Below are 144,179 nucleotides of genomic sequence, written 5' to 3' on the forward strand. Positions count from 1 at the left end.
TTTTGGCGAATTGCAAGTCTAATTCGATTGAAATCGAGCCAATGTAAAGTTATTTTTGATTTCATGATAACTACGGTTTTATTCATTTTTGGCCAATTGCTAGTATAATTCGATTGGAATCAAGCCAACGAAAACGGTTTTTTGATTTCATGATCACTTCTAGTTTGTTCATTTTTTATGAATTCCTAGTCTAATTTGATTGTAATCGAGCCGTGAAAAGTGGTTTTTGATTTCACGAAAACTTCGGGTTTATTCATTTTTGGCGAATTGCCAGTCTAACTCGATTGGAATTGAGCTAATGAAAAGTGGTTTTTGATTTCATGATAACTTTGGGTTTGTTCGTTTTTTGGTAAATTGCCAGTCTAATTCGATTGGAATCGAGCCAATGAAAAGTGGTGTTTAGTTTCATGAAAACTTCTGCTTTGTTCATTTTTGGCGAATTGCTAGTCTAATTCGATTCGAATCGAGCAAATTAAATGTGGTTTTTGATTTCATGATAACTTCGGGTATGTTCATTTTTGGTGAATTGCTAGCCAAACTCGATTGGAATCGAGCCAATGAAAATTGGTTTTTGATTTCATGGTAACTTCAGGTTTGTTTGTTTTGTGTGAATTGCTAGTGTAATTCGATTGAATTGTGCCAAAGTAAAGTGATTTTTGATTTCATGATAACTTCATGTTTGTTCATTTATGGCGAGTTGCTAGTTTGATTTGATTGGAATCAAGAAAATGAAAAGTGGTTTTTGATTTCATGATCACTTCGGGTTAGTTCATTTTTGCGAATTGCAAGTCTAATTCGATCGGAATCGAGCCAATGAAAAGTTGTTTTTTGTATCATGATAAATTCGGGTTTGTTTGTTTTTGACGAATTACTAGACTAATTCGATTGGAATCGAGCCAATGAAAAGTAGTTTTTGATTTCAAGATAACTTTGAGTTTGTTCGTTTTTGGTGAATTTCTAGTCTAAATCGATTGGAATTGGGCTAATGAAAAGTGGTTTTTGATTTTCGGATAACTTCGGGTTTATTCATTTTTGGCCAATTGCTAGTCTAATTCGATTGGAATACAGCCAATGAAAAGTGTTTTTTGATTTCATGATCACTTCCAATTTGTTCTTTTTGGCGAATTGCTAGTCTAACACGATTGTAATCGAGCCATGAAAAGTGGTTTTGATTTCATGATGACTTCGGGTTTGTTCATTTCTGGCGAATTGCTAGTCTAATTCGATTGGAATCGTGCCAATGTAAAGTGATTTTTCATTTGATGATAACTTCGGGTTTGTTCATTTTTGTCGAATTCCTAGTCTAATTCGATTGGAATCGGGCCAATGAAATGTGATTTTTGATTTCATGATACCTTCAATCGAGCCAATGAAACGTGATTTTTGATTTCATGATGCCTTTGGATTTGTTCATTTTTGGTGAATCGCTAGTCTAACTCGATTGGAATTGAGACAATAAAAAGTGGCTTTTGATTTCATGATGACTTCGGGTTTGTTCATTTTTGGCGAATTGCTAGTCTAATTCGATTGAAATCATGCCAATATAAAGTGATTTTTGATTTCATGATAATTTCAGGTTTGTTCATTTTTGGCGAATTGCTAGTCTAACTCGATTGGAATCGAGACAATGAAAAGTGGTTTTTGACCTTCGAATAACTTCGGGTTTATTTGCTTTTAGCCAATTGCTAGTCTAATTCGATAGGAATCCAACCAATGAAAAGTGGTTAGTGATTTCATGAACACTTCCAGTTTGTTCGCTTTTGGCGAATTGCTAGTCTAGTTTGATTTTAATCGAGTCGTGAAAAGTAGCTTTTGATTTCATGACAACTTCGGGTTTGTTCTTTTTTGGCGAATTGTCTGTCTAACTCGATTGGAATTTAGCCAATGAAAAGATGTTGTTGATTTCATGATAACGTCGGGTTTGTTCATTTTTGGTGAATTGCTAGTCAAACTCGGTTGGAATCAAGGCAATGAAAAGTGATTTTCGATTTCATGATAACTTCGATTTTGTTCATTTTTGCGAATTGCTAGTCTAACTCGATTGCAATCGATGAAATGAAAAGTGGTTTTTGATTTCATGATAACTTTGGGTTTGTTCGTTCCTTGGCGAATCGCTAGTCTAATTCGATTGAAATCGAGCCAATGTAAAGTTATTTTCAATTTCAAGATAACTTCGGGTTATTCATTTTTGTCCAATTGCTAGTCTAATTTGACTGGAATCTAGCCAACGAAGTATTTTTTGATTTCATGATCACTTCCAATTTGTTCGGTTTTGGCGAATTACTAGTCTAATTTGATTGTAATTGAGCCGTGAAAAGTGGTTTTCGATTTCATGATAACTTTAAGTTTGCTCATTTACGGCGAATTTCCAGTCTAACTCGATTGGAATTGAGCCAATGAAAAGTGGTATTTGATTTCATTATAACTTTGGGTTTGTTCATTTTTTGGCGAATTGCCAGTCTAATTCGATTGGAATCGAGCTAATGAAAATTGGTTTTTGATTTCATGAAAACTTCAGGTTTGTTCATTTTTGGCGAATTGCTAGTATAATTCGATTGGAATCATGCCAATGTAAAGTGATTTTGATTTCATGATAACTTCGGGTTAGTTCATTTTTGGCGAATTACTAGTCTTATTCGATTGGAATCAAGCCAATGAAAAGTGGTCTTTGATTTTATGATCACTTCGGGTTTGTTCATTTTTGCCAATTGCTATTCTAATTCGATTGGAATCGAGCCAATGAAAAGTTGTTTTTGATATCACGATAACTTCGGGTTTGTTCTTTTTGGCAAATTGCTAGACTAATTCAATTGGAATCGTGGCAATGAAAAGTGGTTATAGATTTCAAGATAACTTTGGGTTTGTTCGTTTTTGGCGAATTTCTAGTCTAAATCGATTGGAATTGAGCCAATGAAAAGTGGTTTTTGATTTTCGGATAACTTTGGATTTATTCGTTTTTGGCCAATTGCTAGTCTAATTCGATTGGAATCCAACCAATGAAAAGTGGTTTTTGATTTCATGATCACTTCTAGTTTGTTCGTTTTTGGCGAATTGCTAGTCTAATTTGATTGTAATCAAGCCATGAAAAGTGGTTTTTGATTTCATGACAACTTCGGGTTTGTTCATTTTTGGCAAATTGCCAGTCTGACTCGATTGGAATTGAGCCAATGAAAAGTGATTTTTGATTTCATAATAACTTCGGGTTTGTTCGTTTTTGGCGAATTGCTAGTCTGATTCGATTGGAATCGATCCAATGAAGAGTGATTTTTGATTTCATGATACCTTCGGGATTGTTCGTTTTTGGCGAAACGCTATCTAACTTGATTGGAATCGAGACAATGAAAAGTGGTTTTTGATTTCATGATGACTTCGGGTTTGTTCATTTTTGACGAATTGCTAGTCTAATTCGATTGGTATCGTGGCAATGTAAAGTGATTTTTGATTTCATGATAACTTCGGGTTCGTTCGTTTTTGACGAGTTGCTAGTCTTACTCGACTGGAACATCGCCAATGAAAATTGGTTTTTTATTTCATGGTTACTTCGGGTTTGTTAGTTTTTGGCGAATTGCTAGTCTAATTCGATTGGAATCGTGCCAATGTATAGTGATTTTTGATTTCATGATAATTTCGGGTTTGTTCATTTTTGGCAAATTGCTAGTCTTACTCGATTTGAACATCGCCAATGAAAATTGGTTTTTGATTTCATGGTAACTTGGGGTTGTTCATTTTTTACGAATAGCTAGTCAAAGTCGGTTGGAATCGGGCCAATGAAAATTTGTTTTTGATTTCATGGTAGCTACAGGTTTGTTCATTTTTGGCGAATTGCTAGTGTAAATCTATTGGAATCGTGCCAATGTAAAGTGAATTTTGATTTCATGATAACTTCGAGTTTGTTCATTTTCGGTGAATTGCTAGTCTAACTCGATTGGAATCGAGCCAATGTCAAGTTATTTTTGGTTTCATGATAACTTCGAGTTTGTTTGTTATTGGCGAATTGCTGGTCAAACTTGATTGGAATCGAGCCAATCAAAAATGGTTTTTGATTTCATGATAACTTCGGGTTTTTTCGTTTTTGCGAATTGCTAGACTAATTCGATTGGAATCGAGCCAATGAAAAGTGGTTTTTTATTTCATTGTTGCTTTGGGTTTGTTCATTTTTGACGAATTACTAGTCTAATTCGATTGGAATCGTGCCAATGAACAGTGATTTTTGATTTCATGATAACTTCGGGTCTTTTCATTTTTGGTGAATTGCTAGTCTAACTCGATTGGAATCGAGCCAATGAAAAGTGGTTTTTAATTTCATGGTAACTTTGGGTTTGTTCATTTTTGGCGAATTTCTAGTCTAATTTCATTGGAATAGAGCTAATGAAAAATGGGTTTTGATATCATGATAACTTTGGGTTTGTTTGTTTTTGCGAATTGTTTGTCTAATTCGATTGGAATTGAGCTCGTGAAAAGTTGTTTTTGATTTCTTGATAACTTCCTGTTTGTTCATTTTTTACGCGTTGCTAGTCTAACTCGATAGGAATCGAGCCAATGAAAAGTGGTTTTTGATTTAATGATAACTTCGAGTTTGTTCATTTTTAGCAAATTGCTAGTCTAATTCGATTGGAATCGAGCCAATGAAAAGTGGTTTTTAATTTCATGGTATCTTTGGGTTTGTTCATTTTTTGCGAATTGCTAGACTAATTCGATTGGAATCAAGCCAATGAAAAGTGATTTTTGATTTCAAGATAACTTAGGTTTGTTCATTTTTGGCGAATTTCTAGTCTAAATCGATTGGAATCGAGCCAATGAAATGTGGTTTTTGATTTTCGGATAACATCTGGTTTGTTTATTTTTAGTGAATTGCTAGTCTAATTCGATTGGAGTTGTGCCGATGAAATGTGGTTTTTGATTTCATGGTAACTTCGAGTTTATTCATTTTTGGTGAATTGCTAGTCTAATTCGATTGGAATCGAACCAACGAAAAGTGGATTTTAATTTCATGATATCTATGGGTTTGTTCACTTTTGTCGAATTGCTAGACTAATTTGATTGGAATCTAGCCATACAAAGTGGTTTTTGATTTCAAGATAACTTTGGGTTTGCTCATTTTTGGCGAATTTCTAGTCTAAATCGATTGGAATCGAGCCAATGAAAAGTGGTTTTTGATTTTCGAATAACTTTCGATTTGTTCATTTTTAGCGAATTGCTGGTCTAATTTGATTGGTATCGAGCCGATGAAGTGTGGTTTTTGATTTCATGATAACTTAGGGTTTGTTCGCTTTTGGTGAATTGCTAGCCTAATTCACCTGGAATCGAGCCAATGAAAAGTGGTTTTTGATTTTTGGATAACTTTCAGTTTGTTCATTTTTGGCGAATTGCTTGTTTAATTTGATTGATATCAAGTCGATGAAATGTGGTTTTTGATTTCATGATAACTTAGGGTTTGTTCGTTTTTGGCGAATTGCTAGCCTAATTCGCTTGGAATCGAGCCAATGAAAAGTGGTTTTTGATTTCATGATAACTTCGAGTTTGTTCATTTTTGGCAAATTGCCAGTCGAACTCGATTGGAATTGAGCCAATGAAAAGTGGTTTTTGATTTCATGGCAACTTCGAGTTTGTCCTTTTTGGTGAATTGCTAGTCTAATTCGTTTGAAATCGAGACAATGAAAAGTGATTTTTGATTTCATGATACCTTCGGATTTGTTCATTTTTGGCGAATTGCTAGTCTAACGCAATTGGAATCGAAACAATGAAAAGTGGCTTTTGATTTCATGATAACTTCGGGTTTGTTCATTTTTGGCGAATTGGAATCGAGCCAATGAAAAGTGGTTTTCGATTTCATGATAACTTCAGGTTTGTTTGTTTTTGCGAATTGCTAGTCTAATTCGATTGGAATCGAGGGAATGAAAAGTGGTTTTTGATTTCATGATCACTTCGGGTTTGTTCATTTTTGGCGAATTGCTATTCTAATTCGATTGGAATCGAGGGAATGAAAAGTGATTTCTGATTTCATGATACCTTCAGGTTTGTTCGTTTTTGGCCAATCGCTAGTCTAACTCGATTGGAATCGAGACAATGAAAAGTAGTTTTTGATTTTATGATGACTTCGGGTTTGTTCGTTTTTAGTGAATTGCTAGTCTAATTCGATTGAAATCGAGCCAATGTAAAATTATTTTCGATTTCATGATAACTTCGGGGGTGTTCGTTTTTGGCGAATTGCTAGTAAAACTCGTTTGGAATCAAGCCAATGATAAGTTATTTTAGATTTCATGATAACTTCGAGTCTGTTCGTTTTTTGGCAAATTGCTAGTCTAATTCGATTGGAATCGAGCCAATGAAAAGAGGTTTTTGATTTCATGAAAACTTTGAGTTTGTTAATTTTTCACGAATTGCTAGTCTAATTCGATTGGAATTGAGCCAATGAAAAGATGTTTTAGATTTCATGATAACTTCGGGTCTGTTCGTTTTTTGGCAAATTGCTAGTCTAAGTCGATTAGAATTGAGCCAATGAAAAGTTGTTTTAGATTTCATGATAACTTCGGGTCTGTTCATTTTTTGGCGAATTGCTAGTCTAATTCGATTGGAGAGGTTTTTGATTTCATGATAACTTCAGGTTTGTTCGTTTTTGCGAATTGCTAGTCTAATTCAATTGGAATCGAGCCAATGAAAAGTTGTATTTGATTCATGATAACTTCGGGTTTGTTCGATTTTGGCGAATTGCTAGTCTAATTCTATTGGAATCGAGCCAATGAAATGTGGTTTTTGATTTCATGATAACTTCGAGTTTGTTCATTTTGAACGAATTACTAGTCTAAATCGATTGGAATCGAGCCAATAAAAAGTGGTTTTTGATTTCATGATATATTTGGGTTTGTTCGGTTTTGGCGAATTGCTAGTCTAACTCGTTTGGAATCGAGCCAATGTAAAGTTATTTTTGATTTCATCATAACTTCGGGTTTGTTCATTTTCGATGAATTGCTAGTCAAACTCGATTGGAATTGAGGCAATGAAAAGTGGTTTTTGATTTCGTGATAACTTCGGATTTTTTCATTTTTCCGAATTGCTAGTCTAATTCGATTAGAATCGAGCCAATGAAAAGTTGTTTTTGATTTCATGATAACTTCGAATTTGTTCATTTTTTGCGAGTTGCTAGTCTGGTTCAATGGGAATCTAGCCAATGAAAAGTTGTTTTTGATTTCATGATAACTTCGAGTTTGATCATTTTTGGCGAATTGCTAGTCTAATTCGATTGGAATCGTGCCAATGAAAAGTGATTTTGGATTTCATGATAACTTCGAGTTTGATCATTTTTGGCGAATTGCTAGTCTAATTCGATTGGAATCGTGCCAATGAAAAGTGATTTTGGATTTCATGATAACTTCGCATCTATTCGTTTTTGACGAATTGCTAGTCTAATTCGATATGAATCGAGCCAATGAAAAGTGGGTTTTGATTTCAAGATAACTTCGGGTTTGTTCATTTTTTGGCGAATTGCTAATCTAATTCAGTTGAAATCGAGCTAATGTAAAGTTATTTTTAATTTCATGATAACTTCGGATTTATTCATTTTTGGCGAATTGCTAGTTTAATTCGATTGGAATCAAGCCAATGAAAAGTGTTTTTTTGATTTCATGATCACTTGCAGTTTGTTCGTTTTTGGCGAATTGTTGGTCTAGTTTGATTGTAATTGAGCCGTGAAAAGTGGTTTTGATTTCATGAAAAGTTCGGGTTTGTTCATTTTTGGTCCAGTCTAACTCGATTGGAATTGAGCCAATTAAAAGTGATTTTTGATTTCACGATAACTTTGGGTTTGTTCATTTTTTGGCAAATTGCTAGTCTAATTCGATTGGAATCGAGCCAATGAAAAGTGGTTTTTGATTTCATGAAAACTTCTGCTTTGTTCATTTTTGGCGAATTGCTAGTCTAATTCGATTCGAATCAAGCCAATTAAATGTGGTTTTTGATTTCATGATAACTTCGGGTATGTTCGTTTTTGGCGAATTGCTAGTCAAACGCCATTGGAATCGAGCCATTGAAAATTGGTTTTTGATTTCATGCTAACTTCGGGTCTGTTTGTTTTGTGGGAATTGCTAGTCTAATTCGATTGGAATCGTGCCAATGTAAAGTGATTTTTGATTTCATGATAACTTCGGGTTTGTACATTTTTAACGAATTGCTAGTCTGATTCGATTGGAATCCAACCAAGGAAAAGTGGTTTTTGATTTCATGATAACTTCGTGTTTGTTCATTTTTGGCGAATTGCTAATCTAATTCCATTGGAATCGGGGCAATGAAAAGTGGTTTTTGATTTCATGATGACTTCGGGTTTGTTCATTTTTGACGAATTGCTAGTCTAATTCGATTGGAATTAAGCCAATGAAAAGTGGTTTTTGATTTGATGATAACTTCGGGATTGTTCATTTTTGTGGAATTGCTAGTCTAATTCGATTGGAATCGAGCCAATGAAAAGTGATTTTTGATTTCACGATACCTTCGGGTTTGTTCATTTTTGGTGAATCGCTAGTCTAACTCGATTGGAATCAAGACAATGAAAAGTGGTTTTCGATTTCATGATGACTTCGGGTTTGTTCGTTTTTGGTGAATTGCTAGTCCAATTCGATTGGAATCATGCCAATGTAAAGTGATTTTTGATTTCATTATAACTTCGGGTTTGTTCATTTTTGGCGAATTGCTAGTCTAACTCAATTGGAATCGAGACAAAGAAAAGTTGTTTTTGATTTCATGATAACTTCGGGTTTGTTCGTTTTTGCTGAATTGCTAGTCTAATTCGATTGGAATCGAGCCAATGTAATGTTATTTTTGATTTCAAGATAACATTGAGTTTGTTCATTTTTGGCAAATTGGTAATCTAATTCGATCGGAATCGAGCCAATGAAAAGTGGTTTTTGTTTTCATTATAACTTCGAGTTTGTTCGTTTTTGGAGAATTGCTAGTCTAATTCGATTTGAATCGAACCAATGAAAAGTGGTTTTTGATTTCATGATATCTTTGGGCTTGTTCATTTTGGGCGAATTGCTGACTAATTCGATTGGAATCTAGCCATATAAAGTTGTTTTTGATTTCAAGTTAACTTTGGGTTTGTTCCTTTTTGGCGAATTTCTAGTCTAAATCGATTGGAATCGAGCCAATGAAAAGTGGTTTTTGATTTTCGGATAACTTTGGGTTTGTTCATTTTTGGCGAGTTGCTAGTCTAATTCGATTGGAATCGTGCCAATGAAAAGTGATTTTTGATTTTATGATAACTTCGGGTCTATTCTTTTTGGCGAATTGCTAGTCTAACTCGATTGGAATCGAGCCGATGAGAAGTGGTTTTTGATTTCCTGGTAACTTCGGGTTTGTTTTATTTTTGGCAAATTTCTAGTCTAATTCGATTGGAATAGAGCCAATGAAAAATTGGTTTTGATTTCATGATAACTTTGGGTATGTTTGTTTTTGCGAATTGCTAGTCTAAGTCGATTAGAATTGAGCCAATGAAAAGTTGTTTTTGATTTCATGATAATTTCGGGTTTATTCGTTTTTTATGAATTGCTAGTCTAATTCGATTAGAATCGAGCCTATGAAAAGTGGTTTTTGATTTCATGATAACTTCGGGTTTGTTCATTTTTAGCGAATTGCTAGTCTAATTCGATTGGAATCGAGCCAATGAAAAGTGGTTTTTGATTTCATGATATCTTTGGGTTTGTTCATTTTTTGGGAATTGCTAGACTAATTAGATTTGAATCAAGCCAATAAAAAGTGGTTTTTGATTTCAAGATAACTTTGGGTTTGCTCATTTTTGGCGGATTTCTAGTCTAAATTGATTGAAATCGAGCTAATGAAAAGTGGTTTTTCATTTTCGGATAACATCGGGTTTGTTTATTTTTGGTGAGTTTCTAGTCTAATTCGATTGGAATCGTTCCGATGAAATGTGGTTTTTGATTTTATGATAACTTCGGGTTTGGTTGTTTTTGGCGAATTGCTAGTCTAATTCGATTGGAATTGAGCCAATGAAAAGTGGTTTTTGATTTCATGATAACTTCGAGTTTGTTCATTTTTGGCGAATTGCTAGTCTAATTCGATTGGAATTGAGCCAATGAAAAGTGGTTTTTGATTTCATGATAACTTCGAGTTTGTTCATTTTTTGCGAATTGCTAGACTAATTAGATTTGAATCAAGCCAATAAAAACTGGTTTTTTATTTCAAGATAACTTTGGGTTTGCTCATTTTTGGCGGATTTCTAGTCTAAATTGATTGAAATCGAGCCAATGAAAAGTGGTCTTTCATTTTCGGATAACATCGGGTTTGTTTATTTTTGGTGAGTTGCTAGTCTAATTCGATTGGAATCGTTCCGATGAAATGTGGTTTTTGATTTTATGATAACTTAGGGTTTGGTCGTTTTTGGCGAATTGCTAGTCTAATTCGATTGGAATTGAACCAATGAAAAGTGGTTTTTGATTTCATGATAACTTCGGGTTTGCTCATTTTTTGCGAATTGCTAGTCTAATTCGATTGGAATGGAGCCAATGAAAAGTGGTTTTTGATTTCATGATAACTTTGAGCTTATTCGTTTTTGGCGAATTGCTAGTTTAATTCAATTGGAATCGAGCCAATGAAAAGTGCTTTTTGATTTCATGATATCTTTGGGTTTGTTCATTTTTGGTGAATTGCTAGACTAATTCGATTGGAATCGAGCCAATGAAAAGTGGTTTTTGATTTCGAGATAACTTTGGGTTTCTTCGTTTTTGGTGAATTTCTAGTCTAAATCGATTGGAATCGTGCCAATGAAAAGTGGTTTTTGATTTCAAGGTAACTTTGGGTTTGTTCATTTTTTGTGAATTTCTAGTCTAAATCGATTGGAATCGAGCCAATGAAAAGTAGTTTTTGATTTTTGGATAACTTCAGGTCTGTTCATTTTTGGCAAATTGTTAATCTAATTCGATTGGAATCAAGCCAATGAAAAGTGGTTTTTGATTTCATGATAACTTCGAGTTTGTTCATTTTTGAAGAATTGTTAGTCTAATTCGATTGGAATCGAACCAATGAAAAGTGGTTTAATTTCATAATATCTTTGGGCTTGTTCGTTTTTGGCGAATTGCTAGACTAATTCGATTGGAATCTAGCCATATAAAGTGGTTTTTGATTTCAAGATAACTTTGGGTTTGTTCATTTTTGGCGAATTTCTAGTCTAAATCGATTGGAATCGAGCCAATGAAAAGTGTTTTTGATTTTCGGATAACTTCGGGTTTGTTCATTTTTGGCGAATTGCTAGTCTAATTCGATTGGAAACGAGCAGATGAAATGTGGTTTTTGATTTCATGATAACTTAGGGGGTGTTCTCTTTGTGTTTCAGTTTTGTGTTTTGAGTTTTGAATTCATTTTGAGTTTTTTGTTTTTAGTGTTTGTTTTGAAATTGTTGAAAATGCGTTTTTTTTGTTAGTTTCTCAAAACAAAAATTTTTTTTTTTTTTTTTAATTTTGAGAATCACCACAACACCACCTCAAAACACCAAAAAAAAAAAATTAATTTCTATTTTTTTTTTGAAATTTTGAGAATCACCACACTATCTCCTAAAAAAAAAAAATTTTAATTTTTAATTTTTTTTGAAATTTTGAGAATCACCACACCACCTCCTAAAAAAAAAAAATTATTTTTGGCAAATTGCCAGTCTAACTCGATTGGAATGGAGCCAATGAAAAGTGGTTTTTGATTTCATGATAACTTCGAGTTTGTTCGTTTTTGGGGAACTGCTAGTCTAATTCGATTGGAATCGAGCTAATGTAAAGTTATTTTCGATTTCATGATAACTTAGGGTTTGTTCATTTTTGGCGAATTGCTAGTCAAACTCGATTGGAATCCTGCAAATGATAAGTGGTTTTTGATTTCATGATAACTTCGGGTTTGTTCGTTTTTTGGCGAATTGCTAGTCTAATTCGATTTGAATCGAGCCAATGAAAAATGGTTTTTGATTTCATGAAAACTTCGAGTTTGTTCATTTTTGGCGAATTACTAGTCTAATTCGATTGGAATCAAGCCAATGAAAAGTGGGTTTTGATTTCATGATAACTTCAGGTTTGTTCGATTTTGACGAGTTGCTAGTCTGATTCGATTGGAATCGAGCCAATGAAAAGTAGTTTTTGAATTCATGATAACTTCGAGTTTGTTCATTTTTAACGAATTACTTGTCTAAATCGATCAGAATCGAGCCAATGTAAAGTTATTTTTGATTTCATCATTACTTTGAGTTTGTTCATTTTTGGTGAATCGTTAGTCAAACTCGATCGGAATCGAGTCAATGACAAGTGGTTTTTGACTTAATGATAACTTCGGGTTTTTTCATTTTTGCGAATTGCGAGTCTAATTCGATTAGAATCGAGCCAATGAAAAGTTGTTTTTGATTACATTATAACTTCGAGTTTGTTCATTTTTTGCCAATTGCTAGTATGGTTCGATGGGAATCAAGCCAATGAAAAGTTGTTTTTGATTTCATGATAACTTCGAGTTTGATCAATTTTGGTGAATTGCTAGTCTAATTCGATTAGAATCGTGCCAATGAAAAGTGATTTTTGATTTTATGATAACTTCGCGTCTATTCGTTTTTGACGAATTGCTAGTCTAATTCGGGAATTGAGCCAATGAAAAGTGGGTTTTGATTTCATGATAACTTTGGGTTTGTTCATTTTTTGGCGAATTGCTAGCCTAATTCGGTTGAAATCGAGCCAATGTAAGTTATTTTTAATTTCATGATAACTTTGGGTTTATTCATTTTTTGCCAATTGCAAGTAGAATTCGATTGGAATCAAGCCAATGAAAAGTGTCTTTGATTTCATGATCACTTCCAGTTTGTTCATTTTTGGCAAATTGCTAGTCTAATTTGATTGTAATCGAGCCATGAAAAGTGGTTTTTGATTTCATGATAACTTCGGCTTTGTTCGTTTTTGGCGAATTGCCAGTCTAACTAGATTGGAATTAAGCCAATGAAAAGTGGTTTTTGATTTCATGATAACTTCGGATTTGTTCATTTTTGGCGAATTGCTAGTCTCATTCGACTGGAATCGAGCCAATGAAAAGTGGTTTTTGATTTAATGATAACTTCGCGTCTGTTTGTTTTTGGCGAATTGCTAGTCTAATTCGATTTTAATCGAACCAATGAAAAGTTGTTTTTGATTTCATGATAATGTTGGGTTTTTTCGTTTTAGGTGAATTCTAGTCAAGCTCGATTGGAATAGAGCCAATGAAAAGTGGTTTCTGATTTCATGGTAACATTGGATTTGTTCATTTTTGGCGAATTGCTAGTCTAATTCGATTGGAATCGAGCCAATGAAAAGTTGTTTTTGATTTCATGATAACTTCGGGTTTGTTCATTATTGGCGAATTGCTAGTCTAATTCGATTGGAATCGAGCCAATGAAAAGTTGTTTTTGATTTCATGATAACTTCGGGTTTGTTCTCTTTTGGCAAATTGCTAGTCTAATTCGATTAGAATCGAGCCAATGAATGGTGGTTTTTTATTTCACGATATCTTTGGGTTTGTTCATTTTTGACGAATAGCTAGACTAGTTCTATTGTAATCGGGCCAATAAAAAGTGGATTTTGATTTCATGATAACTTCGGGTTTGTTTGTTTTTGCGAACTGCTAGTCTAATTCTATTGGAGTCGAGCCAATGAAAAGTGGTTTTTGATTTGAAGATAACTTTGGGTTTGTTCGTTTTTGGTGAATTTCTATTCAAATTCGATTGGAATCGAGCCAATGAAAAGTGGTTTTTGATTTTCGGATAACATTAGGTCTGTTCATTTTTGGCAAATTGCTAATCTAATTCGATTGGAGTCGAGCCAAGGAAAAGTGATTTTTGATTTCATGAAAACTTCGAGTTTGTTCGTTTCTAGCGAATTGCTAGTCTAATTCGATTGGAATCGAACCAATGAAAAGTGGTTTTTGATTTCATGATATCTTTGGGTTTGTTCATTTTTGGCGAATTGCTAGACTAATTCTATTGGAATCTTGCCATACAAAGTGGTTTTTGATTTCAAGATAAGTTTAGGTTTGTTTCTTTTTGGAGAATTTCTAGTCTAAATTGATTGGAATCGAGCCAATGAAAAGTGGTTTTTGATTTTCGGATAACTTCGTGTTTGTTCATTTTTGGCGAATTGCTAGTCTAATTCAATTGGAATCGAGCCGATGAAATGCGGTTTTTGATTTCATGATAACTTAGGGTTTGTTCATTTTTGGCGATTTGCTAGTCTTATTCGATTGGAATCAAGCCAATGAAAAGTGGTTTTTGATTTCATTATAACTTCGAGTTTGTTCCTTTTTGGCAAAGTGCCAGTCTAACTCGATTAGAATTGAGCCAATGAAAAGTGGTTTTTGATTTCATGATAACTTCGAGTTTGTTCGTTTTTGGCGATTTGCCAGTCTAATTCGATTGGAATCGAGCCAATGAAATGTGATTTTTGATTTCATGATACCTTCGGGTTTGTTCATTTTTGGCGAATTGCTAGTCTAACTCGATTGAAATCGAGACAATGAAAAGTGGTTTTTGATTTCATGATAACTTCGGGTTTGTTCGTTTCGGCAAATTGGAATCGAGGCAATGAAAAGTGGTTTTCGATTTCATGATAACTTCGGGTTTGTTTGCTTTTGCGAATTGCTAGTCTAATTCGATTGGAATCGAGGCAATGAAAAGCGGTTTTTGATTTCATGATAACTTCGGGTTTGTTCATTTTTTGGCGAATTGCAAGTCTAATTCGATTGAAATCGAGCTAATGTAAAAGTTATTTTTGATTTTATGATAACTACGGGTTTATTCATTTTTGCCCAATTGCTAGTATATTTCGATTGGAATCAAGCCAACGAAAAGTGTTTTTTTGATTTCACTATCAATTCCAGTTTGTTCGTTTTTGATGAATTCCTAGTCTAATTTGATTGTAATCGAGCTGTGAAAAGTGGTTTTTGATTTCATGATAACTTCGGGTTTGTTCATTTTTTGGCGAATTGCCAGTCTAACGCGCTTGGAAATGAGCTAATGAAAAGTGATTTTTGATTTCATGATAACTTTGGGTTTGTTCGTTTTCGGCGAATTGCTAGTCTAATTCGATTGGAATCGAGCCAATGAAAAGTGGGTTTTGATTTCATGATAACTTCGGGTTTGTTCAATTTTAGCGAATTGCTAATCTAATTCAATTGGATTCGAGCCAATGAAATGTGGGTTTTGATTTCATGATAACTTCAGGTTTGTTCGTTTTTAGCGAATTCCTAGTTTAATTCGATTGGAATCGAGCCATTGAAAAGTGGCTTTTGATTTCATGATAACTTCGGGTCTGTTTATTTTTGGCGAATTGCTAGTCTAATTCGATTGGGGTCGAGCCAAAGAAACATGGTTTTCCATTACATAATAACTTCGAGTTTGTTCATTTTTGGCGAACTGCTTGTCCAATTCGATTGGAATCGTGGCAATGAAAAGTGGTTTTTGATTTCTTGATAACTTCGGGTTTGTTCATTTTTGGTGAATTACTAGTCTATTTCAATTGGAATCAAACCAGCAAAAAGCGGTTTTTAATTTCACGTGGACTTCGAGTTTGCTTGTTTTCGATGAAAAGCTAGTCTAATTCGATTGGAATCGAGCAAATAAAAATTAGTTTTTGTTTTCATAATAACTTCGGGTTTGTTCGCCTTTGGCGAATAGCTAGTCTAATTCGATTGGAATCGATCCAATTAAAAGTTTATTTTGATTTCATGATAACTTCGGGTTTGTTTGATTTTGGCAAATTGCTTGTCTAATTCGATTGGAATCGAAACAATGAAAAATGGGTTTTGATTTTATAATAACTTTGGGTTTGTTCATTTTTGAAGAATTTCTAGTCTAATTTGATTAGAATTGAGCCAATGAAAAGTGGGTTTTGATTTCATGATAACTTCGGGTTTGTTCATTTTTAGCGAATTGCTAATCTAATTCGATTGGTATCGAGCCAATGAAAAGTGGCTTTTGATTTTATGATAACGTTGTGTTTGTTTATTTTTGGCGAATTGCTTGTCTAATTCGATAGGAATCGAGCCAAAGGAAAGTGGTTCTTGATTTCATGATAACTTCAAGTTTGTTCATTTTTGGGAATTGCTCATTTACTTCAATTAGAATCACGCCAATGAAAAGTGGTTTTTGATTTCATGATAGCTTCGGATTGTTCGTTTTTTGTGAATTGCTAGTCTAATTCGATTAGAATCCGGCCAATGAAAATTGGTTTTTGATATCATGATAACTTCGGGTTTTGTCATTTTTGGTGAATTGCTAGTCTAATTCGATTGGAATCGAGCCAATGAAAAGTTGTTTTTGATTTTATGAGAATTAGGGCTTGTTCATTTTTGGCGAATTGCTAGCCTAATTTGATTGGAATTGGGACAACGAAAAGAGGTTTTTGATTTCATTATAACTTCGACTCTGTTCATTTTTGGCGAATTGCTAGTCTAATTCAATTTGAATCGAGTGGATGACAAGCGGCTTTTAATTTAATGATAACTTCGGGTTTGCTCATTTTTGGCAAATTGCTAGTCTAATTCGATTGGAATGGAGCCAATGAAAACTGGTTTTTGAGTTTATGATAACTTCGGGTTTATTCGTTTTCGGCAAATAGCTAGTCTAATTCCATTGGAATCGAGACAATTAAAAGTGGCTTTTGATTTCATGATAATTTCGGGTTAGTTCGTTTTTGGCAAAATGCTAGTCTAATTCCATTGGAATCGAGCCAATGAAAAGTGGTTTTTGATTGCATGATAACTTCGGGTTTGTTCATTTTTGGCGAACATCTAGTCTAATCCAATTGGAATCGAGCCAATGAAAAGTGATTTTTTATTTCATGATAACTTTGGGTTTGCTCATTTTTGCGAATAGCTAGTCTAATTTGATTGGAATCGAGCCAATGAAAGGTGGTTTTTGATTTCATGATAACTTCAAGTTCGTTTGTTTTAGGCAAATTGCTAGTCTAATTCGATTGGAATCGAGACAATGAAAAGTAGTTTTTGATTCCATGATAACTTCGGGTTTGTTCATTTTTTGGCAAATTACCAGTCTAACTCGATTGGAAATGTGCCAATGAAAAGTGATTTTTGATTTCATGATAACTTTGGGTTTGTTCATTTTCGGGGAATTGCTAGTCTAATTCGATTGGAATCGAGCCCATGAAAAGTGGTTTTTGATTTCATGATCACTTCAGGTTTGTTCATTTTTGGTGAATTGCTATTCGAATTCGATTGGAATCGAGCCAATGAAAAGTGGTTTTTGATTTCATGATACCTTCTGGTTTGTTCGTTTTTGGTGAATTACTAGTCTAACTCGATTGGAATCGAGACAATGAAAAGTGGTTTTTGATTTCAGGATGACTTGGAGTTTGTTCATTTTTGGTAAATTGCTAGTCTAATTCGATTATAATCGAGCAAATGAAAAGTGATTTTTGATTTCATGATATCTTTTGGTTTGTTCGTTTTTAGCGAATTACTGTCTAACTCGGTTGGAATCGAGATAATGAAAAATGGTTTTTGATTTCACGATAACTTCGGGTTTGTTCGTTTTTGGTGAATTGGATTCGAGGCAATGAAAAGTGGTTTTCGATTTCATGATAACTTCGGGTTTGTTTATATTTGCGAATTGCTAGTCTAATTCGATTGGAATCGAGGGAATGAAAAGTGGTTTTTGATTTCAAGATAACTCCGGGTTTGTTCATTTTTTGACGAATTGCTAGTCTACTTCGATCGAAATCGAGCCAATATAAAGTTATTTTTTATTTCGTGATAACTACGGGTTTATTCGTTTTTGGCCAATTGCTAGTCTAATTCGATTGGAATCAATCCAATGAAAAGCGTTTTTTGATTTCATGATCACCTCCAGTTTGTTCATTTTTGACGAATTGCTAGTCTATTTTGATTGTAATCGAGCCGTGAGAAGTGGTTTTTGATTTCATGATAACTTCGGGTTTGTTCATTTTTGGTGAATTGCCAGTCTAACTCGATTGGAATTGAGCCAATGAAAAGTGGTTTTTGATTTCATGATAACTTTGATTTGTTCATTTTCGGCGGATTGCTAGTCTAATTCGATTGGAATCGAGCCATTGAAAAGTGGTTTTTGATTTCATGATCACTTCGGATTTGTTCATTTTTGGGGAATTGCTATTCTAATTCAATTGGAATTGAGCCAATGAAAAGTATTTTTGATTTCATGATACCTTCTGGTTTGCTCGTTTTTAGCGAATCGCTAGTCTAACTAGATTGGATTCGAAACAACAAAAAGTGGTTTTTGAATTCATGATGACTTCGAGTTTGTTCATTTTTGTTGAATTGCTAGTCTAATTTGATTATAATTGAGCCAATGAAAAGCTATTTTTAATTTCATTATATCTTTTGGTTTGTTTATTTTTGGCGAATTGCTAGTCTAACTCAATTGGAATCGAGACAATGAAAAGTGGTTTTTGATTTCATGATGACTTCGAGTTTGTTCATTTTTGGTGAATTGTTAGTCTAATTCCATTATAATCGAGCCAATGAAAAGTGATTTTGTTTTCATGATATCTTTTGGTTTGTTCGTTTTTGGCGAATTGCTAGTTTAACTTGATTGGAATCGAGACAATGAAAAGTGGTTTTTGATTTCATGATAACTTCGGGTTTGTTCATTTTTGGCGAATTGGAATTGAGGCAATGAAAAGTGGTTACCGATTTCATGATAACTTCGGGTTTGTTCATTTTTTCGAATTGCTAGTCTAATTCGATTGGAATCCAGGGAATGAAAAGTTGTTTTTGATTTCATGATAGCTTCGAGTTTGTTAATTTTTTGGCGAATTGTTAGTCTAATTCGGTTGAAATCGAGCCAATGTAAAGTTATTTTTGATTTCATGATAACTACGGGTTTATTCATTTTTGGCCAGTTCCTAGTCTAATTCAATTGGAATCAAGCCAACGAAAAGCATTTTTTGATTTCATGATCACTTCCAGTTTGTTCGTTTTTGGCGAATTGCTGGTCTATTTTGATTGTAATCGAGCCGTGAAAAGTGGTTTTTGATTTCATGATAACTTCGGGTTTGTTCATTTTTGGCGAATTGCTAGTCTAACTCGATTGGAATTGAGCCAATGAAAAGTGGTTTTTGATTTCATGATAACTTTGGGTTTGATCGTTTTCGACGAATTGCTAGTCTAATTCGATTGGAATCGAGCCAATGAAAAGTGGTTCTTGATTTCATGATCACTTTGGGTTTGTTCATTTTTGGGGAATTGCTATTCTAATTCGATTGGAATCGAGCTAATGAAAAATGATTTCTGATTTCATGATACCTTTGGGTTAGTTCGTTTTTGGCCAATCGCTAGTCTAACTCGATTGGAATCGAGACAATGAAAAGTGGTTTTTGATTTCATGATGACTTCGAGTTTGTTCATTTTTGGTGAATTGCTAGTCCAATTCCATTATAATTGAGCTAATGAAAAGTTGATTTTGATTTCATGATATCTTTTGGTTTGTTCGTTTTTAGCGAATTGCTAGTCTAACTCGATTGGAATCTAGACAATGAAAAGCGGTTTTTGATTTCATGATAACATTGGATTTTTGCATTTTTGGTGAATAGCTAGTCTAATTCGATTAGAATCGAGCCAATGAAAAGTTGTTTTTGATTTTATGATAATTAGGGCGTGTTCATTTTTGGCGAATTGCTAGCCTAATTTGATTGGAATTGGGACAACGAAAGAGGTTTTTGATTTCAAGATAACTTCGACTCTGTTCGTTTTTGGCGAATTGCTAGTCTAATTCGATTTGAATCAAGCCAATGAAAAGCGGCTTTTAATTTAATGATAACTATGGGTTTGCTCATTTTTGGCAAATTGCTAGTCTAATTCGATTGGAATCGAGCAAATGAAAACTGGTTTTTGAGTTTATGATAACTTTGGGTTTGTTCGTTTTTGGCAAATAGCTAGTCTAATTCGATTGGAATCTTGCCAATGAAATGTGGCTTTTGATTTTATCATAACTTTAGGTTAGTTCATTTTTGGCGAATTGCTAGTCTAATTCCATTGGAATCGAGCCAATGAAAAGTGGTTTTTGATTTCATGATGACTTCGCGTTTGTTCATTTTTGGCAAATGTCTAGTCTAATCCAATTGGAATCGAGCCAATGAAAAGTGATTTTTGATTTCATGATAACTTTGGGTTTGCTCATTTTTTTCGAATAGCTGGTCTAATTAGATTGGAATCGAGCTAATGAAAAGTAGTCTTTGATTTCATGATAACTTCGAGTTCGTTCGTTTTAGGCAAATTGCGAGTCTAATTCGATTGGAATCGAGACAATGAATGGTGGGTTTTGATTCCATGATAACTTCGGGTTTGTTCATTTTTGTCGAATTGCCAGTCTAACTCGATTGGAAATGAGCCAATGAAAAGTGATTTTTGATTTCATGATAACTATGGGTTTGTTCATTTTCAGCGAATTGCTAGTCTAATTCGATTGGAATCGAGCCCATGAAAAGTGGTTTTTGATTTCATGATCACTTCGGGTTTGTTCATTTTGGAGAATTGATATTCTAATTCGATTTGAATCGAGCCAATGAAAAGTGATTTTTGATTTCATGATATCTTCTGGTTTGTTATTTTTTGGCGAATCACTAGTCTAGCTCGATTGGAATCGAGATGATGAAAAGTGGTTTTTGATTTCAGGTTGACTTTGAGTTTGTTCATTTTTGGTAAATTGCTAGTCTAATTCGATTATAATCGAGCCAATGGAAAGTGATTTTTGATTTCATGATATCTTTTGGTTTGTTCATTTTTGGCGAATTGCTAGTCTAACTCGATTGGAATCGAGACAATGAAAAGTGGTTTTTGATTTCACAATAACTTCGGGTTTGTTCGTTTTTGGCGAATTGGAACCGAGGAAATGAAAAGTGGTTTTCTATTTCATGATAACTTCGGGTGTGTTTATATTTGCGAATTGCTAGTCTAATTCGATTGGAATCAAGGGAATGAAAAGCGGTTTTTGATTTCATGATAACTTCGAGTTTGTTCATTTTTTGACGAATTGCTAGTCTAATTCGATTGAAATCGAGCCAATGTAAAGTTATTTTTGATTTCATGATAACTACGGGTTTATTCATTTTTGGCCAGCTCCTAGTCTAATTCGATTGGAATCAAGCCAACGAAAAGCGTTTTTTGATTTCATGATCACTCCCAGTTTTTTTGTTTTTGGTGAATTGCTAGTCTATTTTGATTGTAATCGAGCCGTGAAAAGTGGTTTTTGATTTCATGATAACTTCGGGTTTGTTTATTTTTGGCGAATTGGCAGTCTAACTCGATTGGAATTGAGCCAATGAAAAGTGGTTTTTGATTTCATGATAACTTTAGGTTTGATCGTTTTCGACGAATTGCTAGTATAATTCGATTGGAATCGAGCCAATGAAAAGTGGTTCTTGATTTCATGATCACTTCGGGTTTGTTCATTTTTGGTGAATTGCTATTCTAATTCGATTGGAATCGAGCCAATGAAAAGTGATTTCTGATTTCATGATACCTTCTGGTTTGTTCATTTTTGGCCAATTGCTAGTCTAACTCGATTGGAATTGAGACAATGAAATGTAGTTTTTGATTTCATGATGACTTCGAGTTTGTTCATTTTTGGCGAATTGCTAGTCTAATTCCATTATAATCGTGCTAATGAAAAGTTGTTTTTGATTTCATGATTTCTTTTGGATTGTTCGTTTTTGGCGAATTGTTAGTCTAACTCGATTGGAATCGAGGCAATGAAAAGTTGTTTTTGATTTCATGATAACTTCAGGTTTGTTTGTTTCTGCGAATTGCTAGTCTAATTCGATTGGAATCGAGGGAATGAAAAGTGGTTTTTCGATTTCATGATAACTTCGGGTTTGTTCATTTTTTTGGCGAACTGCTAGTCTAATTCGATTGAAATCGAGCCAATGTAAAGTTATTTTTGATTTCATGATAACTACGGCTTTATTCGTTTTTGGCCAATTGCTAGTCTAATTCGATTGGAATCAAGCCAAAGAAAAGTGTTTTTTGATTTCATGATCACTTCCAGTTTATTCATTTTTGGCGAATTGCTAGTCTAATTCGATTGGAATCGTGCAAATGTAAAGTGATTGGTTTGTTCGTTTTTGGCAAATTGCTAGCCTAATTCGATTGGAATCGAACTACTGAAAAGTGGGTTTTTGATTTCATGATAACTTCAGGTTTGTTCATTTTTTGCGAATTGCTAGTCTAATTCGATTGGAATCGAGCCAATGAAAAGTGGGCTTTGATTTCATGATAACTTCGGGTTTGTTCATTTTTTGTGAATCGCTAAACTAATTCAATTGGATTCGAGCCAATGAAATGTGGGTTTTGATTTCATGATAACTTCAAGTTTGTTCGTTTTTAGCGAATTGCTAGTTTAATTCGATTGGAATCGAGCCATTGAAAAGTGGCTTTTGATTTCATGATAACTTCGGGTCTGTTTATTTTTAGCGAATTGCTAGTCTAATTCGACTGGAGTCGAGCCAAAGAAACATGGTTTTCCATTACATAATAAGTTCGAGTTTGTTCATTTTTGGCGAATTGCTAGTCCAATTCGATTGGAATCGTGGCAATGAAAAGTGGTTTTTGATTTCAGGATAACTTCGGGTTTGTTCGTTTTTGGTGAATTGCTAGTCTCTTTCGATTGGAATCGAGCTAGCAAAAAGCGATTTTCGATTTCATGTGGACTTCGAGTTTGCTTGTTTTCGACGAAATGCTAGCCTAGTTCGATTGGAATCGAGCCAATAAAAAGTGGTTTTTGATTTCATGATAACTTCGGGTCTGTTCGCCTTTGGCGAATAGCTAGTCTAATTCGATTGGAATCGAACCAATAAAAAGTTTATTTTGATTTCATGATAACTATGGGTTTGTTTGATTTTGGCAAATTGCTAGTCTAATTCAATTGGAAACGAAACAATGAAAAATGGGTTTTGATTTTGTGATAACTTTGGGTTTGTTCATTTTTGAAGAATTTCTAGTCTAATTCGATTGGAATCGAGCTAATGAAAAGTGGGTTTTGATTTCATGATAGCTTCGGGTTTGTTCATTTTTAGCGAATTGCTAGTCTAATTCGATTGGTATCGAGCCAATGAAAAGTGGCTTTTGATTTTATTATAACGTTGTGTTTGTTTATATTTGGCGAATTGCTAGTCTAATTCGATTGGAATCGAGCCAAAGAAAAGTGGTTTTTAATTTCATGATAACTTCAGGTTTGTTCGTTTTTGGGAATTGCTCGTTCAATTCAATTGGAATCACGCCAATGAAAAGTGGTTTTTGATTTCATCATAACTTCGGTTTCTTCGTTTTTGATGAATTGCTAGTCTAATTCGATTAGAATCCGGCCAATGAAAAGTGATTTTTGATTTCATGATAACATTGGATTTTTGCATTTTTGGTGAATAGCTAGTCTAATTCGATTAGAATCGAGCCAATGAAAAGTTGTTTTTGATTTTATGATATTTAGGGCTTGTTCATTTTTGGCGAATTGCTAGCCTAATTTGATTGGAATCGGGACAATGAAAAGAGGTTTTTGATTTCATGATAACTTCGACTCTATTCATTTTTGGCGAATTGCTAGTCTAATTCAATTTGAATCGAGCCGATGAAAAGCGACTTTTAATTTAGTGATAACTACGGGTTTGCTCTTTTTTGGCAAATTGCTAGTCTAATTCGATTGGAATCGAGCCAATGAAAACTGATTTTTGAGTTTATGATAACTTCGGGTTTGTTCATTTTCGGCAAATAGCTAGTCTAATTCGATTGGAATCGAGCCAATGAAAAGTGGTTTTTGATTTCATCATAACTTCGAGTTAGTTCGTTTTTGGCGAATGGCTAGTCTAATTCCATTGGAATCGAGCCAATGAAAAGTGGTTTTTGATTTCATGATATCTTCGGGTTTGTTCATTTTTGGCGAACGTCTAGTCTAATCCAATTGGAATCGAGCCAATGAAAAGTGATTTTTGATTTCATAATAACTTTGGGTTTGCTCATTTTTTGCGAATAGCTAGTCTAATTCGATTGGAATCGAGCCAATGAAAAGTGGTTTTTGATTTCAGGATAACTTCGAGTTTGTTCATTTTAGGCAAATTGCAAGTCTAATTCGATTGGAATCGAGACAATGAAAAGTGGGTTTTGATTACACGATAACTTCGGGTTGGTTCATTGTTGGCGAATTGCTAGTCCAATTCGATTGGAATCGAGCCAATGAAAAGTGGGTTTTTATTTCATGATAACATCGGGTTTGTTCGTTTTTAGTGATTTGCTTGTCTAATTCGATTGGAATCGAGCCAATGGAAAGTGGTTTTTCATTTCATGATAACTTTGGGTTTGGTCATTTTTGGTTAATTACTAGTCTAATTCGATTTGAATCGAGCCAATGAAAAGTTGTTTTTGATTTTATGATAATTTCGGGCTTGTTCATTTTTGTCAAGTTGCTAGTCTAATTCGATTGGAATCGGGACAACGAAAAGAGGTTTTTGATTTCATGATAACTTCGACTCTGTTCATTTTTGGAGAGTCGCTATTCTAATTCGATTGGAATTGAGCCAATGAAAAGCGGCTTTTAATTTAATGATAACTTCGGGTTTGGTCATTTTTGGTGAATTGCTTGTCTAATTCGATTGGAATCGAGCCAATGAAAAATGGTTTTTGAGTTTATGAAAACTTCGGGTTTGTTCGTTTTTGGCAAATAGCTAGTCTAATTAAATTGGAATCGAGCCAATCAAAAGTGGTCTTTGATTTCATCGTAACTTCGAGTTTCTTCATTTTTTGTGAATTGCTCGTCTTATTCGATTGGAATCGAGCCAATGAAAAGTGGTTTTAGATTTCATGATAACTTCGAGTTAGTTCGTTTTTGGCAAATTGCTAGTCTAATTCCATTGGAATCGAGCCAATGAAAAGTTGTTTTTGATTTCATGATAACTTCGGGTTTTTTCATTTTTGGCAAACGGCTAGTATAATTCGATTGGAATCGAGCCAATGAAAAGTGGTTTTCGATTTCAAGATAACTTCGACTTTGCTAATTTTTGGGAATCGCTAGTCTAATTTGATTGGAATCGAGCCAATGAAAAGTTGTTTCTAATTTCATGATAACTTCGACTTTGTTCATTTTTGGTGAATTGCTAGTCTTATTCGATTGGAATCGAGCCAATGAAAAGTGATTTTTGATTTCATGATAACTTCGGGTTTTGTCATTTTTGGTGAATTGCTAGTCTAATTCGATTGGAATCGAGCTAATGAAAAGTTATTTTTGATTTTATGATAACTTCGGGTTTTTTCGTTTTTGGCGAATAGCTAGTCTAATTCGATTGGAATCGAGCCAATGAAAAGTGATTTTTGATTTCATGATAACTTCGGGTTTGCTCATTTTTGGCGAATAGCTAGTCTGATTCGGTTGGAATCGAGCCAATGAAAAGTGGTTTTTGATTTCATGATAACTCCAAATTTGTTCGTTTCAGGAAAATTGCTAGTCTAATTCGACTGGAATCGAGCCAATGAAAAGTAGGTTTTGATTTCATGGTAACTTCGGGTTTGTTCATTTTTGGCGAATTGCTAGCCTAATTCGATTGGAATCGAGCCAACGAAAAGTGGGCTTTTATTTCATGATAACTTTGAGTCTGTTCATTTTATTCGAATTGCTAGTCTACTTCGTTTCGATTCGAGCCAGCGAAAAGTGGATTTTGATTTCAAGATAACTTCGGGTCTGATTGTATTTGGCGAATTTCAAGTCTAATTCGATTCTAATCGATCCAATTAAAAGTGACTTTTTATTTCATGGAAACTTATGGTCTATTCATTTTTGACGAATTACTAGTCTAATTCGATTGGAATCGAGCAAATGAAAAGTTATTTTTTATTTCATTGTAACTTTGGGTACGATCGTTTTTGGCAAGTTGCTAGTCTAATTCGGTTGGAATCGGGCCAATGACAATTGGTTTTTGATTATATGATAACTATAGGTTTGTTTGTTTTCGAAGAATTGCTAGTCTAATTCGATTGGAATCGAGCCAATGAAAAGTTTCATGATAACTTCAACTTTGTTCTTTTTTGGCGAATTGCTAGTCTAATTCAATTGGAATCGAGCCAATTTCCGCGGCTTTTAATCTCATGATAACTTCGAGTTTGCTCATTTTTCGCGAATTGCTAGTCTAATTCGATTGGAATCTAGCCAATGAAAACTGGGTTTTGATTTTATGATAACTTCGTGTTTGTTCTTTTTTGGCAAATTGCTAGTCTAATTCCATTGGAATTGAGTCAATGAATAGGGGTTTTTGATTTCTTGATAACATCGGTTTTGTACGTTTTTGTCGAATAGCTAGTCTAATTCGATTGGAATCGAGCCAATGAAAAGTGATTATTGATTTCGTGATAACTTCGGGTTTGTTCTTTTTTTGAGAATTGCTAGTCTAATTCGATTGGAATCGAGCCAATGAAAAGTGGGTTTTTATTTCATGATAACTTTGCATTTGTTCGTTTTTAACGAATTGATAGTCTAATTTGATTGGAGTCGTGCCAATGAAAAGTGGCTTTTGATTTCGTGATAACTTCGGGTCTGTTCATTTTTGGCGAATTGCTCATCTAATTCGACTAGAATCGACTCAATGAAAAGTGAATTTTGATTTAATGATAACTTCGAGTTTGTTCATTTTATTCTAATGGCTAGTCTAATTCGATTCAATTCGAGCTAACGAAAAGTGGATTATGCTTTCAAGACAACTTTGGGTTTATTTGTTTTTGGCGAATTTCTAGTCTAATTCGATTAGAATCGAGCCAATGAAGAGTGGCTTTTTATTTCATGATAACTTCGGGTCTATTCATTTTCAGGCGAATTGCTAGTCTAATTTGATTGGAATCGAGCCAGCGAAAATTGGTTTTTGATTTCATGATAACTTCTACTTTGTTCATTTTTTGCCAATTGCTAGTCTAATTCGATTGGAATCGAGCCAATGAAAAGTTGTTTTTGATTTCATTGTAAGTTCGGGTATGTTCATTTTTGGCGAGTAGGAGGATCTGTTTGGGAAGTAAGAAGCCCCTTTGACATCTCTTCATCTGCAAATAATTCTCGATGTGAAAACACAGAGCCAGGGGGCTGATCTTTGAATAGGAAAAAGAGCGGATCCTTGCTAGTCTAATTCGGTTGGAATAGGGCCAATGAAAAGTGGTTTTTGATTACATGATAACTTCCGATTTTTCGTTTTCGAAGAATTGCTAATCTAATTCGATTGGAATCGAGCCAATGAAAAGTTATTTTTTATTTCATGATAACTTCGGGTTTATTCATTTTTGGCGAATTGCTAGTCCAATTCGATTGGAATCGAGCCAACGAAAAGTGGGTTTTTATTTCATAATAACTTCGAGTTTGTTCATTTTTAGCGAATTGCTAGTCTAATTCGATTGGAATCAAGCCAATGAAACGTGGCTTTTGATTTCATGATAACTATGGGTCTGTTCATTTTTGGCGAATTGCTAGTCTAATTCGATTAGAATTGAGCCATTGAAAAGTGAATTTTGATTTCATGATAAGTTCGAGTTTGTTCATTTTATTCAAATTGCAAGTGTAATTCGATTCGATTCGAGCCAACGAAAAGTGGATTTTGATTTCAAGATAACTTTGGGTTTGTTTGTTTTTGGCGAATTTCTAGTCTAATTCGATTAGAATCAAGCCAATGAAAAGTGGCTTTTTATTTCATGATAACTTCGGGTCTATTCATTTTTGGAGAATTGCTAGTCTAATTCGATTCGAATCGAGCCAATGAAAAGTTGTTTTTGATGTCATTGTGACTTTGAGTATGTTCATTTTTGGCGAGTTGCTAGTCTAATTCGGTTGGAATCGGGCTAATGAAAAGTGGTTTTGGATTACATGATAACTTCCTGTTTGTTCGTTTTCGAAGAATTGCTAGTCTAATTCGATTGGAATCGAGCTAATGAAAAGATATTTTTGATTTCATGATAACTTTGGGTTTGTTCATTTTTGACGAATTGCTAGTCCAATTCAATTGGAATCGAGCCAATGAAAAGTGGGTTTTATTTCATGATAACTTCGAGTTTGTTCATTTTTGGTGGATTGCTAGTCCAATTCTATTAGAATCGAGCCAATGAAAAGTGGTTTTTGATTTCATGATAACTTTGAGTTTGGCCGTTTTCGATGAATTGCTAGTCTAATTCGATTAGAATCGAGCCAATGAAAAGTTGTTTTTGATTTTATGATAACTTCAGGTTTGTTTATTTTTGGCGAATAGCAAGTCTAATTCGATTGGAATCGAGCCAATGAAAAGTGAATTTTGATTTCATGATAACTTCGGGTTTGCACATTTTTGGCGAATAGCTAGTCTAATTCGGTTGGAATCGTGCCAATGAAAAGTGGTTTTTCATTTCATGATAACTCCGAGTTTGTTCGTTTTAGGAAAATTGCTTGTCTAATTCGATTGGAATCGAGCCAATGAAAAGTGTGTTTTCATTTCATGACAACTTAAAATTTGTTCATTTTTGGTGGATTGCTAGTCCAATTCGATTAGAATCGAGCCAATGAAAAGTGATTTTTGATGTCATGATAACTTCGGTGTGTTCGTTTTTAGCGAATTGCTAGTCTAATTCCATTGGAATCGAGTCAATGAAAAGTGGTTTATGATTTCATGATAGCTTCGGGTTTATTCATTTTTGGCGAATAGCTAGTCTAATTCGATTGGAATCGAGCCATTGAAAAGTGATTTTTGATTTCATGATAACTTCGTGTTTGCTCATTTTTGGCGAATACCTAGTCCAATTCGTTCGGAATCAAGCCAATGAAAAGTGGTTTTGATTTCATGATAACTCCGAGTTTGTTCTTTTTAGGAAAATTGCTAGTCTAATTCGATTGGAATCGAGCCAATGAAAAGTAGTTTTTCATTTCCTGATAGCTTCGAGTTTGTTCATTTTTGGTGAATTGCTAGTCTAATTCAATTGGAATCAAGCCAATGAAAAGTGGGTTTTTATTTCATGATAACTTCGGGTTTGTTCGTTTTTAGCGAATTGCTATTCAAATTCGATTGGAATCGAGCCAATGGCAAGTGGCTTTTGATTTAATGATAACTTCAGGTGTGTTCATTTTTGATGAATTGTTAGTCTAATTCGATTAGAATCGAGCCAATTAAAAGTGAATTTTGATTTCATGATATCTTCGAGTTTGTTCATTTTATTCGAATTGCTAGTCTAATTCATTTTAATTTGAGCCAACGAAAAGTGGATTTTGATTTCAAGATAACTTCGGATTTGATTGTTTTTGGCGAATTTCTAGTCTAATTCTATTAGAATCGATACAATGAAAAGTGCCTTTTTATTTTAACAAAACTTCGGGTCTTCTCATTTTTGGCGAATTGCTAGTCTAATTCGATTGGAATCGAGCTAGCGAAAAGTGGTTTTTGAATTCATGATAACTTCGAATTTGTTCGTTTTTGACGAGTTGCTAGTCTAATTCAATTAGAATCTAACCAATGAAAAGTTGTTTTTGATTTCATTGTAACTTCGGGTATGTTCGTTTTTGGCAAGTTGCTTGTCTAATTTTGTTGGAATCGGGCCAATGAAAAGTGGTTTTTGATTACATAATAACTTCAGATTTGTTCATTTTCGAAGAATTGCTAGTCTAATTCGATTGGAATCGAGCCAATGAAAAGTGGGTTTTGATTTCATGATAACTTCGACTTTGTTCTTTTTTGACGATTTGGTAGTCTAATCCAATTGGAATAGAGACAATTTCAGCGGCTTTTAATTTCATAATTACTTCGAGTTTGCTCATTTTTTCTGAATTGCTTGTCTAATTCGATTGGAATCGAGCCAATTAAAAGTGGTCTTTGATTTCATGATAACTTCGGGGTTCTTCATTTTTGGTGAATTGCTAGTCTTATTCAATTGGAATCGAGCCAATGAAAAGTGGTTTTTGATTTCACGATAACTTTGGGTTTCTTCATTTTTAGTGAATTGCTAGTCTTATTCGATTGGAATTGAGCCAATGAAAAGTGGTTTTTGATTTCATGATAACTTCGGGATTGTTCATTTTTAGCGAATTGCTAGTCTAATTCCATTGGAATCGAGCCAATGAAAAGTGGTTTTTGATTTCAATATAACTTCGAGTTTGTTCAATTTTGGCGAATAGCTAGTCTAATTCGATTGGAATTGAGCAAACGAAAAGTGATTTTTGATTTCATGATAACTTCAAGTTTGCTAATTTTTGGCGAATAGCGAGTCTAATTCAATTGGAATTGAGCCAATGAAAAGTGGTATTTGATTTCATGATAATTTCGAGTTTGTTCGTTTTTGGCAAATTGCTAGTCTAATTCGATTGGAATCAAGCCAATGAAAAGTGGCTTTTTATTTCATGATAACTTCGGGTCTATTCATTTTCAAACGAATTGCTAGTCTAATTTGATTGGATTCGAGCCAGCAAAAATTGGTTTTTGATTTCATGATAACTTCTACTTGGTTCGTTTTTGGCCAATTGCTAGTCTAATTCGATTGGAATCGAGCCAATGAAAAGTTGTTTTTGATTTCATTGTAAGTTTGGGTATGTTCATTTTTGGCAAGTTGCTAGTCTAATTCAGTTGGAATCGGGCCAATGAAAAGTGGTTTTTGATAACATGATAACTTCCAATTTTTCGTTTTCGAAGAATTGCTAATCTAATTTGATTGGAATCGAGCCAATGAAAAGTTATTTTTAATTTCATGATAACTTCGGGTTTATTCATTTTTGGCGAATTGCTAGTCCAATTCGATTGGAATCGAACCAACGAAAAGTGGGTTTTTATTTCATAATAACTTCAAGTTTGTTCATTTTTAGCGAATTGCTAGTCTAATTCGATTGGAATCGAGCCAATGAAACGTGACTTTTGATTTCATGATAACTTCGGGTCTGTTCATTTTTGGCGAATTGCTAGTCGAATTCGATTAGAATCGAGCCATTGAAAAGTGAATTTTGATTTCATGATAAGTTCGAGTTTGTTCATTTTATTCGAATTGCTAGTGTAATTCGATTCGATTTGAACCAACGAAAAGTGGATTTTGATTTCAAGATAACTTTGGGTTTGTTTGTTTTTGGCGAATTTCTAGTATAATTCGACTAGAATCAAGCCAATGAAAGGTGGCTTTTTATTTCATGATAACTTCGGGTCTATTCATTTTTGGCAAATTACTAGTCTAATTCGATTCGAATCGAACCAGTAAAAATTGGTTTTTGATTTCATGATAACTTCTACTTTGTTCGTTTTTGGCTAATTGCTAGTCTAATTGGATTGGAATCGAGCCAATGAAAAGTTGTTTTTGATGTCATTGTGACTTCGGGTATGTACATTTTTGGCGAGTTGCTAGTCTAATTCGGTTGGAATCGGGCTACTGAAAAGTGGTTTTTGATTACATGATAACTTCCGGTTTGTTCATTTTCGAAGAATTGCTAGTCTAATTCGATTGGAATCGAGCTAATGAAAAGATATTTTTGATTTCATGATAACTTCGGGTTTTTTCATTTTTGGCGAATTGCTAGTCCAATTCGATTGGAATCGAGTCAATGAAAAGTGGGTTTTATTTCATGATAACTTCGAGTTTGTTCATCTTTGGTGGATTGCTAGTCCAATTCGATTAGAATCGAGCCAATGAAAAGTGGTTTTTAATTTCATGATAACTTCGAGTTTGGTCATTTTCGATGAATTGCTAGTCTAATTCGATTGGAAGCGAGCCAATGAAAAGTGATTTTTGATTTCATGATAACTTCGGTCTGTTCGTTTTTAGCGAATTGCTAGTCTAATTCCATCGGAATCGAGTCAATGAAAAGTGGTTTTTGATTTCATGATAGCTTCGGGTTTATTCATTTTTGACGAATAGCTAGTCTAATTCGATTGGAATCGAGCCAATGAAAAGTACGTTTTGATTTCATGATAACTTCGAATTTGTTCATTTTTGGCGGATTGCTAGTTCAATTCGATCAGAATCGAGTTAATGAAAAGTGATTTTTGATTTCATGATAACTTCGATTTGTTCGTTTTTAGCGAATTGCTAGTCTAATTCCATTGGAATCGAGTCAATGAAAAGTGGTTTTTGATTTTGTGATAGCTTCGGGTTTATTCGTTTTTGGCGAATAGCTAGTCTAATTCGATTGGAATCGAGCCATTGAAAAGTGATTTTTGATTTCATGATAACTTCGTGTTTGCTCATTTTTGGCGAATACCTAGTCTAATTCGTTCGGAATCAAGCCAACGAAAAGTGGTTTTTGATTTCATGATAACTCCGAGTTTGTTCATTTTAGGAAAATTGCTAGGCTAATTTGATTGGAATCGAGCCAATGAAAAGTAGGTTTTCATTTCCTGATAACTTCGGGTTTGTTCATTTTTGGTGAATTGCTAGTCTAATTCAATTGGAATCGAGCCAATGAAAAGTGGGTTTTTATTTCGTGATAACTTCGGGTTTGTTCGTTTTTAACAAATTGCTAGTCAAATTCGATTGGAATAAAGCCAATGGAAAGTGGCTTTTGATGTAATGATAACTTCAGGTGTGTTCATTTTTTACGAATTGTTAGTCCAATTCGATTAGAATCGAGACAATTAAAAGTGAATTTTGATTTCATGATAACTTCGAGTTTGTTCATTTTATTCGAATTGCTAGTCTAATTCGTTTTGATTTGAGCCAACGAAAAGTGGATTTTGATTTCAAGATAACTTCGGGTTTGATTATTTTTGGCGAATTTCTAGTCTAATTCGATTAGAATCAATACAATGAAAAGTGTCTTTTTATTTCAAGAAAACTTCGGGTCTACTCATTTTTGGCGAATTGCTAGTCTAATTCGATTGGAATCGATGGCGAAAAGTGGTTTTTGATTTCATGATAACTTTGAATTTGTTCGTTTTTGACGAGTTGCTAGTCTAATTCGATTGGAATCGAACCAATGAAAAGTTGTTTTTGATTTCATTGTAACTTTGGGTATGTTCATTTTTGGCGAGTTGCTAGTCCAATTTTGTTGGAATCGGGCCAATGAAAAGTGGTCTTTGATTACATGATAACTTTGTATTTGTTCATTTTCGAAGAATTGCTAGTCTAATTCGATTGGAATCGAGCCAATGAAAAGTGGGTTTTGATTTCATGATAACTTCGTCTTTGTTCTTTTTTGACGAATTGGTAGTCTAATCCAATTGGAATAGAGCCAATTTTAGCGGCTTTTAATTTCATGATAACTTCGAGTTTGCTCATTTTTTCTGAATTGCTTGTCTAATTTGATTGGAATCGAGCCAATGAAAAGTGGTCTTTGATTTCATGATAACTTCGGGTTTCTTCATTTTTGGTGAATTGCTAGTCTTATTCGATTGGAATCGAGCCAATGAAAAGTGGTTTTTGATTTCACGATAACTTCGGGTTTCTTTATTTTTGGTGAATTGCTTGTCTTATTCGATTGGAATTGAGCCAATGAAAAGTGGTTTTTGATTTCATGATAATTTCGGGATTGTTCATTTTTTGCGAAGTGTTAGTCTAATTCCAATGGAATCGAGCCAATGAAAAGTGGTTTTTGATTTCAATATAACTTTGGGTTTGTTCATTTTTGGCGAATAGCTAGTCTAATTCGATTGGAATTGAGCGAATGAAAAGTGATTTTTGATTTCATGATAACTTCGGGTTCGCTCATTTTTGGCGAATAGCTAGTCTAATTCGATTGGAATTGAGCCAATGAAAAGTGGTTTTTGATTTCATGATAACTCCGAGTTTGTTCATTTTAGGCAAATTGCTAGTTTAATTCTATTGGAATCGAGCCAATGAAAAGTGGTTTTTGATTTCACGATCACTTCGGGTTTCTTCATTTTTGTGAGTTGCTAGTTTTATTCGATTGGAATCGAGCCAATGAAAAGTGGTTTTTGATTTTTTTATAACTTCGGGATTGTTCATTTTTAGCGAATTGCTAATCTAATTCCATTGGAATCGAACCAATGAAAAGTTGCTTTTTAATTTCATTATAACTTTGGGTTTTTTCGCTTTTAGCGAATAGCTAGTCTAATTCGATTGGAATTGAGCCAATGAAAAGATATTTTTGATTTCATGATAACTTCGGGTTTGCTCATTTTTGGCGAATAGCCAGTCTAATTCGATTGGAATTGAGCCAATGAAAAGTGGCTTTTGATTTCATGATAACTTCTAGTTTGTTCGTTTTAGGCAAATTGATAGTCTAATTCGATTGGGATCGAGACAATGAAAAGTGGGTTTTGATTTCATGATAACTTCGGGTTTGTTCATTTTTGGCGAATTGCTAGTCTAATTCAATTGGAATCGAGCCAATGAAAAGTGGGTTTCTATTTCAAGATAAATTCAGGCTTGTTCATTGTTAGCGAATTGCTAGTCTAATTCGATTGGAATAGAGCCAATGAAAAGTGGCTTTTGATTTCATAATAATTTCGGGTCTGTTCATTTTTAACGAATTGTTAGTCTAATTCGATTAGAATTGAGCCAATGAAAAGTGAATTTTGATTTCAAGATAACTTCGAGTTTGTTCATTTTATTCAAATTGCTAGTCTAATTCGTTTTGATTCGAGCCAATGAAAAATGGATTTTGATTTCTAGATAACTTCGGGTTTGATTGTTTTTGGCGAATTTCTAGTCTAATTCGATTCGAATCGATCCAATGGAAAGTGGCTTTTTATTTCATGAAAACTTCGGGTCTATTCATTTTTAACGAATTGCTAGTCTAACTCGATTGGAATCGAGCCAACGAAAAGTTGTTTTTGATTTCATTGTAGCTTCGGGTATGTTCATTTTTTGCAAGTTGCTAGTCCAATTCAGTTGGAATAGGGCCAATGAAAATTGGTTTTTGATTATATGATAACTTCGGGTTTGTTCATTTTCGAAGAATTGCTAGTCTAATTCGATTGGAATCGCGCCAATGAAAAGTGGTTTTTGATTTCATGATAACTCCGAGTTTGCTCATTTTTCGCGAATTGCTAGTCTAATTCGATTGGAATCGAGCCAATGAAAACTGGGTTTTGATTTTATGATAACTTCGTGTTTGTTCTTTTTTAGCAAATTGCTGGTCTAATTCATTTGGAATCGAGTCAATGAAAAGTGGTTTTTGATTTCATGATAACATCGGGTTTGTTCGTTTTTGGCGAACAGTTAGTCTAATTCGATTGGAATCGAGCCAATGAAAAGTGATTTTTGATTTCAAGATAACTTTCGGTTTGTTCCTTTTTTTGCGAATTGCTATTCTAATTCGATTAGAATCGAGCCAATGAAAAGTGGGTTTTTATTTCATGATAACGTCGGGTTTCTTCATTTTTAGTGAATTGTTAGTCTAATTCGATTGGAGTCGAGCCAATGAAAAGCGGCTTTTAATTTCATGATAACTTCGGGTCTGTTCATTTTTGGCGAATTGATCGTTTAATTCGATTAGAATCGACCCAATGAAAAGTGAATTTTGATTTCATGATAACTTCAAGTTTGATCATTTTATTCTAATTGCTAGTCTAATTCGATTCGATTCGAGCCAACAAAAAGTTGATTTTGATTTCAAGATAACTTTGGGTTTGTTTGTTTTTGGCGAATTCCTAGTCTAATTCGATTAGAATCGAGACAACGAAAAGTGGCTTTTTATTTCATGATAACTTCGAGTCTATTCCTTTTTAGGGGAATTGCTAGTCTAATTCGATTGGAATCGAGCTAGTGAAAATTGGTTTTTGATTTCATGATAACTTATACTTTGTTCGTTTTTGGCTAATTGCTAGTCTAATTCGATTGGAATCGAGCCAACGGAAAGTTGTTTTTGATTTCATTGTAACTTCGAGTATGTTCATTTTTGGCGAGTTGGTAGTCTAATTCAGTTGGAATCGGGCCAATGAAAAGTGGTTTTTGATTACATGATAACTTCCGGTTTGTTCATTTTCGAAGAATTGCTAGTCTAATTCAATTGGAATCGAGCCAATGAAAAGTTATTTTTGATTTGATGATAACTTTGGGTTTGTTCATTTTTGGCGAATTGCTAGTCCAATTCGATTGGAATCGAGCCAATGAAAAGTGGGTTTTTATTTCATGATAACTTTGAGTTTGTTCGTTTTTAACGAATTGCTAGTCTAATTCGATTGGAATCGAGCCAATGAAAAGTGGGTTTTTATTTCATGATAACTTCGAGTTTGTTCGTTTTTAACGAATTGCTAGTCTAATTCGATTGGAATCGAGCCAATGAAAAGTGGGTTTTTATTTCATGATAACTTCGAGTTTGTTCGTTTTTAACGAATTGCTAGTCTAATTCGATTGGAATCGAGCCAATGAAAAGTGGGTTTTTATTTCATGATAACTTCGAGTTTGTTCGTTTTTAACGAATTGCTAGTCTAATTCGATTGGAATCGAGCCAATGAAAAGTGGGTTTTTATTTCATGATAACTTCGAGTTTGTTCGTTTTTAACGAATTGCTAGTCTAATTCGATTGGAATCGAGCCAATGAAAAGTGGGTTTTTATTTCATGATAACTTCGAGTTTGTTCGTTTTTAACGAATTGCTAGTCTAATTCGATTGGAATCGAGCCAATGAAAAGTGGGTTTTTATTTCATGATAACTTCGAGTTTGTTCGTTTTTAACGAATTGCTAGTCTAATTCGATTGGAATCGAGCCAATGAAAAGTGGGTTTTTATTTCATGATAACTTCGAGTTTGTTCGTTTTTAACGAATTGCTAGTCTAATTCGATTGGAATCGAGCCAATGAAAAGTGGGTTTTTATTTCATGATAACTTCGAGTTTGTTCGTTTTTAACGAATTGCTAGTCTAATTCGATTGGAATCGAGCCAATGAAAAGTGGGTTTTTATTTCATGATAACTTCGAGTTTGTTCGTTTTTAACGAATTGCTAGTCTAATTCGATTGGAATCGAGCCAATGAAAAGTGGGTTTTTATTTCATGATAACTTCGAGTTTGTTCGTTTTTAACGAATTGCTAGTCTAATTCGATTGGAATCGAGCCAATGAAAAGTGGGTTTTTATTTCATGATAACTTCGAGTTTGTTCGTTTTTAACGAATTGCTAGTCTAATTCGATTGGAATCGAGCCAATGAAAAGTTGTTTTTGATTTCATTGTAACTTCGAGTATGTTCATTTTTGGCGAGTTGCTAGTCTAATTCGGTTGGAATCGGGCCAATGAATAGTGGTTTTTGATTACATGATAACTTTCGATTTGTTCGTTTTCGAAGAATTGCTAGTCTAATTCGATTGGAATTGAGCCAATGAAAAGTGGTTTTTGATTTCGAGATAACTTTGGGTTTCTTTGTTTTTGGTGAATTTCTAGTCCAATTCGATTGGAATCGAGCCAATGAAAAGTGGGTTTTTATTTCATGATAACTTCGAGTTTGTTCGTTTTTAACGAATTGCTAGTCTAATTCGATTGGAGTCGAGCCAATGAAAAGCGGCTTTTAATTTCATGATAACTTCGGGTATGTTCATTTTTGGCGAATTGCTCGTTTAATTCGTTTAGAATCGACTCAATGAAAAGTGAATTTTGATTTCATGATAACTTCAAGTTTGTTCATTTTATTCTAATTGCTAGTCTAATTCGATTCGATTGGAGCCAACGAAAAGTGAATTTTGATTTCAATATAACTTTGGGTTTGTTTTTTTTTTGGCGAATTTCTAGTCTAATTCGATTAGAATCGAGGAAATGAAATATGGCTTTTTATTTCATGATAACTTCGAGTCTATTCATTTTGAGGGGAATTGCTAGTCTAATTCAATTGGAATCGAGCCAGCGAAAATCAGTTTTTGATTTCATGATAAATTCTACTTTGTTCGTTTTTTGCTCATTGCTAGTCTAATTGGATAGGAATCGAGCCAATGAAAAGTTGTTTTTGATTTCATTGTAACTTCGAGTATGTTCATTTTTGGCGAGTTGCTAGTCTAATTCGGTTGGAATCAGGCCAATGAATAGTGGTTTTTGATTACATGATAACTTTCGGATTGTTCGTTTTCGAAGAATTGCTAGTCTAATTAGATTGGAATCGAGCCAATGAAAAGTGGTTTTTGATTTCGAGATAACTTTGGGTTTCTTCGTTTTTGGTGAATTTCTAGTCCAATTCGATTGGAATCGAGCCAATGAAATGTGGGTTTTTATTTCATGATAACTTCTAGTTTGTTCGTTTTTAACGAATTGCTAGTCTAATTCGATTGGAGTCGAGCCAATGAAAAGTGGTTTTTGATTTCATGATAACTTCGGGTATGTTCATTTTTGGCGAATTGCTCGTTTAATTCGATTAGAATCGACTCAATGAAAAGTGAATTTTGATTTCATGATAACTTCAAGTTTGTTCATTTTATTCTAATTGCTAGTCTAATTTGATTCGATTCGAGCCAACGAAAAGTGAATTTTGATTTCAAGATAACTTTGGGTTTGTTTGTTTTTGGCGATTTTCTAGTCTAATTCGATTATAATCGAGGAAATGAAATATGGCTTTTTATTTCATGATAACTTCGAGTCTATTCATTTTGAGGGGAATTGCTAGTCTAATTCAATTGGAATCGAGCCAGCGAAAATCAGTTTTTGATTTCATGATAAATTCTACTTTGTTCGTTTTTGGCTCATTGCTAGTCTAATTTGATTGGAATCGAGCCAATGAAAAGTTGTTTTTGATTTCATTGTAACTTCGAGTATGTTCATTTTTGGCGAGTTGCTAGTCTAATTCGGTTGGAATCGGGCCAATGAATAGTGGTTTTTAATTACATGATAACTTTCGGTTTGTTCGTTTTCGAAGAATTGCTAGTCTAATTCGATTGGAATCGAGCCAATGAAAAGTGGTTTTTTATTTCGAGATAACTTTGGGTTTCTTCGTTTTTGGTGAATTTCTAGTCTAAATCGATTGGAATCAAGCCAATGGAAAGTGGTTTTCGATTTCAAGGTAACTTTGGGTTTGTTCATTTTTGTGAATTTCTAGTCTAAATCGATTGGAATCGAGCCAATGAAATGTAGTTTTTGATTTTTGGATAACTTCAGGTCTGTTCATTTTTGGCAAATTGCTAATCTAATTCGATTGGAATCGAGCCAAGGAAGAGTGTTTTTGATTTCATGATAACTTCAAGTTTGTTCATTTTTGGAGAATTGTTAGTCTAATTCGATTGGAATCGAACCAATGAAAAGTGGTTTTTGATTTCATGATATCTTTGGGCTTGTTCGTTTTTGGCGAATTGCTAGACTAATTCGATTGGAATCTAGACATATAAAGTGGTTTTTGATTTCAAGATAACTTTGGGTTTGTTTGTTTTTGGCGAATTTCTAGTCTAAATCGATTGAAATCGAGCCAATGAAAAGTGTTTTTGATTTTCGGATAACTTCGGGTTTGTTCATTTTTGGGGAATTGCTAGTCTAATTTGATTGGAAACGAGCCGATGAAATGTGGTTTTTGATTTCTTGATAACTTAGGGTTTGTTCGTTTTTAGCGATTTGCTAGTCTAATTCGATTGGAATCGAGCCAATGAAAAGTGGCTTTTGATTTCATGATAACTTCCACTTTGTTCATTTTTGGCAAATTGCCAGTCTAACTCGATTGGAATGGAGCTAATGTAAAGTTATTTTCGATTTCATGATAACTTAGGGTTTGTTCATTTTTGGCGAATTGCTAGTCAAACTCGATTGGAATCCTGCAAATGATAAGTGGTTTTTGATTTCATGATAACTTCGGGTTTGTTCGTTTTTTGGCGAATTGCTCGTCTAATTCGATTTGAATCGAGCCAATGAAAAATGGTTTTTGATTTCATGAAAACTTCGAGTTTGTTCGTTTTTGGCGAATTACTAGTCTAATTCTATTGGAATCAAGCCAATGAAAAGTTGGTTTTGATTTCATGATAACTTCAGGTTTGTTCGATTTTAACGAGTTGCTAGTCTAATTCGATTGGAATCGAGCGAATGAAAAGTGGTTTTTGAATTCATGATAACTTCGAGTTTGTTCATTTTTAACGAATTACTAGTCTAAATCAATTGGAATCGAGCCAATGTAAAGTTATTTTTGATTTTATCATAACTTTGAGTTTGTTCATTTTTGGTGAATCGTTAGTCAAACTCGATTGGAATCGAGTCAATGAAAAGTGGTTTTTGATTTAATGATAACTTCGGGTTTTTTCATTTTTGCGAATTACGAGTCTAATTCGATTAGAATGGAGCCAATGAAAAGTTGTTTTTGATTTCATTATAACTTCGAGTTTGTTCATTTTTTACCAATTGCTAGTCTGGTTCGATGGGAATCAAGCCAATGAAAAGTTGTTTTTGATTTCATGATAACTTAGAGTTTGATCAATTTTGGTGAATTGCTAGTCTAATTCGATTAGAATCGTGCCAATGAAAAGTGATTTTTGATTTTATGATAACTTCGCATCTCTTCGTTTTTGGCGAATTGCTAGTCTAATTCGTTTGGAATCGAGCCAATGAAAAGTGGGTTTTGATTTCATGATAACTTCGGGTTTGTTCATTTTTTGGTGAATTGCTCGCCTAATTCGGTTGAAATCGAGCCAATGTAAAGTTATTTTTAATTTCAAGATAACTTCGGGTTTATTCATTTTTTGCCAATTGCAAGTAGAATTCGATTGGAATCAAGCCAATGAAAAGTGTCTTTTGATTTCATGATCACTTCCAGTTTGTTCATTTTTGGCGGATTGCTAGTCTAATTTGATTGTAATCGAGCCATGAAAAGTGGTCTTTGATTTCATGATAACTTCAGCTTTGTTCGTTTTTGGCGAATTGCCAGTCTAACTAGATTGGAATTGAGCAATGAAAAGTGATTTTTGATTTCATGATAACTTCGGATTTGTTCATTTTTGGCAAACTGCTAGTCTCATTCGACTGGAATCGAGCCAATGAAAAGTGGTTTTTGATTTCATGATAACTTCGCGTCTGTTTGTTTTTGGCGAATTGCTAGTCTAATTCGATTTTAATCAAACCAATGAAAAGTTGTTTTTGATTTCATGATAATGTCGGGTTTTTTCGTTTTAGGTGAATTCTAGTCAAGCTCGATTGGAATAGAGCCAATGAAAAGTGGTTTCTGATTTCATGGTAACATCGGGTTTGTTCATTTTTGGCGAATTGCTAGTCTGATTCGATTGGAATCGAGCCAATGAAAAGTTGTTTTTGATTTCATGATAACTTCGGGTTTGTTCTCTTTTGGCAAATTGCTAGTCTAATTCGATTGGAATCGAGCCAATGAATGGTGGTTTTTTATTTCACGATATCTTTGGGTTTGTTCATTTTTAGCGAATAGCTAGACTAGTTCTATTGTAATCGGGCCAATGAAAAGTGGTTTTTAATTTCATGATAACTTCGGGTTCGTTCATTTTTGCGAATTGCTAGTCTAATTCCATTGGAATCGAGCCAATGAAAAGTGGTTTTTGATTTCAAGATAACTTTGGGTTTGTTCGTTTTTGGTGAATTTCTATTCAAATTCGATTGGAATCGAGCCAATGAAAAGTGGTTTTTGATTTTTGGATAACATTAGGTCTGCTCATTTTTGGCAAATTGCTAATCTAATTCGATTGGAATCGAACAAATGAAAAGTGGTTTTTGATTTCATGATATCTTTGGGTTTGTTCATTTTTGGCGAATTGCTAGACTAATTCTATTGGAATCTTGCCATACAAAGTGGTTTTTGATTTCAAGATAACTTTGGGTTTGTTTCTTTTTGGAGAATTTCTAGTCTAAATCGATTGGAATCGAGCCAATGAAAAGTGGTTTTTGATTTTCGGATAACTTCGTGTTTGTTCATTTTTGGCGAATTGCTAGTCTAATTCGATTGGAATCGAGCCAATGAAAAGTGGTTTTTGATTTTCGGATAACTTCGTGTTTGTTCATTTTTGGCGAATTGCTAGTCTAATTCAATTGGAATCGAGCCGATGAAATGCGGTTTTTGATTTCATGATAACTTAGGGTTTGTTCATTTTTGGCGATTTGCTAGTCTTATTCGATTGGAATCAAGCCAATGAAAAGTGGTTTTTGATTTCATTATAACTTCGAGTTTGTTCCTTTTTGGCAAATTGCCAGTCTAACTCGATTGGACTTGAGACAATGAAAAGTGGTTTTTGATTTCATGATAACTTCGAGTTTGTTCATTTTTGGCGAATTGCTAGTCTAATTCGATTGGAATCGAGCCAATGAAAAGTGGTTTTTGATTTCATGATAACTTCGAGTTTGTTCATTTTTGGCGAATTGCTAGTCTAATTCGATTGGAATCGAGCCAATGAAATGTGATTTTTGATTTCATGATACCTTCGGGTTTGTTCATTTTTGGCGAATTGCTAGTCTAACTCGATTGGAATCGAGACAATGAAAAGTGGTTTTTAATTTCATGATAACTTCAGGTTTGTTCGTTTCGGCAAATTGGAATCGAGGCAATGAAAAGTGGTTTTCAATTTCATGATAACTTCGGGTTTGTTTGCTTTTGCGAATTGCTAGTCTAATCCGATTGGAATCGAAGCAATGAAAAGTGGTTTTTGATTTCATGATAACTTCGGGTTTGTTCATTTTTTGGCGAATTGCAAGTCTAATTCGATTGAAATCGAGCTAATGTAAAGTTATTTTTGATTTCATGATAACTACGGGTTTATTCATTTTTGCCCAATTGCTAGTATAATTCGATTGGAATCAAGCCAACGAAAAGTGTTTTTTTGATTTCACGATCAATTCCAGTTTGTTCGTTTTTGATGAATTCCTAGTCTAATTTGATTGTAATCGAGGTGTGAAAAGTGGTTTTTGATTTCATGATAACTTCGGGTTTGTTCATTTTTTGGCGAATTGCCAGTCTAACGCGATTGGAAATGAGCTAATGAAAAGTGATTTCTGATTTCATGATAACTTTGGGTTTGTTCGTTTTCGGCGAATTGCTAGTCTAATTCGATTGGAATCGAGCCAATGAAAAGTGGGTTTTGATTTCATGATAACTTCGGGTTTCTTCAATTTTAGCGAATTGCTAATCTAATTCAATTGGAGTCGAGCCAATGAAATGTGGGTTTTGATTTCATGATAACTTCAGGGTTGTTCGTTTTTAGCGAATTCCTAGTTTAATTCGATTGGAATCGAGCCATTGAAAAGTGGCTTTTGATTTCATGATAACTTCGGGTCTGTTTATTTTTGGCGAATTGCTAATCTAATTCGATTGGACTCGAGCCAAAGAAATATGGTTTTCCATTACATAATAACTTTGGCTTTGTTCATTTTTGGCGAATTGCTAGTCCAATTCGATTGGAATCGTGGCAATGAAAAGTGGTTTTTGATTTCCTGATAACTTCGGGTTTGTTCATTTTTGGTGAATTACTAGTCTATTTCGATTGGAATCGAACCAGCAAAAAGCGGTTTTTAATTTCACGTGAACTTCGAGTTTGCTTGTTTTTGACGAAAAGCTAGTCTAATTCGATTGGAATCGAGCAAATAAAAATTAGTTTTTGATTTCATAACAACTTCGGGTTTGTTCGCCTTTGGCGAATTGCTAGTCTAATTCAATTGGAATCGAACCAATTAAAAGTTTATTTTGATTTCATGATAACTTCGGGTTTGTTTGATTTTGGCAAATTGCTAGTCTAATTCGATTGGAATCGAAACAATGAAAAATGGGTTTTGATTTTGTAATAACTTTGGGTTTGTTCATTTTTGAAGAATTTCTAGTCTAATTGGATTGGAATTGAGCCAACGAAAAGTGGGTTTTGATTTCATGATAACTTCGGGTTTGTTCATTTTTAGCAAATTGCTAATCTAATTCGATTGGTATCGAGCCAATGAAAAGTGGCTTTTGATTTTATGATAATGTTGTGCTTGTTTATTTTTGGCAAATTGCTTGTCTAATTCGATTGGAATCGAGCCAAAGGAAAGTGGTTTTTGATTTCATGATAACTTCAAGTTTGTTCATTTTTGGGAATTGCTCGTTTAGTTCAATTAGAATCACGCCAATGAAAAGTGGTTTTTGATTTCATGATAGCTTCGGTTTGTTCGTTTTTGGTGAATTGCTAGTCTAATTCGATTTGAATCCCGCCAATGAAAATTGATTTTTGATTTCATGATAACTTCGGGTTTTGTCGTTTTTGGTGAATTGCTAGTCTAATTCGATTGGAATCGAGCCAATGAAAAGTTGTTTTCGATTTTATGATAATTAGGGCTTGTTCATTTTTGGTGAATTACTAGCCTAATTTGATTGGAATCGGGACAACAAAAAGAGGTTTTTGATTTCATGATAACTTCAACTCTGTTCATTTTTGGCGAATTGCTAGTCTAATTCAATTTGAATCGAGTGGATGACAAGCGGCTTTTAATTTAATGATAACTTCGGGTTTGCTCATTTTTGGCAAATTGCTAGTCTAATTCGATTGGAATCGAGCCCATGAAAAGTGGTTTTTGATTTCATGATCACTTCGGGTTTTTTCATTTTTGGTGAATTGCTATTCGAATTCGATTGGAATCGAGCCAATGAAAAGTGATTTTTGATTTCATGATAACTTTGGGTTTGTTCATTTTCGGGGAATTGCTAGTCTAATTCGATTGGAATCGAGCCCATGAAAAGTGGTTTTTGATTTCATGATCACTTCGGGTTTTTTCATTTTTGGTGAATTGCTATTCGAATTCGATTGGAATCGAGCCAATGAAAAGTGATTTTTGATTTCATGATAACTTTGGGTTTGTTCATTTTCGGGGAATTGCTAGTCTAATTCGATTGGAATCGAGCCCATGAAAAGTGGTTTTTGATTTCATGATCACTTCGGGTTTTTTCATTTTTGGTGAATTGCTATTCGAATTCGATTGGAATCGAGCCAATGAAAAGTGATTTTTGATTTCATGATAACTTTGGGTTTGTTCATTTTCGGGGAATTGCTAGTCTAATTCGATTGGAATCGAGCCCATGAAAAGTGGTTTTTGATTTCATGATCACTTCGGGTTTGTTCATTTTTGGTGAATTGCTATTCGAATTCGATTGGAATCGAGCCAATGAAAAGTGATTTTTGATTTCATGATACCTTCTGGTTTGTTCGTTTTTGGCGAATCGCTAGTCTAACTCGATTGGAATCGAGACAATGAAAATTGGTTTTTGATTTCAGGATGACTTGGAGTTTGTTCATTTTTGGTAAATTGCTAGTCTAATTCGATTATAATCGAGCAAATGAAAAGTGATTTTTGATTTCAAGATATCTTTTGGTTTGTTCGTTTTTAGCGAATTGCTAGTCTAACTCGATTGGAATCGGGACAATGAAAAATGGTTTTTGATTTCACAATAACTTCGGGTTTGTTCGTTTTTGGTGAATTGGATTCGAGGCAATGAAAAGTGGTTTTTGATTTCATGATAACTTCGGGTTTGTTTATATTTCCGAATTGCTAGTCTAATTCGATTGGAATCGAGGGAATGAAAAGTGGTTTTTGATTTCAAGATAACTTCGGGTTTGTTCGTTTTTTGACGAATTGCTAGTCTAATTCGATCGAAATCGAGCCAATATAAAGTTATTTTTATTTCATGATAACTACGGGTTTATTCGTTTTTGGCCAATTGCTAGTCTAATTCGATTGGAATCAATCCAATGAAAAGCGTTTTTTGATTTCATGATCACTTCCAGTTTGTTCATTTTTGACGAATTGCTAGTCTATTTTGATTCTAATCGAGCCGTGAGAAGTGGTTTTTGATTTCATGATAACTTCGGGTTTGTTCATTTTTGGTGAATTGCCAGTCTAACTCGATTGGAATTGAGCCAATGAAAAGTGGTTTTTGATTTCATGATAACTTTGATTTTTTTATTGTTTTCGACAGATTGCTAGTCTAATTCGATTGGAATCAAGCCATTAAAAAGTGGTTTTTGATTTCATGATCACTTCGAATTTGTTCATTTTTGGTGAATTGCTATTCTAATTCAATTGGAATCGAGCCAATGAAAAGTATTTTTGATTTCATGATACCTTCTGGTTTGTTCATTTTTGGCGAATCGCTAGTCTAACTTGATTGGATTCGAAACAACAAAAAGTGGTTTTTGAATTCATGATGACTTCGAGTTTGTTCATTTTTGTTGAATTGCTAGTCTAATTCGATTATAATTGAGCCAATGAAAAGTGGTTTTTGATTTCATTATATCTTTTGGTTTGTTTATTTTTGACGAATTGCCAGTCCAACTCAATTGGAATCGAGACAATGAAAAGTGGTTTTTGATTTCATGATGACTTCGAGTTTGTTCATTTTTGGTGAATTGCTAGTCTAATTCCATTATAATCGAGCCAATGAAAAGTGATTTTGATTTCATGATATCTTTTGGTTTGTTCGTTTTTGGCGAATTGCTAGTTTAACTCGATTGGAATCGAGACAATGAAAAGTGGTTTTTGATTTCATGATAACTTCGAGTTTGTTCATTTTTGGCGAATTGGAATCGAGGCAATGAAAAGTGGTTACCGATTTCATGATAACTTCGGGTTTGTTCATTTTTTCGAATTGCTAGTCTAATTCGATTGGAATCCAGGGAAAGAAAAGTTGTTTTTGATTTCATGATAGCTTCGGGTTTGTTCATTTTTTGGCGAATTGTTAGTCTAATTCGATTGAAATCGAGCCAATGTAAAGTTATTTTTGATTTCATGATAACTACGGGTTTATTCATTTTTGGCCAGTTCCTAGTCTAATTCAATTGGAATCAAGCCAACGAAAAGCGTTTTTTGATTTCATGATCACTTCCAGTTTGTTCGTTTTTGGCGAATTGCTGGTCTATTTTGATTGTAATCGAGCCGTTAAAAGTGGTTTTTGATTTCATGATAACTTCGGGTCTGTTCATTTTTGGCGAATTGCTTGTCTAACTCGATTGGAATTGAGCCAATGAAAAGTGGTTTTTGATTTCATGATAACTTTGGGTTTGATCGTTTTCGACGAATTGCTAGTCTAATTCGATTGGAATCGAGCCAATGAAAAGTGGTTCTTAATTTCATGATCACTTTGGGTTTGTTCATTTTTGGGGAATTGCTATTCTAATTCGATTGGAATCGAGCTAATGAAAAGTGATTTCTGATTTCATGATAACTTTGGGTTTGTTCATTTTTGGCCAATCGCTAGTCTAACTCGATTGGAATCGAGTCAATGAAAAGTGGTTTTTGATTTCATGATGACTTCGAGTTTGTTCATTTTTGGTGAATTGCTAGTCCAATTCCATTATAATCGAGCTATTGAAAAGTTGTATTTGATTTCATGATATCTTTTGGTTTGTTCGTTTTTGGCGAATTGCTAGTCTAACTCGATTGGAATCTAGACAATGAAAAGTGGTTTTTGATTTCATGATAACTTCGGGTTTGTTCGTTTTTGACGAATTGGAATCGAGGCAATGAAAAGTTGTTTTTGATTTCATGATAACTTCGGGTTTGTTTGTTTTTGCGAATTGCTAGTCTAATTCGATTGGAATCGAGGGAATGAAAAGTGGTTTTTGATTTCATGACAACTTCGGGTTTATTCATTTTTTGGCGAATTGCTAGTCTAATTCGATTGAAATCAAGCCAATGTAAAGTTATTTTTGATTTCATGATAACTACGGGTTTATTCATTTTTGGCCAATTGCTAGTCTAATTCGATTGGAATCAAGCCAAAGAAAAGTGTTTTTTGATTTTATGATCTCGTTTTTGGCGAATTTTTAGTCTAATTCGATTGGAATCGTGCGAATGTAAAGTGATTGGTTTGTTCGTTTTTGGCAATTGCTAGCCTAATTTGATTGGAATCGAACTACAGAAAAGTGGGGTTTGATTTCATGATAACTTCAGGTTTGTTCATTTTTTGCGAATTGCTGGTCTAATTCGATCGGAATCAAGCCAATGAAAAGTGGATTTTGATTTCATGATAACTTCGGGTTTGTTCATTTTTAGCGAATTGCTAATCTAATTCAATTGGATTCGAGCCAATGAAATGTGGGTTTTGATTTCATGATAACTTCAGGTTTGTTCGTTTTTAGCAAATTGCTAGTTTAGTTCGATTGGAATCGAGCCATTGAAAAGTGGCTTTTGATTTATGATAACTTCGGGTCTATTTATTTTTGGCGAATTGCTAGTCTAATTCGATTGGAGTCGAGCCAAAGAAAATGGTTTTCCATTACATAATAACTTCTAGTTTGTTCATTTTTGGTGAATTCCTAATCCAATTCGATTGGAATCGTGGCAATGAAAAGTGGTTTTTGATTTCATGATAACTTCGGGTTTGTTCCTTTTTGGTGAATTGCTAGTCTATTTCGATTGGAATCGAGCTAGCACAAAGCGGTTTTCGATTTAACGTGGACTTCGAGTTTGCTTGTTTTCGACGAAATGCTAGTCTATTTCGATTGGAATCGAGCCAATAAAAAGTGGTTTTTGATTTCATGATAACTTCGGGTTTGTTCACCTTTGGCAAATAGCTAGTCTAATTCGATTGGAATCGAACCAATTAAAAGTTTATTTTGATTTCATGATACCTTCTGGTTTGTTCGTTTTTGGCGAATCGCTAGTCTAGCTCGATTGGAATCGAGACGATGAAAAGTGGTTTTTGATTTCAGGTTGACTTTGAGTTTGTTCATTTTTGGTGAATTGCTAGTCTAATTCGATTGGAATCGAGCCAATGAAAAGTGGGTTTTGATTTCATGATAACTTCAGGTTTGTTCATTTTTAGCGAATTGCTAGTCTAATTCGATTGGTATCGAGCCAATGAAAAGTGGCTTTTGATTTTATGATAACGTTGTGTTAGTTTATTTTTGGCGAATTGCTAGTCTAATTCGATTGGGATCGAGCCAAAGAAAAGTGGTTTTTAATTTCATGATAACTTCAGGTTTGTTCATTTTTCGGAATTGCTCGTTCAATTCAATTGGAATCACGCCAATGAAAAGTGGTTTTTAATTTCATCATAACTTCGGTTTTTTCGTTTTTTTGTGAATTGCTAGTCTAATTCGATTAGAATCCGGCCAATGAAAAGTGATTTTTGATTTCGTGATAACTTCGGGAATTGTCGTTTTTGGTGAATTCCTAGTCTAATTCGATTGGAATCGAGCCAATGAAAAGTTGTTTTCGATTTTATGATAATTAGGGCTTGTTCATTTTTGGCGAATTGCTAGCCTAATTTGATTGGAATCGGGACAACGAAAAGAGGTTTTTGATTTCATGATGACTTCGACTCTGTTTGTTTTTGGCGAATTGCTAGTCTAATTCGATTTGAATCGAGCCGATGAAAAGCGGCTTTTAATTTAATGATAACTATGGGTTTGCTCATTTTTGGAAAATTGCTAGTCTAATTCGATTGGCCAATGAAAACTGTTTTTTGAGTTTATGATAACTTTGGGTTTGTTCGTTTTTGGCAAATAGCTAGTCTAATTCTATTGGAATATTGCCAATGAAATGTGGCTTTTGATTTCATCATAACTTTGGGTTAGTTCATTTTTGGCGAATTGCTAGTCTAATTCCATTTGAATCGAGCCAATGAAAAGTGGTTTTTGATTTCATGATAACTTCGCGTTTGTTCATTTTTGGCAAACGTCTAGTCTAATCCAATTGGAATCGAGCCAATGAAAAGTGATTTTTGCTTTCATGATAACTTTGGGTTTGCTCATTTTTTTCGAATAGCTGGTCTAATTAGATTGGAATCGAGCCAATGAAAAGGAGTCTTTGATTTCATGATAACTTCGAGTTAGTTCGTTTTAGGCAAATTGCTAGTCTAATTCGATTGGAATCGAGACAATGAAAGGTGGGTTTTGATTCCATGATAACTTCGGGTTTGTTCATTTTTGTCGAATTGCCAGTCTAACTCGATTGGAAAGGAGCCAATGAAAAGTGATTTTTGATTTCAAGATAACTATGGGTTTGTTCGTTTTCAGCGAATTACTAGTCTAATTCGATTGGAATCGAGCCTTGAAAAGTGGTTTTTGATTTCATGATCACTTCGGGTTTGTTCATTTTGGAGAATTGATATTCTAATTCGATTTGAATCGAAAGTTATTTTTGATTTCATGATACCTTCTGGTTTGTTCGTTTTTAGCAAATCACTAGTCTAGCTCGATTGGAATCGAGACGATGAAAAGTGGTTTTTGATTTCAAGTTGACTTTGAGTTCGTTCATTTTTGGTGAATTGCTAGTCTAATTCGAGTATAATCGAGCCAATGAAAAGTGATTTTTGATTTCATGATATCTTTTGGTTTGTTCATTTTTGGCGAATCGCTAGTCTAATTCGATTGGTATCGAGTCAATGAAAAGTGGCTTTTGATTTTATGATAACGTTGTGTTTGTTTATTTTTCGCGAATTGCTAGTCTAATTCGATTGGAATCGAGCCAAAGAAAAGTTGTTTTTAATTTCATGATAACTTCAGGTTTGTTCATTTTTGGGAATTACTCGTTCAATTCAATTGGAATCACGCCAATGAAAAGTGGTTTTTGATTTCATCATAACTTCGGTTTGTTCGTTTTTGGTGAATTGCTAGTCTAATTCGATTAGAATCCGGCCAATGAAAAGTGATTTTTGATTTCGTGATAACTTCGGGAATTGTCGTTTTTGGTGAATTCCTAGTCTAATTCGATTGGAATCGAGCCAATGAAAAGTTGTTTTTGATTTTATGATAATTAGGGCTTGTTCATTTTTGGCGAATTGCTAGCCTAATTTGATTGGAATTGGGACAACGAAAAGAGGTTTTTGATTTCATGATAACTTCGACTCTGTTCGTTTTTGGCGAATTGCTAGTCTAATTCAATTTGAATCGAGCCAATGGAAAGCGGCTTTTAATTTAATGATAACTATGGGTTTGCTCATTTTTGACAAATTGCTAGTCTAATTCGATTGGAATCGAGCAAATGAAAACTGGTTTTTGAGTTTATGATAACTTTGGGTTTGTTCGTTTTTGGCAAATAGCTAGTCTAATTCGATTGGAACTTGCCAATGAAATGTGGCTTTTGATTTCATCATAACTTTGGGTTAGTTCATTTTTGGCGAATTGCTAGTCTAATTCCATTGGAATCGAGCCAATGAAAAGTGGTTTTTGATTTCATGATAACTTCGCGTTTGTTCATTTTTGGCAAACGTCTAGTCTAATCCAATTGGAATCGAGCCAATGAAAAGTGATTTTTGATTTCATGACAACTTTGGGTTTGCTCATTTTTTCCGAATAGCTGGTCTAATTAGATTAGAATCGAGCTAATGAAAAGTAGTCTTTGATTTCATGATAACTTCGAGTTCGGTCGTTTTAGGCAAATTGCTAGTCTAATTCGATTGTAATCGAGACAATGAAAGGTGGGTTTTGATTCAATGATAACTTCGGGTTTGTTCATTTTTGTCGAATTTCCATTCTAACTCGATTGGAAATGAGCCAATGAAAAGTGATTTTTGATTTCATGATAACTATGGGTTTGTTCGTTTTCAGCGAATTGCTAGTCTAATTCGATTGGAATCGAGCCCATGAAAAGTGGTTTTTGATTTCATGATCACTTCGGGTTTGTTCATTTTGGAGAATTGATATTCTAATTCGATTTGAATCGAGCCAATGAAAAGTTATTTTTGATTTCATGATACCTTCTGGTTTGTTCGTTTTTGGCGAATAGCTAGTCTAGCTCGATTGGAATCGAGACGATGAAAAGTGGTTTTTGATTTCAGGTTGACTTTGAGTTTGTTCATTTTTGGTAAATTGCTAGTCTAATTCGATTATAATCGAGCCAATGAAAAGTGATTTTTGATTACATGATATCTTTTGGTTTGTTCATTTTTGGCGAATTGCTAGTCTAACTCGATTGGAATCGAGACAATGAAAAGTGGTTTTTGATTTCACGATAACTTCGGGTTTGTTCGTTTTTGGCGAATTGGAACCGAGGAAATGAAAAGTGGTTTTCGATTTCATGATAACTTCGGGTTTGTTTATATTTGCGAATTGCTAGTCTAATTCGATTGGAATCAAGGGAATGAAAAGCGGTTTTTGATTTCATGATAACTTCGAGTTTGTTCGTTTTTTGACGAATTGCTAGTCTAATTCGATTGAAATCGAGCCAATGTAAAGTTATTTTTGATTTCATGATAACTACGGGATTATTCATTTTTGGCCAATTGCTAGTCTAATTCGATTGGAATCAAGCCAAAGAAAAGCGTTTTTTGATTTCATGATCACTTCCAGTTTGTTCGTTTTTGGCAAATTGCTAGTCTATTTTGATTGTAATCGAGCCGTGAAAAGTGGTTTTTGATTTCATAATAACTTCGAGTTTGATCATTTTTGGTGAATTTCCAGTCTAACTAGATTGGAATTGAGCCAATGGAAAGTGTTTTTTGATTTCATGATAACTTTGGATTTGTTCATTTTCGACGAATTGCTAGTCTAATTCGATTGGAATCGAGCCATTGAAAAGTGGTTTTTGATTTCATGATCACTTCGGGTTTGTTCATTTTTGACGAATTGCTATTCTAATTCGATTGGAATCGAGCCAATGAAAAGTATTTTTGATTTCATGATACCTTCTGGTTTGTTCGTTTTTGGCGAATCGCTAGTCTAACTCGATTGGATTCGAAACAACGAAAAGAGGTTTTTGATTTCATGATGACTTCGAGTTTGTTCATTTTTGGTGAATTGTTAGTCTAATTCAATTATAATCGAGCCAATGAAAATTGATTTTTGATTTCATGATATCTTTTTGGTTTGTTTATTTTTGGCGAATTGCTTGTCTAACTCAATTGGAATCGAGACAATGAAAAGTGGTTTTTGATTTCATGATAACTTCGAGTTTCTTCATTTTTGGCGAATTGGAATCGAGGTAATGAAAAGTGGTTATCGATTTCCTGATAACTTCGGGTTTGGTTGTTTTTTCGAATTGCTAGTCTATTTCGATTGGAAACGAGGGAATGAAAGTTGTTTTTGATTTCATGATCACTTCGGGTTTGTTCATTTTTTGGCGAATTGCTAGTCTAATTCGATTGAAATCGAGCCAATTTAAAGTTATTTTGATTTCATGATAACTACGGGTTTATTCATTTTTGGCCAGCTCCTAGTCTAATTCGATTGGAATCAAGCCAACGAAAAGCATTTTTTTGATTTCATGATCACTCCCAGTTTATTTGTTTTTGGCGAATTGCTAGTCTATTTTGACTGTAATCGAGCCATGAAAAGTGATTTTTGATTTCATGATAACTTCGGGTTTGTTTATTTTTGGCGAATTGCCAGTCTAACTCGATTGGAATTGAGACAATGAAAAGTGGTTTTTGATTTCATGATAACTTTGGGTTTGATCGTTTTCGACGAATTGCTTGTATAATTCGATTGGAATCGAGCCAATGAAAAGTGGTTCTTGATTTCATGATCACTTCGGGTTTGTTCATTTTTGGTGAATTGCTATTCTAATTCGATTGGAATCGAGCCAATGAAAAGTGATTTCTGATTTCATGATACCTTCTGGTTTGTTCATTTTTGGCCAATCGCTAGTCTAACTCGATTGGAATTGAGACAATGAAAAGTAGTTTTTGATTTCATGATGACTTCGAGTTTGTTCATTTTTGGTGAATTGCTAGTCTAATTCCATTATAATCGTGCTAATGAAAAGTTGTTTTTGATTTCATGATTTCTTTTGGATTGTTCATTTTTGGCGAATTGTTAGTCTAACTCGATTGGAATCGAGGCAATGAAAAGTTGTTTTTGATTTCATGATAACTTCGGGTTTGTTCATTTTTTTGGCGAATTGCTAGTCTAATTCGATTGAAATCGAGCCAATGTAAAGTTATTTTTGATTTCATGATAACTACGGGTTTATTCGTTTTTGGCCAATTGCTAGTCTAATTCGATTGGAATCAAGCCAAAGAAAAAGTGTTTTTTGATTTCATGATCACTTCCAGTTCGTTCATTTTTGGCGAATTGCTAGTCTAATTCGATTGGAATCGTGCGAATGTAAAGTGATTGGTTTGTTCGTTTTTGGCAAATTGCTAGCCTAATTCGATTGGAATCGAACTACTGAAAAGTGGGTTTTGATTTCATGATAACTTCAGGTTTGTTCATTTTTTGTGAATTGCTAGTCTAATTCGATTGGAATCGGGCCAATGAAAAGTGGGTTTTGATTTCATGATAACTTCGGGTTTGTTCATTTTTAGTGAATCGCTAATCTAATTCAATTGGATTCGAGCCAATGAAATGTGGGTTTTGATTTCATGATAACTTCAGGTTTGTTCATTTTTAGCGAATTGCTAGTTTAATTCGATTGGAATCGAGCCATTGAAAAGTGGCTTTTGATTTCATGATAACTTCGGGTCCGTTTATTTTTAGCGAATTGCTAGTCTAATTCGATTGGAGTCGAGCCAAAGAAACATGGTTTTCCATTACATAATAACTTCGAGATTGTTCATTTTTGGCGAATTGCTAGTCCAATTCGATTGGAATCGTGGCAATGAAAAGTGGTTTTTGATTTCAGGATAACTTCGGGTTTGTTCGTTTTTGGTGAATTGCTTGTCTATTTCGACTGGAATCGAGCTAGCAAAAAGCGGTTTTCGATTTCATGTGGACTTCGAGTTTGCTTGTTTTTGACGAAATGCTAGCCTAGTTCGATTGGAATCGAGCCAATAAAAAGTGGTTTTTGATTTCATGATAACTTCGGGTCTGTTCACCTTTGGCGAATAGCTAGTCTAATTCGATTGGAATCGAACCAATAAAAAGCTTATTTTGATTTCATGATAACTTCGGGTTTGTTTGATTTTGGCAAATTGCTAGTCTAATTCAATTGGAAACGAAACAATGAAAAATGGGTTTCGATTTTGTGATAACTTTGGGTTTGTTCATTTTTGAAGAATTTCTAGTCTAATTCGATTGGAATCGAGCCAATGAAAAGTGGGTTTTGATTTCATGATAACTTCGGTTTGTTCATTTTTAGCGAATTGCTAGTCTAATTCGATTGGTATCGAGCCAATGAAAAGTGGCTTTTGATTTTATATAACGTTGTGTTTGTTTATTTTTGGCGAATTGCTAGTCTAATTCGATTGGAATCGAGCCAAAGAAAAGTGGTTTTTAATTTCATGATAACTTCAGGTTTGTTCGTTTTGGGAAATTGCTCGTTCAATTCATTTGGAATCACGCCAATGAAAAGTGGTTTTTGATTTCACCATAACTTCGGTTTGTTCATTTTTGGTGAATTGCTAGTCTAATTCGATTAGAATCCGGCCAATGAAAAGTGATTTTTGATTTCATGATAACATTGGATTTTGTCATTTTTGGTGAATAGCTAGTCTAATTCGATTAGAATCGAGCCAATGAAAAGTTGTTTTTGATTTTATGATAATTAGGGCTTGTTCATTTTTGGCGAATTGCTAGCCTAATTTGATTGGAATCGGGACAATGAAAAGAGGTTTTTGATTTCATGATAACTTCGACTCTATTCATTTTTTGGCGAATTGCTAGTTTATTTCAATTTGAATCGAGCCGATGAAAAGCGACTTTTAATGTAGTGATAATTACGGGTTTGCTCATTTTTGGCAAATTGCTAGTCTAATTCGATTGGAATCGAGCAAATGAAAACTGATTTTTGAGTTTATGATAACTTCGGGTTTGTTCATTTTCGGCAAATAGCTAGTCTAATTCGATTGGAATCGAGCCGATGAAAAGTGGCTTTTGATTTCATCATAACTTCGAGTTAGTTCGTTTTTGGCGAATGGCTAGTCTAATTCCATTGGAATCGAGCCAATGAAAAGTGGTTTTTGATTTCATGATATCTTCGGGTTTGTTCATTTTTGGCGAACGTCTAGTCTAATCCAATTGGAATCGAGCTAATGAAAAGTGATTTTTGATTTCATAATAACTTTGGGTTTGCTGATTTTTTGCGAATAGCTAGTCTAATTCGATTGGAATCGAGCCAATGAAAAGTGGTTTTTGATTTCAGGATAACTTCGAGTTTGTTCGTTTTAGGAAAATTGCAAGTCTAATTCGATTGGAATCGAGACAATGAAAAGTGGGTTTTGATTACACGATAACTTCGGGTGTGTTCATTTTTGCCGAATTGCTAGTCCAATTCGATTGGAATCGAGCCAATGAAAAGTGGGTTTTTATTTCATGATAACTTCGGGTTTGTTCGTTTTTAGTGATTTGCTTGTCTAATTCGATTGGAATCGAGCCAATGGAAAGTGGTCTTTCATTTCATGATAACTTTAGGTTTGGTCATTTTTGGTTAATTGCTAGTCTAATTCGATTTGAATCGGGCCAATGAAAAGTTATTTTTGATTTTATGATAATTTCGGGCTTGTTCATTTTTGTCAAGTTGCTAGTCTAATTCGATTGGAATCGGGACAACGAAAAGAGGTTTTTGATTTCATGATAACTTCGACTCTGTTCATTTTTGGAGAGTCGCTATTCTAATTCGATTGGAATTGAGCCAATGAAAAGCGGCTTTTAATTTAATGATAACTTCGGGTTTGGTCATTTTTGGTGAATTGCTTGTCTAATTCGATTGGAATCGAGCCAATGAAAAATGGTTTTTAAGTTTATGAAAACTTTGGGTTTTTTCGTTTTTGGCGAATAGCTAGTCTAATTAAATTGGAATCGAGCCAATCAAAAGTGGTCTTTGATTTCATCGTAACTTCGAGTTTCTTCATTTTTTGTGAATTGCTCGTCTTATTCGATTGGAATCGAGCCAATGAAAAGTGGTTTTAGATTTCATGATAACTTTGAGTTAGTTCGTTTTTGGCTAATTGCTAGTCTAATTCCATTGGAATCGAGCCAATGAAAAGTTGTTTTTGATTTCATGATAACTTTGGGTTTTTTCATTTTTGGCAAACGGCTAGTATAATTCGATTGGAATCGAGCCAATGAAAAGTGGTTTTTGATTTCAAGATAACTTCGACTTTGCTAATTTTTGGGAATCGCTAGTCTAATTCGATTGGAATCGAGCCAATGAAAAGTTGTTTCTAATTTCATGATAACTTCGACTTTGTTCATTTTTGGTGAATTGCTAGTCTTATTCGATTGGAATCGAGCCAATGAAAAGTGATTTTTGATTTCATGATAACTTCGGGTTTTGTCATTTTTGGTGAATTGCTAGTCTAATTCGATTGGAATCGAGCCAATGAAAAGTTATTTTTGATTTTATGATAACTTCGGGTTTGTTCGTTTTTGGCGAATAGCTAGTCTGATTCGGTTGGAATCGAGCCAATGAAAAGTGGTTTTTGATTTCATGATAACTCCAAATTTGTTCGTTTCAGGAAAATTGCTAGTCTAATTCGATTGGAATCGAGCCAATGAAAAGTAGGTTTTGATTTCATGGTAACTTCGGGTTTGTTCATTTTTGGCGAATTGCTAGCCTAATTCGATTGGAATCGAGCCAACGAAAAGTGGGCTTTTATTTCATGATAACTTTGAGTCTGTTCATTTTATTCGAATTACTAGTCTACTTCATTTCGATTCGAGCTAGCGAAAAGTGGATTTTGATTTCAAGATAACTTCGGGTCTGATTGTATTTGGCGAATTTCAAGTCTAATTCGATTCGAATCGATCCAATGAAAAGTGACTTTTTATTTCACGGAAACTTATGGTCTATTCATTTTTGACGAATTACTAGTCTAATTCAATTGGAATCGAGCAAATGAAAAGTTATTTTTTATTTCATTGTAACTTTGGGTACGTTCGTTTTTGGCAAGTTGCTAGTCTAATTTGGTTGGAATCGGGCCAATGAAAATTGGTTTTTGATTATATGATAACTTCAGGTTTGTTTGTTTTCGAAGAATTGCTAGTCTAATTCGATTGGAATCGAGCCAATGAAAAGTTTCATGATAACTTCAACTTTGTTCTTTTTTGACGAAATGCTAGTCTAACACAATTGGAATCGAGCCAATTTCCGCGGCTTTTAATCTCATGATAACTTCGAGTTTCCTCATTTTTCACGAATTGCTAGTCTAATTCGATTGGAATCTAGCCAATGAAAACTGGGTTTTGATTTTATGATAACTTCGTGTTTGTTCTTTTTTGGCAAATTGCTAGTCTAATTCCATTGGAATTGAGTCAATGAATAGGGGTTTTTGATTTCTTGATAACATCGGTTTTGTACGTTTTTGTCGAATAGCTAGTCTAATTCGATTGGAATCGAGCCAATGAAAAGTGATTATTGATTTCGTGATAACTTCGGGTTTGTTCCTTTTTTTTGAGAATTGCTAGTCTAATTCGATTGGAATCTAGCCAATGAAAAGTGGGTTTTTATTTCATGATAACTTTGCGTTTGTTCGTTTTTAACGAATTGATAGTCTAATTTGATTGGAGTCGTGCCAATGAAAAGTGGCTTTTGATTTCAAGATAACTTCGGGTCTGTTCATTTTTGGCGAATTGCTCGTCTAATTCGACTAGAATCGACTCAATGAAAAGTGAATTTTGATTTAATGATAACTTCGAGTTTGTTCATTTTATTCTAATTGCTAATCTAATTCGATTCGATTCGAGCCAACGAAAAGTGGATTTTGCTTTCAAGATAACTTTGGGTTTATTTGTTTTTGGCGAATTTCTAGTCTAATTCGATTAGAATCGAGCCAATGAAGAGTGGCTTTTTATTTCATGATAACTTCGGGTCTATTCATTTTCAGGCGAATTGCTAGTCTAATTTGATTGGAATCGAGCTAGCGAAAATTGGTTTTTGATTTCATGACAACTTCTACTTTGTTCTTTTTTCCCAATTGCTAGTCTAATTCGATTGGAATCAAGCCAATGAAAAGTTGTTTTTGATTTCATTGTAAGTTCGGGCATGTTCATTTTTGGCGAGTTGCTAGTCTAATTCGATTGGAATCGGGCCAATGAAAAGTGGTTTTTGATTACATGATAACTTCCGATTTTTCGTTTTCGAAGAATTGCTAATCTAATTCGTTTGGAATCGAGCCAATGAAAAGTTATTTTTTATTTCATGATAACTTTGGGTTTATTCATTTTTGGCGAATTGCTAGTCCAATTCGATTGGAATCGAGCCAACGAAAAGTAGGTTTTTATTTCATAATAACTTCGAGTTTGTTCATTTTTAGTGAATTGCTAGTCTAATTCGATTGGAATCGAGCCAATGAAACGTGGCTTTTGAATTCATGATAACTTTGGGTCTGTTCATTTTTTCCGAATTGCTAGTCTAATTCGATAAGAATCGAGCCATTGAAAAGTGAATTTTGATTTCATGATAAGTTCGAGTTTGTTCATTTTATTCAAATTGCAAGTGTAATTCGATTCGATTCGAACCAACGAAAAGTGGATTTTGATTTCAAGATAACTTTGGGCTTGTTTGTTTTTGGCGAATTTCTAGTCTAATTCGATTAGAATCAAGCCAATGAAAAGTGGCTTTTTATTTCATGATAACTTCGGGTCTATTCATTTTTTGAGAATTGCTAGTCTAATTCGATTCGAATCGAACCTGTAAAAATTGGTTTTTGATTTAATGATAACTTCTACTTTGTTCATTTTTGGCTAATTGCTAGTCTAATTGGATTGGAATCCAACCAATGAAAAGTTGTTTTTGATGTCATTGTGACTTCGAGTATGTTCATTTTTGGCGAGTTGCTAGTCTAATTCGGTTGGAATCGGGCTAATGAAAAATGGATTTGGATTGCATGATAACTTCCTGTTGGTTCGTTTTCGAAGAATTGCTAGTCTAATTCGATTGGAATCGAGCTAATGAAAAGATATTTTTGATTTCATGATAACTTTGGGTTTGTTCATTTTTGACAAATTGCTAGTCCAATTCGATTGGAATCGAGCCAATGAAAAGTGGGTTTTATTTCATGATAACTTCGAGTTTGTTCATTTTTGGTGGATTGCTAGTCCAATTCGATTAGAATCGAGCCAATGAAAAGTGGTTTTTGATTTCATGATAACTTCGAGTTTGGTCGTTTTCGATGAATTGCTAGTCTAATTCGATTGGAATCGAGCCAATGAAAAGTTCTTTTTGATTTTATGATAACTTCAGGTTTGTTTATTTTTGGAAAATAGCTAGTCTAATTCGATTGGAATCGAGCCAATGAAAATTGAATTTTGATTTCATGATAACTTCGGGTTTGCACATTTTTGGCAAATATCTAGTCTAATTCGGTTGGAATCGTGCCAATGAAAAGTGGTTTTTCATTTCATGATAACTCCGAGTTTGTTCGTTTTAGGAAAATTGCTTGTCTAATTCGATTGGAATCGAGCCAATGAAAAGTATGTTTTGATTTCATGATAACTTCAAATTTGTTCATTTTTGGTGGATTGCTAGTCCAATTCGATTAGAATCGAGCCAATGAAAAGTGATTTTTGATTTCATGATAACTTCGTTGTTCGTTTTTAGCGAATTGCTAGTCTAATTCCATTGGAATCGAGTCAATGAAAAGTGGTTTATGATTTCATGATAGCTTCGGGTTTATTCATTTTTGGCGAATAGCTAGTCTAATTCGATTGGAATCGAGCCATTGAAAAGTGATTTTTGATTTCATGATAACTTCGTGTTTGCTCATTTTTGGCGAATACCTAGTCCAATTCGTTCAGAATCAAGCCAACGAAAAGTGGTTTTGATTTCATGATAACTCCGAGTTTGTTCTTTTTAGGAAAATTGCTAGTCTAATTCGATTGGAATCGAGCTAGGGAAAAGTAGTTTTTCATTTCCTGATAGCTTTGAGTTTGTTCATTTTTGGTGAATTGCTAGTCTAATTCAATTGGAATCGAGCCAATGAAAAGTGGGTTTTTATTTCATGATAACTTCGGGTTTGTTCGTTTTTAGCAAATTGCTATTCAAATTCGATTGGAATCGAGCCAATGGCAAGTGGCTTTTGATTTAATGATAACTTCAGGTGTGTTCATTTTTGATGAATTGTTAGTCTAATTCGATTAGAATCGAGCCAATTAAAAGTGAACTTTGATTTCATGATAACTTCGAGTTTGTTCATTTTATTCGAATTGCTAGTCTAATTCATTTTGATTTGAGCCAACGAAAAGTGGATTTTGATTTCAAGATAACTTCGGGTTTGACTGTTTTTGGCAAATTTCTAGTCTAATTCTATTAGAATCGATACAATGAAAAGTGTCTTTTTATTTTAAGAAAACTTCGGGTCTTCTCATTTTTGGCGAATTGCTAGTCTAATTCAATTGGAATCGAGCTCGCGAAAAGTGGTTTTTGATTTCATGATAACTTCGAATTTGTTCGTTTTTGACGAGTTGCTAGTCTAATTCAATTGGAATCGAACCAATGAAAAGTTGTTTTTGTTTTCATTGTAACTTCGGGTATGTTCGTTTTTGGCGAGTTGCTAGTCTAATTTTGTTGGAATCGGGCCAATGAAAAGTGGTTTTTGATTACATGATAACTTTAGATTTGTTCATTTTCGAAGAATTGCTAGTCTAATTCGATTGGAATCGAGCCAATGAAAAGTGGGTTTTGATTTCATGTTAACTTCGACTTTGTTCTTTTTTGACGAATTGGTAGTCTAATCCAATTGGAATAGAGCCAATTTCAGCGGCTTTTAATTTCATAATTACTTCGAGTTTGCTCATTTTTTTCTGAATTGCTTGTCTAATTCGATTGGAATCGAGCCAATGAAAAGTGGTCTTTGATTTCATGATAACTTCAGGTTTCTTCATTTTTGGTGAATTGCTAGTCTTATTCAATTGGAATCGAGCCAATGAAAAGTGGTTTTTGATTTCACGATAACTTCGGGTTTCTTCATTTTTCGTGAATTGCTAGTCTTATTCGATTGGAATTGAGCCAATGAAAAGTGATTTTTGATTTCAATATAACTTCGAGTTTGTTCATTTTTGGCGAATAGCTAGTCTAATTCGATTGGAATTGAGCGAACGAAAAGTGATTTTTGATTTCATGATAACTTCAGGTTTGCTCATTTTTGGCGAATAGCGAGTCTAATTCGATTGGAATTGAGCCAATGAAGAGTGGTTTTTGATTTCATGATAATTTCGAGTTTGTTCGTTTTAGGCAAATTGCTAGTCTAATTCGATTGGAATCGAGCCAATGAAAAGTGGCTTTTTATTTCATGATAATTTCGGGTCTATTCATTTTCAAGCGAATTGCTAGTCTAATTTGATTGGATTCGAGCCAGCAAAAATTGGTTTTTGATTTCATGATAACTTCTACTTGGTTCGTTTTTGGCCAATTGCTAATTTAATTCGACTGGAATAGAGCCAATGAAAAGTTATTTTTAATTTCATGATAACTTCGGCTTTATTCATTTTTGGCGAATTGCTAGTCCAATTCGATTGGAATCGAACCAACGAAAAGTGGGTTTTTATTTCATAATAACTTCAAGTTTGTTCATTTTTAGCGAATTGCTAGTCTAATTCGATTGGAATCAAGCCAATGAAACGTGGCTTTTGATTTCATGATAACTTCGGGTCTATTCATTTTTGGCGAATTGCTAGTCTAATTCGATTAGAATCGAGCCATTGAAAAGTGAATTTTGATTTCATGATAAGTTCGAGTTTGTTCATTTTATTCGAATTGCTAGTGTAATTCGATTCGATTTGAACCAACGAAAAGTGGATTTTGATTTCAAGATAACTTTGGGTTTGTTTGTTTTTGGCGAATTTCTAGTATAATTCGATTAGAATCAAGCCAATGAAAGGTGGCTTTTTATTTCATGATAACTTCGGGTCTATTCATATTTTGCGAATTGCTAGTCTAATTCGATTCGAATCGAACCAGTAAAAATTGGTTTTTGATTTCATGATAACTTCTACTTTGTTCGTTTTTGGCTAATTGCTAGTCTAATTGGATTGGAATCGAGCCAATGAAAAGTTATTTTTGATGTCATTATGACTTCGGGTATGTTCATTTTTGGCGAGTTGCTAGTCTAATTCGGTTGGAATCGGGCTAATGAAAAGTGGTTTTAGATTACATGATAACATCCGGTTTGTTCGTTTTTGAAGAATTGCTAGTCTAATTCGATTGGAATCGAGCTAATGAAAAGATATTCTTGATTTCATGATAACTTCAGGTTTGTTCATTTTTGACGAATTGCTAGTCCAATTCGATTGGAATCGAGCCAATGAAAAGTGGGTTTTATTTCATGATAACTTCGAGTTTGTTCATTTTTGGTGGATTGCTAGTCCAATTCGATTAGAATCGAGCCAATGAAAAGTGGTTTTTGATTTCATGATAACTCCGAGTTTGGTCATTTTCGATGAATTGCTAGTCTAATTCGATTGGAAGCGAGCCAATGAAAAGTGATTTTTGATTTCATGATAACTTCGGTTTGTTCATTTTTAGCGGATTGCTAGTCTAATTCCATTGGAATCAAGTCAATGAAAAGTGGTTTTTGATTTCATGATAGCTTCGGGTTTATTCGTTTTTGGCGAATAGCTAGTCTAATTCGATTGGAATCGAGCCAATGAAAAGTACGTTTTGATTTCATGATAACTTTGAATTTGTTCATTTTTGGCAGATTGCTAGTTCAATTCAATCAGAATCAAGTCAATGAAAAGTGATTTTTGATTTCATGATAACTTCAATTTGTTCGTTTTTAGCGAATTGCTAGTCTAATTCCATTGGAATCGAGTCAATGAAAAGTGGTTTTTGATTTCATGATAGCTTCGGGTTTATTCGTTTTTGGCGAATAGCTAGTCTAATTCGATTGGAATCGAGCCATTGAAAAGTGATTTTTGATTTCATGATAACTTCGTGTTTGCTCATTTTTGGCGAATACCTAGTCTAATTCGTTCGGAATCAAGCCAACGAAAAGTGGTTTTTGATTTCATGATAACTCCGAGTTTGTTCATTTTAGGAAAATTGCTAGGCTAATTCGATTGGAATCGAGCCAATGAAAAGTAGGTTTTCATTTCCTAATAACTTCGGGTTTGTTCATTTTTGGTGAATTGCTAGTCTAATTCAATTGGAATCGAGCCAATGAAAAGTGGGTTTTTATTTCGTGATAACTTTGGGTTTGTTCGTTTTTAACAAATTGCTAGTCAAATTCGATCGGAATAAAGCCAATGGAAAGTGGCTTTTGATGTAATGATAACTTCAGGTGTGTTCATTTTTTACGAATTGTTAGTCTAATTCGATTAGAATCGAGCCAATTAAAAGTGAATTTTGATTTCATGATAACTTCGAGTTTTTTCATTTTATTCGAATTGCTAGTCTAATTCGTTTTGATTTGAGCCAACGAAAAGTGGATTTTGATTTCAAGATAACTTCGGGTTTGATTATTTTTGGCGAATTTCTAGTCTAATTCGATTAGAATCGATACAATGAAAAGTGTCTTTTTATTTCAAGAAAACTTCGGGTCTACTCATTTTTGGCAAATTGCTAGTCTAATTCGATTGGAATCGATGGCGAAAAGTGGTTTTTGATTTCATGATAACTTTGAATTTGTTCATTTTTGACGAGTTACTAGTCTAATTCGATTGGAATCGAACCAATGAAAAGTTGTTTTTAATTTCATTGTAACTTCGGGTATATTCATTTTTGGCGAGTTGCTAGTCCAATTTTGTTGGAATCGGGCCAATGAAAAGTGGTCTTTGATTACATGATAACTTTGTATTTGTTCATTTTCGAAGAATTGCTAGTCTAATTCGATTGGAATCGAGCCAATGAAAAGTGGGTTTTGATTTCATGATAACTTCGACTTTTTTCTTTTTTGACGAATTGGTAGTCTAATCCAATTGGAATAGAGCCAATTTCAGTGGCTTTTAATTTCATGATAACTTCGAGTTTGCTCATTTTTTCTGAATTGCTTGTCTAATTCGATTGGAATCGAGCCAATGAAAAGTGGTCTTTGATTTCATGATAACTTCGGGTTTCTTCATTTTTGGTGAATTGCTAGTCTTATTCGATTGGAATCAAGCCAATGAAAAGTGGTTTTTGATTTCACGATAACTTCGGGTTTCTTTATTTTTGGTGAATTGCTAGTCTTATTCGATTGGAATTGAGCCACTGAAAAGTGGTTTTTGATTTCATGATAATTTCGGGATTGTTCATTTTTAGCGAATTGCTAGTCTAATTCCATTGGAATCGAGCCAATGAAAAGTGGTTTTTGATTTCAATATAACTTTGGGTTTGTTCATTTTTGGCGAATAGCTAGTCTAATTCCATTGGAATTGAGCGAATGAAAAGTGATTTTTGATTTCACGATAACTTTGGGTTCGCTCATTTTTGGCGAATAGCTAATCTATTTCGATTGGAATTGAGCCAATGAAAAGTGGTTTTTGATTTGATGATAACTCCGAGTTTGTTCATTTTAGGCAAATTGCTAGTATAATTTGATTGGAATCGAGCCAATGAAAAGTGGTTTTTGATTTCACGATCACTTCGGGTTTCTTCATTTTTGGTGAGTTGCTAGTTTTATTCGATTAGAATTGAGCCAATGAAAAGTGAATTTTGATTTCAAGATAACTTCGAGTTTGTTCATTTTATTCAAATTGCCAGTCTAGTTCGTTCTGATTCGAGCCAATGAAAAATGGATTTTGATTTCTAGATAACTTCGGGTTTGATTGTTTTTGGCGAATTTCTAGTCTAATTCGATTCGAATCGATCCAATGGAAAGTGGCTTTTTATTTCATGAAAACTTCGGGTCTATTCATTTTTGACGAATTGCTAGTCTAACTCGATTGGAATCGAGCCAACGAAAAGTTATTTTTGATTTCATTGTAGCTTCGGGGATGTTCATTTTTTGCAAGTTGCTAGTCCAATTCAGTTGGAATGTGGCCAATGAAAATTGGTTTTTGATTATATGATAACTTCGGGTTTGTTCATTTTCGAAGAATTGCTAGTCTAATTCGATTGGAATCGCGCCAATGAAAAGTGGTTTTTGATTTCATGATAACTCCAAGTTTGCTCATTTTTCGCGAATTGCTAGTCTAATTCGATTGGAATCGAGCCAATGAAAACTGGGTTTTGATTTTATGATAACTTCGTGTTTGTTCTCTTTTAGCGAATTGCTGGTCTAATTCATTTGGAATCGAGTCAATGAAAAGTGGTTTTTGATTTCATGATAACATCGGGTTTGTTCTTTTTGGTGAATAGTTAGTCTAATTCGATTGGAATCGAGCCAATGAAAAGTGATTTTTGATTTCAAGATAACTTTCGGTTTGTTCCTTTTTTTGCGAATTGCTAGTCTAATTGGATTAGAATCGAGCCAATGAAAAGTGGGTTTTTATTTCATGATAACGTCGAGTTTCTTCGTTTTTAGTGAATTGTTAGTCTAATTCGATTGGAGTCGAGCCAATGAGAAGCGGCTTTTGATTTCATGATAACTTCGGGTCTGTTCATTTTTGGCGAATTGCTCGTTTAATTCGATTAGAATCGACCCAATGAAAAGTGAATTTTGATTTCATGATAACTTCAAGTTTGATGATTTTATTCTAATTGCTAGTCTAATTCGATTCGATTCAGGCCAACAAAAAGTTGATTTTGATTTCAAGATAACTTTGGGTTTGTTTGTTTTTGGCGAATTTCTAGTCTTCGATTAAAATCGAGACAATGAAAAGTGGCTTTTTATTTCATGATAACTTCGGGTCTATTCCTTTTTAGGGGAATTGCTAGTCTAATTCGATTGGAATCGAGCCAGCGAAAATTGGTTTTTGATTTCATGATAACTTATACTTTGTTCGTTTTTGGCTAATTGCTAGTCTAATTCGATTGGAATCGAGCCAACGGAAAGTTGTTTTTGATTTCACTGTAACTTCGAGTATGTTCATTTTTGGCGAGTTGCTAGTCTAATTTAGTTGGAATCGGGGCAATGAAAAGTGGTTTTTGATTACATGATAACTTCCGGTTTGTTCATTTTCGAAGAATTGCTAGTCTAATTCGATTGAAATCGAGCCAATGAAAAGTTATTTTTGATTTGATGATAACTTTGGGTTTGTTCATTTTTGGCGAATTGCTAGTCCAATTCGATTGGAATCGAGCCAATGAAAAGTGGGTTTTCATTTCATGATAACTTCGAGTTTGTTCGTTTTTAGCGAATTACTAGTCTAATTCGATTGGAGTCGAGCCAATGAAAAGTGGCTGTTGATTTCATGATAACTTCGGGTATGTTCATTTTTGGCGAATTGCTCGTTTAATTCGATTATAATCGACTCAATGAAAAGTGAATTTTGATTTCATGATAACTTCAAGTTTGTTCATTTTATTCTAATTGCTAGTCTAATTCGATTCGATTCGATTCGAGCTAACGAAAAGTGAATTTTGATTTCAAGATAACTTTGGGTTTGTTTGTTTTTGGCGAATTTCTAGTATAATTCGATTAGAATCGAGGAAATGAAATATGGCTTTTTATTTCATGATAACTTCGAGTCTATTCATTTTGAGGGGAATCGCTAGTCTAATTCAATTGGAATCGAGCCAGCGAAAATCAGTTTTTGATTTCATGATAAATTCTACTTTGTTCGTTTTTGGCTCATTGCTAGTCTAATTTGATTGGAATCGAGCCAATGAAAAGTTGTTTTTGATTTCATTGTAACTTCGAGTATGTTCATTTTTAGCGAGTTGCTAGTCTAATTCGGTTGGAATCGGGCCAATGAATAGTGGTTTTTTATTACATGATAACTTTCGGTTTGTTCGTTTTTGAAGAATTGCTAGTCTAATTCGATTGGAATCGAGCCAATGAAAAGTTATTTTTGATTTCATGATAATTTCGGGTTTGTTCAATTTTGGCGAATTGCTAGTCCAATTCGATTAGAATCAAGCCAATGAAAAGTGGATTTTATTTCATGATAACTTCGGGTATGTTCATTTTTGGCGAGTTGTTAGTCTTATTCAGTTGGAATCGAGCCAATGAAAAGTGATTTTTTATTACATTATAACTTTCGATTTCTTCATTTTTGAAGAATTGCTAGTCTGATTCGATTGGAATCAAGCCAATGAAAAGTGGTTTTTGATTTCATGATATCTTCGACTCTGTTCTTTTTTAGTGAATTGCTAGTCCAAATCGATTGGAATCGAGCCAATGAACAGCGTTTTTTAATTTCATGATAACTTCGAGTTTGCTCGTTTTTCGTGAATTGCTAGTCTAATTCGATTGGAATCGTGCCAATGAAGACTGGGTTTTGATTTTATGATTATCTCGGGTTTGTCCATTTTTGGCGAATTGCTAGTCTAATTCGATTGGAATTGAGGCAATGAAAGGTGGTTTTTGATTTCAAGATAATGTTAGGTTTCTTCATTTTTGGTCAATTACGAGTCTTATTAGAATGGAATCGAGCCAATGAAAAGTGGTTTTTGATTTCATGATAACTTCCGGTTTGTTCATTTTTAACGAATTGCTAGTCTAATTCCATTGAAATCGAGTCAATGAAAAGGGGTTTTTGATTCCATGATAACTCCGAGTTTGTTCATTTTTGGTGAATTGCTAGTCTAATTCAATTGGAATCGAGCCAATGAAAAGTGGGTTTTTATTTCATGACAACTTTTGGTTTGTTCATTTTTAGCTAATTGCTAGTCTAATTCTATTGGAATCGACCCAATGAAAAGTGGCTTTTGATTTCATGATAACTTCGTGTCTGTTCATTTTTTGACGAATTGTTAGTCTAATTCGATTAGAATCAAGCCAATGAAAAGTTAATTTTGATTTCATGATAACTTCGTGTTTGTTCATTTTATTCGAATTGCTAGGCTAATTTGTTTTGATTCGAGCGAAGGAAAAGTGGATTTTAATTTCAAGATAACATCGGGTTTGATTGTTTTTGGCGAATTTCTAGTCTAATTCGATTAGAATCGATACAATGAAAAGTGGCTTTTTATTTCAAGAAAACTTCAGGTCTATTCATTTTTGGGGAATTGCTAGTCTAATTCGATTGGAATCGAGCCAGCGAAAAGTGGTTTTTGATTTCTTGATAACTTTGAATTTGTTCATTTTTGACGAATTACTAGTCTAATTCGATTGGAATCGAACCAATGAAAAATGGTTTTTGATTTCATTACAACTTCGGTTATATTTATTTTTCGCGAGTTACTAGTCTAATTTGGTTGAAATCGGGCCAATGAAAAGTTGTTTTTGATTACATGATAACTTCGGGTTTGTTCATTTTCGAAGAATTGCTAGTCTAATTCGATTGGAATCGAGCCAATGAAAAGTGGTTTTTGATTTCATGATAACTTTGACTTTGTTCTTTTTTGGCAAATTGCTAGTTTAATTCAATTGGAATCGAGCCAATATCAGTGGCTTTTAATTTCATGACAACTTCGAGTTTGCTCGTTTTTCGCAAATTGCTAGTCTAATTCGATTGGAATCGAGCCAGTGAAAAGTAGTTTTTGATTTCACGGTAACTTCGGGTTTCTTCATTTTTGGTGAATTTCTAATCTTATTCGATTGGAATCGAGCCAATGAAAAGTGGTTTTTGATTTCATGATAACTTCGGGATTGTTCATTTTTAGCGAATTGCTAGTCTAATTCCATTGGAATCGAGCCAATGAAAAGTGGTTTTTGATTTCGTTTTAACTTCGGGTTTGTTCGTTTTTTGGTAAATAGCTAGTCTTATTAGATTGGAATTGAGTCAATAAAAAATGATTTTTGATTTCATAATAACTTCGGGTTTGCTCATTTTTTGCGAATAGCTAGTCTAATTCGATTGGAATTGAGCCAATGAAAAGTGTTTGATTTCATGATAACTTCGAGTTTGTTCGTTTTAGGCAATTTGCTAGTCTAATTCGATTGAAATCGAGCCAAGGAAAAGTGGTTTTTGATTTCACGATAACTTCAGGTTTCTTCATTTTTGGTGAATTGCTAGTCTTATTCGATTGGAATCGAGCGAATGAAAAGTGGTTTTTGACTGCATGATAACTTCGGGATTGTTCATTTTTAGTGAACTGCTAGTCTAATTCCATTGGAATCGAGCCAATGAAAAGTGATTTTTGATTTCATTTTAACTTCAGGTTCGTTCGTTTTTGCTGAATAGCTAGTCTAATTCGATTGGAATTGAGCCAATGAAAAGTGATTATTAATTTTATGATAACTTCGGGTTTGCTCATTTTTTGTGCGTAGCTAGTCTATTTCGATTGGAATTGAGCCAATGAAAAGTGGTTTTTGATTTCTTGATAACTTCGAGTTTGTTCTTTTTAGGCAAATTGCTAGTCTAATTCGATTGGAATCGAGGCAATTAAAAGTGTAACTTCGGGTTTGTTCATTTTTGGCGAATTGCTAGCCTAATTCAATTGGAATCGAGTCAATGAGAAGTGTGTTTTTATTTCATGATAATTTCGGGTTTATTCATTTTTAGCAAATTGCTAGTCTAATTCGATTGGAATCGAGCCAGGGAAAATTGGTTTTTGATTTCATGATAAGTACGAATTTGTTCATTTTTTACGAATTGCTAGTCTAATTCGATTGGAATCGAGCCAATGAAAAGTTGTTTCTGATTTCATTGTAACTTCGGGTATGTTCATTTTTGGCATGTTGCTAGTCTAATTAAGTTGGAATCGGGCCAATGAAAAGTGGTTTTTGATTACAAGATAACTTCGGGTTTGTTCCTCTTTGAAGAATTGCTAGTCTAATTCGATTAGAATCGAGCCAATGAAAAGTGGTTTTTGATTTCATGATAACTTCGACTTTGTTCTTTTTTGGCAAATTACGAGTCTAATTCAATTGGAATCGAGCCAATTTCAGCATCTTTTAATTTCATGGTAACTTCGAGTTTGCTCGTTTTTCGTGAATAGCTAGTCTAATTTGATTGAAATCGAGCCAATGAAAATTGGGTTTTGATTTTATGATAACGTCGGGTTTGTTCATTTTTAGCGAATTGCTAGTCTAATTCCATTGGAATCGAGCTAATGAAAAGTGGTTTTTGATTTCATGATAACATCAGGTTTGTTCATTTTTGGCGAATAGCTAGTCTAATTCGATTGGAATCGAGCCAATGAAAAGTGATTTTTTATTTCATGATTACCTCGGGTTTGTTCCTTTTTTGGTCAATTGCTAGTCTAATTCGATTGGAATCGAGCCAATGAAAAGTGGGTTTTTATTTCATGTTAACTTCGGGTTTCTTCATTTTTAGCAAATTCCTAGTGTAATTTGATTGGAGTCAAGCCAATGAAAAGTGGCTTTTGATTTCATGATAACTTCGGGTCTGTTCATTATTGTCGAATTGCCCGTCTAATTTGATTAGAATCGAGCTAATGAAAAGTGAATTTTGATTTCATGATAACTTCGAGTTTGTTCATTTTATTCTAATTGCTAGTCTTATTAGATTTGAATCAAGCCAATGAAAAGTGGGTTTTGATTTCATGATAACTTCGGGTTTGTTCATTTTTAGCGAATTGCTAGTCTAATTCCATTGGAATCGAATCAATGAAAATTGGTTTTTGATTTCTTGATAACTTCGGGTTTGTTCATTTTTGGCGAATAGCTAGTCTAATTCGATTGGAATCGAGCCAATGAAAAGTATTTTTGATTTCATGATAACTTCGTGTTTGCTCATTTTTGGCGAATAGCTAGTCTAATTCGATTGGAATCGAGCCAATGAAAATTGGTTTTTAATTTCTTGATAACTCCGAGTTTGTTTGTTTTAGGACAATTGCTAGTCTAATTCGATTGGAATCGAGCCAATGAAAAGTAGGTTTTGATTTCATGATAACTTCGGGTTTGTTCATTTTTGGTAAATTGCTATTCTAATTCGATTGCAATCTAGACAATGAAAAATGGGTTTTTATTTCATGATAACTTCGGGTTTGTTCATTTTTAGCGAATTGCTAGTTTAATTCGATTGGAACCGAGCCAATGAAAAGTTGCTTTTGATTTCATGATAACTTCGGGTCGGTTCATTTTTGGCGAATTGCTAGTCTAATTCGATTAGAATAGAGCCAATGAAAACTGAATTTTGATTTCATGTTAACTTTGAGTTTGTTCATTTTATTCAAATTGCTAGTCTAATTCAATTCGATTCGAGCCAACGAAAAGTGGATTTTGATTTCAAGATAACTTCGGGTTTGTTATTTTCGGCGAATTCCTAGTCTAATTCGATTAGAATCGAGCCAATGAAAAGTATCTTTTTATTTTATGATAACTTCGGGTCTATTCATTTTTGGTGAATTGCTAATCTATTTCGATTGGAATCGAGCCAGCGAAAACTGGTTTTTGATTTCATGATAACTTTGACCTTGTTCCTTTTTGGCGAATTGCAAGTCTAATTCGATTGGAATCGAGCCAATGAAAAGTTGTTTTGATTTGATTGTAACTTCGGGTATGTTCATTTTTGGCGAGTTGTTAGTCTAATTCGGTTGGAATCGGGCCAATGAAAATTGGTTTTTGATTACATGATAACTTCAAGTTTTGTTCGTTTTCGAAGAATTGCTATTCTAATTCGATTGGAATCAAGCCAATGAAAAGTGGTTATTGATTTCATGGTAGCTTCGTTTTTGGTCTTTTTTAGCGAATTGCTAGTCTAATTCCATTAGAATCGAGTCAATGAAAAGAGGTCTTTGATTTCATGATAACTTTGGATTTGTTCCTTTTTGGCTAATAGCTAGTCTAATTCTATTGGAATCGAGCCAATGAAAAGTGATTTTTGTTTTCATGATAACTTCGGGTTTGCTCATTTTTGGCGAATAGGTAGTCTAATTCGATTGGAATCGAGCTAATGAAAAATGGTTTTTGATTTCATGATAACTCCGAGTTTGTTCGTTTTAGGAAAATTGCTAGTCTAATTCGATTGGAATCGAGCCAATGAAAAGTGGGTTTTGATTTCATGATAACTTCGGGTTTGTTCATTTTTGGTGAATTGCTAGTCTAATTCGATTGGAATTGAACCAATGAAAAGTTGGATTTTATTTCATGATAACTTCGAATTTGTTCATTTTTGGGAAATTGCTAGTCTAATTCGATTGGAATCGTGCTAATGAAAAGTTGTTTTTGATTTCATTTTAACTTCGGGTATGTTCGTTTTTAGTGAGTTGCTAGTCTAATTCGGTTGGAATCGGGCCAATGAAAAGTGATTTTTGTTTACATGATAACTTCCGGTTTATTCATTTTCGAAGAATTGCTAGTCTAATTCGATTGGAATCCGGCCAATGAAAAGTGGTTTTTGATTTCATGATAACTTCGAGTTTTTTCATTTTTGGCAAATTGTTAGTCTAATTCGATTGGAATCGAACCAATGACAAGTGGGTTTTGATTTCAGGATAACTTCAGGTTTGTTCAATTTCGGCAAATTGCTAGTCTAATTCGATGGGAGTCAAGACAATGAAAAGTGGGTATTATTTCATGGTAACTTCGGGTTTGTTTGCTTTTAGCAAATTGCTAGTGTAATTCGATTGGAATCGAGCCAACGAAAAGCAAATTTTGATATCATGATAACTTCGGGTTTGTCCGTTTTTGGGAATTGCTAGTCTAATTCGATTGGAATCGACCCAATGAAAAGTGGTTTTTGATTTCATGATAACTTTAGGTTTGTTCGTTCTTGGCGAATTGCTAGTCTAAATCGAATAAAATCGTGGCAATGAAAGGATATTTTTTATTTCATGATAACTTTGGGTTTGCTAGTTTTTGGCGAATTGCTAGTCTAATTCGCGTGCAATCGAGCCAATGAGAAGTGATTTTTGATTTCATGATAACTTCAACCTTTGTTCATTTTGGCAAATTGCTAGTCTAATTCCATTGGAATCGAGCCAATGAAAAGTGGTTTTTGATTTCATGTTGACTTCGGATTTGTTTGTTTTCGACGAATTGCTGGTCTAATTTGATTAGAATGGAGCCAATGAAAAGTGGTTGTCGATTTCATGATAACTTCGGGTTTGTTCATTTTTGGCAAATTGCTAGCCTAATTCAATTGGAATTGAACCACTGAAAAGTGGGTTTTGATTTCATGATAACTTCGGGTTTGTTCATTTTTGGGGAATTGCAAGTCTAATTCGATTAGAATCGAGCCAATGAAAAGTGGGTTTTGATTTCATGATAACTTCGGGTTTGTTCGTTTTTAGCGAATTGCTAGTCTAATTCAATTGGATTCGAGGTAATAAAATGTGGGTTTTCTGATTTCATGATAATTTCGGGTTTGTTCATTTTTAGCGAATTGCTAGTCTAATTCGATTGGAATCGAGCCAATGAAAAGTGGGTTTGATTTTATGATAACTTTGGGTTTGTTCGTTTTGGCGAAATGCTAGTCTAATTCGATTGGAATCGAGCCAATGAAAAGTGGTTTTTGATTTCAGATAACTTCGGGTTTCTTCATTTTTGGTGAATTGCTAGTCTTATTCGATTGGAATCGAGCCAAATAAACGTTGTTTTCGATTACATGATAACTTCGAGTGTGTTCTTTTTTGGCGAATTGCTAGTCCAATTCGATTGGAAACGTGCCAATGAAAAGTGGTTTTTGATTTCATGATAACATCGGGTTTGTTCATTTTTGGTGAATTGCTAATCTAATTCGATTGGAATCGTGCCAATGAAAAGTCATTTTTGATTTCATGATAACTTCGGCTTCATTCATTTTTGGCGAATTGCTAGTCTAATTCGATTGTAATCGGACCAATGAAAAGTGGCTTTTGATTTCATGATAACTTCGGGTTTGTTCATTTTTTGGAATTGCTAGTGTAATTCGATTGGAATCGAGCCAATGAAAAGTGGGTTTTGATTTTATGATAACTTTGGGTTTGTTCGTTTTGGCGAATTGCTAGTCTAATTCCATTCGAATCGAGCCAATGAAAAGTGGGTATTGTTTCATGATAACTTCGGGTTTGTTTGTTTTTAGTAAATTGCTAGTGTAATTTGATTGGAATCGAGCTAATGAAAAGCGGATTTTGATATCATGATAACTTCGGGTTTGTCCATTTTTTGGAATTGCTAGTCTAATTCGATTGGAATCGAGCCAATAAAAAGTGGGTTTTGATTTCATGATAACTTCGGGTTTGTTCATTTTTAGCGAATTGCTAGTCTAACTCAATTGGATTCGAGGCAATGAAATGTGGGTTTTCTGATTTCATGATAACTTCAGGTTTGTTCATTTTTAGCGAATTGCTAGTCTAATTCGATTGGAATCGAGCCAATGAAAATTGGCTTTTGATTTCATGATAACTCCGGGTTTGTTTATTTTTGACTAATTGCTAGTCTAATTCCATTGGAATCGAGCCAAAGAAACGTGGCTTTCGATTACATGATAACTTCGAGTTTGTTCATTTTTGGCGAATTGCTAGTCCAATTCGATTGGAAATGTGCCAATGAAAAGTGGTTTTTGATTTCATGATAACATCGGGTTTGTTCATTTTTAGTGAATTGCTAGTCTAATTCGATTGGAATCGAGTCAATGAAAAGTCATTTTTGATTTCATGATAACTTCGGCTTCATTCATTTTTGGCGAATTGCTAGTCTAATTCGATTGTAATCTGATCAATGAAAAGTGGCTTTTAATTTCATGATAACTCTGGGTTTGTTCATTTTTTGGAATTGCTAGTGTAATTTGTTTGGAATCGAGCCAATGAAAAGTGGGTTTTGATTTTATGATAACTTTGGATTTGTTCGTTTTGGCGAATTGCTAGTCTAATTCGATTGGAATCGAGCCAATGAAAAGTGGGTATTATTTCATGATAACTTCGGGTTTGTTTGTTTTTAGCAAATTGCTAGTGTAATTCGATTGGAATCGAGCTAATGAAAAGCGGATTTTGATATCATGATAACTTCGGGTTTCTACATTTTTAGGAATTGCTAGTCTAATTCGATTGGAATCGACCCAATGAAAAGTGGTTTTTGATTTCATGATAACTTCGGGTTTTTTTGTTAGGAATCGAGCCAATGAAAAGTGATTTTTGATTTCATGATAACTTTAAGCTTGTTCGTTCTTGGCGAATCGCTAGTGTAATTTGAGTAAAATCGTGGCAATGAAAGGATATTTTTTATTTCATGATAACTTAGGGTTTGCTAGTTTTTGGCGAATTGCTAGTCTAATTCGCGTGCAATCGAGCGGTTTTTGATTTCATGATATCTTCGACCTTGTTCATTTTGGCAAATTGCTAGTCTAATCCCATTGGAATCGAGCCAATGAAAAGTGGTTTTTGATTTCATGTTGACTTCGGGTTTATTTGTTTTCGACGAATTGCTAGTTTAATTCGATTAGAATGAAGCCAATGAAAAGTGGTTGTCAATTTCATGATAACTTCGGATTTGTTCATTTTTGGCAAATTGCTAGCCTAATTCGATTGGAATCGAACCACTGAAAAGTGGGTATTGATTTCATGATAACTTCGGGTTTGTTCATTTTTGGTGAATTGCTAGTCTAATTCGATTGGAATCGAGCCAATGAAAAGTCATTTTTGATTTCATGATAACTTCGGCTTCATTCATTTTTGGCGAATTGCTAGTCTAATTCGATTGGAATCGAGCCAATGAAAAGTGGTTTTTGATTTCATGATAACTTCGTGTTTGTTCGTTCTAGGCAAATTGCAAGTCTAATTCGATTGGATTCGAGACAATGAAAAGTGGGTTTTGATTTCATGATAACTTCGGGTTTGTTCACTTTTGGCGAATTGCTAGTCTAATTTAATTGGAATCGAGCCAACAAAAAGTGGGTTTTTATTTCATGATAACTTCGGGTTTGTTCGTTTTTAGCGAATTGCTAGCCTAATTCGATTGGAATCGAGCCAATGGAAAGTGGCTTTTGATTTCATGATAACTTCGGTCTGTTCATTTTTGACAAATTGTTAGTCTAATTCGATTAGAATCGAGCCAATGAAAAGTGAATTTTGATTTCATGATAACTTTGAGTTTGTTCATTTTATTCGAATTACTAGTCTAATTTGTTTCGATTTGAGCCAACGAAAAGTGGATTTTATTTCAAGATAACTCGGGTTTGATTGTTTTTGGCGAATTTCTAGTCTAATTCGATTAGAATCGAACCAATGAAAAGTGGCTTTTACTTCATCGGTATATTCATTTTTGGGAAATTGCTAGTCTATTCCAATTGGAATCGAGCCAATGAAAAGTGGTTTTCGATTTCATGATAACTTCGACTTTGTTCCTTTTTGGCGAATTACTAGTCTAATTCGATTGGAATCGAGCCAATCTAAAGTTGTTTTTGATTTCATTGTAACTTCGGGTATGTTCATTTTTGGCAAGTTGCTAGTTTAATTCGGTTGGAATCGGGCCAATGAAAAGTGGTTTTTGATTACATGATAACTTCGGGTTTGTTCGTTTTCGAAGATTTGCTAGTCTAATTCGATTGGAATCGAGCCAATGAAAAGTGGTTTTTGATTTCATGATAACATCGACTTTGTTCTTTTTTGGCGAATGCTAGTCTAATTCAATTGGAATCGAGCCAATGAACAGCAGGTTTTAATTTCATTATAACTTCGAGTTTACTCATTTTTCACGAATTGCTAGTCTAATTCGATTGGAATCGAGTCATTGAAAAGTGGTTTTTAATTTCGTGATAACTTCGGGTTTGTTCATTTTTGGCAAATAGCTAGTCTAATTTGATTGGAATCGAGCTAATGAAAAGTGATTTTTTGTTTCATGATAACTTCGGGTTTGCTTATTTTTTGCGAATAGCTAGTCTAATTCAATTGGAATCGAGCTAATGAGAAGTGGTTTTTGATTTCATGATAACTCCTAGTTTGTTTGTTTTAGTAAAATTGCTAGTCTAATTCGATTGGAATCGAGCCAATGAAAAGTGGATTTTGGTTTCATGATAACTTCGGGTTTGTTCTTTTTAACGAATTGCTAGTCTAATTCGATTGGAATTGAGCCAATGAAAAGTGGTTTTTGATTTCATGATAACTTCAGGTTTTTTCAATTTTTGCCATTTGCTAGTCTAATTCGATTGGAATCGAGCCATTGAAAAGTTGTTTTTAATTTCATTATGCCTTCAGATTTGTTCATTTTTGGCGAATTGCTAGTCTAGTTCTATTGGAATCGAGTGGCTTCTGATTTAATGATAACTTTGGGTTTGTTCATTTTTGACGAATTGCTTTTCTAATTCGATTGGAATCGAGCCAATGAAAAGTAGTTTTTGATTTCATGATAACTTCGGGTTTGTTCGTTTATGGCCAATTGCTAGTCTAATTCGATTGGAATCGAGCCAATGAAAATTGGTTTTTAATTTCATGATGACTTTGGGTTTGATTGTGTTTGGCGAATTACTAGTTTAATTCGATTGGAATATAGTCAATGAGAAGTGGTTTATGATTTCATTATAACTTCGGATTTGTCCTTTTTGGCGAACTATTCTAATTTACTTGGAATCAAGCCAATGAAAAGTTGTTTTTGATTTCATTATAACTTTGGGTTTGTCCTTTTCTGCGAATTGCTACTCTATTTCGATTGGAATCGAGCAATTGAAAAGTGGTTTTTGATTTCATGATAACATTGGGCTTTTTCATTTTTGGCGAATTGCAAGTCTAGTTCGATTGGAATCAAGTGGGTTTTGATTTCATGATAACTCCGGGTTTGTTTGTTTTTAGCGAATTGCTATTCTAATTCGATTGGAATTGAGCCAATGAAAAGTGGTTTTTGATTTCTTGATAACTTCAGGTTTTTTTTATTTTTGGCCAATTGCTAGTCTAATTCGATTGGGATCGTGCATGTGAAAAGTTGTTTTTGAATTAATGATAACTTCGGGTTTGTTCCTTTTTGGCGAATTGCTAGTCTAATTCGATTGGAATCGAGCAAATGAAAATTGGGTTTTGATTCTATGGTAATTTCAGGTTTGTTCGTCTTTCGCAAATTGCTAGTCTAATTCCATTGGAATAGAGTCATTGAAAAGTGGTTTTTAATTTCATGATAACTTTGGGTTTGTTCATTTTTGGCGAATAGCTAGTCTAATTCGATTGGAATCGAGCCAATGAAAAGTGATTTTTGATTTCATGTTAACTTCGGGTTTGCTTATTTTTGGCGATTAGCTAGTCTAATTCGATTGGAATCGAGCTAATGAGAAGTGGTTTTTGATTTCATGATAACTCCGAGTTTGTTTGTTTTAGGAAAATTGCTAGTCTAATTCAATTGGAATCGAGCCAATGAAAAGTGGATTTTGGTTTTATGATAACATCGGGTTTGCTCGTTTTTGGCGAATTGTTAGTCTAATTCGATTGGAACTGAGCTAATGAAAAGTGGTTTTTGATTTCATGATAACTTCAAGTTTTTTCAATTTTTATCATTTGCTAGTCTAATTCGATTGGAATCGAGCCATTGAAAAGTTGTTTTTGATTTCATTATACCTTCGGGCTTGTTCGTTTTTTGGCGAATTGCTTGTCTAATTCGATTGGAATCGAGTGGTTTTTGATTTCTTGATAACTTCGGGTTTGTTCCTTTTTAGCGAATTGCTTTTCTAATTCGATTGGAATTGAGCCGATGAAAAGTAGTTTTTGATTCATGATAACTTCGGGTTTGTTCGTTTATGGCCAATTGGTAGTCTAATTCAATTGGAATCGAGCCAATGAAAAATGGTTTTTGATTTCATGATGACTTCGGGTTTGATTGTTTTTGGCGAATTACTAGTCTAATTCGATTGGAGTTGAGCCCATGAAAAGTGGTTTATGATTTCATGATAACTTCGGATTTGTTTGGTTTTAGCAAACTATTCTAATTTGCTTGGAATCGAGCCAATGAAAAGTTGTTTTTGATTTCCTCAAAACTTCGGGTTTGTCCTTTTTATACAAATTGCTACTCTAATCCGATTGGAATCGAGCAATTGAAAAGTGGTTTTAGATTTCATGAGAACATTGGGTTTTTTCGTTTTTGGCGAATTGCAAGTCTAATTCGACTGGAATCGAGCCTATGAAAAGTGGTTTCTGGTTTCATGATAATTACGAGTTTGTTCATTTTGACGAATTACTAGTCTAATTCGACTGGAATCGAGCCAATGAAAAGTGGTTTTTGATTTCATGATAACTTCGAGTTTGCTCGTTTTTGGAAATTTGCTAGTCTAATTCGATTAGAATCTAGCTAACGAAAAGTGGTTTTTGATTTCAAGATAACCTCGGGTTTGTTCTTTTTTGACGAATTGCTACTCTAATTAGATTGGAATCGAGCCACTAAAAAGTGGTTTTTGATTTCGAGATAACTTCGATTTAGTTCATTTTTTGGCGATTTGCTAGTCTAATTTGATTGGAATCGAGCCAATGAAAAGCTATTTTTGGTTTCATGATAACTTCGGGTTTGTTCATTTTTGGCGAATTGCTAGTCTAATTCGATTGGAATCGACCTAATGAAGGTGGATTTTGGTTTCATGATAACTTCGGGTTTGTTCGTTTTTGGCGAATTGCTAGTCTAATTCGATTGGAATTGGGCCAATGAAAAGTAGTTTTTGATTTCATGATAACTTCGGGTTTTTTCATTTTTGGGCAATTACTAGTCTAATTCGATTGGAATCGAGCGAATGAAAATCGCATTTTGATTTCATTATAACTTCGGGTTTGTTCGTTTTTGGCGGATAGCTAGTCTAATTCGATTGGAATCGAGTCAATGAAATGTGGTTTTTAATTTCATGATCACTTCCTGTTTGTTCATTTTTGGCAAATAGCTAGTCTAATTTGATTGGAATCAAGCCAAAGAAAAGTGATTTTTGATTTCATGATAACTTCGAGTTTGCTCATTTTTGGCGAATAGCTAGTCTAATTCGATTGGAATCGAGCTAATGAACAATAGTTTTTGATTTCGTAATAACTTTGGGTTTGTTCATTTTTGGCGAATAGCTAGTGTAATTCGATTGGAATCGAGCCAATGAGAAGTGATTTTTGATTTCATGATAACTTCGGGTTTGCTCATTTTTGGTGAATAGCTAGTCTAATTCGATTGGAATCGAGCCAATGAAAGTGGTTTTTGATTTAATGATAACTTCGAGTTTGTTTGTTTTAGGCAAATTGCTAGTCTAATTTGATTGGAATCGAGACAATAAAAAGTGGGTTTTGATTTCATGATAACTTCGAGTTTCTTCGGTTTGGGTAAATTGCTAGTCTTATTCGATTGGAATCGAGCCAATGAAAAGTGGATTTTGATTTCATGATAACTTTGGGTTTGTTCATTTTTGATGAATTGCTATTCCAATTCGATTGGGATTGAGCCAATGAAAAGTGGTTTTTGATTTCCTGATAACTTCGAGTATGTTCATTTTTTGCCAATTGCTAGTCAAATTCGATTGGAATCGAGCCAATGAAAAGTTGTTTTCGATTTCATGATAACTTCAAGTTTGTTCATTTTTGGCTAGTTGCTAGTCTAATTCGATTGGAATCGAGACAATGAAAAGTGGGCTTTCATTTCATGATAACTTTGGATTTGTTCATTTTTGGCGAATTGCTAGTCTAATTCAATTGGAATCGAGCCAATGAAAAGTGGGTTTTTATTTCATGATAACTTTGGATTTGTTTATTTTTAGCGAATTGCTAGTCTAATGATTGGAATCGAGCCAATGAAAAGTGGCTTTTGATTTCATAATAACTTCGGGTATGTTCATTTTTGACGAATTGTTAGTCTAAGTCGATTAGAATCGAGCCAATGAAAAGTGAATTTTGATTTCATTGTAACTTTGAGTTTGTTCATTTTATTCGAATTGCTAGTCTAATTCCTTTCAATTCGAGCCAACAAAAAGTGGATTTTGATTTCAAGATAACTTCGGGTTTGATTGCTTTGGGCGAATTTCTAGTCTAATTCGATTAGAATCGATCCAATGAAAAGTGGCTTTTAATTTCATGAAATCTTCGTGTCCATTCATTTTTGTGAATTTCTATTCTAATTTAAATGGACTCGAGCCAGGAAAAAGTGGTTTTTGATTTCATGATAACTTCGAATATGTTTGTTTTTGACGAATTGCTAGTCTAATTCGATTGGAATCGAGCCAATGAAAAGTTATTTTTTTTTTCACTGTAACTTCAGGTATGTTCGTTTTTGGCAAGTTGCTAGTCTAATTCAGTTGGAATCGGGCCAATGAAAAGTGGTTTTTGATTACATGATAACTTCGGGTTTGTTCGCTTTCGAAGAATTGCTAGTCTAATTCGATTAGAATCGAGCCAATGAAAAGTGGTTTTTGATTTCATGATAACATCGACTCTATTCTTTTTTGGCGAATTGCTAGTCTAGTTCTATTGGAATCGAGCCAATGAATAGCAGCTTTTAATTTCATAATAACTTCGAGTTTGCTCATTTTTTGCGAATTGCTAGTCTAATTCGATTGGAATCGAGACAATGAAAATTGGGTTTTGATTTTCTGATAACTTCGGGTTTGTTCATTTTTGGCGAATAGCTTGTCTAATTCGATTGGAATCGAGCCGAGCAAAAGTGATTTTTGATTTCTTGATAACTTCGGGTTTGCTCATTTTTGGCGAATAGGTAGTCTAATTCGATTGGAATTGAGCTAATGAAAAGTTGTTTTTGATTTCATTATAACTCCGAGTTTGTTTATTTTAGGAAAATTTTTAGTCTAATTCGATTGGAGAAAAGTGGATTTTGGTTTCATGATAACTTCGAGTTTGTTCGTTTTTAACGAATTGCTAGTCTAATTCGATTGGAAACAAGCCAATGAAAAGTGTTTTTGATTTCATGATAACTTCGGGTTTTTCCATTTTGCCATTTGTTAATCTAATTCGATTGGAATCGAGCCGCAGAAAAGTTGTTTTTGATTTCATTATACCTTCGGGTTTGTTCATTTTTGGCAAATCGCTATTCTAATCTGATTGGAATCGAGTGGTTTTTGATTTCATGATAACTCCGGGTTTGTTCATTTTTGGTGAATTACTTTTCTAATTCAATTGGAATCGAGCCAATGAAAAGTAGTTTTTGATTTCATGATAACATCGGGCTTGTTCGTTTATGGTCAATTGCTAGTCTAATTCAATTGGAATCGAGCGAACGAAAAGTGGTTTTTGATTTCAAGATAACTTTGGGTTTGTTCGTTTTTGGCGAATTGCTATTCTAATTCAATTGGAATCGCACCAATGAAAAGTAGTTTTTGATTTCATGATAACTTCGAGTTTGTTTGTTTTTGGCCAATTGCTAGTGTAATTCGATAGGAATCGAGCCAATGAAAAGTGGTTTTTGATTTCATAATAACTTCAGGTTCGATTGTTGTTGGTGAATTACTAGTCTAATTCGATTGGAATCGAGCCAATGAAAAGTGGTTTTTGATTTCATGATAACTTTGGGTTTGTTCGTTTTTGGCGAATAGCTAGTCTAATTCGACTGAAATCGAGCCTACGAAAAGTTGTTTTCGATTTCAAGATAACTTCGGGTTTGTTCATTTTTGGCGAATTGCTGGTCTAATTCGATTGGAATCGAGCCAATGAAAAGTGGATTTTGGTTTCATGATAACTTCAGCTTTGTTCATTTTTGGTGAATTGGTAGTCTAATTTGATCGGAATCGAGCCGATGGAAAGTGATTTTTGATTTCATGATAACTTCGGGTGTGTTCATTTTTGGCCATTTGCTAGTCTAATTCGATTGGAATCGAGGCAATGAATTTTTTTTATTTCATGATACATTCGGGTTTGTTCATTTTTGGCGAATTGCTAGTCTAATTCGATTGGAATCGAGTGGTTTTTGATTTCATGATAACTCCGGGTTTGTTCATTTTTGGCGAATTGCTATTCTAATTCGATTGCAATTGAGCCAATGAAAAGTGATTTTTGATTTCATGATAACTTCAGGTTTATTCATTTTTGGCCAATTGCTAGTCTAATTCGTTTGGAATCGAGCAAGTCAAAAGTTGTTTTTGATTTAATGATAACTTTGGGTTTGTTCCTTTTTTGCTAGTCTAATTCAATTGGAATCGAGCCAATGAAAAGTGGATTTTGATTTCAAGATAACTTCTGGTTTGTTCTTTTCTGGTGAATTGCTATTCTAATTTGATTGGAATTGAGCCATTGAAAAGTGGTTTTTGATTTCATTATAACTTTGAGTATGTTCATTTTTGGCCAATTGCTAGTCTAATTCGATTAGAATCGAGCCAATGAAAAGTTGGTTTTGATTTCATGATAACTTCAGGTTTGTTCGTTTTAGGCAAATTGCTAGTCTAATTCGATTGGAATCGAGAAAATGAAAAGTGGGTTTTGATTTCATGATAACTTCTGGTTTGTTCATTTTTGGCGAATTGCTAGTCGAATTCAATTGGAATCGAGCCAATGAAAAATGGGTTTTTATTTCATGATAACTTCGGGTTTGTTCATTTTTAGCGAATTCCTAGTCTAATTCGATTGGATTCGAGCCAATGAAAAGTGACTTTTGATTTCATGATAACTTCGGGTATGTTCGTTTTTGACGAATTGCTAGTCTAATTCGATTAGCATCGAGCCAATGAAAAGTGAATTTTGATTTCATGATTACTTCGAGTTTGATCATTTTATTCGAATTGCTAGTCTAATTCGTTTCGATTCGAGCCTACGAAAAGTGGATTTTGATTTCAAGATAACTTCGGGTTTGATTATTTTTGGCAAATTTCTAGTCTAATTCGATTAGAATCGATCCAATGAAAAGTGGCTTTTTATTTCATGAAAACTTCGGGTCCATTCATTTTTGGCGAATTGCTAGTCTGATTCGATTGGAATCGAGCCAGCGAAAAGTGGTTTTTGATTTCATGATAACTTCGACTTTGTTCATTTTTGACGAATTGCTAGTCTAACTCGATTGGAATCGAGCCAATGAAAAGCTGTTTTTGATTTCATTGTAACTTCGGGTATGTTCATTTTTGACGAGTTGCTAGTCTAATTCGGTTGGAATTGGGCCAATAAAAAGTGGTTTTTGATTACATGTGAACTTCGGGTTTGTTCATTTTCGAAGAATTGCCAATCTAATTCGATTGGAATCGAGCCAATGAAAAGTGATTTTTGATTTCATCATAACATCAACTTTGTTCTTTTTTGGCGAATTGCTTGTCTAATTCAAATGGAATCGAGCCAATGAACAACAGCTTTTAAGTTCATGATAACTTCGAGTTTGCTCGTTTTTTCCAAATTGCTAGTCTAATTCGATTGGAATTGAGCCAATGAAAACTAAGTTTTGAGTCTAATTCCTTTGGAATCGAGTCAATGAAAAGTGGTTTTTAATTTCATGATAACTTCGGGTTTGTTCATTTTTGGCGAATTGCTATTCTAATTCAATTAAAATCGAGCCAATGAAAAGTGATTTTGATTTCATGATAACTTCTGGTTTTCTCATTTTTGGCGAATAGCTAGTCTAATTCGATTGTAACCAAGCCAATGAAAAGTGGTTTTTGATTTCATGATAACTCCGAGTTTGTTTGTTTTAGGAAAATTGCTAGTCTAATTCGATTGGAATCGAGCTAATGAAAAGTGAATTTTGGTTTCATGATAACTTTGGGTTTGTTCATTTTTTGCGAATTGCTAGTCTAATTCGATTGGAATCAAGCCAATGAAAAGTGGTTTTTGATTTCATGATAACTTCGGGTTTTTTCATTTTTTGCCATTTGCTAGTCTAATTTGATGGGAATCGAGCCATTGAAAAGTTGTTTTTGATTTCATTATACCTTCGGGTTTGTTCGTTTTTTGGCGAATTGCTAGTCTAATTCGATTAGAATCGAGTGGTTTTTAATTTCATGATAACTTCGGGTTTGTTCATTTTTGGCGAATTGTTAGGCTAATTCGATTGGAATCGGGCCAATGAAAAGTGGTTTTTGATTTCATGATGACTTGGGTTTGACTGTTTTTGGGGAATTACTAGTCTAATTAGATTGGAATCGAGCCAATGAAAAGTTGTTTTTGATTTCTTTATAACTTCGGGTTAGTCCTTTTTTTGCGAATTGCAACTCTAATTCGATTGGAATCGAGCAATTGAAAAGTGATTTTTGATTTCGTGATAACTTTGGATTTGTTCTTTTTTGGCAAATTGCGAATCTAATTCGAATAGGATCGAGCTGATGAAGAGTGGTTTCTAGTTTCATGATAACTTCGGGTTTGTTCAGTTTGATGAATTGCTAGTCTAATTCTATTAGAATCGAGCCAATGAAAATTGGTTTTTGATTTCATGATAACTTCGGGTTTGTTCTTTTTGGCAAATTGCTAGTCTAATTCGATTGGAATTGAGCCGATGAAAAGTGGTTTTTGATTTCAGGATAACCTCGGATTTGTTCTTTTTTGACGAATTGCTACTTTAATTAGATTGGAATCGAGCCACTAAAAAGTGATTTTTGATTTTAAGATAACTTTGATTTAGTTCATTTTTGACGAATTGCTTGTCTAATTTGATTGGAATCGAGCCAATGAAAAGTGATTTTTGGTTTCAAGATAACTTCGAGTTTTTTCATTTTTGGCGAATTGCTGGTCTAATTTGATTGAAATCGACCCAATGAAAAGTGGATTTTTGTTTCATGATAACTTCGGGTTCGTTCGTTTTTGGCGAATTGCTAGTCTAATTCGATTGGAATCGAGCAAATGAAAAGTTGCTTTTGATTTCATGATGACTTCGGGTTTGTTCATTTCTGACGAATTGCTATTCTAATTCGATTGGAATCGAGCCGATGAAAAGGAGTTTTTGATTTCAAGATAACTTCAGGTTTGTTCGTTTTTGGCGAATTGCTATTCTAATTCGATTGGAATCGAGCCAACGAAAAGTAGTTTTTGATTTCATGATAACTTCGGGTTTGTTCGTTTGTGGCCAATTGCTAGTCTAATTCGATTGGAATTGAGCCAATGAAAAGTGGTTTTTGATTTCATGATGACTTCGAGTTTGATTGTTTTTGGCGAATTACTAGTCTAATTCGATTGGAATCGAGCCAATGAAAAGTGGTTTATGATTTCATGATAATTTTGGGTTTGTTCGTTTTTGGCAAACTAGTCTAATTTGCTTGGAATCGAGCCAGTGAAAAGTTGTTTTTGTTTTCTTCATAACTTCGGGTTTGTCCTTTTTTCGCGAATTACTACTCTAATTCGATTGGAATCAAGCAATTGAAAAGTGATTTTTGAATTTGTAACGCCCCGACCCCTGGTGGATCGGAACGCTACTTACTTTACTTAGCTTAACTGGTGGTTTAGTAACAAGTGTATACGTTTTAGCGGAACTTACATCTTCTGATAATAATTTAAATAACAATACTTCATACTTAAAACAAAAGCACTGAATCATTTTTCAAAACAACAAAACGTAATTTATTTGAAGAAAACATAACTTGTTTTCGCATTCTGCGTTATTCAAAACTTTAAAGAAATAACATTGGAAAACATTTCATAAAAATAAATTCAAATCACTTATTTACCGGATTTTCATGGGCTCATTGCATCACTCTCCATCTTCTCCTCCATCCATGCCCGAGGTAGAATTCCTTCAATCTGTAGAGATGGGATTAAACCTGTGAGTTGAAAAACTCAATAGGTGTCATAGGTGTATTCGTGATCAAGCTATACATTTCAAAACATTAACTTTATAACTTTTCATATATACTGTACCCGAAGGCACCATTTGATATGAAGGGGTATGCCGTACCCGAGGGAACCATTTGACATACGAACATTTCTTCAACATAGAGGGGTATGCCGTATCGGAGTACCATTTGACATACAACCATTAACATAGAGGGATATGCCGTACCGGAGTACCATTTGACATACAAACATTAAAATGAATCGAAACTTATAACTTAACACGATTAAACACATTGTACCTCTACCTACCTTGATTAATGCTTTTGAAACTTTGAAAACTTGGATTGAAAACTTCGATGAAACTTGGACGTTGAAAGAAATGCACTCCTTTGATGTTTGAAAACCGTTGAGAATTGATGCTTGAAGACACTCCTTGATAGCACCCAAAACTTCTATGAAAAATGCTTGAAAACACTTCTTAAACTTCTAGGAAATATAGCTTTCCTCACTCTCTTTTTCTTGCTTGAAAACTCTTTCTTTAGTATGTAAAAGCTCTTGCTTTTGGTGTGAGAAAAAATGAGTGAAATGAGGTCTCTATTTATAGGTAAATATCCCATAACTTAAACCAAATGAAGGGTCAAATTTCATTTAAGAGAGAAAACATGGGTGCCATTTAAGTTTGAAGTTAAATGCTTCAATTTAGTGGGGTTTTTATTGTCAAAAACGTGGGTGACCCTTTGAGAAAATAATTGATGAAAATAAATATTTAAATTCTAGAGAAAAACGATAATTTTCATTTCAGACAATTTCGATCGACCGGTTGTAGTCCGATTGACACTGCATAGCTTTCAGTATTTCAATCATAACTTCTTTTCCCGATATCCGATTGAGGTAATTCAAAGTGAATTGGAAACCTAACTCAAAGAGCTACAACTTTTATTTAGATATCATTTTCCTAGTCGAATGTTTCTTATGTTGAAAATGGGTTTCAAATAAGACTAAAAATCTGAAGTATACTTTAGTCATCCAATATTCATGTCGTAGTGCCACTAAGGTGTCTGGAATTATTTGGGGTTCTACATACCCCACACCTTAATTAAAATTTCATCCTCGAAATTTACCTTCTGATTGGGCGAATAGTGTTGGACACTTATCTTTGGCTTCTTCTTCTTTTTCCCAAGTGGCTTCTTCTATGCCGAGATGATTCCACTGTATCTTAACCAGCTGAATCTCTTTATTCTTTAGTTTATGCACTTTTTGATCCAATATCTTGATTGGTAGTTCCTCATATGACAAATCTTTCTGTACCTCCAAGGTTTGATAACTCACTACATGATTAGGATCATGTACATACTTCTTTATCATCGATATATGGAACACATTGTGCACTGCTGATAATTCAGGTGCCAAAGCTAGTCGGTAAGCCACATTTCTGACTCTCTTAAGTATCTCGAAAGGTTCGATATACCAGGGTCGTAGCTTCCCGTTCTTTCCAAATCTAAGTACACCTTTCATCAGTGCTACTTTCAGAAACACTTTATCCCCAACTTGGTATTCTAAATCCTTCCTCCTTGTATCTACATAGCTCTTTTGTTGATCCCGTGCTGCCTTTATTCTTGCGTGGATCTTATCGATTATCTCAACCGTCCTTTCAACTATTTTTGGTCCCAAAACTCTCTTCTCTCCGACTTATCCCAATGAACAGGGGATCTACATCTTCTACCACAGAGAGCTTCGTATGGTGCCATTCCAATAGTTGCTTGGAAACTATTATTATAAGCGGACTCTACTAGAGGTAAGTATGACTCCCAATTACCTCCTAGATCCAAAACACATGTTCTCAGCATGTCTTCCAAAGTTTGGATGGTCCTTTCAGACTGACCGTCGGACTGAGGGTGATATGCTATACTAAAGTTCAGCTTCATTCCCATAGCTCCTTGTAGACTTTTCCAAAATTTGGACGTGAACCTTGGGTCTTTGTTAGACACAATGGATACAGGTACACCGTGTAATCTCACAACCTCTTTAATGTACAACTGTGCCAATTGGTCTAAACTGAATGTCATTTTCACTGTAAGAAAATGAGTTGACTTCGTTAGTCGATCCACTACTACCCATATAGCATTATTTCCTGTTGCTGACTTCAAGAATCCAACCACAAAGTCCATCGTGCTATTTTCCCATTTCCATTCAGGTATATCTAGTGGATTTAACAATCCAGCTGGTTTTTGGTGTTCTGCCTAAACCTATTGACATACCATGCACTTCTACATGTACAGCCCTTTACTTCTTTTCATATTTCTCCACCATAATGTATCTCAAAGATCTCGCCACATTTTCGTACCATCGGGATGTGCAGTGTACGGGGTGGAATGAGCTTCTTTCAATATCTCGTTTCTCAAGGCTTCATCCTTAGACACGCAAATTCTTTCTCTAAATATCAGTGCCTGATCCTCAGCTACTCCAAAGTCCTTTTTCTTATCGGTACCAACTTCATTCTTAATCTTCTGCAAAAATGAATCTTTATTTTGTGCTTCTATAATTCGATCTCTAAGAGTAGGTTGAATTATTAAAGCTGCTAGACGAGCAGTGACTTGTCCTGGTGTGGTAACCACTTCGATCTGCAACTTTTCCAAGTCCTTGACTAACTCCACTTGAGAGGTGGGGAGTGACGTCAATTGTCCCATTGATTTTCTACTTAGAGCGTCGGCCACAACATTAGCCTTACCCGGATGGTAGTGAATAGTGCAGTTGTAATCGTTCACCAATTCCAACCATCGTCTTTGTCGCATATTCAATTCCTTCTGTGTGAAGAAATACTTGAGACTTTTGTGATCTGTGTAGATATCACACTTCCTTCCATACAAGTAGTGTCACCATATCTTCAAAGCGTGTACTATCGCTGCAAGTTCTAAATCATACGTCGGGTAGTTCTGCTCATGTTTCTTCAATTGTCTTGAAGCATAGGCTATCACTTTTCCATTCTGCATTAGTACACATCCCAATCCTTGCTTGGATACATCGTTGTATATAACAAACCCTTCCGTACCTTCAGGTATTGTTAATACAGGTGTTGATATCAACTTCTGCTTAAGTTCTTGGAAACTTTGTTCGCATTTTTTCGTCAATTGGAATTTTACTCCCTTCCTTGTAAGCTGCGTCATTGGTCCAGCTATTTTGAAGAATCCTTCTATGAATCTCCTATAATATCTAGCCAATCCTAGAAAACTTCGTACTTCGCCAGCATTTTTTGGTACTTTCCAGTTGGTTACTGCTTCTACTTTTGCTGGATCTACTTCAATTCCTTGGGCAGTAACTACATGTCCAAGAAATCCAACTCGTTCAAGCCAAAACTCGCACTTCTTGAATTTGGCATACAGCTTCTCCTTGCATAATACCTCTAAGGCTATTCTCAAGTGCTCTTCCTGTTGCTCTTTACTCTTGGAATATATCAGAATGTCATCGATGAAGACTATGACAAACTTATCCAAGTATTGATGAAACACTCAATTCATCAGGTCCATGAACACTACAGGTGCATTGGTTAGCCCAAACGGCATCACCGTAAACTCGTAGTGTCCATATCGAGTTCTAAAAGCTATCTTAGGTATATCCCAATCGTAAGTCGATCTTGGAAAATACCTTATCTCCTTTCAGTTGATCTAACAGATCTTCGATCCTCGGGAGTGGGTACTTATTCTTGATGGTTAACCGATTTATCTCCCTATAATCGATGCACATCCTCATGCTTCCATCTTTCTTCTTTACAAACAATATCGACGCACCCCATGGACATACGCTTGGTCGTATGAAGCCCATATCTAGGAGTTCTTGCAACTGCTTCTTTAATTCTTGTAGTTCCTTTGGGGCCATTCGATATGGGCCCTTAGATACTGGTGCCGCCCTTGGAATTAGGTCTATGGTGAATTTCACTTGTCTATCGGGTGGAATACCAGATAGATCTTCTGAAAACACATCTACGAATTCCCATACTCTTGGTACATCTTTAACCCTTATCGTCTCTTGTTTCCCTTATGAGATACTTACTAGATATCCTTGACATGTTTCTTTTCTTAACATCTTCTCAGCTTGAAAGCTGTAATCGAATAAGGGGTTTCATCTTCATTCCAAGGAATGAAAATGGTTCCTCTCCTGGTTTCTGAAATGATACTTCCATTTCCTTACATCGAATGGTGGCGTAATTACAACCTAACCAATCCATGCCTAGTATTACATCAAAATCCTTCATTTCTATCATCTATAGGTTCGCTTCCATTGGTTTTCCCTCAACTTCGATACTTACTGACTTGGCTATTCTATCAATATTCAAAGGGTAGCCTGAAGGAATACTAACTTCTAATGTACCTTCCGACTTATCACAGGTAATACTAGATTTAGCCATAAAAGTTGTTGAAGAAAAGGAGTGTGTAGCTCCTGAATCAAACAATGCATAAGCAGGTGTATTAGCTATCAATAGAGTACCTGCTATGACATTAGAGTTTTCCTCTGCATCCTATTGAGTCAATGCAAAAACTCGAGCTTTCCCTTTCTGGTTCTGGTCGCTGTTATCATCCTTCTTCTGGGTATGTGTGGGACAATCCCTAATGATATGTTCTGGCTTACCGCATTGAAAACAAACATTTTTCCTTGTAAGCACTTGCCACGATGTTTCCTTCCACACTTAGAACAGGGCGCAATAACCGACACAATGCTTTTGCTGGCATTGGCTTCGCCATTAGCTTTCTTGTTCTGCCACTTACCTTTTCCCTTGTCCTGGCCATTCCATTTCCTCTTTCCCATGTTACCATTATCCAGTTGATTGAACAGTTGACCATGTTGTTCGACGCTAGTCTTCTGGTACCAAATAGCATGAGCTCTTTCTAGCATTTTACGGTATGTGGTGAAGCGATGGGACATAAGTATCATGCTTATATCCGAGTTCAGCCCTTGTTCAAACCTTCGTACCTTCTTATCTTTTGTATCCACCAGATGTGGAGCATACCTTGAGAGTTTATCAAACTTTCTCTCATACTCAATTAGGGACATAGTCTTTTGCTTGTGTTGGAGGAATTCACTTTCTTTGTGACCCCTCAAGGATTGGGGAAAGTACTTGTCCATTACTTCCCCTTTGAATTGCTCCCAAGTCAATTCTGCTTGTTGCTCAGGGGTCCTTATCCTTGACATTGAGTCCCACTAGTGACTTGCATCACCGGAGAACATGGACTCAGCACACTGGACTTTTTGAGCTTCCGTGCACCCTATCAATCGAAATATACGCTCCAACTTACGAAGCCACTCATCGGCTGCAAGTAGATCAGCTGCTCCGTTGAAGGTAGGAAGCTTGTGCCTTCAAAATTGCTCGACCACTGAAGCATGGTTTGGAACATTAGGAGCTAGTGGTAGGGGTTGAGCTTGGTTCGGGTTTTTCCTACCTAGGTCTTGAAGCACTCGGAGGAGGTCTCTTATCAAGTTTTGGTTTGTGCGGGCCATTTCCTTTAGACAAAACATATGGTTCTTATTAGTTTCATTCTTCGAATACTAAAGCAAAGAAGATAGTATTTTATTTCTTGACATAAGGGAAGCTATTACAAGGATATAAATCTAATCCCTATAAGTTCTATGGATCTTCTTTGATGGAGCTTCATCTTCGAAGGAGTCTTCCGCCTCAGGTCCGGACTCTATGTCCATCTCAACCTGTGGCTCAGGATCATTCTCTAAATCATCCTCAGGTTCATCTTTGGGATCTTCTTCCTTAGCCAAAGGTTCTTCCTCAGGCTCCTCATGGATTACATCATCCCAAAAATCAATCACGGCATGGCAATACCTCTCACACTCGAACAGGTTGGGTTGCCTTCTAACATTTCATCTCTAACCGTGACTCACATATCTCCTCATTGAGGTGGGAGGAAGTGTGTGAGGTTATTTATGGCCTCAATATGCGTGATCTCCATTCCAGCATTAACCGCCGTCATGCATCTCTCATAGATGTCATACACATGTTCGCTAAGCGGTCGGGTCGAATCAGTTACATAATTTTCATAGGAATGGATAGCAATTCTATAGTTCAATGCTTCTCTATATGCCCGAGCCGTTCTACGAGCCATATCTATTGCATTTTCACATACATCATACTTTTTCTTTGCTTAAAGAAAACATGTAAATATTTAAACTTTCATATCATGCAATTCCCTTTAAGCCCTTAGCTTTTGCCCAAGTCCATTACATATCTTTAAATAACACATCTCTAAATCATATCAAAGCATTATAACATAAACATAATCATTAACTTTAAACGTGAACATACCTAGGCCATAGGATGAGATTGATGGATGGATGCACGATGCCATGGAATACCTTAAACTCTTCATTTTCCTTTTGTTTTTAAAAAAAAACATACTTGGTCTACAGAACCGACTAAACCTTGCTCTGATACCATGCTGTAACGCCCCGACACCTAGTGGACCAGAATGCTACTTACTTTACTTAGCTTAACTGATGGTTTAGTAACAAGTGCATACGTTTTAGCATAAGCTTACATCTTCGGATAATAATTTAAATAACAATACTTAAAATACTTTAAACAAAATCACTGAATCATTTTTCAAAACAACAAAACGTAATTTATTTGAAGAAAACATAACTTGTTCTCGCATTCTGCGTTATTCAAAACTTTAAAGAAATAACGTTGGAAAACATTTCATAAAAATAAATCCAAATCACTTATTCACCAGATTTCCATGGGCTCATTGCATCACTCTCCATCTTCTCCTCCATCCATGCCTGATGTAGAATTCCTTTAATCTGTAGAGATGGGATTAAACCCGTGAGTTGAAAAACTCAATAGGTGTCAAAGGTGCATTCGTGATCAAGCTATACATTTCAAAACATTAACTTTATAACTATTCATACATACTGTACCTGGAGGCACCATTTGACATGAAAGGGTATGCCGTACTCGAGGGCACCATTTGACATACGAACATTTTTTCAACATAGAGGGGGTATGCCGTAGCGGAGTACCATTTGACATACAACCATTAACATAGAGGGATATGCCGTACCAAAGTACCATTTGACATACAAACATTAACATGAATCGAAACTTATAATTTAACATGATTAAACACATTGCACCTCTACCTATCTTGATTGATGCTTTTGAAACTTTGAAAACTTGGACTGAAAATTTCAATGAAACTTGGACATTGAAAGAAATGCACTCCTTGGATGTTTGAAAACCGTTGAGAATTGATGCTTGAAGACACTCCTTGATAGCACCCAAAACTTCTATGAAAAATGCTTGAAAACACTTCTTAAACTTTTAGGAAAAATAGTTTTCCTCACTCTCTTTCTCTCTCTTGGAAACTCTTTCTTTAGTATGTAAAAGCTCTTACTTTTGGTGTGAGAAAAAATGAGTGAAATGAGGTCTTTATTTATAGGTAAATATCCCATAACTTAAAGCAAATGAAGGGTCGAATTTCATTTAAGAGAGAAAACATGGGTGTCATTTAAGTTTGAGGTTAAATGCTTCAATTTAGTGGGGTTTTTATCACTAAAAATATGGGTGGCCCTTTGAGAAAATAATTGATGAAAACAAATATTTAAATTCTAGAGAAAAACGAGAATTTTCTTTTCAGATAGTTTCGGTCGACCGATTGTAGTCCGGTTGACACTACACAGCCTTCAGTGTTTCTATCATAACTTCTTCTCCCGATATTTGATTGAGGTAATTCAAAGTGCGTTGTAAAGCTAACTTAAAGAGCTACAATTTTTATTCAGATATCACTTTCCCAATCGAATTTTTTTATGTCGAAAATGGGACTCAAATGAGACTAAAAATTTGAATTATACTTTAGTCATCCAATATTCATGTCTTAGTGCCACTAAGGTGTCTAAAATTATTTAGGGTTCTACAGATTTCATGATAACTTTGGGTTTGTTCGTTTTTTCCGAATTACGAGTCTAATTCGATTGGAATGGAGCCAACGAAAAGTGGTTTTTGGTTTCATGATAACTTCGAGTTTGTTTATTTTGACGAATTACTAGTCTAATTCGATTGGAATCGAGCCAATGAAAAGTGGTTTTTGATTTCAAGATAACTTCGGGCTCGCTCTTTTTGGCAAACAGCTAGTCTAATTCGATTGGAATCGAGCTAATGAAAAGTGATTTTTGATTTTAGGATAACCTCGGGTTTATTCTTTTTTGATGAATTGCTACTCTAATTAGATTGGAATCGAGCCATTGAAAAGTGATTTTTGATTTCAGGATAACTTCGATTTAGTTCATTTTTGGCGAATTGCTAGTCTAATTCGATTGGAATCGAGCCAATGAAGAGTAATTTTTGGTTTCAAGATAACATCGAGTTTGTTCATTTTTGGCAAATTGCTAGTCTAATTCGATTGGAATTAACCCAATGAAAATTGGATTTTGGTTTCATGATAACTTCGGGTTTGTTCATTTTTGGCGAATTGCTAGTCTAATTCGATTGGAATCGAGCAAATGAAAAGTGGTTTTTGATTTCATGATAACTTTGGGTTTGTTCATTTTTGGTGAATTGCTATTCTAATTCAATTGGAATCGAGCCAATGAAAAGTAGTTTTTGATTTCATGATAACTTTGGGTTTGTTCATTTTTGGCCAATTGGTAGTCTAATTCGATTGGAATCGAGTCAATGAAAAGTGGTTTTTGATTTCATGACAACTTTCGGTTTGATTGTTTTTGGCGACTTACTAGTCTAATTCGATTGGAATCGAGCCAATGAAAAGTAGTTTTTGATTTTATGATAACTTTGGGTTTGGTCATTTTTGGAGAATTGCTAGTTTAATTCGATTGGAATCGAGCTAATGAAAACTGGTTTTTGATTTCAGGATATCCTCAAGGTTGTTCTTTTTTGACGAATTGCTACTATAATTAGATTGGAATTGAGCCACTGAAAAGTGGTTTTTGATATCAAGATAGCTTTGATTTAGTTCATTTTTGGGGAATTGTTAGTCTAATTCGATTGGAATCGAACCAATGAAAAGTGATTTTTGGTTTCATGATAACTTCGGGTTTGTTCATTTTTGGTGAATTGCTAGACTAATTCGATTGGAATCAACCCAATAAAAAGTGGATTTTGGTTTCATGCTAACTTCGGGTTTGTTCGTTTTGGGCGAATTGCTAGTCTAATTCGATTGGAATTGAGCTGATGAAAAGTGGCTTTTAATTTCATGATAACTTCGGGTTTTGTTCCTTTTTGGTGAATTGCTATTCTAATTCGATTGGAATCGAGCCAATGAAAAGTGGTATTTGATTTCCTGATAACTTCGAGTATGTTCATTTTTGGCCAATTGCTAGTCTAATTCGATTGGAATTGAGCCAATGAAAAGTTGTTTTTGATTTCATGATGACTTCAGGTTTGTTCATTTTTGGCTAATTGCTAGTCTAATTCGATTGGGATCGAGCCAATGAAAAGTGGTTTTTGATTTCATGATAACTTTGGGTTTGTTCATTTTTGGAGAATTGCTAGTCTAATTCGGTTAGAATCAAGCCAATGAAAAGTTGTTTTTGATTTCATGATAACTTCGGGTTTGTTTGTTTTTGGCGAATTGCTAGTGTAATTCAATTGGAATTGAGCCCATGAAAAGTGATTTTTAATTTCATGATAACTTCAGGTTTGTTTGTTTTTGGCAAATTGCTAGTCTAATTCGATTGAAATCGAACCAACAAAAAATGGATTTTGATTTCATGATAACTTTGGGTTCGTTCATTTTTGGCGAATTGCTTGTCTAATTCGATTGGAATCGAGCTAATGAAAAGTGGGTTTTGAATTCATGATAACTTCGGGTTTGTTCGTTTTTAGTAAATTGCTAGTCTAATCCGATTGGTATCGAGCCAATGAAAAGTAGCTTTTGATTTCATAATAACATTAGGTTTGTTTATTTTTGGCGAATTGCTAGTCTAATTTGATTTGAAACAGGCCGAAGAAAAGTGGTTTTTGATTACATGATAACTTCAAGTTTTTTCGTTTTAGCGAAATGCTAGTCTAATTCAATTGGAATCGAGCCAATGAAAAGTGGTTTTTGATTTCTCGATAATTTCAGGTTTGTTCATTTTTGGTGAATTGCTAGTCCAATTTTATTGGAATCGAGTCAATGAAAAGTCATTTTTGATTTCATGATAACTTCGGCTTTATTCATTTTTGGCGAATTGCTAGTCTAATTCAATTGGAATTGAGCCAATAAAAAGTAGTTTTTGATTTCATGATAACTTCGAGTTCGCTCATTTTTTGCAAATTACTAGTCAAATTCGATTGGAATCGAGCTAATGAAAGCTAGGTTTTGATTCTATGATAACTTCGGGTTCGAGTTTGTTCATTTTTCGCGAATTCCTAATCTAATTCCATTGGAATCGAGTCAGTGAAAAGGGGCTTTTAATTTAATGATAACTTCGGGTTTGTTCTGTTTTGGCGAATTGCTAGTCTAATTACATTGGAATCCAGCCAATGAAAAGTGATTTTTGATTTCATGATATCTTTGGATTTGCTCATTTTTGGCAAATAGCTAGTATAATTCGATTGGAATCGAGCCAATGAAAAGTGGTTTTTGATTTCATGATAACTCCGAGTTTGTTTGTTTTAGGAAAATTGCTAGACTAATTCAATTGGAATTGAGCCAATGAAAAGTGGATTTTGGTTTCATGATAACTTCAGGTTTGTTCGTTTTTGGCGAATTACTAGTCTAATTCGATTGGAATTGAGCTAATGAAAAGTGGTTTTTGATTTCATGATAACTTCGGGTTTTTTTTTGGCCATTTGCTAGTCTAATTCGATTGGAATCGAGCCATTTGAAAAGTTGTTTTTGATTTCATAATACCTTCAGGTTTGTTCATTTTTGGCGAATTGCTAGTCTAATTTGATTGGAATCGTGTGGTTTTTTATTACACGATAACTTGAGTTTGTTCATTTTTGGGGAATTGCGCTCTAATTCGATTGGAATCGAGGCAACAAAAAGTAGTTTTTGATTTCATGATAATTTCAAATTTGTTCGTTTATGGCCAGTTGCTAGTCTAATTCGATCGGAATCGAGCCAATGAAAAGTGGTTTTTGATTTCATGATGACTTAGGGTTTGATTGTTTTTGGTGAATTACTGGTCTAATTCGATTGGAATCAAGCCAATGAAATGTGGTTTATGATTTCATGATAACTTCGGGTTTGTTCATTTTTGGTGAACTAGTCTAATTTGCTTGGAATCGAGCCAATGAAAAGTTGTTTTTGATATCTTTATAACTTCAGGTTTGTCCATTTTTTAAGAATTGCTACTCTAATTCGATTGGAATCGAGCAATTGAAAAGTGGTTTTTGATTTCATAATAACTTTGGGTTTGTTCATTTTTGGCGAGTTGCGAGTCTAATTTGATTGGAATCGAGCCAATAAAAAGTCGTTTCTGGTTTCATGATAACTTCGGGTTTGCTCATTTTGACAAATTGCTAGTCTAATTCTATTGGAATCGAGCCAATGAAAAGTGGTTTTCGATCGGGTTTGCTCTTTTTAGCAAATTGCTAGTCTAATTTAATTGGAATCAAGCTAATGAAATGGGGTTTTTGATTTCAGAATAACCTCGGCTTTGTTCTTTTTGGACAAATTGCTACTCTAATTAGATTGGAATCGAGCCACTGAAAAGAGGTTTTTGATTTCAAGATAACTTCGATTTAGTTCATTTTTGGCGAATTTCTAGTCTAATTCGATTGGAATCAAGCCAATGGAAAGTGATTTTTGGTTTCAAGATAACTTCGAGTTTGTTCATTTTTGGCAAATTGCTAGTCTAATTCGATTGGAATCGAGCCAAAGAATTTTTTTTATTTCATGATACCTTCGGGTTTGTTCGTTTTTGGCGAATTACTAGTCTAATTCGATTGGAATCGAGTGGTTTTTTATTTCATGATAACTTCGAATTTGTTCATTTTTGGGGAATTGCTATTCTAGTTCGATTGGAATTGAGCCAATGAAAAGTGGTTTTTGATTTTACGATAACTTCGGGTTTGTTCTATTTTGGCCAATTAGTCTAATTTAATTGGAATCGAGCTAGTGAAAAGTTGTTTTTGATTTCATAATAACTTCGGGTTTGTTCCTTTTTGACGAATTGCTAGTCTAATTCCATTGGAATCGAGCCAATGAAAAGTGTATTTTGATTTCATGTTAACTTTGGGTTTGTCCGTTTTTGGTGATATGTTATTCTAATTCGATTGGAATTGAGGCAATGAAAAGTGGTTTTTAATTTCCTGATAACTTCGAGTATGTTCATTTTTGGCCAATTGCTAGTCTAATTCGATTGAAATCGAGCCAATGAAAAGTAGTTTTTGATTTCATGATAACTTTAGGTTTGTTCATTTTTAGCTAATTGCTAGTCTAATTCGATTGGAATCCAACTAATGAAAAATGGGTTTTGATTTCATGATAACTTTGTGTTTGCTTGATTTTGGCGAATTCCTAGTCTAATTCAATTGGAATCGAGCCAATGAAAAGTGGGTTTTGATTTCATGATAACTTCGGGTTTGTTCGTTTTTAACGACTTACTAGTCAAATTCGTTTGGTATCGAGCCAATGAAAAGTGGCTTTTGATTTCATGATAACATTGGCTTTGTTTATTTTTGGCAAATCGCTAGTCTAATTCAATTGGAATCAAGCCGAAGAAAAGTGATTTTCGATTACATGATAACTTCAAGTTTGTTCGTTTTTGGCAAAATGCTAGTCTAATTCGATTTGAATCGAGCCAATGAAAAGTGGTTTTTGATTTCATGATAACTTCGGGTTTGTTCGCTTTTGGTGAATTGCTAGTCCAATTTTATTGGAATTGAGCCAATGAAAATTCATTTTTGATTTCATGATAATTTTGGCTTTGTTCATTTTTGGCGAATTGCTAGTCTAATTCCATTAGAATCGGGCCAATGAAAAGTAGTTTTTGATTTCTTGATAACTTTGGGTTTGTTCATTTTTGGAAATTGTGAGTCTAATTCGATTGGAATTGAGCCAATGAATAGTGGTTTTTGATTTAATGATGACTTCGGGTCTGTTCCTTTTCGACGAATTGCTAGTGTAATTTGATTAGAATCGAGCCAATGAAAACTGGTTGTTGATTTCATGATAACTTCAGGTTCGTTCGTTTTTGGCAAATTGGTAGCCTAATTCGATTGGAATAGAACCACTGAAAAGTGGTTTTTGGTTTCGTGATGACTTCGGGTTTGTTGGTTTTTGGTGAATAGCTAGTCTAATTCGATTGGAATCTAGCCATTGGAAAGTCGTTTTTGATTTCATGATAACTTCGGCTTTGTTCATTTTTGGCGAATTGCTAGTCTAATTCGATTGGAATCGGGCCAATGAAAAGTGGTTTTTGATTTCATGATAACTTCGGGTTTGTTCATTTTTTGGAATTGCTAGAATAATTCGATTGGAATCGAGCCAATGAAAAGTGGTTTTTGATTTCATGAAAACTTCAAGTTTGGTCGTTTTTGGTGAATTGGTAGTCTAATTCTATTGGAATCGAGCCAATGAAAAGTTGTTTTTGATTTTATGATAATTTCGGGCATGTACATTTTTTTGCGAATTACTAGTCTAATTCGATTGGAATTAGGACAATGAAAAGTTGTTTTTGATTTCATGATAACTTCGACTTTGTTCATGTTTGGCTAATTGCTTGTCTAATTCGATTGGAATCGAGCCAATGAAAAGTGACTTTTGATTTCATGATAACTTCGGGTCTGTTCATTTTTCACAAATTATTAGTCTAATTCGATTGGAATCAAGCCAATGAAAAGTTTTTTTTTTATTTCATGACAACTTCAGGCTTGTTCATTTTTGGCTAATTGCTAGTCTAATTCAATTGGAATCGAGCTAATGAAAAGTGGCTTTTGATTTCATGATAACTTCGGGTTTGTTCATTTTTGACGAATTGTTAGTCTAATCCGATTACAGTCGAGCCAATGAAAAGTGAATTTTGATTTCATGATAACTTCGAGGTTGTTCATTTTATTTAAATTGTTAATCTAATTTGTTTCGATTCGAGCCAATGAAAAGTGGATTTTGATTTCAAGATAACTTCGGGTTTTCTTTTGCGAATTTCTAGTCAAATTCGATTAGAATCGATCCAACGAAAATGTGGCTTTTTATTCCATGAAAACTTCAACTTTGTTTGTTTGAAAACTTCAACTTTGTTTGTTTTTGGCAAATTGCTAGTCTAATTCGATTGGAATCGAGCCAATGAAAACTTATTTTTGATTTCATTGTAACTTTAGGTATGTTCATTTTTGGCGAGTTACTAGTCTAATTCAATTGGAATCGGGCCAATGAAAAGTATTTTTTGATTACATGATAACTTTGGGTTTGTTCGTTTTTAGTGAATTGCTAGTCTAATTCGATTGGTATCGAGCCAATGAAAAGTAGCTTCTGATTTCATGATAACATTGGGTTTGTTCATTTTTGGCGAATTGCTAGTCTAATTCGATTGGAATCGAGCAAATGAAAAGTGGTTTTTGATTTCATGATAACTTTGGGTTTGTTTGTTTTTGGCGATTAGCTATTCTAATTCGATTAAAATTGAGCCAATGAATAGTACTTTTAAATTTCATGATAACTTCTGGTTTGTTCGTTTGTGGCCAATTGGTAGTCTATTTCGATTGGAATCGAGCCAATGAAAAGTGGCTTCTGATTTCATGACAACTTTCGATTTGATTGTTATTGGCGAATTGCTAGTCTATTTCGATTGGAATCGAACCAATGAAAAGTGGTTTTTGATTTCATGATAACTTTGGGTTTGTTCTTTTTGGCGAATTCCTAGTCTAATTCGACCGGAATCAAGCCTTTGAAATGTTGTTTTTGATTTCATGATAACTTCGAGTTTGTTCGTTTTTGGCGAATTGCTGGTCTAATTCGATTGGAATCGAGCCAATGAAAAGTGATTTTTGGTTTCATGGTAACTTAGGGTTTGTTCATTTTTGACGAATTGCTAGTCTAATTCGATTGGAATCGAGCCAACGAAAAGTGATTTCTAATTTCATGATAAATTCAACTTTGTTTGTTTTTGGCGGATTGCTAGTCCAATTCGATTAGAATCGAGCCAATGAAAAGTGGTTTTTGATTTCATGAAAACTTCAGGTTTGGTCGTTTTTGGTGAATTGGTAGTCTAATCTGATTTGAATCGAGCCAATGAAAAGTTGTTTTTGATTTTATAATAATTTCGGGCTTGTTCATTTTTTCACGAATTGCTAGTCTAATTCAATTGGAATTGGGACAATGAAAAGTGGTTTTTGATTTCATGATAACTTCGGCTTTGTTCTTTTTTGGCGAATTTCTAGTCTAATTCGATTGGAATCGAGCCAATGAACAGCGGCTTTTAATTTCGTGATAACTTCGGGTTTGCTCGTTCTTCGCGAATTGCTAGTCTAATTTGATTGGAATCGAGCCAATGAAAACTAGGTTTTGATTTTATGATAACTTCGGGTTTGTTCATTTTTGGCGAATTGCTAGTCTAATTCGATTGGAATTGAACCAATGAAAAGGGGTTTTTGATTTCACGACAACTTCGGGTTTCTTCATTTTTGGTGAATTGCTAGTCTTATTTGATTGGAATCGAGTCAATGAAAAGTGCATTTTGATTTTATGATAACTTCGGCCTTGTTCATTTTTAGCGAATTGTTAGTCTAATTCGATTAGAATCGAGCCAATGAAAAGTGAATTTTGATTTCATGATAACTTCGAGTTTGTTCATTTTATTCGAATTACTAGTCTAATTTGTTTCGATTCGTGCCAACGAAAAGTGGATTTTGATTTCAAGATAACTTTGGGTTTATTTGTTTTTGGTGAATTTCTATTCTAATTCGATTAGAATCGATCCAATGAAAACTGGCTTTCTATTTCATGAAAACTTTGGGTGCATTCATTTTTGGCAAATTGCAAGTCTAATTTGATTGGAATCGAGCAAACATAAAGTGGTTTTTGATTTCATGATAACTTCGACTTGGTTCGTTATCGCGAATTGCTAGTCTAATTGGATTGGAATCGACCCAATGAAAAGTTGTTCTTGATTTCATTATAACTTCGGTATGTTCGGTTTTGGCGAGTTGCTAGTCTAATTCGATTGGAATCGAGCCAATGAAAAGTGGTTTTTGATTACGTGATAACTTCGGTTTGTTCATTTTTAGCGAATTGCTAGTCTAATTCGATTGGTATCGAGCCAATGAAAAGTGGCTTCTAATTTCATGACAACATTGGGTTGGTTTATTTTTGGCGAATTGCTAGTCTAATTCGATTGGAATCGAGCCGACGAAAAGTGGCTTTCGATTACATGATAACTTTGAGTTTGTTCATTTCTGGCGAAATGCTAGTCTAATTCGATTGGAATCGAGCCAATGAAAAGTGGTTTTTGATTTCATGATAACTTTGGGTTCGTTCATTTTTGTTGAATTACTAGTCCAATTTTATTGGAATCCAGCCAATGAAAAGTCATTTTTGATTTCATGATAACTTTGGCTTTGTTCATTTTTGGCGAATTGCTAGTCTAATTCGATTAGAATCGGGCCAACTAAAAGTGGTTTTTGATTTCTTGATAACTTCGGGTTTGTTCATTTTTAGGAATTCATAGTCTAATTCGATTGGAATTAAGCCAATGAAAAGCGGTTTTTGATTTCATGATAACTTCGGCCTTGTTTGCTTTTGGCGAATTGCTAGTCAATTCGATTGATACGAGCCAATGAAAAGTGGTTTTTGATTTCACGATGACTTCAGGTTTGTTTGATTTCGGCGAATTCCTAGTCTAATTCGATTAGAATCGAGCCAATGAAAAGTGGTCGTTGGTTTCACGATAACTTCGGGTTTGTTCATTTTTGGAAAATTGCTAGCCTAATTCGATTGGAATCAAACCACTCAAAAGTGGGTTTTGATTTCATGATAACTTCGGGATTGTTCATTTTTGGCAAATTGCTAGTCTAATTCGATTGGAATCGAGCCAACAAAAAGTGGGTTTTGATTTCATGATAACTTCGGGTTTGTTTGTTTTTGGCAGATTGCTAGTCCAATTCGATTGGAATCGAGCCAATGAAAAGTGGTTTTTGATTTCATGAAAACTTCAGGTTTGGTCGTCTTTGGTGAATTGGTAGTCTAATTCGATTTGAATCGAGCCAATGATAAGTTGTTTTTGATTTTATTATAATTTCGGGCTTGTTCATTTTTTCGCGAATTGCTAGTTTAATTCAATTGGAATCGGGACAATGAAAAGTGGTTTTTTGATTTCATGATAACTTCGACTTTGTTCCTTTTTGGTGAATTTCTAGTCTAATTCGATTGGAATCAAGCCAATGAACAGCGGCTTTTAATTTCTTGATAACTTCGGGTTTGCTCGTTTTTTGTGAATTGCTAGTCTAATTTGATTGGAATCGAGCCAATGAAAGCTAGGTTTTGATTTTATGATAACTTCGGGTTTGTTCGTTTTTGGCGAATTGCTAGTCTAATTCGATTGGAATTGAACCAATGAAAAAGGGTTTTTGATTACACGATAACTTCGGGTTTCTTCATTTTTGGTGAATTGCTAGTCTTATTTGATTGGATTTGAGCCAATGAAAAGTGGTTTTTGATTTATGATAACTTCGGGCTTGTTCATTTTTAGCGAATTGTTAGTCTAATTCAATTAGAATCGAGCCCATGAAAAGTGAATTTTGATTTAACGATAACTTCGAGTTTGTTCATTTTATTCGAATTGCTAGTCTAATTTGTTTCGATTCGTGCCAACGAAAAGTGGATTTTGATTTCAAGATAACTTCGGGTTTGTTTGTTTTTGGTGAATTTCTAGTCTAATTCGATTAGAATCGATCCAATGAAAACTGGCTTTCTATTTCATGAAAACTTCAGGTCTATTCATTTTTGGCAAATTGCATGTCTAATTTTATTGGAATCGGGCAAACATAAAGTGGTTTTTGATTTCATGATAACTTCGACTTCGTTCGTTTATGGCGAATTGCTAGTCTAATTCGATTGGAATCGACCCAATGAAAAGTTGTTTTTAATTTCATTGTAACTTCGGTATGTTCATTTTTAGCGAGTTGCTAGTCTAATTTGGTTGGAATCGGGCCAATGAAAAGTGGTTTTTGATTACGTGATAACTTCGGTTTGTTCATTTTTAGCGAATTGCTAGTCTAATTTGATTGGTATCGAGCCAGTGAAAAGTGGCTTCTAATTTCATGATGACATTGGGTTTGTTTATTTTTGGCGAAATGCTAGTCTAATTCGATTGGAATCGAGCCGAAGAAAAGTGGTTTTCGATTACATGATAACTTCAAGTTTGTTCATTTTTGGCGAAATGCTAGTCTAATTCGATTGGAATCGAGCCAATGAAAAGTGGTTTTTGATTTCATGATAACTTTGGGTTTGTTCATTTTTGTTGAATTGCTAGTCCAATTTTATAAAAATGGAGCCAATGAAAAGTCGTTTTTGATTTTATGATAAATTCGGCTTTGTTCATTTTTGGCGAATTGTAAGTTTAATTCAATTAGAATCGGGCCAATGAAACGTGGTTTTTGATTCCTTGATAACTTCGGGTTTGTTCATTTTGGGGAATTCCTAGTCTAATTCGATTAGAATTGAGCCAATGAAAAGTAGTTTTTGATTTCATGATAACTTCGGCCTTGTTCGCTTTTGGCGAATTGCTAGTCTAATTTGACTGAATCGGGCCAATGAAAAGTGGTTTTTGATTTCACTATGACTTCGGGTTTGTTTGATTTCGACGAATTGCTAGTCTAATTCGATTGAATCGAGCCAATGAAAAGTGGTTTTTGATTCACGATGACTTCGGGTTTGTTTGATTTCGGTGAATTCCTAGTCTAATTCGATTAGAATCGAGCCAATGAAAAGTGGTCGTTGGTTTCATGATAACTTCGGGTTTGTTCATTTTTGGCGAATTGCTAGTCCAATTCGAGTGGAATCGAGCCTACGAAAAGTGGGTTTTGATTTCATGATAACTTTGGGTTTGTTCATTTTTTGGAATTGCTAGTCTAATTCTATTGGAATCGAGCCAACGAAAAGTGGGTTTTGATTTCATGATAACTTCGGGTTTGTTTGTTTTTGGCAGATTGCTAGTCCAATTCGATTGGAATCGAGCCAATGAAAAGTGGTTTTTGATTTCATGAAAACTTCAGGTTTGGTCGTTTTTGGTGAATTGGTAGTCTAATTCGATTGGAATCGAGCCAATGAAAAGTTGTTTTCGATTTTATGATAATTTCGGGCTTGTTCATTTTTTCGCGAATTGCTAGTCTAATTTCATTGGAATCGGGACAATTAAAAGTGGTTTTTGACTTCATGACAACTTCGACTTTGTTCTTTTTTGGCGAATTTCTAGTCTAATTCGATTGGAATCGAGCCAATGAACAAGGGCTTTTAATTTCGTGATAACTTCGGGTTTGCTCATTTTTCGCGAATTGCTAGTCTAATTCGATTCGAATCGAGCCAATGAAAAATGGGCTTTGATTTTATGATAACTTCGGGTTTGTTCGTATTTTGCGAATTGCTAGTCTAATTCGATTGGAATCGAACCAATGAAAAGTGGTTTTTGATTTCACGATAACTTCGGGTTTCTTCATTTTTGGTGAATTGCTAGTCTTATTTGATTGGAATCGAGCCAATGAAAAGTGGTTTTTTAATTTTATGACAACTTCGGGTTTGTTCGTTTTTAGCGAATTGTTAGTCTAATTCGATTAGAATCGAGCCAATGAAAAGGGAATTTTGATTTCATGATAACTTCGAATTTGTTCATTTTATTCGAATTGCTAGTCTAATTTGTTTCGATTCGAGCCAACGATTTCAAGATAACTTCAGGTTTGTTTGTTTTTGGTGAATTTCTAGTCTAATTCGATTAGAATCGATCCAACGAAAAGTGGCGTATTATTTCTTGAAAACTTCGGGTCTATTCATTTTTGGGAAATTGCTAGACTAAATCGATTGGATTCGAGCCAGCGTAAAGTGGTTTTTGATTTCATGATAACTTCGACTTTGTTCATTTATGGCGAATTGCAAGTCTAATTCGATTGGAATCGACCCAATGAAAAGTTGTTTTTGATTTCATTCTAACTTCGGTATGTTCGTTTTTGGCGAGTTGCTAGTCTAATTCGGTTGGAATCGGGCCAATGAAAAGTGGGTTTTGATTACATGATAACTTCGGGTTTGTTCATTTTTAGCGAATTGCTAGTCTAATTCGATTGGTATCGAGCCAATGAAAAGTGGCTTCTGATTTCATGATAACATTGGGTTTGTTTATTTTTGGCGAATTGCTAGTCTAATTCGATTGGAATCGAGCCGAAGAAAAGTGGTTTTCGATTACATGATAACTTTGAGTTTGTTCATTTTTGGCGAAATGCTGGTCTAATTCGATTGGAATCGAGCCAATGAAAAGTGGTTTTTGATTTCATGATAACTTTGGGTTCGTTCATTTTTGTTGAATTGCTAGTCCAATTTTATTGGAATCGAGCCAATGAAAAGTCCTTTTTGATTTCATGATAACTTCGGCTTTGTTCATTTTTGGCGAATTGCTAGTCTAATTCGATTAGAATCGGGCCAATGAAAAGTGGTTTTTGATTTCTTGATAACTTCGGGTTCGTTCATTTTTTGGGAATTTCGAGTCTATTTCGATTGGAATTGAGCCAATGAAAAGTGGTTTTTGATTTCATGATAACTTCGGCCTTGTTTGCTTTTGACGAATTGCTAGTCTTATTCGATTGAATCGAGCCAATGAAAAGTGGTTTTTGATTCACGATGACTTCGTGTTTGTTTGATTTCGGCGAATTCCTAGTCTAATTCGATTAGAATCGAGCCAATGAAAAGTGGTCATTGGTTTCATGATAACTTCGGGTTTGTTCATTTTTGGCGAATTGCTAGTCTAATTCGATTGGAATCGAGCCAATGAAAAGTGATTTTTGATTTCATGAAAACTTCAGGTTTGGTCGTTTTTGGTGAATTGGTAGTCTAATTCGATTGGAATCGAGCCAATGAAAAGTGATTTTTGATTTCATGAAAACTTCAGGTTTGGTCGTTTTTGGTGAATTGGTAGTCTAATTCGATTGGAATCGAGCCAATGAAAAGTGATTTTTGATTTCATGAAAACTTCAGGTTTGGTCGTTTTTGGTGAATTGGTAGTCTAATTCGATTGGAATCGAGCCAATGAAAAGTTGTTTTCGATTTTATGATAATTTCGGGCTTGTTCATTTTTTCACGAATTGCTAGTCTAATTCAATTGGAATCGGGACAATGAAAAGTGGTCGTCGGTTTCATGATAACTTTAGGTTCATTCATTTTTGGAAAATTGCTAGTCTAATTCGATTAGAATCGAGCCAATGAAAAGTTGCTTTTGATTTCATGATAACTTCGGGTTTGTTTATTTTTGGCAAATTGCTTGTCTAATTCGATTGGAATCGACCCTAAGAAATGTGGTATTCGATTACCTGATAACTTCGAGTTTGTTCATTTTTGGCGAATTGCTAGCCCAATTCGATTGGAATCGTGCTAATGAAAAGTGGTTTTTGATTTCATGATAACTTCGGCCTTGTTCGCTTTTGGCGAATAGCTAGTCTAATTTGATTGAATCGAGCCAATGAAAAGTGGTTTTTGATTTCACTATAACTTCGGGTTTGTTTGATTTCGACGAATTGCTAGTCTAATTCGATTGAATCGAGCCAATGAAAATTGGTTTTTGATTCACGATGACTTAGGGCTTGTTTGATTTCGGCGATTTCCTTGTCTAATTCGATTAGATTCGAGCCAATGAAAAGTGGTCGTTGGTTTCATGATAACTTCGGGTTTGTTCATTTTTGGCGAATTGCTAGTCTAATTCGATTGGAATCGAGCCTACGAAAAGTGGGTTTTGATTTCATGATAACTTTGGGTTTGTTCATTTTTTGGAATTGCTAGTCTAATTCTATTGGAATCGAGCCAACGAAAAGTGGGTTTTGATTTCATGATAACTTCGGGTTTGTTTGTTTTTGGCAGATTGCTAGTCCAATTCGATTGGAATCGAGCCAATGAAAAGTGGTTTTTGATTTCATAAAAACTTCAGGTTTGGTCGTTTTTGGTGAATTGGTAGTCTAATTCGATTGGAATCGAGCCAATGAAAAGTTGTTTTCGATTTTATGATAATTTCGGGCTTGTTCATTTTTTCACGATTTGCTAGTCTAATTTGATTGGAATCGGGACAATGAAAAGTGGTTTTTGACTTCATGACAACTTCGACTTTGTTTTTTTTGGCGAATTTCTAGTCTAATTCGATTGGAATCGAGCCAATGAACAACGGCTTTTAATTTCGTGATAACTTCGGGTTTGCTCATTTTTCGCGAATTGCTAGTCTAATTCGATTGGAATCGAGCCAATGAAAACTGGGTTTTGATTTTATGACAACTTCGGGTTTGTTCATTTTTTGCGAATTGCTAGTCTAATTCGATTGGAATCGAACCAATGAAAAGTGGTTTTTGATTTCACGATAACTTCGAGTTTCTTCATTTTTGGTGAATTGCTAGTCTTATTTGATTGGAATCGAGCCAATGAAAAGTGGTTTTTTAATTTTATGACAACTTCAGGTTTGTTCGTTTTTAGCGAATTGTTAGTCTAATTCGATTAGAATCGAGCCAATGAAAAGGGAATTTTGATTTCATGATAACTTCGAATTTGTTCATTTTATTCGAATTGCTAGTCTAATTTGTTTCGATTCGAGCCAACGAAAAGTGGATTTTGATTTCAAGATAACTTCAGGTTTGTTTGTTTTTGGTGAATTTCTAGTCTAATTCGATTAGAATCGATCCAACGAAAAGTGGCGTATTATTTCTTGAAAACTTCGGGTCTATTCATTTTTGGGAAATTGCTAGACTAAATCGATTGGATTCGAGCCAGCGTAAAGTGGTTTTTGATTTCATGATAACTTCGACTTTGTTCATTTATGGCGAATTGCAAGTCTAATTCGATTGGAATCGACCCAATGAAAAGTTGTTTTTGATTTCATTCTAACTTCGGTATGTTCGTTTTTGGCGAGTTGCTAGTCTAATTCGGTTGGAATCGGGCCAATGAAAAGTGGGTTTTGATTACATGATAACTTCGGGTTTGTTCATTTTTAGCGAATTGCTAGTCTAATTCGATTGGTATCGAGCCAATGAAAAGTGGCTTCTGATTTCATGATAACATTGGGTTTGTTTATTTTTGGCGAATTGCTAGTCTAATTCGATTGGAATCGAGCCGAAGAAAAGTGGTTTTCGATTACATGATAACTTTGAGTTTGTTCATTTTTGGCGAAATGCTGGTCTAATTCGATTGGAATCGAGCCAATGAAAAGTGGTTTTTGATTTCATGATAACTTTGGGTTCGTTCATTTTTGTTGAATTGCTAGTCCAATTTTATTGGAATCGAGCCAATGAAAAGTCCTTTTTGATTTCATGATAACTTCGGCTTTGTTCATTTTTGGCGAATTGCTAGTCTAATTCGATTAGAATCGGGGCAATGAAAAGTGGTTTTTGATTTCTTGATAACTTCGGGTTCGTTCATTTTTGGGAATTTCGAGTCTATTTCGATTGGAATTGAGCCAATGAAAAGTGGTTTTTGATTTCATGATAACTTCGGCCTTGTTTGCTTTTGACGAATTGCTAGTCTAATTCGATTGAATCGAGCCAATGAAAAGTGGTTTTTGATTCACGATGACTTCGTGTTTGTTTGATTTCGGCGAATTCCTAGTCTAATTCGATTAGAATCGAACCAATGAAAAGTGGTCATTGGTTTCATGATAACTTCGGGTTTGTTCATTTTTGGCGAATTGCTAGTCTAATTCGATTAGAATCGAGCCTACGAAAAGTGGGTTTTGATTTCATGATAACTTTGGGTTTGTTCATTTTTTGGAATTGCTAGTCTAATTCTATTGGAATCGAGCCAACGAAAAGTGGGTTTTTATTTCATGATAACTTCGAGTTTGCTTGTTTTTGGCAGATTGCTAGTCTGATTCGATTGGAATCGAGTCAATGAAAAGTGATTTTTGATTTCATGAAAACTTCAGGTTTGGTCGTTTTTGGTGAATTGGTAGTCTAATTCGATTGGAATCGAGCCAATGAACAACGGCTTTTAATTTCGTGATAACTTCGGGTTTGCTCATTTTTCGCGAATTGCTAGTCTAATTCGATTGGAATCGACCCTAAGAAATGTGGTTTTTGATTTCACGATAACTTCGGGATTGTTCTTTTTTGGCGAATTGCTAGTCTAATTCGATTAGAATCGAGCCAATGAAAAGTGGTCATTGGTTTCATGATAACTTCGGGTTTGTTCATTTTTAGCGAATTGCTAGTCTAATTCGATTGGAATCGACCCTAAGAAATGTGGTTTTTGATTTCACGATAACTTCGGGATTGTTCTTTTTTGGCGAATTGCTAGTCTAATTCGATTAGAATCGAGCCAATGAAAAGTGGTCATTGGTTTCATGATAACTTCGGGTTTGTTCATTTTTAGCGAATTGCTAGTCTAATTCGATTGGAATCGACCCTAAGAAATGTGGTTTTTGATTTCACGATAACTTCGGGATTGTTCTTTTTTGGCGAATTGCTAGTCTAATTCGATTAGAATCGAGCCAATGAAAAGTGGTCATTGGTTTCATGATAACTTCGGGTTTGTTCATTTTTAGCGAATTGCTAGTCTAATTCGATTGGAATCGACCCTAAGAAATGTGGTTTTTGATTTCACGATAACTTCGGGATTGTTCTTTTTTGGCGAATTGCTAGTCTAATTCGATTAGAATCGAGCCAATGAAAAGTGGTCATTGGTTTCATGATAACTTCGGGTTTGTTCATTTTTAGCGAATTGCTAGTCTAATTCGATTGGAATCGACCCTAAGAAATGTGGTTTTTGATTTCACGATAACTTCGGGATTGTTCTTTTTTGGCGAATTGCTAGTCTAATTCGATTAGAATCGAGCCAATGAAAAGTGGTCATTGGTTTCATGATAACTTCGGGTTTGTTCATTTTTAGCGAATTGCTAGTCTAATTCGATTGGAATCGACCCTAAGAAATGTGGTTTTTGATTTCACGATAACTTCGGGATTGTTCTTTTTTGGCGAATTGCTAGTCTAATTCGATTAGAATCGAGCCAATGAAAAGTGGTCATTGGTTTCATGATAACTTCGGGTTTGTTCATTTTTAGCGAATTGCTAGTCTAATTCGATTGGAATCGACCCTAAGAAATGTGGTTTTTGATTTCACGATAACTTCGGGATTGTTCTTTTTTGGCGAATTGCTAGTCTAATTCGATTAGAATCGAGCCAATGAAAAGTGGTCATTGGTTTCATGATAACTTCGGGTTTGTTCATTTTTAGCGAATTGCTAGTCTAATTCGATTGGAATCGACCCTAAGAAATGTGGTTTTTGATTTCACGATAACTTCGGGATTGTTCTTTTTTGGCGAATTGCTAGTCTAATTCGATTAGAATCGAGCCAATGAAAAGTGGTCATTGGTTTCATGATAACTTCGGGTTTGTTCATTTTTAGCGAATTGCTAGTCTAATTCGATTGGAATCGACCCTAAGAAATGTGGTTTTTGATTTCACGATAACTTCGGGATTGTTCTTTTTTGGCGAATTGCTAGTCTAATTCGATTAGAATCGAGCCAATGAAAAGTGGTCATTGGTTTCATGATAACTTCGGGTTTGTTCATTTTTAGCGAATTGCTAGTCTAATTCGATTGGAATCGACCCTAAGAAATGTGGTTTTTGATTTCACGATAACTTCGGGATTGTTCTTTTTTGGCGAATTGCTAGTCTAATTCGATTAGAATCGAGCCAATGAAAAGTGGTCATTGGTTTCATGATAACTTCGGGTTTGTTCATTTTTAGCGAATTGCTAGTCTAATTCGATTGGAATCGACCCTAAGAAATGTGGTTTTTGATTTCACGATAACTTCGGGATTGTTCTTTTTTGGCGAATTGCTAGTCTAATTCGATTGGAATCGAGCCAATGAACAACGGCTTTTAATTTCGTGATAACTTCGGGTTTGCTCATTTTTCGCGAATTGCTAGTCTAATTCGATTGGAATCGACCCTAAGAAATGTGGTTTTCGATTACCTGATAACTTCGAGTTTGTTCATTTTTGGCGAATTGCTAGCCCAATTCGATTGGAATCGTGCCAATGAAAAGTGGTTTTTGATTTTATGATAACTTCGGGTTTGTCTTTTTTTGGTGAATTGCTAGTCTAATTCAATTGGAATCGAGCCAATGAAAAGTCATTTTTGATTTCATGATAGCTTCGGCTTTGTTCATTTTGGGGGAATTGCTAGTCTAATTCGATTGGAATCGGGCCAATGGAAAGTGGTTTTTGATTTCATGATAGCTTCGGGCTTGTTAATTTTTTGGAATTGCTAGTCTAATTCGATTGGAATCGAGCCAATGAAAAGTTGTTTTTGATTTCATGATAACTTAGACTTTGTTTATTTTTGGCGGATCGCTAGTCCAATTCGATTGGAATCGAGCTAATGAAAAGTGATTTTTGATTTCATGAAAACTTCGGGTTTGGTCCTTTTTGGTGAATTGCTAGTCTAATTCGATTGGGATCGAACCAATGAAAAGTTGTTTTTGATTTAATGATAATTTTGGGCCTGTTCATTTTTTGGCGAATTGTCAGTCTAATTCAATTGGAATCACGATAGCGAAAAGTTGTTTCTGATTTCATGATAACTTCGACTTTGTTTTTTTTTGGCGAATTGCTAGTCTAATTCGATTGGAATCGAGCCAATGAACAGCGGCTTTTAATTTCATGATAACTTCAGGTTTGCTCGTTTTTCGCGAATTGCTAGTCTAATTTGATTGGAATCGAGCCAATGAAAACTGAATTTTGATTTTATGATAACTTCGGGTTTGTTCATTTTTGGCGAATTGCCAGTCTAATTCCATTGGAATCGAACCAATGAAAAGTTGTTTTTGATTTCACGATAACTTCGGGTTTCTTCGTATTTGGTGAACTAGTCTTATTCGATTGGAATCGAGCCAATCTAAAGTCGTTTTTGATTTCATGATAGCTTCGGCTTTTTTCATTTTTGGTGAATTGCTAGTTTAATTCGATTAGAATCGGGCCAATGAAAAGTGGTTTTTGATTTCTTGATAACTTCGGGTCTATTCATTTTTTGGAATTACGAGTCTAATTCGATTGGAATTGAGCTAATGAAAAGTGGCTTTTGATTTTATGATAACTTTGTGTTTGTTTATTTTTGGCGAATTGCCAGTCTAATTCGATTGGAATCAACTCAAAGAAACGTGGTTTTCAATTACATGATAACTTCGAGTTTGTTCATTTTTTGGCGAATTGCTAGTCTAATTTGATTGCAATCGTGCCAATGAAAAGTGGCTTTTGATTTCTTGATAACTTCGGGTTTGTTGATTTTTGGTGAATTGCTATTTTAATTCGATTAGAATCGAGCCAATGAGAATCCATTTTTGATTTCATGATAACATCGGCTATGTTCATTTTCGGTAAATTGCTAGTCTAATTCGATTGGAATCGGGCCAATGAAAAGTGGTTTTTGACTTCTTGATAACTTCGGGTTCGTTCATTTTTGGGAATTCCTAGTCTATTTCGATTGGAATTGAGCCAATGAAAAGTGGTTTTTGATTTCATGATAACTTCGGCCTTGTTTGCTTTTAGCGAATTGCTAGTCTAATTCGATTGAATCGAGCCAATGAAAAGTGGTTTTTGATTCACGATGACTTCGGGTTTGTTTGATTTCGGCGAATTCCTAGTCTAATTTGATTAGAATCGAGCCAATGAAAAGTGGTCATTGGTTTCATGATAACTTCGGGTTTGTTCATTTTTGGCGAATTGCTAGTCTAATTCGATTGGAATCGAGCCTACGAAAAGTGGGTTTTGATTTCATGATAACTTTGGGTTTGTTCATTTTTTGGAATTGCTAGTCTAATTCTATTGGAATCGAGCCAACGAAAAGTGGGTTTTGATTTCAGGATAACTTCGAGTTTCTTTGTTTTTGGCAGATTGATAGTCCAATTCGATTGGAATCGAGCCAATGAAAAGTGGTTTTTGATTTCATGAAAACTTCAGGTTTGGTCGTTTTTGGTGAATTGGTAGTCTAATTCGATTGGAATCGAGCCAATGAAAAGTTGTTTTCGATTTTATGATAATTTCGGGCTTGTTCATTTTTTCGTGAATTGCTAGTCTAATTCAATTGGAATCGGGACAATGAAAAGTGGTCGTTGGTTTCATCATAACTTTAGGTTCATTCATTTTTGGAAAATTGCTAGTCTAATTCGATTAGAATCGAGCCAATGAAAAGTTGCTTTTGATTTCATGATAACTTCGGGTTTGTTTATTTTTGGCAAATTGCTTGTCTAATTCAATTGGAATCGACCTTAAGAAACGTGGTTTTCGATTACCTGATAACTTCGAGTTTGTTCATTTTTGGCGAATTGCTAGCCCAATTCGATTGGAATCGTGCCAATGAAAAGTGGCCTTTGATTTCTTGATAACTTTGGGTTTGTTGATTTTTGGTGAATTGCTAGTCTAATTCGATTGGAATCGAGCCAATGAGAAGTCATTTTTGATTTCATGAAAACATCGGCTATGTTCATTTTCGGCAAATTGCTAGTCTAATTCGATTGGAATCGGGCCAATTAAAAGTGGTTTTTGATTTCTTGATAACTTCGGGTTTGTTCGTTTTTTGGAATTTCCAGTCTAATTCGATTGGAATCGAGCGAAGGAAAAGTATTTTTTGATTTCATGACAAATTTGACTTTGTTTGTTTTTGGCGGATTGCTAGTCCAATTCGATTGGAATCGAGCCAATGAAAAGTGATTTTTGATTTCATGAAAACTTCAGGTTTGGTCGTTTTTGGTGAATTGGTAGTCTAATTCGATTGGAATCGAGCCAATGAAAAGTTGTTTTTGATTTTATGATAATTTTGGGATTGTTCATTTTTTCGCCAATTGCTAGTCTAATTCGATTGGAATCGAGCCAATGAACAGCAGCTTTTAATTTCATGATAACTTCGGGTTTGTTCGTTTTTAGTGAATTGATGGTCTAACTCGATAGGAATCGAGCCAATGAAAAGTGGCTTTTGATTTCAAATAACATCGGGTCTATTCATTTTTGACGAATTCTTAGTCTAATTCGATTAGAATCGAGCCAATGAAAAGTGAATTTTGATTTCATGATAACTTCGAGTTTGTTCATTTTATTCGAATTGCTAGTCTAATTTGTTTGGATTTGAGCCAACGAAAAGTGGATTTTGATTTCAAGATAACTTCAGGTTTGTTTGTTTTTGGCGAATTTCTAGTCTAATTCGATTACAATCGATCCAATGAAAATTAGCTTTTTATTTTATGAAAACTTCCGGTCCATTCATTTTTGGCGAATTGCTAGTCTAATTCGATTGGAATTGAGCCAGTGAAAAGTGGTTTTTCATTTCATGATAACTTCGACTTTGTTCGTTTTTGGCGAATTGCTGGTCTAATTCGATTGGAATCGAGTCAATGAAAAGTCATTTTTGATTTCATTGTAACTTCGGTATGTTCATTTTTGGCGCGTTGCTGGTCTAATTCGATTGGATTCGGGCCAATGAAAAGTGGTTTTTGATTACATGATAACTTCGGGTTTGTTCGTTTTTAGCGAATTGCTAGTCTAATTCGATTGGTATCGAGCCAATGAAAAGTGGTTTCTGATTTCATGATAACAATAGGTTTGTTTATTTTTGGCGAATTGCTAGTCTAATTCGATTGGAATCGAGCCGAAGAAAAGTGCTTTTCGATAGCATGATAACTTCGAGTTTGTTCGTTTTTGGCGAAATGTTAGTCTAATTCTATTGGAATCGAGCAAATGAAAAGTGGTTTCTGATTTCATGATAACTTCGGGTTTGTTCATTTTTGGTGAATTGCTAGTCCAATTTTATTGGAATCGAGCCATTGAAAAGCCATTTTGATTTCATGATAACTTCGGCTTTGTTCATTTTTGGCAAACAGCTAGTCTAATTCGATTAGAATCGGGCCACTGAAAACTGGTTTTTGATTTCTTGATAACTTCGGGTTTGTTCATTTTCGGGAATTGCTAGTCTAATTTGATTAGAGTTGAGCCAATGAACAGTAGTTTTTGATTTCATGATAACTTCGGCCTTGTTCGCTTTTGGCGAATTGCTAGTCTAATTCGATTGAATCGAGCCAATGAAAAGTGATTTTTGATTTCACTATGACTTCGGGTTTGTTTGTTTTTGACGAATTGCTAGTCTAATTCGATTAGAATCGAGCCAATGAAAATTGGTTGTTGGTTTCATGAGAACTTCGGGTTTGTTTGTTTTTGGCAAATTGCTAGAAATTGCTAGCCTAATCCGATTGGAATCGTACCACTGAAAAGTGGGTTTTGATTTCATGATTACTTCGGGTTTGTTCATTTTTGACGAATTACTAGTCTAATTCGATTGGAATCGAGCCAATGAAAAGTCGTTTCTGATTTCATGATAGCTTCGGCTTTTTTCATTTTTGGTGAATTGCTAGTCTAATTCGATTAGAATCGGGCCAATGAAAAGTGGTTTTTGATTTCTTGATAACTTCAGGTTTGTTTGTTTTTGGGAATTGTGAGTCTAATTCGATTGGAATTGAGCCAATGAAAAGTGGTTTTTGATTTCATGATGACTACGGGTTTGTTCGTTTTCGACGAATTGCTAGTCCTATTCGATTAGAATTGAGCCAATGAAAAGTGGTTGTTGATTTCTTGATAACTTCGCGTTCGTTCATTTTTGGCAAATTGCAAGCGTAATTCGATTGGAATCGAACCACTGAAAAGTGGGTTTTGATTTCATGATAACTTCGGGTTTGTTCATTTTTGTCGAATTAATTCGATTGGAATCGAGCCATTGAAAAGTGGGTTTTGATTTCATGATAACTTCGGGTTTGTTCATTTTTAGAGAATTGCTAGTCTAATTCAATTGGATTCGAGCCAATGAAATGTGGGTTTTTTGATTCCATGATAACTTCGGGTTTGTTTGTTTTTAGCGAATTGCTAGTCTAATTCAATTGGATTCGAGCCAATGAAATGTGGGTTTTTTGATTTCATGATAACTTCGGGTTTGTTCATTTTTAGCGAATTACTAGTCTAATTCTATTGGAATCTAGCCAATGAAAAGTCACTTTTGATTTTATGATAACTGCGTGTTTGTTTATTTTTGGCGAATTGTTAGTCTAATTCGATTGGAATCAACCAAAAGAAACGTGGTTTTCGATTACATGATAACTTCGGGTTTATTCATTTTTGGCGAATTGCTAGTCTAATTCGATTGGAATCGTGCCAATGAAAAGTGGTTTTTGATTTAATGATAACTTTGGGTTTGTTGGTTTTTGGTGAATTGCTAGTCTAATTCGATTGGAATCTAGCCAATGAAAAGTCATTTTTGATTTCATGATAACATCGGCTTTGTTTATTTTCGGCGAATTGCTAGTCTAATTTGATTGGAATCGGGCCAATGAAAAGTGGTTTTTGATTTCAAGATAACTTCGGGTTTGTTCATTTTTTTGAATTGCCAGTCTAATTCGATTGGAATCGAGCCAACGAAAAGTGGTTTTCCATTTCATGACAAATTCGACTCTGTTTGTTTTTAGCGGATTGCTATTCCAATTCGATTGGAATCGAGTCAATGAAAAGTGGTTTTTGATTTCATGAAAACTTCAGGTTTGGTCATTTTTAGGGAATTGGTAGTCTAATTCGATTGGAATCGAGACAATGAAAAGAGATTTTTTATTTCATGATAACTTCGACTTTGTTCTTTTTTGGCGAATTTCTAGTCTAATTCGATTGGAATCGAGCCAATGAACAGCGACTTTTAATTTCATGATAACTTCGGGTTTGCTCATTTTTTGCAAATTGCTAGTCTAATTCGATTGGAATCGAGCCACTGAAAACTGGGTTTTGATTTTATGATAACTTCGGGTTTGTTCATTTTTGGTGAATTGCTAGTCTAATTCGATTGGAATCGAACCAATGAAAAGTGGTTTTTGATTTCACAATAACTTCGGGTTTCTTCATTTTTGGTGAATTACTCGTCTTTTTCGATTAGAATCGAGCCAATGGAAAGTGGTTTTTCATTTCATGATAACTTCAGAGGTTTGTTCATTTATAGCGAATTGCTTGTCTAATTCCATTGGAATCGAGCCAATGAAAAGTGGTTTTTGATATCATAATAACTTCGGGTTTGTTCATTTTTGGCGAATAGCTAGTCTAATTCGATTGGAATTGAGTCAATGAAAAATAATTTTTGATTTCTGATAACTTTGGGTTTGCTCATTTTTGGCGAATAGCTAGTCTAATTCGATTGGAATTGAGCTAATGAAAAGTGATTTTTGATTTCTGATAACTTCGAGTTCGTTCATCTTAGGCAAATTCCGAGTCTAATTCAATTGGAATCGAGACAATGAAAAGTGGGTTTTGATTTCATGATAACTTCGGGTTTGTTCATTTTTGGCAAATTGCTAGTCTAATTCAATTGGAATCGAGCCAATGAACAGTGGGTTTTTATTTCATGATAACTTCGGGTTTGTTTGTTTTTAGCAAATTGATAGTCTAATTCGATTGGAATCAAGCTAATGAAAAGTGGTTTTGATTTCATGATAACTTCGGGTCTATTCATTTTTGACGAATTGTTAGTCAAATTCGATTAGAATCGAGCCAATGAAAAGTGAATTTTGATTTCATGATAACTTTGAGTTTGTTCATTTTATTCAAATTGGTAGTCTTATTTGTTTGGATTCGAGCCAACGTAAAGTGCATTTTGATTTCAAGATAACTTCGGGTTTGTTTGTTTTTGGTGAATTTCTAGTCTAATTCGATTAGAATCGATCCAATGAAAAGTGGCTTTTTATTTCATGAAAACTTCGGGTCCATTCATTTTTTGCGAATTGCTAGTCTAATTCGATTGGAATCGAGCCAGCAAAAAGTGGTTTTTGATTTCATGATAACTTTGACTTTGTTATTTTTTGGCAAATTGCCAGTCTAATTCGATTGGAATCGAGCCAATGAAAAGTCATTTTTGATTTCATTGTAACTTCGGTATGTTCATTCTTGGGGCACTGCTAGTCTAATTCGGTTGGAATCGGGCCAATGAAAAGTGGTTTTTGATTACATGATAACTTCGGGCTTGTTCATTTTTAGCGAATTGCTAGTCTAATTCGATTGGTATCGAGCTAATGAAAAGTGGCTTCTGATTTCATGATAACAATGGGTTTGTTTAGTTTTGGCGAATTGCTAGTCTAATTCGATTGGAATCTAGCCGAAGAAAAGTGGTTTTCGATTACACGATAACTTCGAGTTTGTTCATTTTTGGCGAAATGCTAGTCTTATTCGATTGGAATCGAGCCAATGAAAAGTGGTTTTTTATTTCATGATAACTTCAAGTTTGTTCGTTTCTGGTGAATTGCTAGTCCAATTTTATTGGAATCGAGCCAATGATAAGTCATTTTTTATTTCATGATAACTTTGGCTTTGCTCATTTTTGGCAAATTGCTAGTCTAATTCGATTAGAATCCTGCCAATGAAAAGTGTCTTTTGATTTCTTGATATCTTCGGGTTTGTTCATTTTTGGGAATTGCTAGTCTAATTCGATTGAAATTGAGCCAATCAAAGGTAGTTTTTGATTTCATGATAACTTCGGCCTTGTTCGCTTTTGGCAAATTGCTAGTCTAATTCGATTGAATCGAGCCAATGAAAAGTGGTTTTTGATTTCACGATGACTTTGGTTTTGTTTGTTTTTGACGAATTACTAGTCTAATTCGATTAGAATCGAGCCAATGAAAAGTTGTAGTTGGTTTCATGATAACTTCGGGTTCGTTCATTTTTGGCAAATTGCTAGCCTAATTCGATTGGAATCGAACCACTGAAAAGTGGGTTTTGATTTCATGATAACTTCGGGTTTGTTCATTTTTGGCGAATTGCTAGTCTAATTCGATTGGAATCGAGCCAATGAAAAGTGGGTTTTGATTTCATGATAACTTCGGGTTTGTTCATTTTTAGTGAATTGCCAGTCTAATTCAATTGGATTCGAGCCAATGAAATGTGGGTTTTTTGATTTCATGATAACTTCGGGTTTGTTCATTTTTAGCGACTTGCTAGTCTAATTCAATTTGAATCGAGCCATTTAAAAGTGGTTTTGATTTCATGATAACTTCGGGTTTGGTTATTTTTGTGCGAATTGCTAGTCTAATTCGGTTGGAATCGACCCAAAGAAATGTGGTTTTCGATTACATGATAACTTCGAGTTTGTTCATTTTGGGCGAATCGCTAGTCCAATTCGATTGGAATCGTGCCAATGAAATGTGGTTTCTGATTTCATGATAACTTCGGCATTGTTCATTTTTGGTGAATTGCTAGTCTAATTCGATTGGAATCGAGCCAATGAAAAGTCATTTTTGATTTCATGATAGCTTTGGCTTTGTTCATTTTGGGCAAATTGCTAGTCCAATTCGATTGGAATGGGGCCAATGAAAAGTGATTTTTGATTTCATGATAACTTCGGGTTTGTTCATTTTTTGGAATTGCTAGTCTAATTCGATTGGAATCGAGCCAATGAAATGTCGTTTTTGATTTTATGATAATTTTGGGCCTGTTCATTTTTTGGCGAATTGCCAGTCTAATTCAATTGGAAACGGGACATCGAAAAGTTGTTTCGATAACTTCGAGTTTGTTCTTTTTTGGCGAATTGCTAGTCTAATTCGATTGGAATCGAGCCAATGAATAGACGGTTTTAATTTCATGATAACTTCAGGTTTGCTCGTTTTTGGCAAATTGCTAGTCTAATTCGATTGGAATCGAACCAATGAAAAGTGGTTTTTGATTTCACGATAACTTTGGGTGTCTTTGTTTTTGGTGAATTGCTAGTCCTATTTGACTGGAATTGAGCCAATGAAAAGTGGTTTTTGATTTTATGATAACTTCAGGTTTGTTCGTTGTTAGCGAATTGCAAGTCCAATTCCATTGGAATTGAGCCAATGAAAAGTGGTTTTTGATTTCATAATAACTTTGGGTTTGTTCATTTTTGGTGAATAGCTAGTCTAATTTGATTGGAATCGAGCCAATGAAAGGTGATTTTTGATTTCATGATCACTTCAGGTTTGCTCATTTTTGGCGAATAGCTAGTCTAATTCGATTGGAATCGAGCTAATGAAAAGTGGTTTTTGATTTCATGATAACTTCAAGTTTGTTCGTTTTAGGCAAATTGCTAGTCTAATTTGATTGGAATCGAGACAATGAAAAGTTATTTTTGATTTCATTGTAACTTCGGGTATGTTCATTTGTGGCGAGTTGCTAGTCTAATTCGATCGGAATCGGGCTAATGAAAAGTGATTTTTGATTACACGGTAACTTGGGTTTGTTCGTTTTCGAAGAATTACTAGTCTAATTCGATTGGAATCGAGCCAATGAAAAGTGGTTTTTGATTTCATGATAACATCGACTTTGCTCTTTTCTGACGAATTGCTAGTCTAATTCAATTGGAATCGAGCGAATGAACAGCAGCTTCTAATTTCATGATAACTTCGAGTTTGTTCGTTTTTCGCGAATTGCTAGTCTAATTCGATTGGAATTGAGCCAATGAAAACTGGGTTGTGATTTTATGATAACTTCGGGTTTGTTCGTTTTTCAAGAATTGCTTGTCTAATTCCATTGGAATCGAGTCAATTAAAAGTGGTTTTTAATTTTATGATAACTTCGGGTTTGTTCATTTGTGGCAAATAGCTAGTCTAATTCAATTGGAAACGAGCCAATGAAAAGTTGATTTTTGTTTCATGATAACTTCGGGTTTGTTCATTTTTGGCTAATTGCTAGTCTAATTCCATTGGAATCGAGTCAATGAAAAGTGGTTTTAATTTCATGATAACTTCGAGTTTGTTCATTTTTGGTGAATAGCTAGTCTAATTCGGTTGGAATCGAGCCAATGAAAAGTGATTTTTGATTTCATGAAAACTTCGGGTTTGCTCATTTTTGGCGAATAGCTAGTCCAATTCTATTGGAAATGAGCCAATGAAAAGTGGATTTTGGTTTCATGATAACTTCGGGTTTGTTCGTTTTTGGTGAATTTCTAGTCTAATTCCATTGGAATCGAGTCAATGAAAAGTAGTTTTTAATTTCATGATAACTTCGGGTTTGTTCATTTTTTACGAATAGCTAGTCTAATTCGGCTAGAATCGAGCCAATGAAATGTGGGTTTTGATTTTATGATAACTTCGAGTTTGTTCATTTCTCGCGAATTGCTAGTCTAATTCCATTGGAATCGAGTCAATGAAAAGTGGTTTTTAATTCCATGATAACTTCGAGTTTGTTCATTTTTGGTGAATAGCTAGTCTAATTCAATTGGAATTGAGCCAATGAAAAGTGATTTTTGATTTCATGATAACTTCGGGTTTGCTCATTTTTGGCGAATAGCTAGTGTAGTTCGATTGGAAATGAGCCAATGAAAAGTGGATTTTGGTTTCTTGATAACTTCGGGTTTGTTCATTTTTGGCGAATTGCTAGTCTAATTCGATTGGAATCGAGCAAATGAAAAGTGGTTTTTGATTTCATGATAGCTTCGGTTTTTTCATTTTTTGCCATTTGCTAGTTTAATTGAATGGAATCGAGCCATTGAAAAGTTGCTTTTGACTTCATTATACCTTCGGGGTTGTTCGTTTTTGGCGAATTGCTAGTCTAATTTGATTGGAATCTAGTGGTTTTTGATTTCATGATAACTCCGAGTTTGTTTATTTTTGGTGAATTCCAATTCTAATTCGATTGGAATTGAGCCAATGAAAAGTGGTTTTTTATTTCATGATAACTTCAGGTTTGTTGGTTTTGGTCAATTGCTAGTCTAATTCGATTGGAATCGAGCCAGTGAAAAGTGTTTTTTGAGTTAATGATAACCTCGGGTTTGTTCCTTTTTTAGCGAATTGCTCGTCTAATTCGATTGGAATCGACCCAATGAAAAGTGGATTTTGATTTCTTGATAACTTCGGGTTTGTTCATTTTTGGTGAATTACTATTCTAATTCGATTAGAATTGAGGCAATGAAAAGTGGTTTTTGATTTCCTGATAACTTCAAGTATGTTCATTTTTGGCCAATTACTAGTCTAATTCGTTTGGAATCGAGCCAATGAAAAGTTTTTTTTGATTTCATGATAACTTCAGGTTTGTTCATTTTTGCCTGATTGTTTGTCTAATTCGATTGGAATCGAGCCAATAAAAAGTGGTTTTTGATTTCAAGATAACTTTGGGTTTGTTCGTTTTCAGCGAATTGCTAGTCTAATTCGATTGGAATCGAGCCAATGAAAAGTGGTTTTTGATTTTATGATAACATCGACTTTGCTCTTTTTTGGCGAATTGCTAGTCTAATTCAATTGGAATCGAGCGAATGAACAGCAGCTTTTAATTCATGATAACTTCGAGTTTGCTCGTTTTTCGCGAATTACTATTCTAATTCGATTGGAATCGAGCCAATGAAAACTGGGTTGTGATTTTATGATAACTTTAGGTTTGTTCATTTTTCGCGAATTGCTAGTCTACTTCGATTGGAATCGAGCCGATGAGAAGTGATTTTTGGTTTCATGATAACTTCAGGCTTGTTCAATTTTGGCGAATTGCTTATCTAATTCGATTGGAATCGAGCCAATGAAAAGTGGATTTTGGTTTCATGATAACTTCAGGTTTGTTCGTTTTTAGCGAATAGCTAGTCTAATTCGATTGGAATCGAGCAAATTAAAAGTGGTTTTTGATTTCATGATAACTTCGGGTTTGTTTGTTTTTGGCAAATTGTTAGTCGAATTCGATTGGAATCGAACCAATTAAAAATGGGGTTTGATTTCATGATAATTTTGGGTTTATTCGTTTTTGGCAAATTCCTAGTCTAACTGGATTGGAATTAAGCCAATGAAAAGTGGATTTTGATTTCATGACAACTTTGGGTTTGTTCATTTTTAGCGAATTGCAAGTCTAATTCAATTGGTATCGATCCAATGAAAAGTGGATTTTGATTTCATGATAACATTGGGTTTGTTTATTTTTGGCGAATTGCTAGTCTACTTTGATTGGAATCGAGCCGAAGAAAAGTGGTTTTCGATTACATGATAATTTCGAGTTTGTTCGTTTTTGGCGAAATGCTAGTCTAATTTGATTAGAATCGAGCCAATGAAAAGTGATTTTTGGTTTCATGATAACTTCGAGTGTGTTCGTTTTTGGTGAATTGAAATTGGAATCGAGCCAATGAAAAGTCGTTTTCGATTTCATGATAACTTCCGCTATGTTCGTTTTTGGCAAATTACTAGTCTAATTCGATTAGAATCGGGCCAATGAAAAGTGAGTTTTGATTTCATGATAACTTCGGGTTTGTTTCTTTTTGGGAATCGCTAGTCTAATTCGATTGGAATTGAGCCAGTGAAAATTGGTTTTTGAATTCATGATGAATTCGGGTTTGTTTGGTTTCGGCGAATTCTTTCTAATTCGATTAGAATTGTGCCAATGAAAAGTGGTTGTTGATTTCATGATAACTTCGGGTTTGTTCGTTTTTGGCAGATTGCTAGCTTAATTCGATTGGAACCGAACCACTAAAAAGTGGGTTTTGGCTTCATGATAACTTCGGGCTTGTTCATTTTTGGCGAATTGCTACTCTAATTCGATTGGAATCGAGCCAAGGAAAAGTGGGTTTTGGTTTCATGATAACTTCGAGTTTGTTCTTTTTGGTGAATTGCTAGTCCAATTTTATGGGAATCGAGCCAATGAAAAGTCATTTTTGATTTCATGATAACTTCCGCTTTGTTCATTTTTTACGAATTGCTAGTCTAATTCGATTAGAATCGGGCCAATGAAAAGTGGTTTTTAATTTCATGATAACTTCGGATTTGTTCATTTTTGGGAATCGCTAGTCTAATTCGATTGGAATTGAGCCAGTGAAAATTTGTTTTTGATTTCATGATGAATTCAGGTTTGTTTGTTTTCGGCAAATTGCTTGTCTAATTCGATTAGAATCGAGCCAATGAAAAGTGGTTGTTGATTTCATGATAACTTCGGGTTTGTTCGTTTTTGGCAGATTGCTAGCTTAATTCGATTGGAACCGAACCACTAAAAAGTAGGTTTTGATTTCATGATAACTTCGGGTTTGTTCATTTTTGGCGAATTGCTAGTCTAATTCGATTGGAATCGAGCCAATGAAAAGTTTTGATAACTTCGGGTTTGTTCATTTTTGGCGAATTGCTAGTCTAATTCGATTGGAATCGAGCCAATGAAAAGTGGGTTTTGATTTCATGATAACATTGGGTTTGTTCATTTTTAGCGAATTGCTAGTCTAATTCACTTGGATTCGAGCCAATGAAATGGGGGTTTCTTTATTTCATGATAACTTCGGGTTTGTTTGTTTTTAGGGAATTGCTAGTCTAATTCAAATGGAATCGAGCCAATGAAAAGTGGCTTTTGATTTCACGATAACTTCGGGTTTCCTTATTTTTGGTGAATTGCTAGTCTAATTCGATTGGAATCGACCCAAAGAAACGTGGTTTTTTATTACATGCTAACTTCGATTTTGTTTATTTTTGGCGAATTGCTAGTCCAATTCGATTGGAATCGTGCCAATGAAAAGTGGTTATTGATTTCTTGATAACTTCCGGTTTGTTCATTTTTGGTGAATTGCTAGTCCATTTCGATTAGAATCAAGCCAATGAAAAGTCGTTTTTGACTTCATGATAACTTCGGCTTTGTTCATTTTTCGTGAATTGCTAGTCTTATTCGATTGGAATCGAGTCAATGAAAAGTGGTTTTTAATTTCATGATAACTTCGGGTTTGTTAAATTTTGGCGAATTGCTTGTCTAATTCGATTGGAATTGAGCCAATGAAAAGTGGATTTTGGTTTCACGATAGGTTTATTCGTTTTTGGCGAATGGCTAGTCTAATTCGATTGGAATTGAGTAAATTAAAAGTGGTTTTTGATTTCACGATAATTTCGGGTTTGTTTATTTTTGGCAAATTGTTAGTCGAATTCAATTGGAATTGAACCAATGAAAAATGGGGTTTAATTTCATGATAATTTTGGGTTTGTTCGTTTTTTCCGCGAATTCCTAGTCTAATTCGATTGGAATCGAGCCAATGAAAAGTGGGTTTTGATTTCACGATAACTTTGGGTTTGTTCATTTTTAGTGAATTGCAAGTCTAATTCAACTGGTATCGATCTAATGAAAAGTGGCTTTTGATTTCATGATAACATTGGGTTTGTTTATTTTTGGCGAATTGCTACTCTAATGTTTTTGGTTTCACCATAACATTGGGTTTTTTTCATTTTTGGCGAATTGCTAGTCTAAGTCGATTGGAATCCAGCCAGTGAAAAGTGGTTTTTGATTTCACTATAACTTCGACTCTGTTCGTTTTTGGCAAATTGCAAGTTTAATTCGATTGGAATCGAGCCATTGAAAAGTGGTTTCTGATTTCATGATAACTTCGACTTTGTTCTTTTTTGGCGAATTGCTAGTCTAATTCGATTGGAATCAAGCCAATGAAAAGTGGTTTTTGATTTCACGGTAACTTCGTGCTTGTTTTTTTTGCGAATTCCTAGTCTAATTCGATTGGAATCGAGCCAATGAGAAGTTAGTTTTGATTTCATGATATTTTTGAGTTTGTTCTTTCTGGCAATTTCCTAGTCCAATTCGATTTGAATCGAGCCAATGAAAAGTTGGTTTTGATTTCATGATAACATCGGGTTTGTTCGTTTTTTGCGAATCGCTATCTAATTCGATTGGAATCGAGCCAGTGAAAAGTGGTTTCTGATTTCAAGTTAACTTCGACTTTGATTTTTTTAGCGAATTGCTTCTCTAATTCAATTGGAATCGAGCCAATAAAAAGTTGTTTTTGGTTTCATTATAACTTCAGGTTTGTTCATTTTTAGGGAATTGCTAGTCTAATTCGATTGGAATCGAGCCAATGAAAAGTGGTTTTTGATTTCATGATAACTTCGTGTTTGTTCTATTTTGTGAATTGCTAGTCTAATTCGATTGGAATCGAGCCAATGAAAAGTTGGTTTTGAATTCATGATATTTTTGGGTTTGTTCTTTTTGGCAATTTCCTAGTCCAATTCGATTTGAATCGAGCCAATGAAAAGTTGGTTTTGAATTCATGATATTTTTGGGTTTGTTCTTTTTGGCAATTTCCTAGTCCAATTCGATTTGAATCGAGCCAATGAAAAGTTGGTTTGGATTTCATGATAACTTCGGGTTTGTTCTTTTTGTCGAATTGCTAGTATAATTCGATTTGAATCGAGCCAATGAAATGTTGTTTTTGGTTTCGTGATAACTTCGGGTTTTTTAATTTTTGGCGAATTGTTAGTCTAATTCGATTGGAATCAAGCCAGCGAAAAGTGGTCTTTTATTTCATGATAACTTCGACTTTGTTCGTTTCAGGCGAATTGGTAGCCTAATTCGATTGTAGTCAAGCTAATGAAAACTGGTTTTTGATTTCATGATAATTCTGGGTTTGTTCTTTTTGGCAAATTTCTAGTCTAATTCGATAAAAATCGTGCCAATGAAAAGTTGGTTTTGATTTCATGATAACTTCGGGTTTGTTCTTTTTGGTGAATTGCTAGTCTAATTCGATTGGAATCGAGCCAATGAAAAGTTGTTTGCGGTTTCATGATATGTTCGACTTTGTTCATTTTTTGCGAATTGCTAGTCTAATTCGATCGGAATCGAGCCAATGAAAAGTGGTTTTTGATTTCGTGATAACTTCGACTTTGTTCTTTTTTGGCGAATTGCTAGTCTAATTCGATTGGAACCGAGCCAATGAAAAGTGGTTTTTGATTTCATGATAACTTCGTGTTTGTTCTTTTTTGTGAATTGCTAGTCTAATTCGTTTGGAATCGAGCCAATGAAAAGTTGGTTTTGATTTCATGATATTTTTGGGTTTGTTCTTTTTGGCAATTTCCTAGTCCAATTTGATTTAAATCGAGCCAATGAAAAGTTGGTTTTGATTTCATGATAACTTCGGGCTTGTTCGTTTTTTGCGAATCGCTAGTCTAATTCGATTGGAATCGAGCCAGTGAAAAGTGGTTTCTGATTTCAAGTTAACTTCGACTTCGCTTGTTTTTAGCGAATTGCTTGTCTAATTCAATTATAATCGAGCCAATGAAAAATTGTTTTTGGTTTCATTATAACTTCAGGTTTGTTCATTTTTGGGGAATTGCTAGTCTAATTCGACTGGAATCGAGCCAATGAAAAGTGATTTTCGATTTCATGATAACTTCGGGTTTCTTCATTTTTTGGGAATTGCTAGTCCAATTCGATTGGAATCGAGCCAATGAAAAGTGGTTTTTGATTTCATGATAACTTCGTGTTTGTTCTTTTTGGCGAATTGCTAGTATAATTCGACTGGAATCGAGCCAATGAAAAGTTGTTTTTGGTTTCATGATAATTTGGGTTTTTTTCATTTTTGGCGAATTGCTAGTCTAAGTCGATTGGAATCCAGCCAGTGAAAAGTGGTTTTTGATTTCACGATAACTTCGACTTTGTTCGTTTTTGGCAAATTGCTAGTTTAATTCGATTGGAATCGAGCCAATTAAAAGATGGTTTTGATTTCATGATAACTTCGGGTTTTTTCTTTTTGGCGAATTTCTAGTATAATTCTTTTGGAATCGAGCAAATGAAAAGTTGTTTTTGGTTTCATGATAACTTTGGGTTTTTTTCATTTTTGGCGAATTGCTAGTCTAAGTTGATTGGAATCCAGCCAGTGAAAAGTGGTTTTTGATTTCACGATAACTTCGACTTTGTTCATTTTTGGCAAATTGCTAGTTTAATTCGATTGGAATCGAGCCAATGAAAAGTGGTTTTTGATTTCATGATAACTTCGGATTTGTTCTTTTTGTCGAATTGCTAGTCCAATTCGATTGGAATCGAATTAATGAAAAGTCGATTTTAATTTCATGATAACTTCGGGTTTGTTCTTTTTGGTGAATTGCTACTCTAATTCGATTGGAATCGGGCCAGTGAAAAGTTGTTTTTGGTTTAATTATAATTTCCACTTTGTTCGCTTATGGCGAATCGCTAGTCTAATTCGTTCGGAATTGAGCTAGTGAAAATTGGTTTTTGATTTCATTATAACTTCGACTTGTTTTTGGCGAATTGCTAGTCTAATTCGATTGGAATCGAGCCAATGAAAAGGGGTTTTTGATTTCATGATAACTTCGTGTTTGTTCTTTTTTGTGAATCGCTAGTCTAATTCGATTGGAATCGAACCAATGAAATGTGTTTTTTGGTTTCATGATAACTTCGGGCTTTCTTATTCTTGGCGAATTACTAGTCTAATTCGATTGGAATCGAGCCAGTGAAAAGTGACTTTTGATTTCATGATAACTTCGACGTTGTTCGTTTTCGACAAATTGCTGGTCTAATTCGATTGGAATCGAGCTAATGAAAAGTTTGTTTTGATTTCATGATAACTTTGGGTTTGTTTGTTTTTGGCTAATTGCTTATCTAATTTGATTGGAATCAAGCCAATGAAAAGTTGTTTTTTCGTTTCATGATAACTTCGACTTTGTTCGTTTTTGGCAAATTGCTAGTCTAATTCGATCGAAATCAAGCCAGTGAAAAGTGGTTTTTGATTTCATGATAACTTCGACTTTGTTTGTTTTTTGCGAATTGCTAGTCTAATTCGATCGAAATCGAGCCAGTGAAAAGTGGTTTTTGATTTCACCATAACTTCGACTTTGTTTGTTTTTGGCGAATTGCTAGTCTAATTCGATTGGAATCGAGCCAAAGAAAAGTGGTTTTTGATTTCACGATAACTTCGTGTTTGATCTTTTTCGCGAATTGCTAGTCTAATTCGATTGGAATCAAGCCAATGAAATGTTGGTTTTGATTTCATGATAACTTCGGGTTTGCTCTTTTTGGTAATTTCCTAGTCAAATTCAATTTGAATTGAGCCAATGAAAAGTTGGTTTTAATTTCATAATAACTTCGGGTTTGGTCGATTTTTGTGAATCGCTAGTCTAATTCGATTGGAATCGAGCCAGTGAAAAGTGGTTTTTGATTTCAAGTTAACTTCGACTTAGTTTGTTTTTGGCGAATTGCTTGTCTAATTCGATTGAAATCGAGCCAATGAAAAGTTATTTTCGGTTTCATTATATCTTCAGGTTTGTTCGCTTTTGGGGAATTGCTAGTCTAATTCGATTAGAATCGAGCCAATGAAAAGTGGTTTTTGATTTCATGATAACTTCGGGTTTCTTCGTTTTTGGTGATTTGCTAGTCTAATTCGATTGGAATCGAGCTAATGAAAAGTGGTTTTTGATTTCATGATAACTTCGGGTTTCCTCATTTTTGGTGAATTGCTTGTCTAAGTCGATTGGAATCGAGGTAATGAAAAGTGGGTTTTGATTTAATGATAACTTTGGGTTTGTTCTTTTTGGCAAATTGCTAGTATAATTCGATTGGAATCGAGTGATGAAAAGTAGTTTTTGGTTTCATGATAACTTTGAGCTTTTTTATTTTTGGCGAATTGCTAGTCTAATTTGATTGGAATCGAGCCAATGAAAAGTGGTTATTGATTTCATGATAACTTCGACTTTGTTCGTTTTTGGGGAATTGCTTGTCTAATTCGATTGGAGTCGAGCCAACGAAAAGTTGTGTTTGGTTCCATTATAACTTCAAGTTTGTTCGTTTTTGGGGAATTGCTAGTCTAATTCGAATGGAATCGAGCCAATGAAAAGCAGTTTTTGATTTCATGATAACTTCGGGTTTCTTCATTTTTGGTGAATTGCTAGTCTAATTCGATTGGAATCGATCCAATTAAAAGTGGTTTTCGATTTCATGATAACTTCAGGTTTGTTCCTTTTGGCGAATTGCTTGTATAATTCGATTGGAATCGAGCAATTGAAAAGTTGGTTTTGGTTTCATGGTAACTTCGGGCTTTTTTATTTTTTGCGAATTGCTAGTCTAATTCGATTGGAATCGAGCTAGTGAAAAGTGGTTTTTGATTTCATAATAACTTTGACCTTGTTCGTTTTTGGAAAATTACTAGTCTAATTCGATTGGAATCGAGCCAATGAAAAGTTGGTTTGGATTTCATGATAACTTCGGGTTTGTTCTTTTTGTCGAATTGCTAGTATAATTCGATTTGAATCGAGCCAATGAAAAGTTGTTTTTGGTTTCATGATAACTTCGGGTTTTTCCAGTTTTGGGGAATTGCTAGTCTAATTCGATTAGAATCGAGCCAGTGACAAGTGGTTTTTGATTTCATGATAACTTCGACTTTGTTCATTTTTAGCAAATTGCTAGTCTATTCGATTGTAATCAAGCTAATGAAAAGTTGGTTTTGATTTCATGACAACTTCGGGCTTGTTCTTTTTGTCGAACTACTAGTAGAATTCAATAGGAATCGAGCTAATGAAAAGTTGTTTTTGGTTTGATGATAACTTCGGGTTTTTTCATTTTTGGCGAATTGCAAGTCTAATTCGACTGGAATCGAGCCAGTGAAAAGTGGTTTTTGATTTCATGGTAACTTCGGATTTGTTCGTTTTTGGAAAATAGCTAGTCTAATTCGATTGGAATCGCGCCAATGAAAAGTTGGTTTTGATTTCATGATAACTTCGAGTTTGTTCTTATTGTCGAATTGCTAGTATAATTCGATTGGAATCGAGGCAATGAAAAGTTGTTTTTGGTTCCATGATAACTTCGGGTTTTTTCATTTTTGGCGAATTACTAGTCTAATTCGATTGGAATCGAGCCAGTGAAAAGTGGTCTTTTATTTCATGATAACTTCGACTTTGTTCGTTTTAGGCGAATTGGTTGTCTAATTCGATTGTAGTCAAGCTAATGAAAATTGGTTTTTGATTTCATGATAACTCCGGGTTTGTTCTTTTTGGTGAATTTCTAGTCTAATTCGATAAAAATCGAGCCAATGAAAAGTTGGTTTTGATTTCATGATAACTTCGGGTTTGTTCTTTTTGGTGAATTGCTAGTCTAATTCGATTGGAATCGAGCCAATGAAAGTTGTTTGCAGTTTCATGATATGTTCGACTTTGTTCATTTTTGGCGAATTGCTAGTCTAATTCGATCGGAATCAAGCCAATGAAAAGTGGTTTTTGATTTCATGATAACTTCGACTTTGTTCTTTTTTGGCGAATTGCTAGACTAATTCGATTGGAATCGAGCCAATGAAAAGTGATTTTTGATTTCATGATAACTTCGTGTTTGTTCTTTTTGGCGAATTGCTAGTATAATTCGAATGGAATCGAGCCAATAAAAAGTTGTTTTTGGTTTCATGATAACTTCGGGCTTTTTTATTTTTGGCGAATTACTAGTCTAATTCGATTGGAATCGAGCCAGTTAAAAGTGGTTTTTGATTTCATGATAACTTCGACTTTGTTCTTTTTTGGCGAATTGTTAGTCTAATTCGATTGGAATCGAGCCAATGAAAAGTGGTTTTTGATTTCATGATAACTTCGTGTTTGTTCTTTTTGGCGAATTGCTAGTATAATTCGGATGGAATCGAGCCAATGAAAAGTTGTTTCTGGTTTCATGATAACTTCGGGCTTTTTTTATTTTTGGCGAACTGCTAGTCTAATTCAATTGGAATCGAGCCAATGAAAAGTGGTCTTTTATTTCATGATAACTTCGACTTTGTTCGTTTCAGGCGAATTGGTAGTCTAATTCGATTGTAGTCAAGCTAATGAAAACTGGTTTTTGATTTCATGATAACTCCAGGTTTGTTCTTTTTGGCGAATTTCTAGTCTAATTCGATAAAAATCGAGCCAATGAAAAGTTGGTTTGGATTTCATTATAACTTCGGGTTTGTTCTTTTTCTCGAATTGCTAGTATAATTCGATTTGAATCGAGCCAATGAAAAGTTGTTTTTGGTTTCATGATAACTTCGGGTTTTTCCAGTTTTGGGGAATTGCTAGTCTAATTCGATTAGAATCGAGCCAGTGAAAAGTGGTTTTTGATTTCATGATACCTTCGACTTTGTTCATTTTTAGCAAATTGCTAGTCTAATTCGATTGGAATCAGGCTAATGAAAAGTTGGTTTTGATTTCATGACAACTTCGGGCTTGTTCTTTTTGTCGAACTACTAGTAGAATTCAATTGGAATCGAGCCAATGAAAAGTTGTGTTTGGTTTCATGATAACTTCAGGTTTTTTCATTTTTAGTGAATTGCAAGTCTAATTCGATTGGAATCGAGCCAGTGAAAAGTGGTTTTTGATTTCATGATAACTTCGGATTTGTTCGTTTCTGGAAAATAGTTAGTCTAATTCGATTGGAATTGCGCCAGTGAAAAGTTGGTTTCGATTTCATGATAACTTCGGGTTTGTTCTTATTGTCGAATTGCTAGTATAATTCGATTGGAATTGAGCCAATGAAAAGTTGTTTTTGGTTTCATGATAACTTCGGGTTTTTTTCATTTTTGGCGAATTGCTAGTCTAATTCGATTGGAATTGAGCCATTGAAAAGTGGTTTTTGATTTCATGATAACTCCGGGTTTGTTCTTTTTGGCGAATTTCTAGTCTAATTCGATAAATTGGTTTCATGATAACTTCGGGTTTTTTTCATATGATAACTTCGGGTTTGTTCTTTTTGGTGAATTGCTAGTCTAATTCGATTGGAATCGAGTCAATGAAAAGTTATTTGCGATTTCATGAAATGTTCGACTTTGTTCGTTTTTGGCGAATTGCTAGTCTAATTCGATCGGAATCGAGCCAATGAAAAGTGGTTTTTGATTTCATGATAACTTCGACTTTGTTCTTTTTTGGCGAATTGCTAGTCTAATTCGATTGGAATTGAGCCATTGAAAAGTGGTTTTTGATTTCATGATAACTTCGTGTTTGTTCTTTTTGGCGAATTGCTAGTATAATTCGAATGGAATCGAGCCAATGAAAAGTTGTTTTTGGTTTCATGATAACTTCGGGCTTTTTTATTTTTAGCGGATTGCTAGTCTAATTCGATTGGAATCGAGCCAGTGAAAAGTGGTTTTTGATTTCAAGATAACTTCGACTTTGTTCGTTTTTGGCAAATTTCTAGCCTAATTCGATTGGAATCGAGCCAATGAAAAGTTGGTTTGGATTTCATTATAACTTCGGGTTTGTTCTTTTTCTCGAATTGCTAGTATAATTCGATTTGAATCGAGCCAATGAAAAGTTGTTTTTGGTTTCATGATAACTTCGGGTTTTTCCAGTTTTGGGGAATTGCTAGTCTAATTCGATTAGAATCGAGCCAGTGAAAAGTGGTTTTTGATTTCATGATACCTTCGACTTTGTTCATTTTTAGCAAATTGCTAGTCTAATTCGATTGGAATCAGGCTAATGAAAAGTTGGTTTTGATTTCATGACAACTTCGGGCTTGTTCTTTTTGTCGAACTACTAGTAGAATTCAATTGGAATCGAGCCAATGAAAAGTTGTGTTTGGTTTCATGATAACTTCAGGTTTTTTCATTTTTAGTGAATTGCAAGTCTAATTCGATTGGAATCGAGCCAGTGAAAAGTGGTTTTTGATTTCATGATAACTTCGGATTTGTTCGTTTTTGGAAAATAGTTAGTCTAATTCGATTGGAATTGCGCCAGTGAAAAGTTGGTTTTGATTTCATGATAACTTCGGGTTTGTTCTTATTGTCGAATTGCTAGTATAATTCGATTGGAATTGAGCCAATGAAAAGTTGTTTTTGGTTTCATGATAACTTCGGGTTTTTTTCATTTTTGGCGAATTGCTAGTCTAATTCGATTGGAATTGAGCCATTGAAAAGTGGTTTTTGATTTCATGATAACTTCGGGTTTGTTCTTTTTGGTGAATTGCTAGTCTAATTCGATTGGAATCGAGCCAATGAAAAGTTATTTGCGATTTCATGAAATGTTCGACTTTGTTTGTTTTTGGCGAATTGCTAGTCTAATTCGATCGGAATCGAGCCAATGAAAAGTGGTTTTTGATTTCATGATAACTTCGACTTTGTTCTTTTTTGGCGAATTGCTAGTCTAATTCGATTGGAATTGAGCCATTGAAAAGTGGTTTTTGATTTCATGATAACTTCGTGTTTGTTCTTTTTGGCGAATTGCTAGTATAATTCGAATGGAATCGAGCCAATGAAAAGTTGTTTTTGGTTTCATGATAACTTCGGGCTTTTTTATTTTTAGCGAATTGCTAGTCTAATTCGATTGGAATCGAGCCAGTGAAAAGTGGTTTTTGATTTCAAGATAACTTCGACTTTGTTTGTTTTTGGCGAATTGCTAGTCTAATTCGATTGGAATCGAGCCAATGAAAAGTGGTTTTTGATTTCACGATAACTTCGTGCTTGTTCTTTTTCGCGAATTGCTAGTCTAATTCGATTGGAATCAAGCCAATGAAATGTTGGTTTTGATTTCATGATAACTTCGGGTTTGTTCTTTTTGGCAATTTCCTAGTCGAATTCGATTTGAATCAAGCCACTGAAAAGTTGGTCTTAATTTCATAATAACTTCGGGTTTGTTCGATTTTTGCGAATCGCTAGTCTAATTCGATTGGAATCGAGCCAATGAAAAGTGGTTTTGGATTTCAAGTTAACTTCGACTTAGTTTGTTTTTGGCGAATTGCTTGTCTAATTCGATTGGAATCGAGCCAATGAAAAGTTGTTTTCGGTTTCATTATTACTTTAGGTTTGTTCACTTTTGGGGAATTGCGATTCTAATTCTATTGGAATCGAGCCAATGAAAAGTGGTTTTTGATTTCATGATAACTTCGGGTTTCTTCATTTTTGGTGATTTACTAGTCCAATTCGAATGGAATCGGGCCAATGAAAAGCGGTTTTTGATTTCATGATAACTTTGGGTTTGTTCTTTTTGGCGAATTGCTAGTATAATTCGATTGGAATCGAGCCAATAAAAAGTTGTTTTTGGTTTCATGATAACTTCAGGCTTTTTAATTTTTGGCGAATTGCTAGTCTAATTCGATTGGAATCGAGCCAGTGAAAAGTTTTTTTTGATTTCATGAGAACTTCGACTTTCTTCATTTTTGGCGAATTGCTTGTCTAATTCGATTGTAGTCGAGCCAATGAAAAGTGATTTTTGATTTCATGATAACTTGGGGTTCTTTTTAGCGAATTTCCAGTCCAATTCGATTAAAATCGAGCCAATGAAAAGTCGGTTTTGATTTCATGATAACTTCGGGTTTGTTCTTTTTATTGAATTGCTACTCTAATTCAATTGGAATCGAGCCAATGAAAAGTTGTTTTTGGTTTCATGATAACTTCGACTTTGTTCATTTTTGGCGAATTGCTAGTCTAATTCGATTGGAATCGAGCCAGTGAAAAGTGGTTTTTGATTTAATGATAACTTCGATTTTGTTCATTTTTGGCGAATCGCTAGTCTAATTCGATTGGAATCGAGCCAATGAAAAGTGGTCTTTGATTTCATAATAACTTCGTGTTTGTTCTTTTTTGTGAATTGCTAGTCTAATTCGATTGCAATTGAGCCAATGAAAAGTTAGTTCTGATTTCATGATAAATTAGGGTTTGTTCTTTTTGGCAATTTTTTAGTCTAATTCGATTTGAATCGAGCCACTGAAAAGTTGGTTTTGATTTCAAGTTAACTTCGACTTTGTTTGCTTTTGGGGAATTGCTTGTCTAATTCGATTAGAATCGAGCCAATGAAAAGTTGGTTTTGATTTCAAGTTAACTTCGACTTTGTTTGTTTTTGTCGAATTGCTAGACTAATTCGATTGGAATCGAGCCAATGAAAAGTGGTTTTTGATTTCATGATAACTTCAGGTTTCTTCATTTTTGGTGAATTGCTTGTCTGAGTCGATTGGAATCGAGGCAACGAAAAGTGGTTTTTGATTTAATGATAATTTTGGGTTTGTTCTTTTTGGCGAATTGCTAGTATAATTCGATTGGAATCGAGCGATGAAAAGTTGTTTTTGGCTTCATGATAACTTTGAGCTTTTTTATTTTTGGCGAATTGCTAGTCAAATTCGATTGGAATCGAGCCAGTGAAAAGTGGTTATTGATTTCATGATAACTTCAACTTTGTTCGTTTTTGGAAAATAGCTAGTCTAATTCGATTGGATTCGAGCCAATGAAAAGTTGGTTTTGATTTCATGATAACTTCGGGTTTGTTCTTTTTGGCAATTTTCTAGTCTAATTTGATTTGAATCGAGCCAATAAAAAGTTGGTTTTGATTTCATGATAACTTCAGGTTTGTTCGTTTTTTGCGAATCGCTAGTCTAATTCGATTGGAATCAAGCCAGTGAAAAGTGGTTGTTGATTTCAAGTTAACTTCGACTTTGTTTTTTTTTGGGGAATTGCTTGTCTAATTCGATTGGAATCGAGCCAAGGAAAAGTTGTGCTTGGTTTCATTATAACTTCAGGTTTGTTCATTTTTGGGGAATTTCTAGTCTAATTCGATTCGAATCGAGCCAATGAAAAGTGGTTTTTGAATTCATGATAACTTTGGGTTTGTTCCTTGTGGCGAATTCTTCGTATAATTCGATTGGAATCGAGCAATTGAAAAGTTGGTTTTGGTTTCATGATAACTTCAGGCTTTTTTATTTTTTTCGAATTGCTAGTCTAATTCAATTGGAATGGAGCTAGTGAAAAGTGGTTTTTGATTTCATAATAACTTTGACTTTGTTCATTTTCGAAAAATTGCTAGTCTAATTCGATTGGAATCGAGCCAATGACAAGTTGGTTTGGATTTCATGATAACTTCGGGTTTGTCCGTTTTGTCGAATTGCTAGTATAATTCGATTGGAAACGAGCCAATGAAAAGTTGTTTTTGGTTTCATGATAACTTCGGGTTTTTCCATTTTTGGCGAATTACTAGTCTAATTCGATTAGAATCGAGCCAGTGAAAAGTGGTTTTTGATTTCATGATAACTTCGACTTTGTTCATTTTTAGCAAATTGCTAGTCTAATTCGATTGAAATCAAGCCAATGAAAAGTTGCTTTTGATTTCATGATAACTTCGGGTTTGTTCTTTTTAGCGAATCGCTAGTATAATGCTATTGGAATCGAGCCAATGAAAAGTTGCTTTTGGTTTCGTGATAACTTTGGGTTTTATCATTTTTGGCAAATTGCTAACCTAGGTAATTTTGGAATTGAGCCAGTGAAAAGTTATTTTTAATTTCATGATAACTTCGACTTTGTTCGTTTTTGGCAAATTGCTAGTTTAATTCAATTGGAATAAAGCCAATGACAACTGGTTTTTGATTTCATTATAACTTCAGATTTGTTCTTTTTGACGAATTGCTAGTCTAATTCGATTGGAATCGAGCCAATGAAAAGTCGGTTTTAATTTCATGATAACGTCGGGTTTGTTCTTTTTGGTGAATTGCTACTCTAATTCGATTGGAATCGAGCCAATGAAAAGTTATTTTTCATTTCATGATAACTTCGACTTTGTTCATTTTTGGCGAATTGCTAGTCTAATTCGTTCGGAATCGAGCCAGTGAAAAGTGGTTTTTGATTTCATGATAACTTCGACTTTGTTCGCTTTTGGCGATTTGCTAGTCTAACTCGATCGGAATCGAGCCAGTGAAAAGTGGCTTTTGATTTCATGATAACTTCGATTTAGTTCTTTTTTGGAAAATTGCTAGTCTAATTCGATTGGAATCGAGCCAATAAAAAGTTGGCTTTGATTTCATGATAACTTCGGGTTCGTTCTTTTTGTCGAAGTGCTAGTGTAATTCGATTGGAATCGATCCGATGAAAAGTTGTTTTTTGTTTCATGATAACTTCGGGTTTTTTCATTTTTAGCGAATTGCTAGTCTAATTCGATTGGAATCGAGGCAGTGAAAAGTGGTCTTTGATTTCATGATAACTTCGACGTTATCCATTTTTGTCGATTTGCTAGTCTAATTCGATGGTAGTCGAGCCAATGAAAAGTGGTTTTTGATTTCATGATAACTTGGGGTTTGTTCTTTTTGACAAATTTCTAGTCTAATTCGATTAAAATCGAGCCAATGAAAGGTCGATTTTGATTTCATGATAATTTTGGGTTTGTTCTTTTGCTGAATTGCTACTCTAATTCGATTGGAATCGAGGCATTGAAATGTTATTTTTGGTTTCATGATAACTTCGACTTTGTTCAATTTTGGCGAATTGCTAGTCTAATTCGATTGGAATCGAGCCAGTGAAAAGTAGTTTTTGATTTCATGATAACTTCGACTTTGTTCTTTTTTGGAGAATTGCTAGTCTAATTCGATTGGAATCGAGTGAATGAAAAGTTGTTTTTGATTTCATGATAACTTCGTGTTTGTTTTTTTTTGCGAATTGCTAGTCTAATTCGATTGCAATCGAGCCAATGAAAAGTTGGTTTTGATTTCATGAAAGCTTTGGGTTTGTTCTTTTTGGCAATTTTCGAGTCCAATTCGATTTGAATCGAGCCAATGAAAAGTTGGGTTTGATTTCATGATGACTTTGGGTTTGTTCATTTTTTGCAAATCGCTAGTCTATTTGAATTGGAATCGAACCAGTGAAAAGTGGTTTTTGATTTCAAGTTAACATCGACTTTGTTTGTTTTTGGGGAATTGCTTGTCTAATTCGATTGGAATCGAACCAATGAAAAGTTGTTTTTGGTTTCATTATAACTTCAGGTTTGTTCGTTTTTGGGGAATTACTAGTCTAATTCGATTGGAATCGAGCCAATGAAAAGTGGTTTCTGATTTCGTGAGAACTTCGGGTTTCTTCATTTTTGGTGAATTGTTAGTCTAATTCGATTGGAATTTAGCCAATGAAAGGTAGTTTTTGATTTCGTGATAACTTCGGGTTTGTTCTTTTCGCCGAATTGCTAGTATAATTCGATTGGAATCGAGCCAACGAAATGTTGTTTTTGGTTACATGATAACTTCGAGCTTTTTATTTTTGGGGGATTACTAGTCTAATTCGATTGGAATCGAGCCAGTGAAAAGTGGTTTTTGATTTCAAGTTAACTTCGACATAGTTTGTTTTTGGCGAATTGCTTGTCTAATTCGATTGGAATCGAGCCAATGAGAAGTTGTTTTTGGTTTCATTATAACTTTAGGTTTGTTCATTTTTGGGGAATTGCTAGTCTAATTCGATTGAAATCGAGCCAATGAAAAGTGATTTTTGATTTCATGATAACTTCGGGTTTCTTCATTTTTGGTGAATTGCTTGTCTAATTCGATTGGAATAGAGGCAATGAAAAGTGGTTTTTGATTTCATGATAACTTCGGGTCTGTTCCTTTTGGCGAATTGCTACTACAATTCGATTGGAATCTAGTCAATAAAAAGTTGTTTTTGGTTTCATGATAACTTTGAGCTTTTTTATTTTCGGCAAATTGCTAGTCTATTTCGATTGGAATCGAGCCAGTGAAAAGTGGTTATTGATTTCATGATAACTTTGAACTTGTTCGTTTTTGGAAAATAGCTAGTCTAATTCGATTGGAATCGAGCCAATGAAAAGTTGGTTTTGATTTCATGATAACTTCGGGCTAGTTCTTTTTGGCAATTTTCTTGTCTAATTCGATTTGAATCGAGACAATGAAAAGTTTGTTTTGATTTCATGATAACTTCGAGTTTGTTCATTTATTGCGAATCGCTAGTCCAATTCGATTGGAATCAAGCCAGTGAAAGGTGGTTTTTGATTTCAAGTTAACTTCGACTTTGTTTGTTTTTGGGGAATTGCTTGTCTAATTCGATTGGAATCGAGCCAATGAAAAGTAGTTTTTGATTTCATGATAAGTTCGGGTTTCTTCATTTTTGGTGAGTTGCTAGTCTAAATCGATTGGAATCGATCCAATGAAAAGTTGTTTTTGATTTCATGATAACTTCGGGTTTGTTCCTTTTGGCGAATTGCTATTATAATTCGATTGGAATCGAGCCAATGAAAAGTTGGCTTTGGTTTCATGATAACTTCGGGCTTCTTTATTTTTCGCAAATTATTAGTCTACTTCGATTGGAATCGAGCCAGTGAAAAGTGGTTTTTGATTTCATGATAACTTTGACTTTGTTCATTTTTGGAAAATTGCTAGTCTAATTCGATTGGAATCGAGCCAATGAAAAGTTGGTTTTTATTTCATGATAACTTCGGGTTTGTTCTTTTTGTCGAATTGCTAGTGTAATTCTATTGGAATAGAGCCAATGAAAAGTTATTTTTGGTATCATGATAACTTCGGGTTTTTTCATTTTTGGTGAATTGCTAGTTTAATTCGATTAGAATCGAGCCAATGAAAAGTGGTTTTTGATTTTATGATAACTTCGACTTTGTTCGTTTTTAGCAAATTGGTGGTCTAATTTGATTGGAATCGAGCCAATGAAAAGTTGGTTTTGATTTCATGATAACTTCAGGTTTGTTCTTTTTGGTGAATTGATAGTATAATTCTATTGGAATCGGGCCAATGAAAAGTTGTTTTTGGTTTCATAATAACTTTGGATTTTATCATTTTTGGCGAATTACTAGTCTAGGTCGATTGGAATCGAGCCAGTGAAAAATTATTTTTAATTTCATGATAACTTCGACTTTGTTCATTTTTGGCAAATTGCTAGTTTAATTCGATTGGAATAAAGCCAATGGAAAGTGGTTTTTGATTTCATGATAACTTCGGATTCGTTGTTTCTGACGAATTGTTAGTCTAATTCGATTGAAATCGAGCCAGTGAAAAGTCGGTTTTAATTTCTTTTTTGTGAATTGCTACTCTAATTCGATTGGTTTCGAGCCAATGAAAAGTTATTTTTAGTTTCATGATAACTTCGACTTTGTTCGTTTTTGGCGAATTGCTAGTCAAATTCGTTCGAAATCGAGCCAGTGAAAAGTGGTTTTTGATTTCATGATAACTTCGACTTTGTTCATTTTTGGTGATTTGCTAGTCTAATTCGATTGGAATCGAGCCAGTGAAAAGTGGTTTTTGATTTGATGATAACTTCGATTTTGTTCATTTTTGGAAAATTGCTAGTCTAATTCGATTGGAATCGAGCCAATGAAAAGTTGGTTTTGATTTCATGATAACTTCGGGTTTGTTCTTTTTGTCGAATTGCTAGTATAATTCAATTGGAATCGATCCAATGGAAAGTTGTTTTTGGTTTCATGAGAACCTTGGGTTTTTTCATTTTTGGCGAATTGCTAGTCTAATTCGATTGGAATCGAGCTAGTGAAAAGTGGTCTTTCATTTCACGATAACTTCGTCGTTGTCTATTTTTGGCGATTTACTAGTCTAATTCGATGGTAGTCGAGCCAATGGAATGTGGTTTTTGATTTCATGATAACATGGGGTTTGCTCTTTTTGGCGAATTTCTAGTCTAATTCCATTAAAATCGAGCTAATGGAAAGTCAGTTTTGATTTCATGATAATTTCGGGTTTGTTCTTTTGGTGTATTGCTACTCTAATTCGATTGGAATCGAGCAAGTGAATAGTTGTTTTTGGTTTCACGATAACATCGACTTTGTTCATTTTTGGCGAATTGCTAGTCTAATTCGATTTGGAATCGAGCTAGTGAAAAGTGATTTTTGATTTCATGATAACTTCGACTTTGTTCATTTTTGGTGAATCGCTAGTCTAATTCGATTGGAATCAAGCCAATGAAAAGTTATTTTTGGTTCCATGATAACTTCGTGTTTGTTCTTTTTTGCGAATTGCTAGTCTAATTCGATTGGAATCGAGCCAATGAAAAGTTGGTTTTGATATCATGATAACTTCGAGTTTGTTCTTTTTGGTGATTTTCTAGTCTAATTCGATTTGAATCGAGCCAATGAAAAGTTGGTTTTGATTTCATGATAACTTCGGGTTTGTTCCTTTTTTGCAAATCGCTAGTCTATTTCGATTGGAATCGAGCAAGTGAAAAGTGGTTTTTGATTTAAAGTTAACTTCGACTTTGTTTGTTTTTGGAGAATTGCTTGTCAAATTCGATTGGAATCGAACCAATGCAAAGCTGTTTTTGGTTTCATTATAACTTCAGGGTTGTTCGTCTTTGGGGAATTGCTAGTCTAATTCGATTGGAATCGAGCAAATGAAAAGTGGTTTTTGATTTCATGATAACTCCGGGTTTCTTCATTTTTGGTGAATTGCTAGTCTAATTCGATTGGAATTGAGCCAATGAAAAGTGGTTTTTAATTTCATGATAACTTCGGGTTTGTTCTTTTTGGCGAATTGCTAGTATAATTCGATCGGAATCTAGCCAATGAAATGTTGTTTTTGGTTTCATGACAAGTTTGA

The sequence above is a fragment of the Olea europaea genome, unplaced genomic scaffold (genome assembly GCF_002742605.1).
Source record: "Olea europaea var. sylvestris unplaced genomic scaffold, O_europaea_v1 scaffold53, whole genome shotgun sequence".
NCBI classification, from domain to species: Eukaryota; Viridiplantae; Streptophyta; class Magnoliopsida; order Lamiales; family Oleaceae; genus Olea; species Olea europaea.